Source organism: Amborella trichopoda, chromosome 10 (genome assembly GCF_054954075.1).
Source record: "Amborella trichopoda isolate Santa Cruz 75 chromosome 10, AtrichopodaSantaCruz75HAP2 v2.0, whole genome shotgun sequence".
In the NCBI taxonomy this organism is placed as follows: domain Eukaryota; kingdom Viridiplantae; phylum Streptophyta; class Magnoliopsida; order Amborellales; family Amborellaceae; genus Amborella; species Amborella trichopoda.
Genome location: NC_142345.1, coordinates 9,777,569 through 9,921,747, shown reverse-complemented (window position 1 = coordinate 9,921,747; position 144,179 = coordinate 9,777,569). Strand labels below are relative to the sequence as shown.

The 144,179-nt window shown below is 38.1% G+C and overlaps 3 protein-coding genes and 1 long non-coding RNA gene across 21 annotated transcripts; 2 read left to right on the top strand and 2 right to left on the bottom strand.

Annotated features, from left to right (window-relative positions):
- Positions 1-13,676: 13,676 nt before the first annotated feature.
- GAUT11 (galacturonosyltransferase 11) lies at positions 13,677-24,746 on the bottom strand. Its single transcript, XM_006856264.4, has 2 exons — positions 24,158-24,746; positions 13,677-15,531 (listed from the first exon to the last, which is right to left on the bottom strand). Exons 1-2 carry the CDS (start codon positions 24,302-24,304, stop codon positions 14,071-14,073), a joined length of 1,608 nt encoding a protein of 535 aa, XP_006856326.1. The 5' UTR covers positions 24,305-24,746; the 3' UTR covers positions 13,677-14,070.
- Positions 24,747-68,035: 43,289 nt separating this feature from the next.
- Positions 68,036-81,255, bottom strand: LOC18446141 (cytochrome P450 CYP749A22). Of its 9 annotated transcripts, none has more exons than XM_020674778.2 (6): positions 81,202-81,255; positions 80,885-81,085; positions 80,435-80,790; positions 76,834-77,066; positions 69,533-69,896; positions 68,036-68,572 (listed from the first exon to the last, which is right to left on the bottom strand). In XM_020674778.2, the coding sequence occupies exons 2-6, from the start codon at positions 81,045-81,047 to the stop codon at positions 68,147-68,149; spliced, it is 1,542 nt and encodes a 513-aa protein (XP_020530437.1). In that variant the 5' UTR covers positions 81,048-81,085; positions 81,202-81,255; the 3' UTR covers positions 68,036-68,146. The 9 variants fall into 9 exon arrangements, 6 of the variants coding, with proteins under 6 accessions (XP_020530437.1, XP_088705840.1, XP_020530434.1 ...); XM_088849714.1 differs by having other exon boundaries at positions 80,567-80,790; XR_016042773.1 differs by having other exon boundaries at positions 69,533-69,715; positions 80,885-81,255.
- A 3,771-nt stretch (positions 81,256-85,026) lies between these two features.
- Positions 85,027-88,620, top strand: LOC148780049 (uncharacterized). Its single transcript, XR_016043328.1, has 2 exons — positions 85,027-86,503; positions 87,636-88,620. It is a non-coding gene; the product is annotated as an uncharacterized LOC148780049 (long non-coding RNA).
- Positions 88,621-88,809: 189 nt separating this feature from the next.
- Positions 88,810-120,465, top strand: LOC110008274 (uncharacterized). Of its 10 annotated transcripts, XM_088850376.1 has the most exons (5): positions 88,810-101,816; positions 103,774-103,861; positions 109,106-109,215; positions 111,615-111,702; positions 119,559-120,465. In XM_088850376.1, the coding sequence occupies exon 1, from the start codon at positions 94,188-94,190 to the stop codon at positions 95,229-95,231; it is 1,044 nt and encodes a 347-aa protein (XP_088706502.1). In that variant the 5' UTR covers positions 88,810-94,187; the 3' UTR covers positions 95,232-101,816; positions 103,774-103,861; positions 109,106-109,215; positions 111,615-111,702; positions 119,559-120,465. The 10 variants fall into 10 exon arrangements, with proteins under 10 accessions (XP_088706502.1, XP_088706500.1, XP_020530457.1 ...); XM_088850374.1 differs by lacking the exon at positions 109,106-109,215; XM_020674798.2 differs by lacking the exons at positions 109,106-109,215; positions 119,559-120,465 and having other exon boundaries at positions 88,810-101,394; positions 101,738-101,816; positions 111,615-111,837.
- The last annotated feature ends 23,714 nt before the right edge of the window (positions 120,466-144,179 follow it).

The window sequence follows — 144,179 nt, the reverse complement described above, 5'->3', positions numbered from 1 at the left end:
AAGAACCCAAAAAAAGTAAATTAAGGACACTGTTTCTATGCGGCCAGCCCGTATTGTAAAAACACGGGCTTGGCAATGAATATATTTTTTAAATATAATTTGATCCTAATGTTTAGAAAATATATAATCTTTGACATAGAACACGAAGAAAAAGAAAAAAACAAAAATTTTGAAAAATAGAAATAATAATTATATTAAGAAAACATTTAGGCCGTTAGTTCGATTGTTTTTAGAAGGACCACTTATTTGCATCCATCTTTAAAATGGATGCTATATACGTATGGACTGCATATTGTAGAAATACAGTCCAGCCGACATAAAACAATTTTCCATAAATTGAAAAAAAAAAAGGAATATTTCCACAGTAGAATAATTTATAAGGGTCTTTGCATGAGGAGAGAGATAAGATCTCTAAACTCAAGATTCAAGCACCACGGCCAACATTATGAAGCCCAAGGAGAAGCTATTAGAACTTTGCCTTCTCTCTATATAAATAGGAAATGGACGAAGATTTTACATAAGAACTATTGCATTAATAAAGATTGGCCACAAAAGTGAAAATGTTTTGCAAGTTAAAATTGAATTTTGTTGAAGAAGTTGTGCTTGCTCCTTGCAAAGAGCTTTAATGGAATTCTGAAAACTTGATGGGGTTTATTGGGGCTGAATTTAATAAGACAAGGATTTGGGATTTGAAGTAGTAAAAGCTAGAGAGACTTTGGTGTATTGAAACCTCGAGAGAGAGGTAGAAAGTAGGAAGCTATAGCGTCTCTTTGAATTACTATTCTCCCTAAACTCTTTAGCTTCATGGTTTCCTTACAGCCCATACAGTGTATAAAATAGAGAGAAACATACAAAGAGATCATTTATTTTTGGTACAAGGATGTCATAATCACTCTTGTCCATCAGATTTCAAATCGGGAGGTCGTACGAGTGTCATGGACTAGATTTACAAGCTCAAAAGAAAATTTCCCGAACTTTGTGACGCTCCAAACAATCCAATTTGACATATAATGGCTAGGAGTAATTGTGACCTCCTTGTAACAAAGTTAAATGATCTCATTTTATATGATCCTATGAAATTATGGTCCTGGATTTTCTGCTTATATATATTAATATGCGATTGTCTACAAAGAGACCATTTATCTTTTCTACATAGAGGTTACCATCATTGTTGTCTTTAAATTTCAAAATGGGTGGTTGTAAGACTATCATTGAATAGGCACAAAGTTCTAAAAATAAAATTCTCGTACTTCATGACTCACCCCAAAGCATCCGATTTGATATGCAATGAGTGAGAATGATTGTGACATCCATATACAAAAGATTAATGGTCTCTTTGTAGACAATCCCATATATTAATAGGAATTGATCTTTATCTCCCACAATATCTCGTATCTTCTTTTCTTACATACGGAGGATTTACTTGTTTCTAAAAAAGTCTAACCTTTGTTCTTCCTTAGATATCAAAGTTAGGAGATACTAATAATAATAGTTCGTCATGGGTAGGGACACTATTGCCAATACAATAACTTGTATAAGAAATGCCGACATGGATTAAAAAAGAATGGTTCGAATAGCATCTACCAATATAACTGAAAACATTGTTAAAATAATTCTAAACGAAGGTTTTAATGAAAACATTAGGAAACATGGGGAAAACAACAAATATTTCCTGGTTTTAACCTTGTGACATAGAAAGAATAGGAAAGGGACATATATTAATAGGGATTTTCTACAAAGAGACCATTTATCTTTTGTACATAGAGGTCATAATCATTCATGTCGCTTACATTTCAACATGGGTGGTTGTATGTGTCATTGAATAGATGCAAAGTTAAAAAAAAAAATTCTCGGAGTTCGTGACTCACTTCAAGCTATGAAATTTAACATCTAATGAGTGGGAATGATTGCGACCTCTATATACAAAAGATGAATGATATCTTTGTAGACAATCCATTAATATATTACAACTTTTCTTCTTCTTTTTTTACAAGAATATGGTACATATTTTCTTTTTCATTTCCTTACGTGGTTTTAGCTTTGGCTCAAGGAAAATTGTTTCATGCGGGCTAGACTACATTTCTACAATACACGATCCCAAAGTATAAAGCATCCATCTTAAAGATGGATGCAAATAGGTGGTCCATCTAAAAACAATTGAAACTAATAGTCCAAATATTTTCGTCATAAAATCATTATTTTTATTTTATAAAATTTACTCATTTATTTATTTATATTCATGATCTCCATGTTAGAGATTATATGCCCTTAAAAATTGGGTCCAAAAATCCATCTCAAAAATCGATTTTTAAGAGTTTAGTCATTTTTACATGGACTCATAGAAACCATGTCCTTGGATTAATATAGTACGTGAGAAATCAAATATTTTAGAGGGATAATGATTGAGTTTTGTAGGGTTTTTAAACAATTAGAGAAAAGAGAGATGCCATTAATAAAGTGGAAAGTTTGTTCAGAAAACCTGAATGAAGCATTTCTTCAGTTCCAGTTCTAAAGAATAGTTGATCCAAGAAAGCCCTTACTCTCACTTCACAACGAAGGAAACAAGCAGCCAATAATCGTGAGGAATAGTTTCCAGTAACTTCCTACCAAAAAATTGAAAGGACTTTATGATAAAGCATGATGTATATATATTTAAAAAATTCTTTATCCCTGCATCGGCAAGATCACTTACAATGTTCAATTATAATCAAACCACTCTTGAAATAAATAAAATAAAAATAAAATCAGTTCTCAATTGCTACCTCTTCAAATATAATTCTTTATTCAAGAAATAAAACTAGAATTTATTGATTTATGGGAAGAGAAGTAAATATTTAAAAAGGTAAAATTGCCATAGATTACCTCAACCGGGCTCAGTACACTCCATGCCGAGTCTCCTCATTCCGATGGTGCTTGGGATCTATGATCGGTATGTTGATTTCCCTACTATGGCAAAAATCCACTCAATAGCTTAATCTTCATCAAACTTCTTAACTTGATTTTAGAGAGATGAGAGAATAATATGAAGAGAGAGGGAGAGATCTACTAGCAAGGGGTTCTACCCCTTTGCCACATACAAAGAACAGAGGTGCTGAGTGCCACCAAAATATATGCAACTTAGAGAGAGATAAAATTGAGGCATGCCTCCCCTTTGGAAGAGAGGGGCATTTTAGGTAGGGAAAGAGAATTGTTAAAAAGAGAGAAGAGAATACGTATATCATTTTTATAAGGGGAGACCTTCTTTTATAGATTTTCTATGCCATAGATTTTGCTTCAATTCATAGGGTCAAATCTCAGCCGTCTATCTAAATAGACTTGTGGGGTGAGAGATTTGAGCCATCAATCTGTTTGATCCACCATCAAGATTCAAAGAGATGAGCTAGAGCCTTATCCTCCATTTCCTAAATCTATTCCCATCAAATAAGGAAATCTTATATTTTAATACATCAAATCCTTAATTATTTGATCAATCAATCTTGATTCAAAGAATTAGTAAATATCTCAAATATTCAACTTTATCACATAAGTTGGCTATACCTAAAAAGATAAGCCAACCAAGAAGATAAACATTCTTCCCAAGAATGTTACGTGCGTAGGTGGAGGCGTGCCACCCTTTTGGTGGCCATGTACAGGCCCCACCTAATCCACGTCCTTTTAATTTTGGGCCCCATATTTTATGGAGGTTCCATATATTTTTAGAAAATATTTTATTTCATATTTAAAATTTTTAAATATTATATTTTATTTAAAACATTGAAAAATTAAATTTTTTTAAGCAAAAATAAAATATCAGAAGATTCACAAAAATTCAAATAAACATTCTAAAAATCACATAACATAAAATTAATTAAAATTAACTAATTTTGATGGGAATCAGATTCGTTAGGAAATTATCAATACATGGGAGCACTCCACCTTCAACTGTGAATCACGATCCGCCTAGCTTTCTCAAACTCACCCAGCAGTTTTCATGACCCACAGTCCACTGCAGGGGTTCTTGATTGGACCACCAAAGTCAACTAATAGACTAGGGGACACAATCCCAGTTTATGGATTTCACGTTCTCCCCGAGAGACAAAAATCATGGTCCTCTAAACCATGATGCAACCATAACTCTATGATGTATAGGGGTAATCTCTCGCATATGTACATGCTTCACCATCATTGGTAAATCTCAAAATGGCTATCTATGTACAAGCCGTGTGGTAATATAACGATGAGATTTTAGCCCTGTCTCTAAAGGCTATTCATCACACACAAGGGCCACACAGTCCCTTAGGTCTCATTTGAGCATACTCCGATCTCATCATGGGACAACCCACTAAACCTTTCTCGATAGATCCCTATACCCAGGTATCTTGGGTTTTTCCAAACCTCGGCTGGCCTAGCTCGTCCAGCGTAGTCCGTGCATCAGCAAATAACATTTGCCTGGTATGGTCCATAAAAGGACTACATTCCCACTGAGTATATGTTCCATTATTTAAAATGCTCATACAAGCGCTCATCAGGTCTTTAAAGGCCACATAAACCCAACATCTCCCACTTGACCTTTGAAGGCCTTACATTATCTTTTCTTCACTTTCTCTCATCCCCATCTGTCTCTCCTAATAACAATATCTCTCAATACATTAATCATGACTTTCGTCATTAATTTTTTCACAAAAGGACTCATAGAGGCAATTCTTCTTTCTCTTTGCTGCTCGGATCTCATCCCGAAAGTGGTCGTAGTCCATCTTTCATATTGCATTGTGAATTATGGACCTGCTGTCATAGAAAATCATCACGTATCCTCATCGCATGGATCGTATTTTTATTAGCTTAAATGAGTTCTTCAAACAAGCCGCTTCTTTCTGTAGCCATACAACCCACGCCACACATCTGGGTTTCATGGGTGAACAACACCATAGTTTGTTGTTTCAGCTGATCTATCAAACACTAAGTGCTCCCACTGGAATATTTAGTTTTATACACTTGGAGTTATTATGGAATCGTGGCTTCCTTTTATATGCATATCGCCGCAGTGTTATCACGGAAAATCATCACCGCCTCATAACGCACGGGTTGAAAGTCAAGTCGATTAAGAAATATTTTAATCTCTACGGCCTCCTTGGCTGCCAAATAGCACGCCACGTATTTTGCCTTTAGGATGGACAATGCCACTGCATCCCATTTCTTTGATTTCCAAGAAGCTGTTCTCCCTCCAAGCATGAACACATATCTAGATGTAAACTTCACATCATTTGAATCTTTGAGATAGCTTGCATCTGTATATCTGAATGTCCAAGCAGATAAAAAAAAACGCGGGACTGTAGCAACTCCCACTCAATTATTGCACATACAATATATACAATTTCAACATTCTTATGTCGATATCATGAGGTAGCATATCAAGTCTCATGCAATATGTAATTCAATGCCCATTGATTTCACAATATGCAAAACCTTTATAAACCACAAATGTTCAACCACACTAATCATCTTGGTAGTATATCCATACAAACCAAGTTATCTAATCAATATAACATATGTCAATGAAGCCTAGCAAGATAGCTTTCCTACAACATTCCATATGGTTCAAGGTCTTAGCTAATTGATGATTCTAAATAACTACAAATTCCATATGGTATACACATTCTATATGGAATTAAAACCTAGCAAGATAGCTTTCCTACAACATTTCATATGGTATACACAAGCAATGGTTAGATAATAGTATGACGGTATAAAATAATTTTTCATAAAAAATTAGTGGATCTAACATGACTATAGTGTTTTATCAACACATCCAATTTAATATTATAATATATGTTTAATCTTCAAAAATTATTTTACCGCATTCACCTACCAAGTCAGGTTTACAGCTACAAAAACAAGTCATAAAGTCCATCTCACAATTTTACCTAAAATAAAACATGACTAAAGAATGATTATGAAATCTTGACAAAAATTTCTTTTTAGCAAATAAGGTGACTTTATGAAGAGATCATCATCACATGTAACACATCATATTACTGAACATTATCGAGAGGATGGTCACTAAGACCGAGTTCCATCAGAACACTCCCTACGTGCTTATATATTTGAATGAGTCATACCTATATCTCGTGCTCCATACTTAGGACTCAAAGCCCTTGATCAAATCACATTTCCATTTGTATCAGTACCTTAAGTAGTTCATACTCTTAGCACAGGGAGGCACCATAACACATGGTATTCATAAATAGGCTCTTTCAAATTTGTTAGCATATATCACTTAATGTCCATATAACTCATACATATTCATAAAAAAACACATAAAAAGTAACTGAATCCTCTTTCTCTATATGACCTTACCATGTAATGTGAGATATATTTAATGCCTCAAAACCATATAGTGTGGTACCTGGGCTTTCTTGATTCATTGCTTTTACAATCGTTTGGCGATGTTGGAAGAGCACATAATTGATGAAGAATATATTGGTCTTCAATTTCACATGTCACGATGTGTCAATCTCTTCAGCACTTGGATTCTCCATTTATCAGACTGTGAAGAAAAATCTTCTATAGCCCATCATTTCAAATATCACAAATTTGATTCTCCCGCTGATCTTTAACTTTTCTTTGCTACCTCCAAGCTTCTCTATGTATCCCTTCATTTCGAAGAAACCAAGATGCTGTTATAGGTATTGTGTTTCTTCTTCTTTTTGTTGTTCCCAGATCGAACACTCTTCATATAGTGTGTCGTACCTTGTCAGCTCTGTATTACCTTTCTCTGAAGTTTTATTATAATAAATTATATGCATGGCACACTATAAAACCTCTTTTAAATGAACTATAAAAAGGTGACTATTACTGAGAATCCAAAGATGTGCATTAACATGCCAGATCTTTTAATTTACTGCAGAATATAATATGAGCATCCATGATAAAAATATGATATCTCTCAACTCATAAAGGGTTTCTCTCCAAGTCCTTTTGAGTACTGAAATAGACTCAAAACATATAAAACAATGCTAAGTTCCATCCCTAAATCACATAATTTAGTTAGTCTACCTTTTAGTGACTTTTTACATCATAATGCAATTTTCTTAGCAGAAAATCAGGCTGAGTATCTCTCAATAAAAAATTGTTTCTTTCAAACGTCAAAGAATTTCTTCCTGAAATCTCTTGTGTTGAAAACTAGACTCAAAATCAAATTATAACATCATAGTGTGAATCCTAAATAATATCTTTCTTCAGAGAAATAAATAAGGTGACATACACATCACAAAATAACTCTTACTGTAGAATTCCAAGATGAACATTGTTTAGTAAAATTGTATTATGTCTCTAACCTTGTAGAGTTTTCCTTTCAAACTAATTTTGTTTAAAAGTAAACATATAATGGTGGTACACATATTTCCACAAGCCTCATATCACTCAGTTAAGTAGGCTTGACAATTATAGTTTTTAAGTCTCAATGAAAAGCACACCATAATTGTAGAAAATTCAGGATAACCTCTCTTCAATCCAAAATTTTCATTCCTCTCTTCCCATTAACATTTCTCTCTCAAATAAATTTCATTAGAGACTAGACTCAAAATTGAAGTCCAAAAACTTAGTGTCAGCCATAAAATATTATGGTAAGAATAAAAATAAAATCTTGACTTCCAAGTCATAGAAATAATATTTGTTATAGAAAACAACACTTGCACACCATTCAATAAATCGATCATATCTTTCAAGCTACAAATAATTTCTAGATGAATTTTTTTTTTGTTTGAAAGTATACTCAATTTTATGAGTTACAGTAAAATTTTAGTAAGAAATAAAATCATATCATTGGAGAGAAAAATCATGGAGTTCGATGGACAGTTCTTGGATTTTGCAGGGTCAAAACTGACACCCTTCAATCATGAGTCCATAACTCTCAATTCCCTTAGGATCTCCCACTGAAATTTTGTAGGTAGATTCTACTCTCAAAGACACACAAAATCACTTAGTATACAACTGACAAATACATCATTAGTGTCTTCATATAACTGTTCCAAAATAGCACAGAATACTCATTCTGTAAAGTTTTCTCGGTGTTTCGAATATTTCAATAATTTTTAATTGGGGTGTATTACATGACCACAAAGATTAGTAGTTTTCTTACATCTCGTTCCCAAGTTTGATCTCGACTCAATAAAAGAAAAAAACATCTAATGGTTTCAAATATCAATCTTGCTCTGGTATCAATGAAAGGACTTTATGATAAAGCACGATGTATATATATTTAAAATTTTTTTTACCTCTATACCGGCAAGATCACTTACAATGTCCAATTATAATCAAACCACTCTTGAAATAAATAAAATAAAAATAAAATCGGTTCTCAATTGCTACCTCTTCAAATATAATTTTTTATTTAAGAAACAAAACTAGAATTTATTGCTTTATGGGAAGAGAAGTAAATATTTAAAAAGGTGAAATTGCTGGAGATTACCTCAACCGGGCTTAGTACACCCCATGTCGAATCTCCTCCTTCCGATGGTGCTCGGGACCTATGATCGGCATGTTGATTTCCCTATTATGGTAAAAATCAATTCAATGGCTTAATCTTCATCATACCTCTTAGTTTGATTTTAGAGAGATGAGAGAATAATATGAAAAAAGAGGGAGAGATCTACTAGAAAGGGGTTCTACCCCTTTGCCACCCATAAAAAAAACATAGTGTAACTTAGAGAGAGATAAAATTAGGACATGCCTCCCCTTTGAAAGAGAAGAGAATTTTGAGTAGGGAGAGAGAATTGTTAAAGAGAGAGAAGAGAATATGTATCTCATTTTACGAGGAGAGACCTTCTTTTATAGATTTTATATGCCATAGATTTTACCTCAATTCGTAGGGTCAAATATCAACCGTCGATCTAAAGAGAGTTGTGGGGTGAGAGATTTGAGCCATCAATGTCTTTGATCCATCATCAAGATTCAAAAAAATGAGCTAGAGCCTTATTCTCTCTTTCTTAAATCTTATTCTCATCAAATAAGGAAAGCTTATATTTTAATATATCAAATCCTTAATTATTTGATCAATCAATCTTGATTCAAAGAATTAGTAAATATCTCAAATATTCAACCTTATCACATAAGTTGACTATACCTAAAAAGAAAAGCCAGCCAAGAGGATAAACGTTCTTCCCAAGAATGTTACGTGGTTGGGTGGATTCGTGTCACCCTTTTGGTGGCCATGTGTAGGCCCCACCTAATCCACATCCTTTTATGGAGGTTTCATATATTTTTAAAAAATATTTTATTTCATATTTAGAATTTTTAAGTCATATATTTTATTTAAAACATTGAAAAATTAATTTATCTTAATTTATAAATCCAAATAACAAAAAATAAAATATCAGAAGATTCACAAAAATTCAAATAAACATTCTAAAAATCACATAACATAAAATTAATTAATTTTGATGGGAATCGGATCCGTTAGATCTAGAAAATTATCAATACATGGGAGCACTCCACCTTCAACTGCGAATCACGATATGCTTAGACCCAGTAGTTCCCATGACCCACAGTCTACTGTAGGGGTTTATGATTGGACCACTAAAATCAACCAAAAGACTAGGGGATGCAATCCTAGTTTATGGATTTCAGGTTCTCCCCTAGAGACAAAAATCATGGTCCTCCAGACCATGATGTAACCATGACTCTATAGTGCATAGGGGTAATCTCTTGCACATGTACACACTTCACCCTCATTGGTGAATCTCAAAACGGCTATCTATGTACATGTCGTATGTTGATATAACGATGAGGTTTTAGCCCTGTCTCTAAAGGTTCTTTATCACACGCAAGGGCCACACAGTCCCTTGGGTCTCATCTGGGCATACTCCGACCTCTTCAAGGGATAACCCACTAAATCCTTCTCGGTAGATCCCTATGCCGTGGTATCTTGGGTTTTTCCAAACCTCGTCTGGCCTAGCTTGTCGAGCTTAATCAGAGTATCGGCAAATAACATTTGCTTAATATGGTCTACAAAAGGATTACACTCCCACTGAGTTATGTTCCACTATATTAAATGCTCATATAATCTTTCATAAGGCCTTTAAAGGCCACATAAACCCAATAAAAATGCGTAGCATTAATATTTGCCGTTGAAATTTGTGATATTGAATAAGTATAGCTTTGTAGTCAAGGATCCCGATCTTCTTGCCCAAAAAAAAAAAGAGCCAGATCCTTGGAAAAAGATTACTAGGACATAGTTTTCCAAAAAATTTGTCTATTTCTGCCATTTGGATCTAAAATCTAGAACATAAACTTTTTTTCTAACTACTAGTCCAAAACTCATTATAAAGGGATTTTTTTGTACATCACCAGTAGAGGGCTCTTCCGAGCTTGTTGCAATAAGTACAAATCTCAACCATGGTTTGAAGGAACCTTGGTCTCTGATCTGTCTCTAATTACTAATCTTTCTTCATCTCAATACCAATGAGTTCATATGCACAACCCCTGAGTTCACGGCTTTCTCTAGTTGGAAAAAGGGCTGAGGTTTTGGTGGTAGCATCCCCACACTTTAGTCACCACGTTGTGGTTTCTATTCTCACGGACACCATCTTATTAACACCTTAAACAAACTAACTTCTAAATTATACTTTAAAAAAATTAACTTCTAAATTATTTGAAAAAACAGGCAGCGTTTGTTTTTCTCACTGAATTACCCAAGAAAAAAGATTTTCTCTAGCTATGAAAGTTTGAGCAACAACGTAATCATAGGGCCCTTCCCATTTTTGTTGTGTTATGATGTTGTTCTCAAACACATTGACATTGGATTCAATAAGTTTCATGGGGTTTTGCTTGATGATCTTTTCATCACTAATTTCGATGCAAATTTCGTTAACAGTAATTAGTTTGAGGGGCCAACATTTCTACATTTATGAAATCCAAAGTCTAGATACTACTCAAACAAAAAAAAAAAATTTTTGTTTGCAAGAAATATCTTTCACATAAAGTATATTTTTTTGAAAATATTTTTACTGGGTTCGTGTAGTCGACTGTGTAGTCAAACCCCAAATAGTTGGAAAAATACTATGATAATGATAATTTTTATAGGGATCCAAAATGAGATTTTTTTTTTTTTAGTGTAATTCCCTCACTTTCAAGTTGTGATCCTAGATGGATTTTCTCATTTGGTGGCCATGTTTATGGACACAGTATCTAAGCAGCCAGCCTGCATATTGTTGAAATGCGGGCTTGAAAATAAATATATTTTTTAAATATATTTTGATCCTAATTTTTAGAGAATATATAATATGTGTTGTTGAAATGCGGGCTTGAAAATAAATATATTTTTTAAATATATTTTGATCCTAATTTTTAGAGAATATATAATATGTAACATGGAGATCATGAATATGAAAAAAAAAAAATTGAAAATTAAAAATAATAATTATATTAAAACAACATTTAGACTGTTAGTTACACTTGTTTTTAGATGGACCACGTATTTGCATCCATCTTTAAGATTGATGCTTTACACCTTTGGACCGCATATTGTAGAAATACGATCCAGGCCACATGAAACAATTTTACCATGTTTATGCTCTTTCTGTACTCGTGAGATTTTCACCTTCTCACTCACAGAATTATCATTTGGATTGTATACAATGAGACCGTTTACCTTTTATACAAGATTGTCACAATTCCTTACAACTATTTGATGTGAAATTTGATAGCTTGGATGTGTCACAAAGTTCGAGAAAATTTTTCTTGAAGTTTGAGCTTGGTTAATGGAATAATTGCAGCCACCCAACTTTACATCCAATGGTCATGATTATTGTGACCACCTTGTATAAAAAGTAAATAATCTTATTCTATACCTTCCCGTTATCATTTGGGTTCTCATTCATCGGCGTTTGTAAGGGCAAATTAGTCATTTATCTATCTAAAGAGAATCCACGGGGTGACAAGGATGACAAATGACTTGAAACGGTAGCGGTCCAATATTTTTTTAACAAAAACATTAAACATGTTCTTATTTAAAAAAGTATATAAAGAGACTTACATTTATTTTTAGTATAAAGACATCACAATCACTATCATCTATCATATTGTAAATCAAGTGGTTATAGGTGTCCTCGACTAAATTCAAAGTTCAAAAAATATTATTAAACTTTGTAACACACTTCAAGCCATTCAATTTGAACCTAATGGCTTGGAGTGGTTACATAGTAAATGGTGTCATAGTATAATGCTTTTGTATTTTCCTTAGAAAGCCCTTATACTTTCTTGCCTATTAATCTTTGGTAGCATTCAAAGTAGTGTTTTAAAAGTCGGACGACTTTTAAGAAATTGGCTGACTAACTCGGACTCAGGCATTAGCCAAGCCTGAGTAGGTCCGATTTTATAGGTCACGTATTGTAGCATTACCTTATAGTGCCTTAATTAGTCGATTTATTGTACAGATCGACCAATTTATGCACTAATCGAAGATTTATTGACAAAATCAGTAGATTTTTGTGCCACTAATGGAGCCCAATCTCTCTCTCTATCAACCTCTCTCTCTATTTCTATCTCTATTGGGGTAGGAGCCTGCCCCAACCTCTCCCCCTCTCTCTCTTTGTTGGGCAGGGCCTACCCCAACCTCTCTCCCTCTGATGGAGGCTACATGCCCCAACCTCTATCTCTCTCTGTTAGGACATTATCTCCCTCTCTTGGGTTGGGACTACTTGCCCTAACCTCTCATTCTGTTAGGGCAAGGGCTTGTCCCAACTTCTCTCTTTTTCTATTGGAATAGAGGCATGCCTGAACCTCTCTCTCTCTCTATATTCTCTCTCGATTTCTCTTGCTGCTGCCCTACATACTCTATCGAGCTTCATGGTGATGTTTACTCTTGTCAACCTTGATAACAAAATTCAAAACAATCTTAAACCTCATAGTCGATCTTATTACTTTTGAACAATACTTTTTACTATCGTGTACTCAAAATTATCAGAATAGAAAATAAATATCAATGTTTCTTCGTTTTGCTCATCATATGTAATCTCCTTCAATTAATATTGCTTCAGGGGCCAAAATATTTTGTCCCAAACCCAATTATGTCCATAATAGTTTTTTGTTTTGCTATTTTTTGTGACAATATAAAAAAACAATATATATAAAATTTAAACATTTTTTTTACAATTTTCTTATATAACTTTTATGGGATTCTTTACCCCAACTTTTTTCAGTATAAAATTCAACACTAATCAACCGACTAAGTTAAAGTCGGTCCAATCAATCAGCTCTGGCCATGACCGACTAGTTGGTGCGACTTGTTCTTTCCAATGAACATTGACCAATCTTGTCTTTATAGTGCCCTACGTTGGGGGCAATCACATAGGAACCTTGCAAAACTTTAAAATTTTAGAAGTATCTCATGCAACTCTAGAATACCTCTTGATTCTGTTAATAGAAGACTCAAACCCAAACCCCCCAAACAAAAAATAAATTAACGGTTAGAATTCACAAAGAACCTATGCTGAAATTTAAAACTTCTACATGAATCTCCTCTTACATGATCAACCAACATGAAGCAACAACAGCTAGTTGTTCAAATCAGGGTATTTACCATAGATTCTTATGGCCCAGCTGTTAGAAGAAAGTAGTGCAAAGTGGTGCACTTCATGAACACTGCATCAAACTCATGCACTCTAAAACAACTTGGTAGAAGAGGGAAAATGAACACGAACTAGAGGTGCAAGACAGTTTTCTTTTTCTCAAAAATCTACCAGTTGAACTGGCTTGAGTTACAAATTCTCTCAAATTCACTTCATATATATCCCCACACAAACTTATTACAAAAAATTGCTATTAATAAATGAATCATTCAATATAACGACTGCTAGAAGACCCCAATATCCAGCAGCAAAAATGAATCTCTCCCATGTATAGTTTTTTGATCCTGGAGTTGCAACCTTGGATGGAGAAAAGAGGAGATATAAACAGCATATATGAGTTCATCCTCTCTGATCCATCCAAATAAGAATGTGAGGAATCAAAGAGAAATGTAATCTCAAAACTTGAAAGGGAAGGAACATCCCTTCCTCTCCTTTGAATAAGTTTAAAAGAGACAAGCGATCTCCTTCAGTGTGCAAAGCAATGCTGAAGCAAAGGATGAGAATAATTAACATATCGTTCCCACAAGGGCTTATACCTACTGATACCCAACTTCAACCAAGGTTTCATATTTCCATTATAGTGCACCACGGCTGCACTATCTATCAACCTATCATCTATATTTGAATCATAACCCAACCCCAGAGCATGCCACCTTCTATCAAGGGGCTCTGTGAGCCCATAGAAAGTAAGAAGGCCTGGGGGGAGAGTACCCAACTTCCATAATGTCCTATATCTATTTTTTTCTTGCCAATAATGATACCTAGCAGTCACATTAGCCTTCCTCCAAGATATAAGGTCAAAAGCATTCATACCAAAAGCCCAACCACAAGCATCAGGATCAAACTTCGATCTTATAATTGGGTCTGAGAAATTAAGGTACTTGTGATATCTATGAAACGATTCTAAGCATGTCTCCACTGCCCCATTCACATTCCCATGAAGGTCTAGAGAGAAGAGAGGTGTAAGATCCTTTTGTACCACTACATCATCGTCAAGGAAGACCACCTTCTCTAGAGCTGGGTATATGTTGGGTATGTAGAATCTAAGGTGATTCAGCATTGATAGGTACTTCGGGTTCCTAAATTTGGACTCAACTCTCGAGTCTTGGGAGTTTCCACCTCCTTTGAAATAGTAGGCCTGTGTTTCAGCATCTTCAAGCTGCTTCAAGACTGGGGCATACGAGGAGTTCAGCCAAGAAAAGTCTTCTATGTTTTGAACCTCAACTGTTGCCCCCTTGTAAGAGTTCATAGAGAACCAGGCTTGCATGGCTGGGAAGTTGATAGCATCGGTGACTACATGGAAAACAAGCTGTTTTGGGTGGTCGGCATTTGAGACAGTAGAATTAACCACTACAGAGGTGGCTAGGGTATTGTCTGAGAATATGCAGAAATGGTAAAGATTATTGTCTAAAGCCCTAGGGGAGTTCCTTTGTCCTTCCATGATTTCTTTGAGAGAGGGGTTTTGAAGCCATTTGATGGTTAACCTTATGCTTAGGCAGTACAGGTTCTTGGGCATTGATTCAGCTGCCAATTGTCCAAAGGTTGTGCTTTGTATGGTGGCCGCATTGCCTCTCTCTTCTAGAGCTTGGATATGGGCTTTGAGTTTCATGATCATGGCTGCGCTGTCATAATGGGCATCTTTTGCTTTGAAGATGAGTAATGAGAGTTTCCGGATGATGGGTTCTGCTTCTTCCAATGTGATGGCCCTGCCTCTTGTGGCTGCTCTAGAGAGCAGCAGTTGGCAGGCTCTTATCTGTGAGCTTAATTCCCATGCAAGCTGAAGATTGTTTTGTTCCTTGGCGATAACCACATAAGCTTTAGCGAGGGTCATTTGGTCCCCTAGTTGCCTAGCAAAGGATGTGGCACTCAAGAGCTCTTCGGTGAAATTGAAACCCTCGGAGGAAGCCTGCTGTATCTCTTCATTAATCTGAATAACAAATAGTACCATTAGTTGAATTAAGCCCTAAAGACAAGGTTTTGAATTGTATAAGAGACCAAAGATGCAACAAACCCAACAATTTCTTTGTCTAATTAATTACTTTTCCAATAGCACTTGGGAACCCCAATGATGCACAACGATGACTCTAAGCTGCAGAAGTATTGAATAATGCAATATTTATAGAAGGGCCAAATAAATTATTCACTGGTGCCAACTAACTACAAATCAACCACATTGCTAGATGACACCTCTTAACAACTAGTCATAAGGTCCATTTGATATCACAAACCATACCACAACCGGTAAAACCTCTAGCCTAAAAAAGACAAGAAAATAGAGAACAAAAAAAAAAAAAGGAAAGAAGGAAAAGAGAAACAAACAGAAAGACAAAAGAGGATGAGAAGAAAAATGGATATCAGCTTAATCTCCATGTTATCAATAGAAATGCAATCACACGATGGAGATTTCCAGCTTCTGGAGGCAGCAAGTTTTAGAGTTGTGCAAGGTAAATGAAATACAAGCAATAAACTAGAAAATGACAGAAAAAAGCAGCTTATCGCAACTTTGAAACATCACGAGACAATGAATAATAAAAAAATGAGGGGGCTCAATAAAATCGAGTACAAATAAAAAGCACAAAGCTTCGATGACTTTACTCCCATCATAAAAGTCAAGCTACTCTCTTAGATGGTGTTGAATATATAGAATCTCATCATAATAAGTACTGGACATTTTCTGCAGATCTCTCATCCCTTAATCAGTGATATAAATACATAAATCTGATTGATTCCATAGAGGAGAAGGCTCATGCAGTAAAAGTGCATCTCTCTCTCTCTCTCTCTCTCTCTCTCTCTCTATATATATATATATATATATATATATATAGATATATATATATATACATATGTCTCTGTGCGTGTGTGTGTGTGTACGCGCGGGCGCCTATGCATCTTTACAATATCATTATGCAGAATTCATTTGTAAACAGATCATATCAACCAGATTTCTTTTGGAATAAGTTATCTTAATCTGCCACTTCCACTTCCAAGATTCTCAGGAACACACCCATAAAAGAGATCATCCTTTAGAATCCATGACGACAGGATTTGTAGGAACAAAGTCAATTATGACTCCTAAGTTTAATGACTTTGTACCAGATACATCCCAGAGGCTCCGAAATTTATAGGTAAATGATAAGCAAACAGAAAGACCAGAGTAACCTCGACACTCCTTTCCTAAAAGAGTATGAACTAACAAATTACAGACTTCCCTATGAAATTCTTTGAACACTAACATAGGAATGATTCAACAAATAAATCAGCATGAGTCGATGGGAATGTTGAACTTGTACAAGTGCCTTTAGTTTTATCTCTTCTGGCGAGCACCTGGGAAATGGGGTATCTCACATGGTTGAAGGATCCTTTCGACGCCTTGCAAAGAAAAGTCTTCTAAGGACCCTGTTTAACGAGCAAACAAAATACTTTTCGATCTTTAGTGATGGAAGAGAGGAATAATAGTGTGCTTTCAGAATCAATATCATGTATCCCAAAATTGCTATAAAAAGGTCAGTAATTGTCTTTTAGTCATAACTGAGAGTGATTTACAGCTCACATTAGACTGAAAATCCTAGCTCAGTTTAACTACATTAGCTTACTGGGGAGGAATTGAGGAATTTACATCTTGCTTGGAGATAATTTCCTACATAGCAAGAAAATATTCCAGCTCTTAAATTCATCACACAGACTATTGAAATCTTGGTTCATAATATTTCAAAATTTCAAAATTGTATGGCATTTACATCTTGCTTGGGCTTAGAAAGGAAGCCCAATCCGGAGTTTGAGCCATTAATGCTTATTAGTGTAGATTTCATACTGACTAGGCAGAGACTGGTGAATTTCTATTGGGAGGTCATATATCTTTTTATGCTTAAGCCATTTACAGTATAAACTGATAGCGGGAGGCACATTTGTAATAATTGATAGCAAGAGCAGTTCGAAAAAATAGATTTTTATATTTTTGATTGAAGATCACCTAAAGTGAACAGATGAAATTTGGGGAAGTTACTAGGATCATTTCAAAGTCATCTATAATCTCCTTCAACAAACATGAAGAATAGAGATCATGCGGGTCATCACTATCCCATCTATGGATAGGACGATGATGGAGGAAGTGGAAAGTGGGTACCACCAAACATGTAATTAGTTCATTCATACATTCCATTTTCCCTCCATCATTGCCCAACCCATTTGAATGCACAGTAATCATCCGCAGGAACATGTTGTTATCATGACCATATGGATCATCCCACATTTCTCCTAGTAACAGTTTTGTCATTATAAATAATACATATCATTAAATTAAAGTAAATTTTTGAATGAGGAAAATTCTATGCTAGCTATTTGTGAAGCTTAACTTAGTATGTAAATCTTTAGAATAAATGATTAGGCACTATTGTACTTAAGATATGTCAGCGAACAAAAACCTAGTCCAAAAAACAAAAATACAGTAGGTGAAGATGACACTTCCCCCTTACACCTCATATTTGGAGGCTTTTGCCTGCCACAAAGAGTGGGCAATGTAATGAAGGAATCCAGTTTGCCTATCTATGCATTCATACCCGCCTGCCTCATCTATTAAGAGGATTTGGGTCATAGCCCATCACGGAGCTGGTGCTTTTGTAAGATCTTCATTGAAATGACCAGTTTCTCCTTAAATTTATAGAGAGGTATAAACATTGGTTATGTAAACGGAAATTTAGGAAAAATTTAAAAGTTAGTCCAATAATAATTAATCTAAATTCAAGTTCACATATGAATTATGTGTAGAACAACACACAAACCGACGTTCATTTGTCCCTTCAGTCATTAATGGTTCAATATTTCAAAACCAACCAACAATCAAATGTTAGATTTCTTTGAACAAAATGCAACCAAAGACGAGCAAGCGCTCATTTATTTCAACCTTATATGCACCCAACAAAGGTCTAGAAAACCTCCGCTGACAAGGGAGGCTAGTGAGTTCCCTGGTGAAACCTGAGAAATCCTAGCCGATCACCCCATACTCCATAATCTGCCCACATCCGCCCCCAACATGAACCAGCATCTGCCACATGTTCTGTAACCATGCTATCACTATTTTACACAGCATTGCAACGCAAGGCTGACTTTCTCAGGACCAGGCATTATCTGTTACAGTTGAACCACACTTGACTAGTGATTCTATCAAGCCCACACTTCAAGTCTGACACCAACAAACGACATCTCTGCAAACGTACCGTGTTTTCATGAATTCTTCACAATAGCTCCATGGAATCTAATTATGATGACATGTTCTTCTCTAGATGACACCATGATAAGCTCTTCTAAAGTGTCATTTATATGTAAGATGTTTTACTAATCGTCTTTACAAAATATGCCAATTTGTCATCACAATAAAGTCCTTTGAGTTGCTGACCAAACCACAACGTTCCTTTATATCCCTACTCTCAATTACATCCCCCATCACCTGATTGTTCCTTGTATTAAACATCTGGCTAGACATCAATTCATGACATCACAAATCAAAGCATGAACTCCAAGCCTATGAAGCTGTTGTTTTGCATAACATAGAAGTATAATCTACAACTAGAAATTTTAATTATGGGAGAAAAATTGCAGTCTGATGCAAATCCTCGGTACACCCCAAAACTTCCTGGTAGTCAACTAACAACCTAAAATAAGAAAAAAAAGTTATGGATAAGGATGATGTAGAAACTCAAGTCCTAATCCACTCTCCATCTCCGATTGATATCATCGCTTTTAGAAACAGCAGCACTTGAGATCTTAACTCTCTACCATGTAGACCTTATCATAGTTACCCGAAGCGAATCGAAAGCGCAGAATTGCTGCCAACTGAAAGATTCCAGTTTCGGAATTGACATCTGCACAAGAGGAATCGTGGGGGACCAGATTCCTATTTTTAGGAATCGAGATTTGACCAAAATAGAATCAAGATACCTACATAGATGGAATCGAGTTTCCTAGCTCTTTGGAATCGAGTTTCTGACCTAATTAGAATCAATGAATATGGAATCGAGATTCCGACATCTTTGGAATCGAGAGGGAACTGAGAAGGGTACAATACTTGTCTCAATGTCATTCATTGATCAACATGCCATACATGCACGTTTACATTATTTGTATTACATTATTTCGAACATCTTGGAGTTGCAATCTCTTCATTGGATCAATACAATGCATACTGAAAGAATTAAGTAGAGAACGTGGACCACCACTTTGGTTTCTATTAGTCATTTTATGCCAAAAAAGATGATTACACCTTGTAGCTTGAGATAATGTGTCTAGCTCCAGTATTTGATTCTTTGAAAACTTCTAAATCTCACTTCTCAAAAAAAAAAAAACACAAAAAAAAAAAAAAAAACAAAAAAAAAAAAACAAAAGGGGAAAGTGGTAAAATTCTCGCATATGTGGATACAGTTTCAACAAGTGTAGAATCGAGATTCACCTCTGGGATCAAGAATCAATAAATATTGGAAAAGAAATTCTATAAATGTTGGACTCAAGATTCCTAAAATAAGGAATCACAATTTTAAACTGTACGAAAACGGGTTCCAGGAAAATTCCTAGTTGAAATCGCTGAATCAGGGTTCTAAATCGGAATCGCAACCTTCGGTGAGAGATTCGAGTAACTATGGACCTTATAAATCATTCATGCATGTCTGGGCCACAAAACTCCAACCAAATCAGCTTTATTTTAAAAAGTTTTACTTTATAAGGAATTTGGAAGCAACATCATCTTCATCAACCTAGGGGACTAAAACTGCCAATATATGAACCACCAAATGAACTAAATGACCTGAACAGTTTTACAGGCTCCTATTTTTCCTTCCAGATTGATGGTCAACATCTTGGTGATCGTTCCTCATCCATTATAGAAGAAGAAGGAAAACTGAAGCATTCATCCCTTCGTTGATCCATCTAGAAGAACTCCCATGAAACAACACCTACACATCCCCTGAAATATTTATTAAGAAACTGTAAGGAAACAACACAAGCATAGTGATTTATAGGTTTACAGAACCATTGAGAGAGGTGTAGGTCATCAGTAGAGGCCTTCAACCCAGAGTCTGCTGTATGGAGACTAACAATGACCCCCACCATGGTACACATAACATTAATCTCCTCCAACACTGTGATGAATCATGGCCTGTTACAAGTATGATGAATCAACAGAAAAACACCAGTTCTGGTTACCTATTGAGAGTTTTATCCTCCATTTCATGCACCATCTAATTTCACATTGTCATTATAAATTTCAAAATTCTTTACTCTCACCAGCTTCTCTCCATTGGTTTCAGATAATATATGCTTATAAAGGGTCCATCGAGACCATTGACCTTTCCAAAGCCATCCTCTCCTAATGCTTTCCAGTCCAAATCTTCAAATTCCACTTGTCTAACTTGTCGTCAGGTAATCAATGTTTCTTCTAGAATGTGAAACAGACCTACCTTACCTTTCACTAGATAGAACTCCAGCAACTTGTTATGATCTCAAAAAAGGACATAGATGTGATATATTAAGAAAATGCTTATCCTATCCGATACAGTGACAGAGAGAAAGAGAGAGAGAGACTATTCTCCAAAAAAAGGGAGTACCGATAGACTCTCCAAAACTATGCTTTTTACTTGGGTAGGTCAGCAGTGGCATTTGAATGCCGGACATGTTGCTGGAATTGTTGACACCATAATTAATCAAGCTAGAGGAACCCCAAATTCTCCTACTCTATAGATATTAAGAAGCAGCACATATTATAAACTAACCAGCCTTGTTTGGTTATCCGATTGATTGAAGCTACCACGGCCCAACTGAAGGTCAACAAGCTCATGGCTACCCACAAGCTTACAAATCCAAAAGGGAACCAAGGCTGAGTTCCTCACTGAGTCCATAGTTGTGCGAACCTTGGGGGTAAGCCAATTTATGGTATTATTAAACTGCAGTTTAATATCATAGTAGGCCAATTTATGATATAATTAAAATGTATTATTGTCATAAACTGGAGTACTATAACTGTGGCATCGATAATAAGCTAAGGCATATGATAATGGATCGAGCGGGCATTGGCTTGATCCTAATTTTATCATGTACTGTTAGTTGATTTCGTCTTATATATAGTGGAGCTTAGATCCCTCCAAGTCAAAACCTCGATGCCAGTGACATGGGATCTTTCTCCTAGGTATCCTAGGATCTCGTTCCTTAACTTGTTGAATGTACAGATGCCGATACTAACCCCAGGGAGCTTCCACCCCATATAAAATGGCACGTTGGTTTGGTCTGACCCTTTTGAGATGCCTCTTTACCCTAGGTCTTGAGTTCGATCCTCAAGATGGTGTTTTTTTTTTTCTTGAACTCCACTCCTTAGAACACGCTAAGTCTCTTGGGTTTAAAATCATATATATATATATATATATATATATATATATATATATATATATATATATATATATATATATATATATATATATATATATATATATATATATATATATATATATATATATATATATATATATATATATAACATATTCACCCATATGTGTACAACACACTCGGGTCAAACTCCGAGTCAAAGTGGATCAGTGGACTCACCATCTCCCAGTACACTGATCATACCAATCTGCCTCCCCATTGATTGCCAGGATCATCATCATCATACCCTTTCGCCAACTATTTGGGGTCGGCTACAGAAATCCTGATCCGCTTTTATGCTCTATCAAGGGCCATACTCTCAATGAGGCCATAAGTCCCCTTATCTTTTCTAACTATTTCCAACCATGACCTTTTGAGCCTACCCTTTATCCTGTTTGAGTCTTCCACTTGAACCAAGTTGCACCTCCTAATAGGTGCCATACTGGGTTTGTGCTGCAAATGACCAACCCTCTACTTTACCTCATCTTACCACCTATTGGAGCCACACCTAAGTTCTCCCAGATGTATTCATTTTGATTTCTATCCCTTCTTGTCTTGCCACTTATCCATCTCAATATTCTCATCTTAGCTACACTCATCTTATGGGTATGTTGTTTCTTGAATGCCCAAACATTCTACAGCATAAAGCAAAGTTGGCTTCACAGCTATCTAATAAAACTTCCCCTTCACTCCATTGGTATACGACGATCACATAAAACTTTTGTTGTACATCTCCACTGTGCCCACCTAGGTCTAATTCTATGGGCAACATCTTCCTCAATCTCTCTGTTTTCCTGAATTATTGACCCAATATATCAAAAGTGAGCTCTTTTTGGTATTTCTAGGCTGTCAATCTTAACTACTTCTTGGTCTCTACGCCTATTACTACTTCCTCGTCTCTAGTCCCATTATTACTAGTCATCCGTTGTAGTCTAGATGGTTAGGATATTCGACTCTCACCGAAGAGACTAGAGTTCAAATCCTAGCAATGGAAATTTTTTGGTCTAAGAAGGGCGAGGACCTCAAACTTTCCCTTAACATGTTCCAAGCCTTTCCCTTAACATGTTCCAAGCCTGGGTAAAGGAGGTGTGTTGTGTTAGCCAACGCAAAACTTTGCCAAACGTTTCATAAATCCTGAATCATTGATTGCTAGGATATGAATCACAATTTTCCAATAAATTTGTGGAAATTTGTCACAATCAAGCTGAAATGGAAAGTGTAAGGTAACAAAAGTTCAGCCGCATTATCCCATGCATGAGCCAGATGTCAATGACAAATATTTTTAGAATCTTTTGAAGAAACTGAGGAAATGAAAAACAGTCTTTTAGTTGCAAGTGTAACTCCAGCCAAGTACCTAAGAGAGTAGATCACAAAAAGAAACCAGTTCTAGGCGATTGGGAAAAATTACAAAATCTAAATTTCTCTAGTTTTGTGAGAAGAACAATTCAAACATGAAAATAAAGCCCCAGTTTTATAATAGAAATTTAATGGGGGAAGAAAAATTTCTGGAATTGCTAACTGCTTCCAGAACAAAAATAACAATGAGATTTAATGAATGGACTAAAGCTTTTTACAATCAAACGTAAATATTACATTAATTTATGAACGGCAGAATAAACAGTTTCAGAAATATACTAAAAGTATTAACTAGGTGCTAAAACAGGGATCAAGATGGAGTTAAAAAAATGAGTAAATAAATTAATATCAAGTTCTCATCTTGACATAAATAATTTGCATATTTATGCAATTAACAAGCCCTCAGAAGAAGAATAAAACAATTTCAGAAAATTTGCCTATATTTAGTTCTCAGAAGAACAACCACAAGAAATAAAAATAAAAAACAAATCTAGAAAGTGCCAATTGGGCAATACAACAGGGATCAAGAAGTGATCAGATTAAAGCTAATACCAGTCAGAAATAACAGAAGCACAACAAACCAGTTTCCTAAAGACTTCACTTCTCCAACTCGTGAGAAAAAATGGAAACACTTAAAAAAACTACTTCTAGAATTGCTGAATGGATTTCAAATCAAGGATCAATACAAATTTCAGTGAACACTTTAAAATGAATCACAACCACAGAAGAAACAAAACATCAAGTTAAGCATTAACAATATGCCAAAATATGATCGGGCAATCAAATAAACATACCTGGACTGGAAAAGACTGATCTTGATGGTGATGATGGAACACAAAGAGTACCAAACCAGCCACTAAGAATAACCCAAGAAGCCCTAAGATCCCACCTGAAAGTCTCCTTCTAACCGGGCGTCGAAGCTCTTGACCTCGCCGCCTCATTTTACAGAGCAAAATGAACTGGACCCAAAACCCCAAAAATTAGAAGAGGCCAATTTTGTAGCCTCTTTCATATATGCATAGAAGAGACATGAACCCAAGGATTTTAATGGGGTTTTCTCTCTCTTCCATTAACCATTTTAAGGATGTTGGGCCCTCTTATTTTGGAGAAAAAATCACTAGGGATTTCCAGTTTAAAATGAATCACGCCCTATAACCCTATTCATAGTAAAGAACCCAAGTTTGCATGCTCCCCGCCATTGTAGAGAGAGAGAAGAGAGAGAGAGAGAGAGGTGGCAAATCACACAATTAAATGCGGTCTTCTGTAATTCCGCTGGCTTTCAGGGAAGGGCTTGTAGAGAGAGAAAGAGAGAAAGAGGAGCGAGAGAGGCTTCTCCTAAAATGATCGACCATGAAACTGTGGATTAGTAGAAGACAATTCCACAATTCGAAGATCACAAAACAGCAGAATCTTAGAGAAAGAAAGAGAGAGAGGGGTAAAGCTGGGTAAATTGAGAGGAGGACCTACTGTTCATAGAGAATGACCGACACACCCTAAACGAAACCATAATTGAAATCAAAATCACTCTCATGGATATGACATTGGGCAAATATCAAATGTGCTGTTATAAATATTATTTTTAGGATTTAATTTTTTTTATATCTATATATTTCGATGTTGATTAACGAGATATTTTTTCAATATTAAAATTAATTTTTAATTTCTTTTTTTAAAAACACTCCTTAATTTGATATTTAAAGTGTAAAGCTCGTAGAAACATTTTTTCATTTCAATATGGCATATTTATAAGTGAGAGTGTATAAAATCTAAGTGGTGAAATCTTTTTTCAAAAATTTCTTTGAAAGCATTTGTCTTGTTTTAATTTGTATTTCGTACCAAATTTGTGCTAAAACTCTCTCTCTCTCTCTTTTAATTTGTACAAATTTGCCTTAAAATCCATCTCTTGTCATGACAAGGAGCATTTGATGCTCAATTGCACTAAATTCTTACAAGTGCATGTGCATTAAATTGCTTAATTTGTACAAAACTGTCTTAAAATCTCTCCTCTCTCAGCACGCGCATGTGCATCTCCTCTCTCACAACACGCCGCATGTGCATTTCCTTGAACACAATTCATACGAGTTGGGACACTTTTGCTCATTTAAAGCCTGGCTAGTGGGGTTGCCAATAGGTCGGGTGACCAGCGGTGCCCGATCGGCGCGGCTATCAAAAAGTAGGGCATCGGCCATAAACTGTGGCCCGAGGGCTTGGCCGGGGCTAGAACCCGTCCGGATTGGCTCTGCCCGACCTAATTTTTTCTTGTTTTCCCTTTTATTTTTCCTTCATTTGCTTTTGGCTTGGCCAGGCCTATAAGGACAAGGGCTGGGCCTGGCCCCGGGCAGGTCCCGCCGCCCCATTTGATCATTTTAAAAAGAATTATTTAAGGGGAGTTAGTCTTTTGAAGATAAGTTTTATGGCACATGGGAAGTACTCTTGGTGGAAGCATGTGCGTTTCTTTTTTATCTCTTTTGCTTTTTAACCATATGTTCTTTTGGCCGTAGCCTTCATTGCTTTTTAGTTAAGAGGACAGAAAAGTTGTTCTCAAGTGCATTGAAATCTTAGGTGTAAAAGTAATAATAATCATTCTAATATCCATTTGCCAATGTCCTTTAAGTTATGTACGCATCAAATCCAAAAAATAAATACGGAAATGGTCGGTTTCAAAAGAAGAGACACTCCTATGATTTTCACCAATTTGACCATTTTAACGCGAGGAAAAAGTTTTTATAAGGATTGCACCTCAAAAATCCTTCGAAAAAGGTAGTTTTAATGTTGAAAAACCCTTTGATTGATCATCTCGACATCGATGTTGAGATGTATGACCATGAAAAATAAAAATATTTTAAGTCTCATAAATAGTGCATTTTACAACATATTATCTACACCGTCCATTTTCAAGATTTTCATATGTTTATAGATCTACTTGATTTTAACCATTTTGAAATTTAAATTTTTATAATTAGATATAAAAATAGATTTTAAAATAATCCTAAAAACATTTTCATCAAATTTATAACCATGATAAAATTTGAAGTACCTTACCTCTACAGATATGACGGATTGTATGACAACTGCACGCTTAACACAATCCACACTATCACAGTTGAAATCCTCGCATTGATTTAAAAATTACATTAAGGAATTGGGCTTGGGCTCGAGTGCTTAGCAATTGACTTAAGCAACGTCGCATCTCAAGTTCAATTCCTACTTCTGAACTACCGTTAAAAAAAAAAAACAAAAAAAAAAGAAAAAAGAAAAAGGCCCTAAATGGCCATCTCAAGGATGTTGATTTGTACGGTCCAAGTTTGGAGATATTCAAGAGCATATAGAAATAATAAATAATCTAAAAAGTCAAAGAAAAAATCAAATTGGAATCATCCACCTTTAGATCTCGATCTGACATGGCCAGCTCCTAGTCGAATCGTCGAATTTTTAATCACCAAATGAGAAAAGCTTTGAAAATCACGAGTCCTAAACAATCCTATATCAAGGCCATATTAGGCATTTGAAGAGTTTATGAAGGGCTAGGGATAGCTCATTAAAATAAATGAAAGCCGGTACACAATTCAGTGCTCATGTCTCCTATTTTTTTATTGAGTGCGTCAACTTGGTTTGAACGAGAATTAAACATGAAGCTCGATATGTCCCATCAAGATTGGTGGCTTTATGCTCTTTTGAATAAAGGCTAGGTTTGTATAAATTGTAATTTTAAATAATTAAATTAAGATACACCTTCAAAATTTACCATAAATATAATTTTAATGTAAAAATTTTATTAGGATGACTTGAAAATCTATTGTTATCAATAATTATAAAATTTTAAAATCTAAAAATGATTCAAATCAAATAGATTTATAAACATATGAAAATCTTGAAAATGGACTGTTCAGATAATGTTTTGCAAGATACACCATATTTGGTACTCAAAATCGTTTTTTTTTTTTCATATTCATACATCTCGATATCGAGTTGATCAATTAGAGGGTTTTCCAATATCAAAACAATTTTTTATGATGGATTTTTAGGGTGCATCTTAATTCTACATTTTAAGTTTGCAACCTTATATAAACTTTTTCCATAAAATAAAGCCAAAAGATATTCTAGAATGTCCATTAACTCCCTCAGGTAAGATTCTACTTATAGTTATTTTTAGGATCTCAATTTTCAGGGATTAACCTTCTCAACCTATAGATTAACCTCAATAAAAAAATTTAATTGTACTTGTTGGAAATGTAGCCTATCAAGCCCTTTTTCTCCCAGAAATTCATTTGTTTAATAATAGTACAAAAACCATATTGAAAGATATGTGAAATCCAATGTGGTTAACATGAGGCAATGCCATATACATGGATCTATTTTTGAGTTTTAATAGGATGTATCATTGGAGGAAAAAACTCAATATCACTGGAGGAAAACCCAGTGTTGTGGTTGGATTCCTTGTATATTGTGGGAATGCTTGGATGACATCCTATTATATGAGTCATTAGAGGACTAATGGCAGGTTTAGCTCATTACATAGTATTATCAGTTTGGTGACAACTTGTTAATCTTAATTAGCTGCACTTAAGGGACTTAAGGCAGGAGTTACACTTGGATCTCAACTCCTTATAGAACATGAATATGAGAGTTACAAAATAAATGCGCTCTTTATAAAAAGAGGTCAACCCCTCTGAAAAGATTGAGAAAAAAGGATAGAAAAAATAGAGATGGAAGGTGAAGGAGTTTTACCAAGAGAACTCTCAAGGTAGTCTGTAACCAGATTGCTTGGTCTATAGGTTTTGGTATGGAACCTTAAGTCCCTCGTGTGACCGAGTAAGTTATTTGTCAATTTTATTTATTTATTTATTTACTAATTTTCTTTATTGGGACTGATAATTGTATCAGAGCATGGGGTATGAGATGCGAGGGCTTGGCAAAACCCAATGAAGTTAGGCAAGGGTATTTCCTGTCGGGTATATGCGATGGTATTCCTTATCTAGAAGGAATGTGCGATGATATCTTTCTTTCGGAAGGAATAGCCAGAGGCTTGATTGAGGATCGAGACCGCACACCATAGGGTTGTTGGGGCCATCAGCATGTCGCTGAAGCCATTTGACGTGGCTCTCCACTGTGGCGAAAGAGGTAAGGAAGAAAGTTTAATGCTTCATTTCACAACACATCTTGCCCAATTGTGGTTACACTACAATTGTTTTTTATGAAATATTTGGGACAAAACTTGTCTCATTCAGGTATATATTATGGCAACAGGTTGCATTATATCATTACCCTAGGGCACAATCCTCTATAAACGGCTTGGTTCTTCAATCCGAAACTTTAAAGAAAGAAAATACAAAACAATTGATGGGTTTTTTCTTTCTTTTTTTTTTGAGTTTTGGGTATGAGCATAGTAGCTATCCGTGGTTGCAACTTCCAAAATAAAAAGAACTTCCACGAGTTTCTTGGTAGACTTCCTTCTAATTGCACTAAAGTCTTCATTTTTAAAAAGTTTTGTCCTCTAAGGATCATGGCCAATATTAGGAAATGTTTCAAAATAATTGGTAAGCTCCAAATACAATTTTTTTATTTTGGCAAGTTTGAATATGAAAAGTATTTGGTAGGCTCCAATTATAAAGCATTTGTGATAAGTTCTTTATTACCTTAAATTAGAATTTAGCAGGTTTCAATTATAAAGCATTTGTGGTAAGTTCTTTAATGCCTTAAATTAGAATTTGGCAGGTTCCATTTTTAAAGAATTTGTGGTAAGTTTTTTCTTGTCTTAAATTAGAATTTGGTAGATTTCAATTACAAAGCTTTTGTGGTAAGTTCTTTATTGCCTTAAATTAAAAATTTGTTGGCATTCTATTTTATCTTAATAGCATGAAATGAATGCAAATCAATGTGCAATACTATTTTGAATTTTAAGTTACTCTCTCTCTCTTTACCCAAGGATACACAAGTCTCTATCTCTCACTCTTCATTATTTAAAAATAAATAAATTATAGAAAAAAGTTGGAAGATATTCTTATTTATTTCCAATATGGTCCTTGAGCAATTATACATATTATGATGAGACAAATATTGGTTATCAATTTTATTTAAAAAGATACTTGATTTGAAAACTTTCATTGTGATAACTGATTATGAATATTTCAAGTTCAACAATATATGTAAATTTGTGCTAAGAATTTTTTGCCTTTTTATTTTTACAAGCATTAAGAATATTTTGTTTAGATTGATAATGTTATTTATTATTTTTAACCAAGTTGTGACTTACTTTTTGCTATTTTTTTTTCTTAGTATTCTTTCGTTTATTTAGAAAACTAAATTTATACCCAAGAGGATGTGATGCTGAGCTATTACTTTTCAATGAGATGTAATTATCAATAACATCTTATCATGTTTTGTTTATGTCCAAATGACATTAAAAATATTTAATGATGTATCATGTTAGATTGAATTATTATATGGGAAAGCTTTCGATGTCCCCCCTACAACATAGAAGTTCTATCCTCCCCCTTAGCTAACCGTCCATTTTTTAATGGAGGGCTAAGATTGCCCCAATCACAATGTCATGTCTCTACACTGTTTATTTTTTATTTTTTTCTATTAACTTTTTTGACACCAAATTTTGGACGTTAATTCCTCAATTAAACTTGTACTAATGAAAACTATAAAAAAATATTTTCAATAAATAAAATAACCAAAATACCCCTGAAATCTTCAAGAGGGATTTTGCTATAGGTGCGCCCCAATGAGAAGATGGCACATACCAAATTTTATATCCATAAAAATTTTATTAAAAAAACTAAAAATAAAATACTTTGAGACATTGGACCTAAGATCAAACGGTAAGTGGTCCTCTTGGTCAAAAATGGACGGCTGGATGGTAGGGGGAGGATAAAACTTCTATATTGTAGGGGGAACATATAAAGCTTACCCTTATTATATTGGTGATAGTTGTTCATTAGATAGTGGGTGTAAATGATCATTTACCAAATTAGAATTGAATTGGTTAGCTCTATAATTATCAATGCACATTAAAAAATTGAGAGCAATTACTGATCTAGCATGCAAGACTATGTTGGACTAATTTTTGTTATTATGATGATAACCACTTATTAAGAATAGTGGGAGTCATTATTGAATAGTTTGATAACATCATCGATGTGAAACTTATTGAATATACTGACCAGAAATGAGATTATATTTCTTTCTTTTATTATTGTTAAAATTGAGACGACTTAAAGATTTATTTTATGTATATATAATATACCAACAAATTTGTTAAATTATTATTGTTTTCTATTATTTTGACTTATGATCTGAATCTAAGCTTTGGACTTAAAAACAAGTGGTGGATGACATGTTTAAGAAATAGGCGGAAAAAATAGGCATTTTTTTCTCTTTGCTAAAAGATAGATGTAAATAAAATTCAATGTGTTGGTGAATAATTGGTAATTTATATGATAAATCCCATGCAGTTAGCATGAGGTAATGCCATATACAAAACCATTGAGGCCAAGAAATCCAAGTGTGGTCTTTGACCACATGGGCAAGGCATATGTGAAATCACATGCAAGTAGCATGAGGCAATGCCATATACAAAGATGTTGAGGTCAGAGAATCTAAGTGTGGGGTATGACCATATCGGTAAGGTATATGAGAAATCTCATACAGGCAACATGAGGTACTACCATATACAAAACTATTGATGCCAAGAAATCCAAGTATGGTATTTCACAACATTAGCAGGGTTTATGCGAAATCTCATACAAGTAGCATGAAACAATGCCATATACAAGGTTATTGAGGCCAGGAAATCTAAGTATTGTATATGATCACTTTGACAGGGAATATGTGAAATCCCATGCAGGTAGCATGAGGCAATACCATATACAAAACCATTGAGGCCGAGAAATCTAAGTGTGGTGTTTGACCAGATTGGCAGAGTATATGTAAAAGATCATACAAGTCGCATGAGAAAATAGCATATACAAGGTTATTGAGGCTAGGAAATTTAAGTATGGTATATGACTACATTGGTAAGGTATATGAGAAATCCCATGTAGATAGCATGAGGCAATGCCATATACAAAACCATTGAGACTAAAAAATCCAAGTGTAGTATTTGACCAGATTGGCAGAGTATATGTGAAATCCCCATGCAAGTAGCATGAGCAATGCCACATACAAGGTTAATAGGGCCAAAAAATATAAGTATCGTGTATGACCACTTTGGTAAGGTATATGTGAAATCCCATGCAAGTAGCATGAGACGATGCCATATACAAGGTTGTTGAGGTCATGAAATTTGAGTGTGGTGAATGACCACATTGGCAGGGTATATGTGAATTCCCATGTAGAAAGCATGAGCCAATGCCATGTACAAGGTTGTTGAGGCTAAGAAATTTAAGTGTGGTATATGACTACAATAGTAAGGTATATGTGAAATCCCATATAGAAACCATGAGACAATACCATGTACAAGGTCGTTGAGGCCATGAAAGCCGAGTGTAGTGTATGACCACATTGGTAAAGTATATATGAAATCCTGTGCTAGTAGCATGATGCAATGCTATATATAAAGTTGTTGAGGCAAATAAATTTAAAAGTGGTGTGTGACTATACTGGCTAGGTATATGAAAATCCCATATGGCAAGCATGAGGTAATACCATGTACAAGATGTTAAAGGGCCCTCAGGGCAAGTGGGATTTGTTGGAAATGTGGCCTATCGGGCCCTTTTACTTCCGAAAATTCATTTTTTCAATAATAGTACAAAAGCCATATTGAAGTATATGTGAAATCCCATGTGGTTAACATGAGGCAATGCTATATACATGAATTTTTGAGCTTTAATTAGATGTATCGCTGGAGGGAAAAACCCAGTTTCATTGGGAATGCATAGATGTCATCCTATTATATGAGTCATTAGTGGACTAATAATATATTTAGCTCATTACATAAGATTAACAGTTTGGTAACAACTTGTTAATCCTAATTAGCAGCATTTAAGGGCATTAAGGCAGGAGTTACACTTGGATCTCAACTCCTATAGATCATAAATGTGAGAATTACAAAATAAATGTGTTCTCTATAAAATGAGGTCAAGCCCTCTAAAAAGATAGCGGGAAAATGATAGAAAAAATAGAGATGGAAGGTGAAACCAAGAACACTCTCAAGGTAGTCTGTCACCGGATGGCTTGGTCGATAGGTTTTGGTATGAAACTTTAAGTCATTTATGTGATTTAAGGACATATCTCAGTAAATTGCTTATCGATTTTATTTATTTATTTATTTACTTATTAATTTTCTTTATTGGGACTAATAATACTCTCTATGCATCTAAAAAAATAAGTCTTGAGATTGAATAGAGACCATCTAATTTTTTGATGGTGAGATCTAAGTGGTAGAAAACTCAATCAAATCTTCTTGAGAATAACCATCTAGTAAAGCTTTAAGTGGTTCCCAAAAGTTCAAAATGAAACAATCCTCCAAAGTAGGTCTTATGATTGAGGGAATAGAATTAATTATGCTATCAAGAAGAATAGTATATGTGCTAATAAATAATAGTAAGTATAGCTGGCCCAACCATGTGCTCAAGAACGAACGGTTAGAATAACAAATTTATATGCTCAAAATTTAATTTGTAGCTCCATATTTCCATTCTGTACTTGTAGATCCGTATCCCCTACAAAATGAGTTGATTATGAAAATTGTATTCGATTTGGTAGCAAACGTTTTTGTGCTTCCATTTGGAAACTCGACAAAAGCTATGTGATGAATCAGGGTTGTAGTCTAGCCCAATTGATGCCAGGAGTTAGGAATATGTGAGTTTGTGTGTATGAGAGAGAGAGCACTTTGTTCGGATTTAAAAAACCTCCTAGATGTGGAAACAAGAGCCCTAAAAGTTAAATTCTACGAGGAATGTGAACTTAATTGGCTAAAAACAAATTAGTTGAATGTAGAGAATAATGTCAGATATAAAGCATAAAATACACAAACATAAATAACACAAAGATTTTCGTGGTTCACCCAAAAAGCTACATCCACGGGCATCGCAATTTGAAATCCACAATACAATAAGAGTTACGTTATAGATTTCAAGACATAGAGTTACCTTTCTAGCCCTCAATAAAACCTAGTCAAGTAAACATTTTATACCGGCTTTTCCAATCAATATCACCCATCAATCTCCCATCTATAACCCACAACTAAATTGCTATCCAAGAAAAGAACCTTGAGTGCAACTGAGACTTTCTCTCACTATAAGGCCAAAGTACAAAAAATTTATGTAGGAACTACTTCTTTACAAGAAACCGACATCTCGCCCTATAAGAGATATATGAAGGTCTTTCTTCCATATGGCCTTCCCTCTCAATGCATAGGAGCCCTTGCCTCTTTCTTTAGAGGAAGCTATGAGTCCCATATGGTGACCCAGCTAGAGCACATATATTCTTTGATCTCTCATTTCATATTTATAAGGTTATGAATTCAATACTAAACATGTATCCTATAGATGTCACATATGGGGCCGTTTGGATACCTAGAAATATATTGTCTGTGAAATATATTGCTGGCGTAATACATTACCTGCAAATGGATTGTCACTGTTTGGGTAGTATTTAGATGTAAATTGGAAAATACATTTCTAGTGTTTGGCTATCTCTCAAAACCAACCAAATATGAAACATATGGCTATGTTTCTCTAACATGATTAGACTTTGCTTTCAACATGATAAGTCATTGGAATAATATGATTGGAATAACACGATTTTATTGTGATAAGTCTTATTTTAATTTATTTTTTATAGAAGTCTTTCAAATGTCTCTCTCTATATAATATCAAATAAGCAATAAACTTATGATACCAAAATCAAAATCTTTATGGTATAAGTTAAAAAATGGGATGAAGTTTGATTAGTAAACTAGAAGGTTTGATAATTGCAGTATAAAATTTTGAAGCATTGGAGGAGACTAAAGAGGTATCTTATTTCAATTGAGGTTTTACTAATCTCTTATGAGGATTATGTTATGTATAATATTTTATTATGATTGTGTTGTATAATTTCTCATCGATTATCAATTATTATTTTTATTTTTATATGAGCTGATGGCTTCAAATGAGAGCTACAATCCAAATTGGGGATAGAGGGATGTAGAAATTTTTTTATTACGAATATAGTAGAAAATTGTCCCTTGTCCAATTCTATACCTATTCAAATTAATTAAGATTTCCCCTACTTTCACTTACCCATTATTAAAATTTTTTGTTTTTATATGAGAGTAAGATGAGGGTTACAATCCAAATTGGGGATAGAGGGATGTAGAATTTTTTTTTAGATGAGAGTTAGATAAGGCTACAATCCAAATTGGGGATAGAGGGATGTAGAAATTTTTTTATTATGATTGCAGTAGAAAGTTCTTCCTCATTAAGTTTGTATGCCTATTCAAATCAATTTAGATTATCCTTTTTATATCCCTAATTTCACTTTCTACTCATCTTAATAATTATACAATACAACATAGACTAGGGAAATATTTTTTTCTATTTACCTTAATAATTATACAATACAACATAGACTAGGGAAATATTTTTTTCTATTTACCTTAATAATTATACAATACAACATAGACTAGGGAAATATTTTTTTTAGGCAAGATAGGGCAGAGAGACGCACGCGAAAGATTTCTAAAGGTTACCCGTCAAGCGCGTAATAGATTTTTCACCCCTCACCGCACGTAATGGATTTCATGATTTTTGGAGAAATCTCGGGTAATCTCGCTCCATTTCATTATTATTAAAGTGTACCCAAAGTGGAAATGTCGTATTTCCTTGTAATCTATTGTCACGTAATAGATTTCTAGGTACCCAAACGGCCCCTATATCTCAAAATTAAGATATAAGCAAGAGTTCTAATTTAGTTGGATTTCAATGGATCCCTACTTTAGGAAACTTATCAATATCAATCCCAAATAATATCAATCTCAATTCCATGTAATATGGGATTTCCTTGGGGCTAATTTTGGATATCCTAAATCTAACAATTTCCATCTTGATATTAAAATCATCTTCTCACTATGCCAAAATCCATTGGATAGCCTTATGATTTCTCTTTTTTTTTTTTTACCAAATAATCCATTTGTCATTCTAGTTAAAAATGATTGTGCTTGTTATCATATTTCTCTACCTCAAACAAAATACTCACATATTTTGTCATGTGCTCTTCTTTGACCGAATGCACAGACTCTAGCCTTGTATGAAACCATACTTTCTGATATTAAATGTTAGGATTTAAGAATCTACCTTTTAGGATTTAAAAATCCTCGTAGATGCAGAAACAGAAAGTCCAAAAGTTGGATTCCATTAGGATTGTGTACTTAACATGCTAGAAATAAAATAGGTGAGCACATAGCATAATGTAAGAAATAAAACATAAAATACACACACTTCAGAATACAAAGATTTATGCGGTTAACCAAAAGGGCTATATCCATAGGCATCGAAATCTATTATACCAATGAGAGTTATATTATAGATTTTTAAATACAAAAGTACCTTTCTAACCCTTGATAAATATAGTCAAGTAACCCTTTTATACCACCTCTACTGACCGACAACATCTGTCAATCTCCTATTTATTCCACGGCTAAACTATTGTCAAGAAGAGAACTTGAGAGTAACTATGACTTTCTCTCATGAAAGGGTAAATCACCTAAAATCTCCATGGGAACTATTTCTCTATAAGAGATCAATCTCTTACTCTACATGAAGAATTTTCACAATGTTTCTCTTCATAGGAAGCTTACTTCTCTCTATATAAAGGCTTGCCTCTCAATGCACAAGAGGCCCTACATCTCCCTCTCTCTCTCTCTCTCTCTCTCTCTCTCTCTCTAGAGGAAGCTATCTTTCCTGTATAGTGACCTATTTAAGACATCCATATTCTTTCCTATCATAGTTCATTTGTATAATGTTTTGAACCTGTAAACACCCCCTCGAAATTTTAGTTAAGGGAACTCCTAAAAGCCTTGATTTGAGCATGAAGGACCACAAAAATCCTAGTAGACCATAGGAAACCTAGACTCAATAAAAGTATCCCAAAAATGCCAAAAACCTATCTCAAGTCAAAGAAGACCTCAAGATCTTTCTAACGGTCTAAGAATTATCCAAATCGGACCTACGGTTAAAAAAATACAAAAAATAACACTTTGGTCCCTGCTTAATGGGCTCGGGGTGTCTCGCTCGACATGGGGGGTGTCGAGTAGACCTGCCCAACGTGTCACGTGTTGTGCGGGTCCCCAGGGCCCGCGTCGTGCTGTCCAATGGGCCCAGCTCAAGCCCAATAAGTTTATAGAAGCTATTATAAGTTGTCTTGAGCCCCAAAAAAATCCGATAAAATCCTTAATCCTAATCCCAATTGAGTTGGATTAATTTCAACCTTAACCTTGCCTCAAAAATTTAAATACCCCCCTCATAACAAAAACATGCAATCAGAAAACCCAGAAATCCCTTAAAAATAGGAAAAAGCCCCTATAAAATTTCTAAAAAATTAGAAAAATCCAAAAAAATCCCTAAAATCCCATAAATATCCGAAAATTTAGATTAGTCGTAGGAGGCCAAAAACTTAGAAAACTAAGAAAAACTCATCCTAAACCCTTAAAAAAGCCTAGGTAGATTATACCTAAACTTCCCAAAACCCTAGATCTAGGTCAAAATACGTTAGATCTACTAGTTCCAATAAGCATAGGCATCCAAAAGGAGATGGTGGAATAAATCAGAAGAGCAGCCTAATCCAATATCGAAACTCTGAGTTCTGGCTTCCCATAGGTAAGTACCCTTTCTTCATTCAATTTTAGTTAATTTTCCTATCTAATTATTTTATTTTATGTATTTTCCCATTATTTATTAGCTTGTAAAGTTTTAAAAGAGTTTTCATGCAAAATACAAGGATTTAGAAGCTGACGCTGTCAATGAACCCAAGAAAGGATCAAATCTATAGATCCGTACCATTCTTGGGCCCATAATTTGAGTGACTCCACTTTCTCTACCATTTAAAAATTTAACAAAGTTTTGCTAAGATTTGAGTAGATCTCATCCTAAAGATCAGCGTTAATCGGAGCGTAAACAGTTTGACACACACCATGGGGCATCTTAAGCTTCTAAATTTGTGTATTCTCGCATTAAAAACACTTTTTTTTAGGAATTTTATAGTCTTGTTTACCGAAAAATCTAGAGCTAAAAGTTTAAAAAAGGTCACAAAACACTGAAAAACATCACGAGGCCTCAGAATTTCGATCTGGGGCCCACTGCTCTGCCCGACCCGCCTCATATCTTTCAGCCTGACATGCCCCATGTCGTGCACAATTGCCCGACACTCCTCGTGTCATGCACAATTGCCCGGCACTCCCCATGTCACGCAACGCACCACCTATAAGGACTGCCCAAAAAACTTTTCGACAGCTCGTTGTCAATTTTTCTCACCACTTCCGGTGATTTTAGCATGCTTAGTCTTCCTGTTTTTTGCCTTCTATAAATTCCAAAAAAATTAATGAAAAAAAAGATTTGGAAAAGAGATCTTCTTCTTTAGGCTAGATTTTATCATCTCTATCTTTTTAGATTTGTCTTTATCTTTTTAGATTAATCTCTAAATCTTTTAGACCCATATCAATCTTTTTAGATTTAACACTATTTTTTTAGCCCATTTTTATCGTTTTAGATTAATCTCTATCTTTTTTGACTCATCATGATCTTTTTAGATTTATCTCTATCTTTTTAGATCATCTTTACCATCTCTAGATTCGTCTTTATCATTTTTAGATTCATCTTTATCTTTTAGATTCATCTTTGTATCTCCGTAAAACATATTTATCTCTTTAGACTCGTCTGTATATCTTTTAGAGCATATTTATCTCTTTATATTCATCTGCATATCTTTTAGAGCATATCTATCTCTTTAGATTCATTCTCTTCACTTTAGTGGCTATTTATCTCTTTAGATTAATCTCCATCTTTTTTTAGGGCATATTTATCTCTTTTAGATCATTCTCATCATTTTAGAGTATATTGATCTCTTTAGATTCTTCTGCATATCTCTTCAAAGCATATTTATCTCTTTAGATTCATCTCCATCTATTTTTAAAGGATATTTATCTCTTTAGGTCATTGTTATACGTCATTTTTGACTTACTTGTATTCTCGAATCGCAAAGGAGAGAGTCAGTAAACTTGGCCCTGTCGGTACTCAAGATAATGTTAGACCATGGAAACACTACAAAATAAGCCTAAAACTGGGCAACCTTGGAAAAAGTGCTAGAACGGATTTGGAAGTCATAGAAAGGGTAGTTTGGGATACTCAAAGGACACCCACAAAGTTCGTCACATTCTGATAAGGTTTGACACGATCAGAACAAAATTCGATTCTCAAAGCCAGTTCCTTTCATGCCGAAAAGAGACCTTATAACTACAACCCTATTCTAAGAGTTTCGAAACAATTCTAGACCACCGCCATTGCAGTTAGAACATCGAAAACTGAGATACTAAATTTGGGTTCAATGAACCTCTAAGGAACATTCTGGGTTATACTATTGCGATGCAGCCTCACCAAACCAGTTTCCAATCTTGGGGATTGTGTTTCCACATCTCAGGATGACCTTCAAGGGCTCACAGGTCGCTCATTTGGAAGTGGAACAAGCTCAAATTCGGATACAAGCTAAGTCTCGACGACCCAGTCATTTTAACATATGGCATGCATCATGACGTGACCCAAAACCAAAACTTTTCTAGAGAGAAGATGAGTTTGAAACTAAGAAAATTAGAGTTTTGAAAGAAAGACATCCCAAGCTTCGTGAAGTGATAACTTGAGATCCATGTATCAAATCATCGCAAAATTTGGTCCGATGCGATTGTATCACAAAGGGCTACAAATCGGTACAACATTTACATTCATTGAAGGTCGGATAACACAAATTCTAAGGTTGAAGATGGCAAGATTTTCCTGATCACCAGAATCCCTTTTCCAGTGATCTCTTGAATTCAAAAATACTTCAAGTAAGAACTAAATCGGACAAAACTTGGTGCATTGAGACTGTGACGATCTCCTTTTTAATTTGCAATCAACGAAGACTCGAAGCACTATGAATCACATTGCATTGACGACTAAAGTTCACAACCTAGCTGAATCTTTTTACCCTTAAAAAAAAGTCCGTCTCAAGACGATCAAAAAACATCGAAATGTTGAGAATCAGGCAACCATCAAGTCCTTCTTGGTCAGAAGCTATGTCTTGGGCATCCTGAATAACCTGATCAACTATTTTTTGGAGCTTTTCTTCATTTGCTCCGCTCCCATTGCCACGACCCATCATATCATTGGTAAGATTGTTGATGAAGTGTCTTGGAGGTTAGAGAGAGAGTTGATCACAATCGCTTTAAAGATCGTCGTCACCATATCGGCACTCATCTGTCGTTGTATTCTACCAATTAAAGAATGATCTTTGAGCACTGACTCTATGAGGCCTTCGTTATCTTCGACAATTGCAACCAAATCCTCTATGGGATCACGCTCCCTCAAGGACTTCAGCAGTGATTGAGCCTTAGGAATCTTAGTCCCAGCTTTTCTAGACCCAATATCCTAGAGGTGAGGTGCAGAAGTCATGGCCCCAGTACTCGTCAGCATCATACTTTTGAGCTTCTTGTGGCACTATAGTTAGGCTTGAGTAGTCTGAACATTAATTAGAGCCTCGTTCGTAGTCTGAACGATGTCCAAAACTGAAATCACATGAAAAATACGAAACGAGAGTTGGACATATCATGTCATTTTCAAAGAAAAATAGGGGTTTTGAATACTTGAAATTTGGACCATTCAATCACGACCAGTAGAGGTGGAAGCCTAGACTATGGTGGATCAACATAGGAAAATTCACCTTTGTCTAACTTGCTGAAAACAATAGACAGCCCTGCATCCACATCGGCCTGGGTGAGGAATGACTCAGCTGACAAGCCCACCGCCAACACAGCGACCATGGTGGACGAGTCAACCACTGGAGGATCTCTCTCCATGATATGGGCATTTCCTTTTGCCTTCCTCATCTCATCCTCCGCAGGTTCAGCTTCTGGAGCAGAACTTTCTGTTCAGCTGGGACCAAAAGAAGAGCTTTCGCTTGGCCTTGGGGAAGGATCAAGCCCCTTCAAAGGATCAATAAGCCCCTCTTCTCGATCGAAGGCAACCGAGGTCTCCATTCTCGTGCCAACAAAAGGAGAATTCTCTCTAGAAACCTCTAAGTCTAGAGCCGAAGAGTTTGGAGAAGCAAGAGAGTCTATCTCAATGATCTCTAAGTTACTGAGTTCCTAACCATTGTATTTTGACGAAGCCCTGGCCTAGAAGAATCCCCTTTGGCCACAACGATCCACATAATTCTACTGGGGACGACCAAGGCTAAAGAGGTTGATGGTGGAGGAGTAGCAATTGCTTCATGGTTTCTTCATGAGAGCATGAGCTCTTCGTCTTCTTGGAAGACCTCTTCAAAGGCGATAACAACAGAGCAGAATCGCTTGGCTTCCTCTTCCTTTGAGAGTCTGGATTCACATACTCCAATGCCTCTCCCAGGATGACTTCTGATACAATGGCCTTCTTGGCCTACAGGACAATATCATGGACTACGTCCTATCCATGATCTTTCGTTTTCAGGCTCGTATCACGAGCCTCGTTGAGTTGTTTTGAACCAGTAGGAGAAGGAGAATGTCCCTTCCCTGTTTTTCTCACGACCAAGCCTCCTCTAGCAGAAGGAGAGCTCGATCCTTCTTTCCTTCTCTCTCTCTCTCTTTTGCCTAAATGGGGGCTTGCTTGATGAAGCAGCTTGACTTTTGTGAGGCTGATCACTGTTAGGATCAACCACTAAAACAGGGGCTGGCAAGGCCCACCAAATCCTCTCATCTTTTTATAGTCCCGAGATTAATGAGAATGCCCCGAGGTCTTCAACTTAGGGGCCAATAGATCATCAAGATGATGAAAAAAGGATGGTCGACCCTTCTTAATCACCCCCTTTTGGAACAATCACACCCTTTGGATGGTCGACGCTTATTACATTCCACCCTTTGATAATGTCACCCAGTTCACTGATACTCTATCGAGTCTCAGTTTTAAGCGAGTTTAAGAGGTTTCGTCTTCTCAAAAATCAGGCATACCATCGATAGGTCCTTGAAAGAATCCCCACTAATATTCTTGATACCAGGCACAGTAGCTGCAGGTCATCAAAACTTCCCAACGGTTACTTAGAATGATGAACCTGCAAGATTGACCCAGCAGTGTGCAGGAGTCCTACCCTGATTTCACATGAAGGTTTGATCAGGACCCATGTTTGGTAAATTTGTAGAAGACAGGACAACCTTGGCCCATCCGATGTTGCCTCGTAAAGCGACGAGGGTTGTAGGGCTCAACCAACCTATGGTTGCTCACCCTCAAAGGAAGTAGGGACCTTCGGATGTTCACAAGGAACATGATCTCCTACTCAGTACTTGGGATCCTTTTAATCCCAAGAGCATATTCATTTGTAAAGAGGCCCTCTCGTGTACCCCCAATAGGAAATTGTTGAACGGAAGGAAGTTGTCTTCCCAGAACAATCGATATGCTTGAACATATAAGTGAGAAACGACCATACAGCCCATTAGGCAGAGCAAGAAGGGGAAGGTCTTGACTTTAGAGTTTGAAGAATGCTTATAGGTGCCTGGAAAATTGGCACCAAGCCATCCATAAATGTAGTGGATGGGAAAAGGAGTTTTGGAATCCCCCAGAACCTTCTCATAATTGGCTGCAAATGTTAGCCCGTTGTAGATGCAACACAACATGGGCTGCGCTAAAACATATCTATGGCCTTCAGCCATATTACAAGCAGCATATATGTACTCCGGTTTAACCACATGGCCTCTAGAGTCCGAAAGCACGAAATTTCATAAGAATAAAGCAATATAGGACATCAAGTAAATTGACCGGTCTCAAACATCAGGGCGATAAGGCATCCTCACAGTAAGATGGGGAGGAATTTCAAGGGCTGAATGACGTTAAACTACAGGGTTCCTCTGAAAGGTCTCAAAGCTACAAAGCACTAGACCACTCATATCTCTTTTCAAGAAGGAAATGAGGAGCTTATGAGAGCCTTCACAGAATCTATGCAAGGATGAGTGCTAACTAACAGGATATTTCAAAATTCCTTTGAAAGCTTGAAATGCGAAGATGCGATTGTCAACTTTAGAAATTAAACGGAAAAAAATAAGCATAAGGAAGAAGCATAGTTCCTTTTTCATCATCCCAAAATGACCACAAAGTTCAAGAAAAAAAGAGAGAGAAGGAATCAAAGACAATTCATAAATTTGTAAAGCAACATAAAAGTTTCTCCAGCCTTCGTGTCTTCTCTTCAACTCACTTGTTCGTTGTTAGCATGTTGGCCTTCATCTATGCAAGGCCCTCGTGAGCCGCTAGGGCTGCTGATGTTATCACATCTGTTCAACGTAGCTGGTTCTCGAGCTTAGGAAAAGAGATGTCCAACTTTTTGGCAAGATGAAACGTATGGGCCTTGACCCTCTTTATATCCCTTTTTTGTGCCACTAGCAGGGTTTCAATATTTTTTATGAAGTTCAGGACCACAACCTTACGAGCCTCCGCCTGATCATATTGGTCACAGAGATGCTCCAAACCAGGTCCTAAATGACCTCCAAGCCTCGTCTCTCTTTTACGGCTGTATTTTCAAGCCTGCCAATGGCTTCCTCTCCTTCGCTTATCATGACATGGAATGCATGAATAAGACCTTCTTGGTCAGAAGCTATGTCTTGAGTGTCCTAGATAACCCGATCAACTATTTTTCGGAGCTTTTCTTCATCTTCTCCCATTGCCCCGGCCCATGATATCATTGAGGAGATTGTTGATGATGTGTCTTGGAGGTCAGATAGAGAGGTGTTCCCAATCGCCCTAAAGATCGTCTTGACCATATCGACACTCATCTGCCTTTGTATTCTACTAATCGAAGAATGATCTTTGAGCACTAACTCTACGAGGACTTCGGGGTCTTGAACAATTGCAACCAAATCCTCTATGGGATCACACTCCCTTCAGCAGTGATTGATGCCTTAGGAATCTCAGTCCCAGCTTTTCCAGACCCAATATCCTAGAGGTAAGGTGCTGAAGCCATAGCCCCAGTACTCATCACAGTCGTTGTAGCATCATACTTTTGATCTTCTTGCGGCACTACAGTATCAAGTGAGGCTTTAGTGGCCTGAACATTAATTAGAGCCATGTTCGTAGTCTGGACGAAGTCCGGACCTGCAATCACAAGGAAAATAAGAAACGAGATCTAGACTGATCATGCCATTTTCAAAGAAAAAGAAGGGTTTCGAATACTTCAAAATTTGGACCTGTCAATCACGATCTGTGGAGGTGGAAGCCTGGACTCTGGTGGATCAACATAGGAAAATTCGACTTTGTTTAACTTGTTGAGAGCAATAGTCAGCTCTGCATCCACATTAGCTTGGGTGAGGAATGACTCAACCGACAAGCCCACCACCAACATATCAACACTCATCTCTCTCCATGATATGAGAATTTCCTTTTGCCTTCCTCAACTGATCCTCTGCAGGTTAAGCTTCTAGAGTAGGACTTTATGTTTTGCTAGAACCAGAAGAAATGCTTTCTCTAAGCCCTGAGGAAGGATCAAGCCCCTTCAAAGCATCAATAAGCCCCTTTTCTCGATCGGAGGCAACCAAGGTCTCTATTCTAGTGCTAACATAAGGAGAAATCTCTATAAGAACCTCTAAGTCTAGAGCCAGAGAGTTTGGTTAAGCAAGAGAGTCTATCTCAATCATCTCTAGCTTTGCTGATTTCCTAGCCATCGTATTTTGACGAAGCCCTGGCCTAAAAGAATCGCCTTTGGCCACAGATCTCCACATAATTCTGCTAGGGACGATCAAGGCTAAAGAGGTTGATGGTGGAGGAGTAGCAATGCTTCTGTGGTTTCTTCATGAGCATGAGCTCTTTGCCTTCTTGGAAGACCTCTTCAAAGGCAATCACAACAGAGCAAAATCGCTCAGCTTCCTCTTCCCTTGAGAGTCTAGATTAACATAATCCAATGCCTCTTACATGATTACTTCTGAAACAATGGCCTTCTTTACAATATCATGAACTACGACCGGCCCATGATCGTTTTTTTTTAGGCTAGTATCACGAGCCCCGCTGAGTTCTTTTAAACCAATAAGAGAAGGAGAATGTCCCTTCCCTGTCTTTCTCACCATTAAGCATCCACTAACATAAGGAGAGCTCACCCCTTCTTCCTTTCTCTCTCTCTCTTTTGCCTAGATGGGGGCTCGCTTGATGAAGCAGCTTGACTTTTGCAAGGCTTATCCCTCTTAGGCTCAACCACTGAAACATGGGCCTGACAAGGCCCACTAGATCCTCTTATTTTTTCATAGTCCCGAGATTAATGAGAATGTCCTGAGGTCTTCGACTTAGGGGGCCAATAGATCATCAAGAAGATGAAAAAGGATGCTCGAGCCTTCTTATTACCCTTTTGGAACAATCGCATCCCTTGGATGGTCGACGCTTAGTACATTCCACCCTTCCACGAAGCGCAATCCAGTCGCCCTGTTCACCGAAACTCTATCGAGTCTCGGTTGGAGGGAGTTCGAGACATTTTGTCTTCTCAAAAATCAAGCATACCATCAATAGGTCCTTGAATGAAGCTTCGTTGATATTCCTGATACCAGGCGTAGTAGCTACTGGTCATCAAAACTTCCCGATGGTTACTTGGAATGATGAACCTGCAAGATTGACCCAGCAGTGTTTAGGAGTTCTATGCCGACTTCACATGAAGGTTTGACTAGCTCATGCCTGGTAAAGTTGTAGAAGATGGGACAACCTTGGTCCATCCGATGTTGCCTCGCAACGCGATGAGGGTTGTACGGCTCAACCAACCTATGGTTGCCTACCCTCAAAGGAAGTAGGGACCCTCGGATGTTCACAAGGGACATGATCTCTCAATCAGTAATTGGGTTCCTTTTAATCCCAAGAGCATATTCATCTGTACAGAGGTCCTCTCGGGTACCCCCAATTGGAAAGGCTTTGAATCGAAGGAAGTTGTTCTCCCAGAACAATCGTTGTGCATGAACAAATGAGTGAAAGACTGCCCAGCCCATTAGGTGGAGCAAGAAGGGGAAGGTGTCGACTTTAGAGCTTGAAGAATACTTATAGGTGCTTGGAAAATAGTCATCAAGCCATCCATAAATGTAGTGGATGGGGAAAGGAGTTCTGGAATCCTCTAAAACCTTCTCAGATCCGTTGCAGACGTTGGCCCATTGTAGATGCAACACAACATGGGTTGGGCTAAAGTACATCTATGTCCTTCGTCCATGTTATAAGCAGCATATATGCACTCCGGTCTGACCACATGGCCTCTAGAGTCCAAAAGCGCGAAATGCCATAAGAATAAAACAATATAGGACATCAAGTAAATTGATCGGTCTCAAACATCGGGGCGATAAGCCACTGTTGCAGTAAGAGAGGGAGGAATTTCAGGGCTAGTGAAGAGGGGGTCCTTCGGTTCCCCTTCACCTTTCTCCATAACAAAGAAGTGGTTGATCCATATTTGGAAGGGGATATCTTTGCTAACACTCATAGCAGCCAGTTTCACATATTCTTTGAATACACTTTTTAAACAACCGGGCCTTTGGAACCCAGAGTAAGAATCATCTCCTAAAATAATTTCATTCTCAAGGGTGAATTCCTCATAGCGTTCTCCCAGGAGAGTTATGCCATCGATAAAGTCCAACTCCAGAAGGGACATGCCACTCTCGTGATAACCAAAGAAATTGGTGTATCCCTGGTTAGGTGGCTCGATCTTGCCCTCCGGATCGGGATGACCTGGTGGCATGGTTCCGGGTTCGAGATGGAATCGAGACTTGAGATCCTCAGGAACCTCGTAAGATAGATGCAGACAAGGATACCAACTGATGAGAGAGGAATTTGGGTCGTGAGGCGGGAATTACCTCCCGTGACAAGCTCGGGCTGGCTCGCATGGGCGCCCTCTTAGATCAAGTGGGATGCCCCTTAGCCTATGGCTAGTTCGAAATTGCCTCCCTTGACATGTTTCTTCTTACCTGTAACTACACACACACATTAGAGTACATACAAGTGGCTCTGAGGACCCCACCTTGTCATAAGGTGAGCGAACATGTGCGTGTGTACTCAAAGGAAAATGGAAAATAACATGATTGAGTCCGTGTCAATTCGACAGCCTTACGGCTTCTCCTTGACGAGGGACTCTTAGTACATATTTTATAATAAAGGGAAAGGGAAATGGGATTAGATGGAGAAAAGACATTAGAGAGAGGAAAATTTTAGAGAGAAGAAAAAGAGAGAGAAGGGGATAGAGAGAGAAAAAGAGACGAAGACTGGTTTGGCTTTCACCCAACACTTCAGAGAAAAGTATTTTTAGAAGAAGGAGAAAAGAGAGATGAAGGATGGTTTGGCTTTCACCCAACACTTCAGATAAAAACATTTTTAGAAGGAGGAAAGAGAGACGAAGTCTGGTTTGGCTTTCACCCAACACTTTAGAGAAAAGCATTTTTAAAAGAAGGAGAAAAGAAAGACAAAGGCTGGTTTGGCTTTCACCCAACACTTCAGAGAAAAGTATTTTTAGAAGAAGGAGAACAAGGGAATGAAGGCTGGATTGGTTTTCACCCAGATCCTTCAGAGGTAAAATGTATTTTTGATTAGAGAAAAAAGATGAACAAAGGCTGGTTTGTTTTTCACCCAGATTCTTTAGAGACGAAGAAAGAAAAAGGTGTTTGCTTTAGAGAGAGGACGAAGAAAAGGGATGAGAGATGGTGAAGGTTCGCTTGGCTCTCGATAAACCTTCCGAAAAGGGAAAAGAGACAAAAAAAGAATGAGAGAAGAGAAAAGAAGAAAAGAAGAAAAGAGAGAAGAGAAAAGAAGAAAAGAGAGAAGAGAAAAGAAGAAAAGAGAGAAGAGAAGTGAAAGAGAGAAAAGAAGTTTAACCAGGCGGCTAGACTGGCACCGTGGCAAGATTGCCACGGCTGCAGGTTTGACATGACAGCTAGACGTGCATGGTAACTAGACCAACATGGCGGCTAAATTGCTTGATGACAAGATTGGCATGACAGCTGATCCGGCATAACGGCTGGTCTGATGCGGCAGCTAGACAGGTACGATAACTAGACCGGCATGACGACTAGACTGCTCGGTGATAAGACTCGCACGGTAGCACAAGGCTCAACCTGTCCTCTGGTCAAGCAAGCAAATGAGAGAGAGAGGAGAAAAGAGAAAGATGTCGTGTCGACAGTATGCACTGCTGTGCAAAGCAAAGAGGAAAGAGAGAGAAAGAATTGTCACGCTTGATGGTGTGTGCTACCATACAGGATAGTAAGGAGGAGAGAAGAGAGGTAAGAGAGGGAGAAGGGTCACGCTTAGCGGTGCTCAATGCCCTGCGAGACAAAGAGAAGAAAGAGAAGGTCAATCTCTGCAGTGCGCACTGCCGTACAAAACAAAAGAAAGAGAGAAGAGGGAAGAGAGACAAGGTCGTGCTTGGTAGTGTGCATTGTTGTGCGGAACAAAAAGAGAGAAGAGGGAGAAGGTCAAGCTCGACAGTGTGTACTGCTGTGCGGAACAGAAGAAAGAGAGAACAGAGAGAAGGTTGTGCTCAACAATGTGCACTACTGTGCGAAAAAAACGAAAGAGAGATGAGGGGAGAGAGAGAAGGCCACGCCCGGTAGTGTGCATTACTGTGCGGAAGAGGAAAAAGAGAGAAGGTCGCTCTCGGCAGTGTGCACTGCTATGCTGGACAAAAGAAAGAGAGAGGAGGGAACAGAGAGAACGTCGTGCTCGGCAGAGTACACTGTCATGTGGAATCGAAGAAAGAGAGAAGAGAGAGAAGGCCACGCTCGACAGTGTGTACTGGCTTGTAGAACAGAAGACTCTGTCTCGCAGAATTCGAAGAAAGGGAGAAGAGAGGGAATGTCACGCTCAGTAGTGTGCAAAGTCGTGTCGTGCGAGACAAAAAAAATAGAGAAAGGAAAGAAGAAGAGAGAGGAAGGAAAGAAGAAGAGTGAGAAAGGAAAGAAGGAAGAGAGGAAAGAAGAAGAAGAGAGAGAAAGGAAAGAAGAAGAGAGAGAAAAAAGAGAGACAAAGAGAAGAGAGAAAGTGGAGAGAGAAAGAGGAGAGAGAAATATGAGAGAGAAAGATGACAGGAGAGAAAAAGATGAGAGTAAAGAGAACGTTACCTGTAAAGCCTAAGGGTACCCACCTAGATTTTCTCTCTCCTCTCTTTCTCTTTAAACTGTGACCCAAAAACTGAAGCAAAAGACTAATTTTTAATTGATGAAGAGGGGTCCTTTACATGAGCACATCACGTGCTTATATAGATTTTAGGTCACACATGGGTGGATGCTTAAATTCTGACCTAATTGATGAAAATTAAAAATTAAATGAATTAAAGAAATTCTAAGAAAAGATGATTTTGCCCCTGCACCAACAATCCGTGAAATTCCAAATCAGTCCTTGTCATGACCATCCAATCTTCACGATCTTTCGGGATCTGTTCGGGGTCCTTCTGGTCTTCATCCAGCCAAAAAATTATTCTTTTCTTAATCGGCTCGATAAGACCATCGTTTTGATACCCATTTTGAGCCATTGATCAGACTCTCGAGCCATGATCAAGACGCGACAAAAATGGGAAAACGCGTGACCTTAGATTCAGGATTCAGCCTGTTTCTCATTTTTTTTCATCAATTTCTTCATTGTAGCGTGACGAGCATGTTGCTGCCATCATTTTGCAAAAAGAACGGCTCGATTTGGTGCTCGGACGACTGTTTTCCAAATTGGGAAACTTTGGCCGAAGTTTGGTTTCTGGTAGCCAGAAATTATGGCAACTTCGTACTCGTCGTGCGCCAAATCTGACCGTCCATCACGTTCGAGGTTCGGCTCAGATGAAGCCTTTGACCTCATGCTCGTAATGGGTTTGGTTTCGGGCTGATCTGAGCACGAGTGTGGTGATGTGGCCATTCGATCGAGGGGACGTGTTGCTGAAATTTCTTGCTACTTTTGGAACTTTTTGAAGAAATTCTCTATTTGATTTCTCTTGGCTCTAGTCATGCCATCATGCGTGCCACATATCAAATCGATTGGGTCGACGAAACAAACATGCTCTTAAAATTTGGGCTCGATCCGATTCGGGATGAGGCAGATACGGTCATGGAAAGTCAGCCCCCAAACTTGTGAAGAACAGCTTCCATTAATGGAAACTGGTTCAACGAGGGTGCACCGTAATAGTGTACGACCTACTCATTTTAGGTAATTTTCCCATAAATTACTCCAGACGAGTCCGAATGCATCGAAAATTTGTACCCGAGGGTTTTTGAATGTTATGAATCCAACGACAATGATCTAGAGCCCATTTGACTCTCCGATAATGGTTCTATAGTTCAAAGTTCATTTTCTGCATGAAAGAGACAAAATTTTTCAAAACTGTTTTATCGTCTACACCGCCTAAAATTCATCGGATTACAACAAAACTTGGTAGGTGTTCTTAGGAGACCCTTACCCATATTCATGCATGTTTTCGAGCCATTATGAGACTTTTCGAAATTTCACTTCTGGATCAGGGGTTATTGACTAGCTCCCATAGGCCACAGGTATTCTGGTACTCGCAGACTTAAGTCACGAACTTCTCTCTCCTTATTCACACCGGGGATACAAGTGATGGAAAATACCCTCAAATAGCTTGCCCCACCGAATGTTGTGCTTTGAGTGAAGCGAGAATGACCATATTCAGAATCAAAATTGGTCATTCGACTTTGGTTTTCTTCCTAGACACCGGATCAAATGAACGCTAAAGGGACACTCATGCAAAAACTGCTTCCCGGAGGGGTGACCAAGGTTGACTGACAGCTGAGGGCCTTGTTGTGGACCCAGATGTGGGGACTTTGTTTTGGGGGATGTGTTTAAAGTCCTTAACCTTGTTGGACGTACAAAATGCTTTTAAAGTCTTCACCATTGTCGGACCTATTTGCGGCATTGTTTGCTGCTACACCAGGTTTTCTTTGACAAATAGGGTACATCTGTGGGCCCCATCCTATCGAGTCCAGTCGACGGCTTTTTGGTGGCCTGTCCTGAATGTTTGGTCCGGCCAGGGAGGGATTTTAGCAAGGTAGCCTTGAAAGGCCTCTACCCTGGTTGCTGTGGGTAGGTATTGACTTGATTTGACAGCTTCTTGCCTATGAGGGATCTTGAGGGATGATTTTAATGTCTACACCCCGTTGGACATATGGTAGGATGATTTTAAAGTCTACACCCTATTGGACGTGTGAGCAGCGTTGGTTTGCAGCCTCATCAGGCTTGCTTGATCTGGTTTGACAGTTTCTTACCAGGGAACAATCTTCTTTTTTGGGTCCCGATAATAGGTTATTATGCTGTTGATGATTTTTCTTGAAATGCCGGCTGAAGCAGCTTATGGAGGCGAGCGCGGCATCAACCTGCTTATTGGTTCGAGTGCCCTGACGGGTTTTCACTTGGACAAGGGAAGTGGTGCTGTAGAGATGGTTTTCACCAACCTCCTTTTTATTAGGCTCTTTTGCCCATCACATGACTGCCATGTCTTCCCTTTTTACATTTTTTCTCATGGTGCCCTTTGCGGGTTTTCATCGTGCCCGGTTTTTATTTTATGGAACAATCTTACTCATGGATTCGTGACCATGCCCGTCTGTCATTTTTACTCATGGCGTTCCTCTTTCGGGTTTACACCATGCCCTTTTTGGTTTTTTTGTGAGGGCATGTTTAAGGTCATGCCTCCGGGACCTGGGCTATGATTTAAGGTCATATAGCCCTGATCATTGCACGAAGCAATTTAACATCATGCAGCTAGGACGTGCGTTATAGTTTAAGGTCATGCAACTGGACCATGATGGTGATGGATGACGGTCTGTGGAGGCCATGGAGTGATTGGTGGTTTGACCCACTTGGGGGAGATGGCACGAGACCGTCTATGGATGATAGATGTTGTATGGGAGATGGATAATGGGTGGCCCACTAGCTGACGATGAGTATGGATGGTGGAATGGCTCACTGAGGTTTTGTGAGCATAAGCCGACTCATTAGGGAATGTTGTGAGTTCTTGAAGGGTTATGGAGATGGACTTGCTGGAGAGGAAATGAAGGTGGTATGCGTGTGCAGATGGGCTGGCTAGGGGACGCATGCGTGGAACGACATGCAATGGGCGTGCATGTAGCGAAGGGGCACACGTGTGTGGAAGCATGTTTAAGGTCATGCCACCGAGGCCTAAGCAAAGTAGTTTAATGTCATGCGGCCAGAATGCGTGCTATAGTTTAAGGTCATGCAACTGAATCATTGTGCAAAGCAGTTTAACGTCATGCGGCTAAGACGTGTGCTACAGTTTAGGGTCATCCAACTGGACCATTGTGCGAAGCAGTTTAATGTCATGCGGCCAGGATGTGCGCTACAGTTTAGGGTCGTGCAATTGGACCGTTGTGCAAAGCAATTTAATGTCATGTGGCCAAGATGGGCACTACAGTTTAAGGTCATGGAACTGGACCATGGTGCGAAGCAGTTTAATGTCATGCGGTCAGGACATGTGCTACAGTTTAGGGTCATGCAAATAGACAGTGTATGAGTCGCCATGTACGTGGGTAGCTCAATGAGGGGTGAACTCACTGGGCGATGTGAAGTGGATGAGGCTCCATGGGGAATGGGCCTATGGATGGTGATCTTACTCACTGAGGATGAAAATGGCTGAGACCATTTATGGGCAGTGGGTTCAGATAATGAAGGTGGCCCAGTGAGGGATGGTAGGCGGAAGCGGACTCATTGGGGATTATGGAGTGAGTGTGGTTCCCTGGTGATTACAATGAGTGGAATCATGTGATGGGAAGCATGAATATGACTCCATTGGGGATGGAAAGGTGATGAGGGTCGAACCTTGCCAATGCACACATGAACGGGCTGGTTAGGGAAGGCATGCGTGAAGGCGGATGTAAAAGGCATGGGTGCAAAGGCAGAAGGGTTGAGCTCGACGGTGAAAACACGCTCGGTGGTGAAAACACGTTTGGCGACTGCATGACGTGCAGAATGTACACGGTGTCTTGAGTGAATGTGCTTGAGTGCGCACGGTGGTGAATGCGCACGACGGTGAACAAGCGCGACGGTGAACACATGCGGAGGTGAACTCACACGACGATGAACTCACATGGTGGTGAACTCGCACAACGGTGAATGCGCACATCGGTGAATGCGCATGGCAATGAACTCCCATGATAGTGAACACGTACGACGGTGGATGTGCGCATTAGGCTGAGTTGAAGGGAAGCATCCGGGTTTGGGCTCGAGCGGAAGCTCGTTTGGCCCGGTCCATTATCTTTTTGTCTTCTGGACTTCGTCATCATTCCCATTTTGTGAGGGGCAGAAGGGGGACACACGTGGTATATGAAGGGGGTAAAACGCCTTTTACCGGTTTACCTTAGCATTCTTTAACATGAGTTTTTTAATTAGTGGTGGAAGTTTCTCTGGCATTTGCTCAGGGAGAGTTATGGTACGAAGAGTTCCGCCTGAGGGAGAAAAAATCGAGTGTAGAGAAAAAGAGGGCTTTCCAGAAGAGAAGAGGATTCACGGGGTGAGAGGGGAAGTTCGGGACTTTTACAGTGAACACAAGGGTTACAGAGTTTTTCAAGTGAGAGCAAGTGCCTACCGGGGAGTTTTCCGATCAAGTGAGTATTGGCTCGTGGAGGTTTTTTGGTGACTTGTAGGAAAAGTTCGAGGAAGGTCGAGGTTTTGCGCAGGTTTTTCGGCAGAACGTGTGTGTCCGACAGTGAAAGCCTTGTGCGGAAGTGTGCCGTCGGGCGCTTGGGGATTTTTCGTCGAGGGTTTACAAGCAAGAGAAGTCGAAGGGTCTTGGTGAGGTGAAGGGTCGTAGGCAGCTGAGGGGTCACACGTGCTGAGGGCACCGTGTGTCAGTGCACAGCAGTCGAGAAACGGTGCTGGCAGACTACACGTGTGGGATCTTTGACATGTGTGAGTGATCTGGGGGCCAATCGTGCTCGATGGTAGGTAGTGAAAAGTGAGCGGCAGTGAGGAGTGCATGATATCAAGCGCGTACGACATCGAAACGTGCATGACATCAAAACTCTTGTGGCAGTGAGAAGCGCAAAGCATCGAAACGCGCACATCAGTGGGAAGCACGCGCCATTGAATACGCGCACGACAGTGGGAAGCGCTCATCACCAAAATGTGCATGGCAGTTAAGCCAAGCATTTGGAGGGACAAGTGTACACGTCCAATGGCTAAACCTTCAGGCGATCGAGGTTCTAGGAATATTCCAAAAATTAAAAATCTTCCAAGAGAAGGGGAGTTGCGGACCAAGAATTTTACGGGTGATAGCTTGGTCAAGGAGACCCTATTTGGCTCGCAGAGCCTTCATGCAAGCCAAAGTGGCCCCTAGGTATCACCTTCATCAGCGGACCAATCCGTTTTGAAGTCCGGGAGAATAATGATGGAATTGTTTAAGCCAAAGAGGGGGTTGCTCTCCTTCATTGTCTGCATAGGGAGATAGCTTCCAGTGAATACATTCCTACTCTTTGGAAGAGAAGGGCTAAGACAAAGGGGTTGGTATGGTCCCCATCTGGGTTCCGAGTGCAAGGGGAGCACCACTTTCTGAGGGGGTACACTTCTTGGACCCTTATGTGCTGCAACTGCATGCAGGCACACTCGAGGGAGCCTCCCTGTCGGCAGCAATTCAGTGCTCAGCGGGGTATTTCAACCGGTGCTCTAAAACTATCAAAGCACTGTTGGAGACATGGAGTCACGTCAGCAACACGTGGTTGTTCAGTCATGGTGAGGCAGGGATTTCTCTGCTAGATCTTCATTTTATTTGCAGCCTACCATTGACGGGGGCGATGTAAGACGAGTTCGTGCCTCAGAACCCAATCATTTTCGGTGGAGCGTCGTTAGGAGGCGAGGTACCTCCTGCTGGTCTTAGGGAGCTATTCAAGATTTACCAACTCCTTAGCTCTCAGTCCACTGGCTCTCAGTCCGCTGGTGGCCATGTGACGTTTACCCAATGGGTGAGGTTCTTTTATGGAGAATACCCTGATGCGACCGAGTTGGATTGCTCTTTGAGGGGAAAGGGGATGGTTGTTATAGAAGAGATACCTCCCACTTATAAATGAAAGTCTATGAGTGATGGCATTTTTCTGGCCACGTAGCTGGCCTTATTCCTCTGTAAATTTGTCCTTCCCGAGGGGGAGACGTAATTCATCCAAGCTCACTTTACAAAGCCTGTGACATGGCAAGTCCCCTTGCACAACTAGTCCTGTGCAACATTTACTATGGGCTGAAGGCTGTGTCCATACGAAAGCTTTACAAAGGCAAAGGAGGTGGTCTTGAACTGGTGAAAGGCGATGATTTTCCTAGGAACTTCAGGACGCCTTTCCCAATTCATTACGTGCTCAAGTGGCTTGCAGCATACTTCCCTGGCACATATAACAGGAACCCGATTTTTGGAATAGAGAATGTGTCCCCATTTGACAAAAATTGTGGGGCAGAGGGCTGTTTTCCATACCCCCGGGCATGCATGAAGTCTGTTTGCCAATGAGTGCTCTCATATGCGTCCAGTTCCTTTTCTGGTGGGGGGTTTCACAGACTGTGCTTTCGTGGATGGTGCTTCTATAGGCATCCGGGAGCTCCTGTATCTTCTAAGTGTCAGAGGAGGGGTCTTAGCCTATCGAACCCCATATGGTGCAAAGCTCAAAGGATATTACCCCCACAACTTCGCTCCTCAAAATGGGCTCAATCAGGGGTGCCCCTTCCCAATCTTATTTGACAAGCATTATGGGAAGGTAAGTGCTAGGGAGAGCGAGGAACTGGGGACCGTCTGCGAGTCATGGAAGGCAGTCCATGTTCGTACTGCTTGGTCGACATGCTTAGATGTCACTAAAGTGAACAAGTTTGTCGTACCTTACATTGGCAGAAGGGGCCGAGCGACCGAGGCATATGAGCGTTGGTGGAGAATCACCAACCATGGATATTGGGATGTCGCCCACACTTGGAAGGAGGTAAAGAACAATTGGTGCTAATAGACCAAACAGGTGAGGACTTTCAAAGCCCCTCCTTTTGGTCGGGTCCTCGATCTGGATTATCCCCAAAACTGAGAACAACTTGGGGTGCCCCAAGAGATAGCGGTGGACGAGGCTTCTCCACAATTGCTTGTGCTGAGGGAGAAAACAGGGAGTATTTTTGACAACCACTGCTCTATCTTTGAGTGGAGAGAGGGCCAAAAGGTCCCTGACATGGAGGGGCCACCGGTTCAGAACATGAATGCCCTAATTGGAAGTGGGCCTCATAGCGCTCCAGGGTTTAGGCATGGCGAGTCTTCAGAAAGCCTGCATCTGCGGGGGAAGGAAAGAAGAAAAGGAAAAGACCCGTGCGCTCAGTGACCTCAGAGTCCGAACCCCTCTTAAGGCGAAGGAGCATTAGGTTGGTGCAATCACCATCAAGGGCTCAATCAATGGTTGGTGCTTCTGCTTCATCTGAAGTCGGAGGTGCATTTGCTACTGCTACAGATGCTCCTATTTCTGCTGTTATTCCCTTGGTTAAGGAGTTTAGCTCTTTGAGCGAGGAGACTGTTGCTGTGTCTCTCTCTTAAGAGGCTGGTGCTTCGACCCAGAGGTCGATGGAGGAGCCAGCTTTAGCTCCATCTGTCGCATGGATGAGTGAAAGCAGTATTTTACAAATGGTTTAGGTGAGCTAGATTGCTAGTGAAGCTGCTGATGAAGGCCCCATTACTATTCCAGGGGAAGAGCCCGACATCGAGGGGGATTCGAGCATCATGAGGTGACTGCCTCGGGTGATGAAAGTCCAAACCCTGGTCTTAGTGAGCAACTTAGGGCAGCTGCTCAGGGTGACAAAGGTCCAGGCCCTGGTCTTGGTGAGAAACCTAGGGTAGCTGCTATGGGTGACGAAGGTCCAAGCCCTGTTGGAGAAGAAGAACCTGTTTTAAGGAAGCAACCTGCAGTAGTTGCTAAGGGTGTAGGCGATGAGGCCATAGGAGAGGAACCTGGTCTTGATGAGCAACCTGGGGCAGCTGCTCTGGGTGAAATGACCGAGGATGCGAGAGACAAAGGCCCAGACACTACTCAAGGGGAGGCCCCTGAAGAATTTGGTGGTATGGGCCTTGAGGTTATACCCTCAGAGGAGGTCATAGACATGGCCGTCGTCTCTTCTGAGGTGCTTCCTTCTACTGAAGTGATTCCAGTCACAGATTCTTCAGTCGTGGTTCCCTCTACTGAGGTCGTCTCAATTCCTGACTCATCCTTAGTCGTGGCTCGAGGCAGCGACGAGCCAGGCATGGCTGAGGATGTGCGTCGCATGTGTCTTCAGTGATTAAAGGGGTGATCTCTCAGAGAACTTGGCCCGACACTCGTCAAGCTCTAGAAGTACGCCCTTGCCTTGCGCACAGTGGAGGACGACTCGGAGATTTTTGACAACTTCGACCAACTTTTGAATGAGATGGAGGATTTGAGAGCAAAGGGGCTGCGGCAAGAGGTAGAAACAAGCCACCTGGCTTCCTTAGAAGCGTCGATTGCACGTCATCATGAAGCGGTGGATTCTTGTATCTAGAAGAAGGTCGTCATATTTAGTAAGCAATCTGACCTCAAGATCGAGGGAAGGGCTTGCATCAACAGGATGAGGATTATAAAAGAGGAGATGTGGAAGCTGTGGGAGGAGTTCGATGAAATCAAGGAGGAGATGGATCAAGGGAGGGGCCTGGATATGGCCTTAGCTAAAGAGCTATTAGAACTCACCCATGTCCTTGAATCAGAGACTGCTTTGATGGCTTAAAAATCTCAAATGGTGGCCGAGCTGAAGGAGCATGCTCAAGGTGTTAAGGTTGCATCTGAGGAGTCCAGGATGAAGATCAATGAAGTCATTGATCGATTTTGAGAGTGACTCCACCTTTTTCTTTTGTTGTTTTTTATTGTATACAAACAATTGTACCCAAATTCTGCTAATATGAATGAAGTTCCTCTTCTTTCCTTTGCTTGTTCATGTTTTGCATTTCTTCGTCCTTTATAACTGTCATTTAAGAGATTGTCAGACAATAAGAGGCCTTCCTTGTAGACAACTTCTCTCTCACAAGTGCCTTTTTGACTTAGATGCCCTTTCGGGTTTTTATTTAAGTCCTCGAGGCGTGTGCCATTTTTTGTTTTCACAAGACCCCAGAAAGATTTTTTCCTTTTGGCAATTTTGCTCATGGATTTTACACCACGTCTGCCACCTTATTTTTTTTTTTTGTTTTTACTCACAATGCCCTCTCGGGTTTTCATTGTGCCCATCCTTTTTTATTTTGACTCCTCTTGCCCACAATAGCTGATGGTGCTACTGTGCCCCGTCATTTTTTTGTTTCTTTTTCTTTTGAGGCTTTTACCGATGGTTCCCTTTTGGATTTTCACCATGTCCATCCTTTGACATTTTTGCCCACAACGCTCTTTCAGGTTTTGTTTTGTCCATCCTTTCAGAGAGAGAGATGAGAGGAGGTAGAGTATCCGAGCCCATGTCTTGTAGTGTGGCAAGGGATAGGATTCAGAAATAGGAGTGTAGGCGTTGGGGGTAGGCGTGTGTGCCACTTGCAGAGGGGTTCCAGGTGACTTGGGGGTCAACCCGGGCTCGAGCAGTATGTCTTGCCTTAGGAGGCCGAATGTCATGAGCATGTGTTTGTGAGGGAATGGCCTTGTGACCATCCCTCATGGAGTGAGCAGGAATGTGTTGGGAGGGACGGCGAGGGGGTCGTATCTCATGTACTTAGCTAAGCACAATTAGAGGGCTGCCACGAGTAGTGTGATATGTAAGCAAAAAGAATATAGGACCAGGTCCAAGAAGACCCAAACCCAGATAGTGGTTCAAGGCAGTCTGAGGGTTGCCTCGAAGTGTGGCTCGAGTAGATAGACCACGACCCTTTGTGCATGTGTGGGGGTGGCGGCCTTAGGGCCTCCTCCTTGACGTGTCGAGCCTCTTGCTACAGGGGCTCGATGTGATAGAAAGTGGGGGGGGTGGCCTTACGGTGACCGACAGGAGCACTGATAGCTTGACGCCATGCGTTGGAAGGGAAGGGACAACCTTTTGGCTGCCCCGAGCAATGGGACCAACAAGTGACTTGCCGATAGCAGGGTGCATGCAGTGTGCGGTGGCTAGTGTGCCACCCATGCAAGGTGCATTGGTGGAGGGTCCACCAAGGCTACGAGATGGTGAGTGACGGACTTTTAGGTCCCTCCTCGATCCAATCTAGGTCAGGACCTGGGAGCGTGACATGGGGTCAACACACAAAAGAAAGGTTGGAAATGAGGTTCGCAGAACCTGTTCTTGAAGCGAAGAGAAAATCCCCAACTCGAATGAAGGAGTTGACACATTCCGAAGACATGTGTGTGCAAGTGAACATGAAATAGAAGAAAGGCAAGCCAAACAAGGACGATCCAACTATGGGGTAGCGTGTTCCCCTTGGAGTTGTCAAGTTGGTTAGGTGCCTCGATCTCCTCCTCCAAGTCGAGATGACCTGGTGACATGGTTTCGGGTTCGACATGGACCCGGGAACTGAGATCGCTCTCTCGGGAACCGTGTAAGGAGGACGCCGGCAGGGATACTAACTGATTAGAGAGGAATTTGGATCGTGAGGCAGGACTTACCTCACGTGGGTCCGTGACACACGTGATGAAGAGGGGTCATTTAAAAATTAAAAAGGCTAATTTTTAATTGATGAAGAGGGGTCATTTACATGAGCACATCACGTGCTTATATAGATTTTAGGTCAAACATGGGTGGATGCTCAAATTCTGATCTAATTGATGAAAATTAACAATTGAATCAATTAAAGAAATTTTAAGAAAAGGCGCCAAAAGGACAATCCGGCTCCTACACCAACAATCCATGAAATTCCAAATTAGTCCTTACCATGGCCATGCAATCTTCACAATCTTCCATGATCCGTTCGGGGTCCTTCTGGTCTTCATCTGGCCAAAAGATTATTCTTTTCTTGATTGTCTCGGGAAGACGATCATTTTGATACCCATTTTCGAGCCATGGATCGGACTCTCAGGCTATAATCATGACACGACAAAAACATAGGAAAACGTACGACCTTAGATTTGGGATTCAACCCGTTTCTCAATGTTTTTCGTCAGTTTCTTCATGGTAGCATGATGAGCATGTTTACACGATCATTTTGCAAAATGAATGGTTCGATTTGGTGCCCGGACAACCGTTTTCCAAATAGGGAAACTTTAGTCGGAGTTTGGTTTCTGGTGGCCAGAAATTTCAGCAACTTTAGTACTCATCGTGCATCGAATCTGACCATCCATCATGTGAGAGGTTCGGCTCAGATGAAGCTTCTGACCTAGTGCTTGGAATGAGTCTGGTTTGGGGCCGATCCCATGCGCGAGCGTCGTGTTGTGATCATTCGATCGAGGGGATGTGTTGCTAGAAATTCCCTGCTACTTTTGGAACTTTACGGTGAACTTCTCTATTCGATTTTTCTCGGCTCGGGCCGTGTCATCATGCATGATCTGACCTAGCATGAGGAAGATACGGCCATGGAAAGTTTGCCCCCAAAATTGTGAAGTTTCCATTAATGAAAACTGGTTCACAGAGGGTGCACCATAATAGTGTATGACCTACTTATTTTAGGTAATTTGGCCATAACTTGCTCCAAAAGCATCCGAATGCACCGAAAATTGGTACCCGGGGGTTTTTAAATGTTCTGAATCCAACACAATAGTTTGGAGCCTATTTGATGCTACGATAATGGTGTTGTAGTTCAGAGTTCATTTTCAGTATGAAAAAGACAAAATTTCTCGAAATTGTTATGTCGTCTGCACTGCCTAAAACTCGTTGGATTACGACGATACTTGGTAGGTGTTCCCTTATCCAATTCTTGCATGTTTTAGGGCCATTTTGAGACTTTTGGAAATTTCAATTCTAGATCAAGGCTTATTGACCTGCGGCTCCCCTAATCCACAGGTATTCTGGTACCTGCGGACCTATGTCGCCAACTGCCCCCTCCTTATTCATACCAGAGATACAAGTGATGGAAAAAACCCTCAAACAGTCTCGGTACATTAAGTTTCCAGGAAGTCTTGGACAACATTTGAGCAGCAGTCATATGGGAAGGCTAAGCATGCACAGGCACAAAGAAGCCATGCATTTTCAAGTGCGACAGAAATGGTCACAAATGTCTCGGGTTCAAGAATAGTAACCCAAAATGAATCCGCTCTCGCCTTCACATCTGAAGCCCGCGTTTGTTCAGGTAGCATTATAATCCCGGATTTCATGCCCCAAGATTGGAAAAGTCCTAGGTGCAACAATATTTGGATGAGTGAAATGAAGTAGGAGATTCCGTCAGGGGATGCCATGGAAGGAGTTGGGTGTGAATTCCCCGCACTCAACCTAGTCCACTAGAAAATTGATATCGGCAGGCCATGATAGATGTGATGGAAATTTGCCGTCAGATCGACACACAGGAGAGTTCTGTGTCATTGAGATGCCAATACATTTCTCCCTCCAGCTTTCTTCTTGCTTCGGAAAAGGAATGGAGCGCATGATGCCTGAAGAAAAGAAGAGAGCAAAAGGTCAGATAACTGCAAGATTAAAAAACACGACTCAAGGTTTTGAAGCCTACAATCGATGCCTTTATGGCTCAGAGCGAGGTTGACCCTTGGTCCTACTCATCTTACACAGGATTCAAGATTTTCAAACCTACATCTGATGCGTTCGTGGCTCAGGACGAGGTCTGAACTCTTGAACTCAAAAGACAATTGAAGCTCCTATCAGACCAATAGGCAGAGGTAACCAAGAGCATCACAAGCACAGATCCAAGGCTTGATGACCAAATGCATTAAGCATTTGATCTTAGGGCCAGAATTCACCACCATGATCAAAGGGAGTCGATGGAAGTTTTTAACTCCCAACCATCACCTTAGGGAAAGTTTAGCTAGACTCTAAAAGAACATTGAATGGAGTTGAACAGAGTCCGGTGAAGTCTCTCTAGGAAGTATTAAGAACCAGATAGATGGTCCCTTGAGACCAGAAGATTGAAGGTCGAAACTAGAATTATGCTCTTAGAAGCATCAAACTCCAATAAAAAAGGGGATTAATCCTAGAGTTACTTAATCTTCTTTTCGAAATAAGCATATGCTTAAGGAAAAGGACTGCAGGCAAGATGAAAGAAAGAAATAAACAAAACAAGGACGAAAATGTGAAGCAAAATTCCTAGGAGAAAGGAAGACTTACCTTAGATTGTTTGAACCGGAAGCTGAAAACTTCTTAGGAAATAAAAAAGTAAGGTCTAAAACTTCTCTAAAGTTTGAAGAAGATGCAGAAGGCTCTCCATGAAGAAATTACTGAAGGCTCTTTGGAGAAGATGCATAAGGTTTCTCTGATGAAGAAGATCTGCCAGAAGGAAAATAGAAGGATACCATAAATGGTTGTGGTAAGGAAGAAGGTTTCCAAAGGAAGAGGTTGAGGATGGAATGATACAAATGGATGCGTACTTTAAACAAAGATATGATGCTTGGCTTCCTCATCTCAAAAATTGAAAAGTCTTGATGGCGGGATAATGATGAATGGTAACCATTTTATGAAAATGCCCCACAAGGAATGTGAAAAGTCTTTTTGTCTTATTCTCATATTACCCGATTGCCCTTGGCATTATTTGAAATGAAAGGGTAAAAATTTCGATTTTTTAAATCGAGCTTGTCTTGCAACAAATAAGAAAGACATAGGGATGCAAACTGTCGGTGTACGAAATGAGACGCATATTTGGAAGAAATTTTGCAAAATTATACAGCGCAAGGCACAAATTCAAACCAAAAAGCTTCATTGATAGCAAAAGGAGGGACCTAGCCCTTACATAAAAATAAAAAAAGAAGAAGAAGAAAGAAAAAAGAAAGAAGAAAGAGAAGCTCCCCCTGCACATGCCTTGGGGCATCACTCCCCAAATCGATCATCTTGCTAATCTTAGACAGCTTCCAGAAGCTCCTTCATTTGTTCGACCTTTCCCCGATAGAAGTCAGACATATTTTGATGCTGCTCCACCTCTCGACAAAGATGGATCACCATTTGTCTTAGGCTTGCGATCTCCTTGGACTTTGGGTCCAGCATAAGCCCGGCTTCGAGGATCTCCTCTGTAGACATGGAGATAATCTCAACAACAATAGCCTTCTCTGATGAAGAGACCAAGCCCTCAACAACAAAGGCTGCTATGTACTTCTGGGATTGAGAGAGATGGAGAGACATCTGGGAAGAACATTGGAAGACATGTGTAAAAGAAGGTGAAAAGTTGAAAACTGTTGGGAAGATGGACTGACAAACCAAGGTAGTCGACAGATTTATAGAATCATGTGAAGAAGCTGAGGGGTCTTTTCCCCAGAAATGATAACGGCTTCATAGGGAAATAATGGATAAGATGATTATCCGTTTAATTAATACGGCTGGGAAAAGGTGCACATGTGCCGCCTTAATAAAGGGGTGTAAAATGTACAATGTTAACGAGTCCTCCTGAGATTGGTCGAGTGCTACACACCTTTCGAGGTTCTCTCATGAGTGAAGAGTTTGGGGCGGTTTTGTTGGGTGTACTTTTATTGTAAACGAGATCAAATACATTCCAATCAATACTTAACAAAGATCGAGTTCTTAATGGCCGATACTTTGCCCTTGAGAAGTGTAATTAATTAGTCCCGATGCATGACTAAGAACGACCACTTGAGTATGGTTCGATCATAGAGGATCAAGAATGAGTATGGTTCTTAAAAACATTGTTCAAGTGTGCTCTATTTGACTCTACCTTGAGCATATCTTAGTCCATGGATTTTGGGATCCAACGAAGATTCTCGAAGATGCAGTCTCAAGCTACCCAAAGATGACTTAACCCATCTCAATCTCAACTGCAGTTTCAAACTATCCAGAGATGGTTTAACCCATCTCAGTCTCAATGATAGTCTCAAGTTGCTCAGAGATGGCTTAACCCATCTTAGTTTCAACTACTGTCTCAAGTTGCCCAGAGATGACTTAACTCATCTTAGTCTCAACAACAGTCTCAAGCTGCCCAGAAATGGCTTAATCCATCTTAGCCTCAATGGTAATTTCAAGCATCCTAGAGGTGGCTTAACCCATCTCAGCTCAACAACAGTCTCAAGTTTCCCAGAGATGGCTTAACCAATCTCAGTCTCAATGGCAGTCTCAAGCTGCCTAGAGATGGCTTAACCCATCTCATTCAACAAAAGTCTCGAACCAACCAACGATGGTTTAACCTATAGTCAGCATCATCGTCCGTTCAAAGCTTTACAAATCGTACAACAAATTAGTTATCACAAAAGGGGAATTGTTTATTCGAAACAAGGAATTCTCTCATAAAATCAGGGTCATTGAACTCTTGGCTCCTTGCTTTATCACCCTTAAAAGGTGTAGCATGGATTGAGTTGAATAACATAAGTGGTTGCAGTCCACTAACGATATTGACGAATCCTTGATTCTTCTCCCTCGAGATCGTGAGCTTTGAAAGTTTGAAATTCAAAAGACAAGCGCCAATGATTGTTTCTACGAGAACAACCCAGCAGTGAGATCAATAGTGTGAAAAGATAAACACAAGAGGTAAACAACATTATGAAGATAAAGATTACACCCTGCAAGTTATGTGATTCAAATGAGTAGATAAACTCATGATGAAGTAGGATGGCGAAGATTCAAAGATGGGAAATGTGTGGTTATTCCTTGAAAAACCATAATTTATTAGTATAAAAAAGGGACTTCTCGATTAAAAAGGGATCACACTTTTCTGATAACACAGTCTAGTAGAGATAAAGTTTTCTTCATAGGTTTTTCCTCGGTAAGAACTAACAGTAGAAAAGAGAGTGATACTCAAGACACGAATAGAGAGATAATCGTTTACTACGATTCATTTGAGACCCATTCTCTTAAGAAGACCATAATCGAAGGATAACACATCCCTGCATATATTTACAGGCATATGGGCCGATATGCCCTCGATGTTATCTTTTCCTTTTAACATGTCCGTATTTTCTTTGAATGTATAGGTTTCAAAGCCTGAATAAAAGGCTTTCGGCTTATTTTCTTTTCTTAAGTAGATGTAAATTGTAACAGAGGATTAAACCTCTGGAGTTGCTTAGTGCCTAGTATAAATATAAACTTGTGTTTCTGATATAAAGTGCATGGGTGAATGTGGCCATGAATGTGATGTCCTCTGGTTGTTTATTTGGAGTCTAATGTTTGTCTAAACATTCTATTTCTCAACACATTTACATTTCGGAGCGACCATGTGTGTAGAGCCTAGGAACATCAAAGAGACCTCTCTGTTTTCCTGTATCTCGATGACGGATTGCCCTTCTTATGCACATAAAAAAGAGTATCGAAGGGGCACAAATATCATCTTGAGATAGCGCTCTTGCATGCCCGAAAACACTAAGGAATCAATCTTTGATTTTCAAAAAGTATACTACTTTTTCTTCCTATTTCACCCACCAATTTTTCAACACTCTCTCCTAATCAAATCTATTCATGTTAACTTACTCTTTTGATTATATCTTTCTTTCTTTCTGTTGTTTTTTCTTTTTCTATTTTCTATTGATTAATGATAACTCTCTAGTTTGTATGTATTTTTCTTGATGATACTCTATTTTGTTAAAACATGATAACCATATTGCTCAATGTTATTTCTTATATTTGAAAGATTATATAACCCCATCCATAACTTCACCATCTCAAATGGATGAGTTTGATGGGAAAGCATTCCCTCAGCTAAATGGATGAGTTTGATGGGATAGCATCCCCTCAGCTAAATGGATGATTTCTATGATATGGAATCTCCAATTGAGAAAAAAGGTGATTATGGGTATTTATGCCAAAATGAGGAGGTCCAAAATACGACATCAAATTGTTTGCTACAAGATGAATCAAATGATGCTAGTTTGGGTGTTGATGGCAATAACATAGGAAATCCTATCATCTCAATCACAAAAGGACGTCTAACGGTGAAAGGTTCAAAAGGGCTGCTGAAATAGCAAGAAACCAAGGAATTGTAAGATGCAAAGGTGCGGTGAAACTGGTCATGATGCAAGAAATTGCCCACTCAATTTTGTGAATAAGAGCTTTTATTTTTATGAATTGGTACAATGATGATGTTGGGGTTCTAAATAGTTTTCTAGGTTGTTCGTTGTATATGGAAACCCAATCTACCCATAATTTTTGTGGGCATGCTTCAAAAAACACACCACTTTTATTTAGGGGGTGAGTAATATTTTTTTTCTTATTAGTAAAGTGTAAACTTTTATCTTGATTTTCATTTGCCTCTTATTAGGAATTCACTATAACTTGGCATGACTGGTTTCAGGTACCATTAATGAGGATTGATGAATTTTTGATGATATAATTTGCTTTTGCCTCTTATTAGGAATTCACTATAACTTGGCATGACTGGTTTCAGGTACCATTAATGAGGATTGATGAATTTTTGATGATATCATTTTGCTTGTGAAAGTTAGAAAATAGAATATTCTGAAAGATGCGAGTTCCAAAGCATCTTATCAATTGTTGTTCATTGATTGTTGTATAGCATTTTTTGTTAGCTTTTGTTGCCCTCCATCATCTTGGTGGTTTGTATTAGCCTATTTTTGCAACTGGTGCACCTCTTTATACTTGCACTTAATACAAACGTTTATCTTTCTAAAAAGAAAGTTTTACTTATGAGATGCATTTGTTAGTTTTGAAGAGTTAAAGAAATTTCTGATCTAGATGTTGGATATAGTTCCTCTCTCTCTCTCTCTCTCTCTCATGTGGTGTGATGTATAGATATTCTAAATACACTTTTTTTTCTTTGTTTTTGAATTGAAAGATGTTCTCCTAATTGAAAAATTTGCCCACAGCATTTATATCAGTTGTGCTGTCAATTATGATGATATGGAAAGCTACTTTCTCTCTCACACACACATATGCTGTGCGAGTAATGTGAAACATAAATGAAGCAAGCACTAATGCTTTTGTTTTCTTACACTACTCTAAGTAGCATAATAGACTTTTTTTTTGCTCTCCATATGCATCATTGTTACACACCACTAGTGTGAAAAGAGCTCCCTTGTGCTTATAATGCACAGAAGATCAAAGGTTTCATAGCATGACACAATCACTCAAGAAATTCCAAAATATTTTAATTGTGAGGTGTTGGTGTTTGACATACGGTAAAAGATCTCAATCTTTGTCAGAATGATCAGTAACTCTTTATTCAAACGAAACATGACAAGATGCATCCTACAAAGGAAAATAAGAAAAACCAACTAAAATGAGGAATTTGAGAAGAAAAGGTTTATAATGCACCCAAATGCAAGGGAAATGGAGGGCAAAGATTGAAACATATAACAAACAGCCCATGTTTAGATTACACAAAATTCACAGCGACAACCATCATTTGAGTCCTAAAGCTATAGAGGAAAGAGCTCATGGAAGCAAATGTAATTGTGCTTGGTAGTACTATCCATTGTAGCTGCCTCCTTTTAGAGGGCCAAGCATGTCCACTCAAAGTGATAAGATATGTAAATAAACTGAACTTATTTTCAAGAGTGGCAGAATTGAATTAGTATAATTGTGAGATTTGGAACAATGCCTCCTTGTTGAGGCTGAGTCGATGGACCATCATTAACTTGCACAATTTTATAGAGTTCCATCACCTAAAACAATAGAAAACAGAGATTGTGACTCTCTAATCTTTCATCCCCATCGGTCTTTGCTGGTATGGGCTGCATTTGTAAGAACGTAGTACCACCATCACGCTTTGAAACTAGTTCCCGAAAATCGTAAGCATCCTCAACATCAAGAACTTGAAACCGATTTGAGTAACCAAGTAAATGGACATTCTTGAATATGGATGGACAAATTTCTATCTTGTCAAATCCAGCCCGTTACGCCCGTTCAAGTATATAAAAGTAAGAAAGTGGTAAAAAGAAACTATTGACGGGCGGCACACTAGGTGCCAAACTGTTTACACATCAAATCTGGACAAAACAGACTACTCGAAGTCAATTCCATCCGGATTTGTGCGCAAACTCGTTAATTTAGATGTTCTGTAGAGATGGGTGTCATCAAATTCCAATATGTGAGAAAGTGATCTTAGGAGAGACTTCTTTCTCGCGGGCCATTGGCCAGTGGCAACTTGAATTTGTGTAAAACAAAAAGGAAATTTTAGGAAATAGAGGGAAAACATGAGAGAGAAACTAAACAACAAGAAATAAATAAGAATAAATATAAACAAATAAAGTATTTGTAAGCCTAGCCCTCAGGCCTGGCACCCAGAGTTGGCGATAGGATCAGATGGGAAGGGTAAGTCTTTACAGCATTGTGTTCTTCGAGATTGCTAAACAGGAAGTTGATGTCGAACTCTACGAAGAGATTTGCCTAGGAATGTTCTTCTTGCGCTTAGGTTTGAGGGGATGTTCTTCTCCGGGGTTTAATTGATTTTGGTTTATGGGTTGCAGAGAATGTTGGGTTTCGATGGACCTAGGATTTGGCCTGAGTTTATTGGACAGAACTAGGAGAAGTTTTCAATTTACCCCCTCTTCTCTACTTGATGAATACTAACCATCCAAAGAAAACAAAAGCAAACATCAACTGTTCAAATTGAACCCTCAGAAATAAGGAAGTTTACAACAACATAAATAAGTAAGAATTGAAATCAAATCTTCCCATACAAATAAACTTTTACTGGGAATGGATGATGATTGGAGCTCCATGTTGAGGACCCATTGTGATCCTAAGCGCAGGAGCATGCTGATAAGATGGAGAGAGTGTGAAAGTATAGCATCTGAGAATCATAGAGAGAGCCACTTTGGCCTCTAGTGTGGCAAAGTTCAAGCCTACACATATGCGAGGGCCATAGCCAAATGGTATAAAGGACACTTGGGTTGATGCAGCAGTGGTCACCCCTTGCGCAAACCGCTCCGGTTTGAAAAGGTTCACATCGTCCCCCCATTGTGATGGATCATGGTATGCTGCTAATGGTGGCACCACTAGCTCCATTCCTGAGGGGATGGTAAATTTCCCCACTCTTACCTTCCTTATAGATGCCTTGGTTAGGAATAGAACTGGTGGGTACAGTCTCAGAGACTCATTGATTAGCATATTCATCTATATGCATTAAAAAAAAAAAAAATTATTAAAAATGGTGCCTGCAGTATAAAGTTTAAGTTTCCATGTAAAATAATAAGACATTTATTTGAAAGTTTTTTGGGATTTTAAATTATATTGCCGATTGAAAGAAAAAGTTTATTTGCTTGATGATTAGGTTAAGAAGGAAAAAAAGATTCAAAATTTGATGGGAAATTAACATAAAAATCTATTTTTATTTTTAAAATTTCTAAACAGATTGTATATTATGGAGCCATTTACTATTGGTATAAAGAGGTCACAATTACTTATAACTATCTCATGCGAAATCTGATAGCTTAGGTGTGTCATAAAATTCAAAAAAAATTTCTTAAACTTTGAGCTTGGTCAATGCAATAAATATAGCCATCTAATTTCACACACAATTGTCAAGTTGTGACCACTTGTACCAAATATAAATAGTCTCATTGTATACTTTTCTATTTTTAAAATACTCACTTATATTTCATATTTTATTTTTAAGTCCCATTTTTATAGTGAATAGTATATTATAATTTTTATTTCCTTTTTTATACATGGGATTAAGTTCAAATTTGGATAGTAGATACTTCTCACTGTCTCACTTTTGAAAATTTACCAAAATATATTTTAAAATTAAATAATATAAAATATAAAATATATGAGAATATTCTTAAATTTTGAAAATCAAAACAGATTTTTCCATTAATTTTCAAGGGAAAATATTTTTTAAAATGGGGAATTGGTCATTTTGAAGCCGTAGCTTTATATGATTTTGAAAAATAAATAAAAATTCAAATAAAGTCACATAGAAACATATCTTATAGGAATGGGCTCAAGGGTGGGGTGCCACAATGTTACGTTTTGAGTACCACTCCTACTACAGGTGGATGACCCCTTCTCCACTAAATTAAAAAAAAAAAAAAAAAAGAAAGAAAAAAAGAAAGAAAGAATCCATCTTACTATTTTAAGTTGGGCGAGGCCATCAATGGAAGGTGTGTTTGAGCCAAGAACTTGTATAACTTCTTTCCTTGCCCTCTCTTGCCACTCCGGGTGCATGGCCAAGAGAACAACGGTCCACGTGAGTAGTGCACTGGTGGTCTCGTGACCAGCAAGATAGAAGGTCTTGCATTCATCCACTATGTCCTGCAATGATATATTGGAATTCACTTGTGATTGTAGCAACATTCCAAAATAGTCATCACCGTAACCATTTGCATCTCCATTCCTCACTTTTTTCTCTCTTGCTTCAATCATTTTCATAATTGACTTCGTGATTTGTTGGTCTAGTATTTTGGCTTCTGCTTCATCCTTGGATTGAAAAAGTCTCCATTTAAAATGAAAAATTCCAACGTTTTGTTAGTATACTCAAAACTACTCTGTGACATGCCACACATTTAAACACATTGTGAGAAAAATTCTTTTTGGACCAGTTTAATGTAGAAGCTTAGTTGAGTAGATTCTTCTCAATCTTTATGCCTTTAATATGAATAAGAAAGGAAACTAAAGTGGGAGCCAAGAGATGACAATTGAGAAGCCATACAAAATAAATGTTAATCAGGTAAAATTATTTATTTAGAAGCCATACAAATCTTTCCTTTATATTAATGTAAAGAATTTATTTATTTAAAAATGAGAGTACATTATAGGATTATTTGTTTTAAGTAGAAAAAGATCAAAATCACCTTTAATTACATCAGGTTGCTGGGGATGAGCCAATCACCATGGTTAAAATTTAACAAAGTTTTCTCGAATTTTATGGCATATCCTTAGCCGTCAGATTTCACATATGAAGGATAGGGATAATTGTAAATTTGTTGTACCATGGTTAAATACTATTACATTATACAGTCCTTTTAAGAATAGAGATGCAAAGGAACAAGACAAATCAAAGTGAATTAACTAAGAAAAAAATATGGTGGCACCAAATTTATGAAGTACATGTGCCAAATTGCAGAGACTTTTATGGCTATCAGTATTCTTAGAAACATTGCAGAAAAACACATACTCAATTATAATGTGATTTTTTCTATCTGTGTCATTGAAAATGGACCAGACCCATGTAACTAGAAAAAGTGTGCATTCTATTCTATTAGTAGTATGTTCATTTATTTAACTATAGGCATTACCTAGATTGAAAAAAACCGTCAAAGATCTCTAACAAAGTTTCAAAAATATTTGTTCGACATTTAGTTTGTTTGTGTAAAGGTTTGTTAATTGTATGAATTAAGGTTTAAAAAAACGCCGAGTCAAGCCGGACTCGCCTGGTTCGACTCGGGAATCGCCACAGAACGAGCTGGTTCCACATACAAAACGGGAACTACCCGTGTCTAGAGAGAACCGGGCGGTTTTAAACGATTTTAAACAGTAAACCTTTTAAACAGTAAACCGCCCGATGACATCATCAACCGGCGGTTCTGACGTTACCACTCTGATTATATCATCAACCGGCGGTTTTGATGTCACCACTCCGATTCTACACAGACACGTGCAGACGTCACCACTCTGATTATATCATCAACCGGCGGTTCTGACATCACCACTCCGATTCTACACAGACACGTGCAGACGTCACCACTCCGACACGGACAGATTCTACACAGACACGTGCAGACGTTACCACTTCGTCACGGACACGCAGACACGTGCGACAAAATCACGTGCCACATATCACGGGTGAGGTTGGGCCAATGTTTCCGTGCGTATGCCTTATTTCATATTACATAGGTATTTATCTAGCAAAGTTGAATACCCATCCTTCGATGTGGGATAATTCCCAAATATCATTAAATGAAAACGAAATATAAATATATTCTATTAATCAGCAACTTATAATCACATGCGGCGAGGTGGCGTGATGGTTATGACCTCTGCTATTTCTTTTGACCTCCCAATGTCGAATCCCCTTGGGCATTTCATTTTTTGTTGCATAATTGTTTTTGTTGTATATAGTGGTATAAATATTTTTATACATAATATAAAAGGCATAAAAAAATGAAAAATAAAAAATTTAAATTTGGTGTAGCAGTTAATTTTTGTTGTATATCGTGCTATAATTATTTTTGTAAATAATATGAAAGGCATAAAAAAATAAAAAATAAAGTCATGTAATATACGCATTTTATTAATTTTTACATTGATAACCAAATCTTTTATTTTATTTATTAATTTTTACATTATAAATCATGTAATGTACTATTTTTCTTACAGCTGCCAATAATATATTTTAAATTAGATAATATTATAAAATATTTTTAATTTATTATTATTTATCTAATAAAATAATTATAAAATATAAATTAATAATTATAATTTCAGTATATAATATTATAATTAGTTAGGTTGTAATAATTTTGGATTATAGTTAATTAGGCTATAATAATTTACGTTTTTTTTAGCGGATTAGGGTTTTTCGCCAAAACGAAATTTTAATGGCCATTATTTCATTGATTTAATCTACTCTTTATAATAGTCTATATATAATTATATGTATAATTATATATTTTAACTATGATAATTCTATGATTTTTCTTTTATACGATGAAAATTTAATGGTTAACATAAGTTTATATCGGGAAAGAGCATCTCAATATTCACAAATTGATGAAAAAAATGTACGTTAATAATGTAATACCCTCATTTCTTATTGGATTCTTAAAAGATAATATTTATAAAGAATTTTAATACTTTTTTTAGAATTTTTTTGAAGCTTAATCTGACCGATTCAGTCGATTCCCGATACAGATTGCCGATTCGTCGATCCGGATGGGTTTTTGAGATGTCCGATCCGGATCACCGACCCTTTTTTTAAACCACTGGTTTGAATAGGTTTAGATGTTGTGGGCAGTCTAACCATTGACAGGAGTAAGCCCGGCCCGATCTGGGGTTCTAATATGACTAGTGCCTATTGCAAACTTTATCTGAGTCACTTTGATTTGGTTGAAGTCTTTGATTCAGCTCCAAAACAAAGTGAAACCAATTCAACAATTTTAGGGAAATTTACGTATGAATTGGGTTTTTTTTTTTTTTTGCTGTTATAATGGTATCGCCCTGTCGTTATTATCTGGAAGGACCACGGTTTTTTTTTACTTTTTGACAAATTTTCCCCCAATCCGCTTTATTTACCCCTCGAAAACATGGACTCTTCTTTCTGTCTCTTTAGTGCGTCCAGGGATCCTGCTGGCGATGAGGGACCATCGGTTTCCAAGGAGGTGATGAAGTCGAAGGATGAGGTCTTTCTTGTCGGGGCCAATACGGCCGGCAGCTCTTTCTGCATCGCAGGAGGCCAACGAGCTTCGAAAGAGTTCGCCATCAGCACTCCCCCTCACGCGCAATGTATGCAGCCAGCATTTCATCCTGCTCTGGGGTCCATGGCCCTTGCTTCAAACCCACCTTACTGCAGCACGATGTTGGTACCCCACTCCCTCTGTTGCTACTGCTTCTACCACTCGTCGCTCTACTGCTGCTGCTACAGGAACAGATGACTTACGACTCCTCATTGTTGGTTCCCTGCTTTAATTTCTGGTTCTGATCCTCATTGTTGGTTGTATGCGTCTTTTTTTTCTTTTACAATTTTAGGTATCTAATATTTGATAGGGGCCCTTGACGTGTGTTTGCTTTTCAACTCGGGAGAGAGAGAGAGAGAGGAGAGGGAGAGGTACTTCTGTAATGGGGGGAGATACAAAAGCTAGAGAGATAAGAGTTAATTTGCTTCAAAAAAGAGAGAAAGAGTTAACTCATTTTTTAGGGTGGCAAAAAAATAAAAAAATGTCTTGGATGCATCATTCCAGTAATAACAGTCAATTTTTGGGCAAACCGTTATAATGGTAAAAAAAACCCGAGTTCGTACGTAAATTTCCCACAATTTTAATACGTTTCTAAAGTTTTCGAACCATGATTAATTAAACATATGATGTATATACTTGATATGTTCAAAACTTGTAAAATATACTTCATGTATTAAAAGAAAAGATAGGAACACCTACCTATTTAGACTTTTTTTATGTTTAAAAATATTTAAAACCTCTCAAAGACCTTAATCAATCCAAGAGCTAAAACACTTTCTTGTCGTGGCCAAGACAAATAGCTCTCCGAAGTCCAAAGGGAATTTGATAGCATTTGTTGTTATGTAACTCATCATTTATTTGAATTTGCTCTCTCTCTCTCACACACTAGTAAGCAGCCCTGCGTTGCACAAAATCTTAGAAATTTCATCTAATAGAATTATTAATAATAAAAAAATTTAATAAACCAAATAGAAACTAAGAAAATCAAATTTTGTTGAAATAGAATGACAGATATTTAAGAAAGAGCGCTAAGTATTGTTAAAAATTAATGCTACACTAGATATAGCAATTCTGCACATGTATGTACATTAATATATATAAATTTAAAGATGTACTTTACATACCAATTTACCATATGTTATTAGAATTATTTGTAATTATATTTGATGATATTATTAATATTTTTGAAGTAATTTGACAATATGTCTTTTGTATGACATTTTATAATAGCACATAAGAATTTGATAGCAAAATGACTAATGCATCGTATTATTATAAGGAAAATGTTTATACAAGGATGCAACGTTAAAATGTAAGATTAATGATCCACATCAAAAATCTATTGAAAGAGGTTGTTTTAATATTGAAAAGCTCTCTAATTGATTATCTTGACATCAAGATGTACGAATATGGTAAAAAAAAAGATTGAGTCCTAGAAAGAATGCATCTTGCAATATGTTATCTAGGCAGTTCATTTTCAAGATTTTCATATGTTTATAGATCTACTTGATTTTAACCATTTTTAAGTTTTACAAATTTATAATTAGATATAAAAATATATTTTCAAATAATACTAACGATTTTTTATACCAAAATATACAATTTGAAGGTGTGCTTTAGTTGGATTGTCTAATATTGCAACAACCTTATAGAAACCACACTATAATTATAACTATAATTAATTCAACTAGAAAATTATTAATTTTCTTGAAACTAAACAGTTAATTATATTTGAGATTGAGGTCCTAAAAATAATGTGTAGGAAAGAATAGAGACAGACGTGGTACTCTTAAATTTAATCGAGAGGTCTATGGAATGACGAGAGAGAGAGAGCGTAACAGGAAGGGACCACGACAGAGAAGAAAGGTGGGGGTTATGGAGAGAGATGGGGAGTTAGAAAGTAGAAGATGCGAGAGACAATTGTGTGTGGAAAGTTCTAACATCTAGACGAAAATGAATAATGATTTCGTCCTCGCAGCGGCTCTAAAAAAACCATTAGAGCGGTTGAAATTGACCACCATTGCCATAGGTCCCCATTGTTTGACATTTGATTGGTATGATGTTAAAAAGCTGTGGGATACAAAAGTGACTACATTGTAAAAGTGTCCTAAACTTTAAAAGGAAAACATCTCTATTCTTTTTATTTTGAATTTCATTTCTCAATAGATCCAAGTTTTGAAAATAATATTCAGGCCTCTTAAAATCCACCTTCATAGCCCTCTGAATTCAAATACCTGCAAAAGTTTTACAAAAAATAAAAAAAAAAGGATAAAAAACTTCGGGAGAGAGAGCACTATGAAGAGAGATAAACAGGGCGCTAACCATGCCATTTGACAATACATTCTCCCCCATCTCCAGCAAAATCACCGTGGTTGTATATGACATGGTTGGGTGTGGAAATGTGGAGCAAAAACTCTATGATGAAGAGAGATACTCCACTCTTGAAGCTTTTTCTTATGATCTTCTATGTCTCTCTTCAAAGAGCTTGGCGTTTAAAGATGTATCTTTTAGGGCTATTCCATGTCTGGTATGGTATGTTGCTTTGTTGCTATTAAAAGACCAGAGTTTTTTTAGAGTCTGATACTCGTTAGTGCTTCTCCAAGGTCTGCCCCGGGCCCAAAAACCCATCTGTTAGAATTCAGAGTCCTCACTTGTTTTCTCTCTCTAAAGCTTCTTTTTCTTTCTAATGCATGAGTTCTCTCTCTCTTTGCTAGTGAAATGTCGCCATTCTCGAATCGTATCCTCTATCAAAACCCGCTTCTTAGATTCCATTGTTTTTCTCACTCTGGCTTTGTTTCTCTCTCTAAGTCAGGTTCTCACTATTTGACACCTCTGTTTCCTTTGCAATCATAATCCCAAAATTGCGTTGTTTTGTCTCTCTACCTCTCTCACTCCCCCTCTCTGAAACCCATTTCTCCCTGATTTATCTCTCACTATCCCCCAAGTTTAAGGTCTCTTTTTTTTTCTTTTAAAAGAAAACAAAGAAAAAATTTATGAAACTTTTGCAGATACTTGAATTTGGAGGGCTATGAAGGTGATTTGAGAGGCCTGAATTGGGGTCTTGATTTGGAGAGAGAGAGAGTGTTGGGGGAAGTTAAAAGATATATTATTTAGGATATGTATGACACAATATATATTTTGAAATCTTGATTTTATTGTAAAATAAAACCTAAAAACAATGGGTACGAAAATATTTACTCAAATTTAAATTATAAATTTTTGTGATCTACTTTTGAGATGGATTTCGAACCTAATTTTTGGAAAATATACTCTCTCTAATATATAAATCATTAACATATCAAAAATTAAATTTTAAAACTAAAATTAATATAAAAAAATTTAAACCTTTTATTTTTAATTTTTTTTGGATCGGACGAATACTTTACGTCCATCATTAAGATTAACATGACGGATGTTTGATGCGTCGGAAAGCAAATGCAGACCGCGTCCCCAACGCATAAAAGACTTTTCCTATTAAAGGCAATAGATTTGGGGAGACCACACTGTACAAAAGTTGTGGCACCCCATAAAGATAATTATATGGACTCTTTTAGTTTGAAATTTTTTGTAGAATACTTATTCACTCCTAAGATCACTTAAAAAGAAGTTGACGATTTGTTGCTCAAAATCTTCCAAATCAACTATCTTTTAAAGATTGATTTTTGAAACATTATCATTGAAGGATAGTCATAAACATGGTTTTAAGGGCCAAAAATCAATTTTTGTTAGGTAAAGTTATCAAAAAATGACAAGGTGAATCAGGAACGATTTAAAAATTTGTGAGATATGAGAAATTAGTGTAACCACATGTTTTTGCTGCGAGACCACGGTGCTGTGCTAGGTTGGTCTCACGAGAACTTGTTCCCCGGCAACCCAAAATACATGTCTATGTGATTTGGATGCAAGACCATGTTCTAGGATGGTCGCGTGAGACCACTCGAACTGCAACCCTACATTAAAATGGAGAGAGGGTCTTACCCACTACCGGGAAAGTCAATTTTCTGGACATTCGAAGCAACTATCTTTCCCAACTTTGCTAACAAATCGAACATATTTTTTCCTTGTAAATAACTGCTTCCGAAGGCTGTCCTTGAAATAACGTCCAACGTCAAAACCCGAAATTCACCTGAAATTTCAGTATCTCGCCCTTCGTAATCTCTCCATCTGCTTATCATTTCTTCAACACTTATTACCATTTTTGAAAGCACACCCTGCGAGATACATAAATTCTCTATTTCAAAACTCAATTCTAATTATTTGAGATTCGCTACATGAATCATATTTTTGTATTATTCTCTGTCAAAAGCAATACCTTTAAAAAGACAAAAGCATAATATTAGTTTAGTATTCATAATAAGATGTAAACTTTTAAGCTTGCTGTCTCTCTAACAACCTACCTCTTTTACCCAAGTGTAGGATAGGTTAAAGAAAAGTTTAAGATCCTATCCTTTCTCTCAACCCCAGCTTCAATAAATGCAATGCACTAAAATATTGATTAGACTTTTGTTTGTTTCTAGTGAATGGTGAAGTGCAAGAAACTTTGCATGGGTATATAACGAAGGGCTTATATTAAACAAAATTGGTTTTGTATAACTATATTATCCCGTGAAAAATCATGTTTGGTATTTTTGTAGTAAAATAACTGTATCTTGTGTGCCCACAAACTCACGCAAAAATACGAGTCGGCAAAGTCACGAAAAAAAGGTGTTTGTTTATGCACCCGTCTCTTTCGCTCATGGCCATGATAAATTGGACAAACAATTGGGAAGAGTTTGTCTAATTATAGCAAATGCCTTTATGTGAGAGACACGTGTACTCTAGTTGAAAAACAACTCATAGTTTTATTTAGAGAGAGAAACAACTCATTTTGACTTTTGACTAGGGTCTCATGACTTTGCTAGAGAAAAAAATTTGCACAAACAATTAGGGAAGAGCCTTTAGTTTTTTTTTGAGAACTGGGTAGAGATATGGTAAATTTATTTTTGAGATAAATATTAGAGAATTTTTAGTGAGAGTAGCTATATCAAAATTTCAAGTTTTAGCGAGAGAAAATATCTTAAAATTTTAAAGAGAGATGAACTATTTAAATATAAAGTTTTAGTGAGAGAGAATGTAACTTAAAATTTTAAAGATAAAAAATATCTAAATTTTTAGAGAGAGAAACCATCTCAAATTTTTTAAAAGAAATTAACTCAAATTTAAACTTTAGAGAGATAGAGTACCTTAAAATTTTAAAGAGAGAAATAATATCAAATTTTAGATAGAGAAACTGCCTAATTTTTTTTAAAGAAAAATTGTCTTAAAATTTTTTCAGAGAAAACTACATCAAATTTTAAGTTTTAGAGAGATGAACTACATCAAAATTTAGAGAGAGAACAACCTGAAACTTTTTATAGAGTGAACTAAATCGAATTTTATTGAGAGCAATTACCTAAAAATTTTTTATATCAAATTTAAAATTTTAGATAGTTTTTCTATCTAAAAATGTTGAGATAGTTTCTCTATTTAAATTTTAAGAAGTTTCTCTTTTTAAAATTTGGTATAGTTTATCTCTCTAAAATTTTGGTAAAATTTTTTACAATGGAAAAATATTTTATATGTACTTGTTGCATATCAAATATGTGTAATATAATTTTCACATGAATTATATTATAAACCCAGGTGTCCTAAATAGTATAAACCCAGGTTATGCATCGTCTACAAGCTATCAAGTCATTTCTCAATAACCCCGTTTTGACATAACCAGAATGCAAAACATGTTTCGTTTACCCTAGGATCTAAACAAGCCCATATTGTTTTTTAAGTTTAATAGGTGCATCCCACCCTTGTGAGAGGTGTCCACGTCCCAACTTTTCCCAGCAAAACAACTAATAAATTTAAAATAAGAACTAAAATATTGTGAGCCATCCGATAAAGATGAGACCAGTGGGGGAAAAAGTGGTCAAATTTAACCGTTAGGTGAGAATACTGTTTTTAATTTTGGCTGATTTTGGTGAATCGATCGGGTATTTTAAAATAAATGTAAAAAAATATATGTAAAATAATAAAAAATAAGGGATGCTGTTTGTGATGCATTCTTTTTAATATTTTTTATATTTTAGCGAAGATTAAAAATGTTTTTGGCCATTAATACTTATTTTTACATTTTTTCCATCTATTTTAGAAAAGTTCAAAAATATTCCTAAGCACAAATAGTCTCTTTAAAATCTTTTTTTTCCTCATTAATTATGAACTTCATTTGGACTAGTTTTGTTTAACCATGTTTTAAATATACTTTTCATATTTATTAGATTTTGTTTTGTTTTATTTTTTTAAATTTTTTTTTTTATCGCTCGGGATTTGCCTTGTTAGGCTGGTTGCACTGGCCAATTTATAGCTTAGTACCAAATAACTGCTTCCGGCTCCATGTTTGGTTCACAGTTCCAGTTGGATTTTCTTACACTGGATGAGCCACTTCGAAGTTAATTTGCAAAATCGCGCCTGATGTTATACCAACCATCAAAAAAAAAAAAAAGAACGAATGATGACCAACCAGGATCCTCTTTTTAAAACATAAATTTGTATTTTAATGCATAATTCTGTAAAAATCCTCCAAATTTCCTTTATGCAGCTTCTTCCACAAAGAGAAAGTTCTACCGAGCATCAAGATGCAAAAAAATAAAGCATGAAAAACAAATAAAAACTTGCCTTTTGCTGATCTTATACTGAATATCAAGATTCAAAAAAGAAAGCACTAAAATTAAACAAAAACTAGCTATTTTTGTTAATCTTCCACCAAGCATCATGATGCAAAAAAAAAAATACACAAAAATCAAATACAAACTTACCATTTTTGCTGATCTTATCCTGAGCATCAATGCACAAAAATCAAATACAAACTTACAATGCATCAGGCCCTATTCTTTTGCGGCCGGGCCCATTGCCAACCTTACTAAACATCAAAATAAACATTAGAAGGTTCACATTATAGTTCTTATATAATTTGGACTTATCTTGAACACATTGAGGTAATCTCACCATTTCACCAGGGCTAAAGGTTAACTTAGAAGTCCAAATTACAATTAAACTCCCTAAGTTTCATTTCTTTGGACGCCTACGAAAAATACAATAGCTTTCCCTAAGTTTTGCTTACTCGACGTCTTGTTGCAGAGGTGACTAAGAGTCGAGCACCCCAAAGTAGAGAAAGAGGCAAAGAAAGAGAGAGAGGGAGAACAAACAAATAGAAAGATAAATATAAAGGGCTCTTAGGAATAGGTAAAATCTCGAGAGAGAGAGAATGACAGAGATCACACCAAAATATAAAGATGGATGAATTTTTATTGAAAGGGCATCCTTGTGAAGGGAGAATTAAGGTTGTGGATTTAAATCTTTGCAATTTTTCAACTATTTGAGGACGGCTACAAGAATCCTAGTCCTTCATTCTCATCTATCAAAGGCCATACTTTAAGAGGGATCATAAGCCCTTATATCTTTCTGATTCAGCGTGTCGTTTATGGAGAATCCCTTAGCATAAGTAATAATGCAGATTTTCATAAAAAGTTTTCAAGAACTTTTAAATTGTCTATCAAATACAACTCACCTCCTCTACCCGGGCTTGGGATGCAAAGAAAGTCTCAAGGTTCTCACCCTTGTCAACCTGTTGCTCTAAATCTGTGTATATAAAGATTCTTAACCCCATATAGAGAAAGAGAGAGAGAGAGAGAGGGGTTACTCTGAGGGATTCTCCATTGAAGGCCTTGTTGGCGAGCTTACGGTGGCGAACCCATTTCTCTCCATTGGCTGATACAAGGCCATCTCCTAATAACCTTTTCACAATTGAATTCTTCTTTGGTTTTTGGAAATCACCCCTTTTATTGTTGAGAATCTCTCGTATGAGCTCTGGATCGGTGACGATAAGCTGTGGTTTTGGGCCTAACCAGCAAAGTAATACACTCCCTGCGATTATGGAAAGAAACCCAAAATCATCATAAAAAAATTACTAATATCGTGAACTTCCACTTGGGTTCATCCCTCTCTCTCTCTCACGTACCATGGATTTTGATCCAAGAGTAGAAATGGGGCTGAACTCGAGGAAAAATATCATGAGAGAAATCCATGGGTTTTGCAGACGATTCCATTACCATCAGCCCAACTTCTTTATTGTTTCCATGGAGGAATTTGTATGGGGGACCTCTAATCCCCTGTTTCTCCATAAACTTTGTTAATGTAAGAGGAATCCACCATATTTTCACTGCAAATTCCACCAATTTGAACACCAAAAACATAAACAATAATGGGCATAATGCTCTTAAGATTGTAGAGAAGATATTAGATACCATGAAACCTGCACTCATCTTCTTCTCTCACCTTCTCAAGTCTTAGATTAGAGAATTTCTCTTTGTTTAGACCAGCCTAGGGTTCAGAAGAGTATTCACATTTGCCAATGTTTCTTTCTTTTTTCTTTGATGGGACAAGTTCTTTTGACTATTCATGGAAGTGGAAATATGACATGGATTTGGATCAATTATTGTTTCCACATATTTTATAACCCCCATCACTCCCTTGGGTAAAATCTTTGAAGGTCTTTTATGGCAATGGAATATTGAGGGATGCAAGTTCTGAATGTCTTTTAGGGCAATGGAATATTGGGGGATGCGAGTTCTGAATGTCTTTTAGGGCAATGGAATACTGGGGGATGCAAGTTCCAGTCAATTCTACATCGGACTACTTATTCCGACTTATTGACATGCCAAACAGTAGTTTGCCTGTGTGTTCCAAAGAAAAATTAAGTTTGATTGAAATTTGTCAAATTTAATTTTTAACCGTTTTGGTGAGTGACACTAGTTCAATAAAGTTGGGCATTAAAGTATCCTGTGAGTCGGCCAATTCACCTCTTCATGCGGTGTCTCCCTCCAAAAATATATCTCAAGATGTATTTTCTATCCAAAACTTTAGAGTTACATAGTCTCAACCATGACAATGATCTAAATTTTGATTTATTTTAAAATATAAATATTATTTTTTGAATTCTTTATTCTCTCGTCAATTTTAACTTTTAGTGTTTATAAAAAATTTTCACATCCATCTTATGGTGTTTAATAGAAAACGGACAGCATGGTAAAAAGTGAGTCGCCTAACTCACCAAAACCGAGTCCTCTTTGTTATATATTTTATGTTTTCAAATTATTATTCTTATTTTCCTTTTTTTAATTTATGAAAATCGAATTAAATTAGTGCAATTGGCAGTGTTGTATGTTATTTTTGATGTACTTACATCCTTGACGCAAAGAAGAAGAGAGCCAATGAGAACTTAGTCTTGCCGGTACCCAAGACACTGCCAGACCAAATAAACACTGCAAAATAAGCCTAAAACTGGGCACCTCTAAAAAAGTACTAGAATGGCTTCAAAAGGCATGAAAATGGTAGTTTGAGATGTCCGAAGGATGCTCACAAAGTTTTGTCACATTCCGATAAGTTTTGTTATGATCAGGACGAAACTTGGTTTTCAAATCCAGCTCCTATCATATCGAAAATGGACCTTATAACTACATCCTAATTTTTTAAGTTTCAAAACAGTACCAAACCACTACCATTAGATCCAAAACGTCGAAATCCTCTAGGGATCAAATCTGGGCGTAATCGAACCTTCTAGGACCATTTTGAGCCCAATTTCCATAAACGGGTAGGTTTCACACTATTACGGTGCGGCCTCGGTGAACAAGTTACTATTTTTGGAAACTACATTTTCACCCCCCAGGATGATTTTCAAGTGCTCATAGCTCGCTCGTTTGGAATCGGAACAAGCTCAAATTCGGACACATGCTAGGTCACAACAAAACCTGGTCATTTTGACATATGGCACGCATCATGGTATGTCTCGAGACGAGAGTTTCGTAAGTCGGATCTGCACGAAATAAGGCCCGTTACGACCACCTCGCAAAGGGCTACAAGTTTGGTATAGTTTTTACGTTCAGTTAAAAGCCGAATAGTACAAATTTCAAGGTTAAAAATGACAAGAGTTTGGTCACTGGAATCCCGTTTTCGACGACTTCCCAATTTGGGGATATGCTCAAATGGAAACCAAATTGGACAAAATTTAGTACAAACCGATTATGAAAATGTTCCATTTAATTTATGACCCAAATAAGGACTTGGAACTTCATCGATCATGCCGGATCGGTGGTCAAAATTTATGGACTTGGCCGGATTGTTGCCCTTTCATGAAAAATCTGTTGTCAAGACAATCAAATGACATTAAAATGTTCAGAACGGATCAAACATCAAATTTACGATGATGGATCGTCTGAATCACCGCCGTAAGTATCTGAAAAAACTCTCGAAGTCTAGCAATGACAAGAGAACCCTCATAGAGAAATGGTTTTGTTACTTGCTCAAAAGAACTAATGGATATTTTTATAATTTTTTCCAAAAACAGGATTCCACTTTATTTCCATTAAATTGTAATTTTCCACAATTTGACTTAGTTTTGAGCATTTCACTCTTATTTTGTGGTTGCTCTATATAAGTGATCTCAAGTCAATTGTAAGCCTAAGTTGGGAAGCATAATAAAAATTGGGTTCTCGCCCCTTCAAGTCTTTGATTGTTCATAGCTTCTAACTTCAAGAGAGAGGAGAGAGAAAACTTTACCACCTTGGGTAATTACTTTTGGACCTCCAACTCCCTATAAATTCTAACTTTATACACCCTAGAACTCCTAACTTCCAATAGTATTCTATGCACACTACATCATACATCCTAGCCTACACCATAGTCCATACACCCTAGCTTTGACCTAAACCTAGCCCACTTTCTCTCTCCTCTCTCCCTTCTCTCCCTTATTTTTCTCTTTTTTTCTTATCCCCTATCTGCTGACACACACCTCGGGATGTACACATCATCACCCATCTCTCCACTTTATCAAAATCTCAAGCTCGCGTCTAGGAGTGTACACATCATCACTCCTCTCTCCTCTCCGTCGTTATCACAGGTGCAGACCTTCCGTTTTACACCTCTCTCTCTCTCTCTTTGCTTGTCCATTTTTTCTCTCATCTCCCACTTTTCTCTCCACCCGCGCTCATCTCCCTCTTTTTTCTCCACCCGTGCACATCTCCCTCTTTGCTTGTCCATTTTTTCTCTCATCTCCTACTTTTCTCTCCACCCCCGCTCATCTCCCTCTTTTATCTCTACCTGTGCTCATCTCCACCCGCGCTCACCAACTTCTTTTATTGAGGCTATTTTTACCCGTGACTTCGAGCTCACATCCACCTTTTTATTTTCATTTTTACTTATGGCGCCCTTTTAGGTTTTCACCATGCTCGGGTTTCTAATTTAGAATACTTTTACTCATGACTTCGTGGCCACATTTGTCTTTCATTTTTACTCATGGTGCCCTTTCGTGTTTTCACCATGCCCAATTTTCTTTTTGGCACAATTACCCATAACTTTGTTGCTATGTCCATATGAAACTCTCACTTTTACTCATGATGATCCTTATCGGATTCTCATCATGCCCGACTTTCTTTCTTTTTTGATGATTTTACCCACAACATTTATGGTTGTGTCCGTCTTTATAAAAGAGAATGCATCCTCCTTGATGATGAATAGAATGGAGGGGTTATTGCTGTATAAGGCTCACTCAAGGCAACTGATACCATGAGTTAGGCTTTTATTAAGACGGTAAGCACCACTGGAGAAGTTTTGAATTTTGCAAGGTGATGAATGACTCATACTGGCTGGGACACAAGGGTTTAAGTGAACCATGAGATACCTAGTGTATGAAAACCCACAGGGGATAATATATATCTTTAGGGTGAAGAAAATAGGTACCTCCCTAAGGACTGAAAGGCTTCTTTGATGATGAAGGTATACCATGTTTCATACACCGGTCGTAGCATATTTGCACCACAAGGGATGATGGTCCACTAGGGATTATAGATCATTGGGGATTATAAACAACTAGGGGTGATGGACCACTGGGTGACATACCATTGAGGATGATGGACCACTGGGTGACATACCATTGAGGATGATGGACCACTAGGGACTAGGGTCCATATGAATCTTCAGGCATGGTTTGACTTATGGGATCTTATGAAGGCTGAGATGAGTAGGATATTTTTGGTACGGTTTTATTAGGATAATGGAGTGCTGGCGAATTCCAAGTAAAGAGGTTTTTAGGGGGGGGGGTTTATGAAATTTCAATGGAAGAGGTAATTTATTTGATAAAAAGATAGTGTTTACCTGACTCACGGGGATGATAAGTGAAGTAGATCAGGTGATTGGGACTCATGGCGTTTTGTGAGTCAGAATTTATGGTGGAAGCCATGTACCAGCCAATTGGTAAGCCTAACTGTATCTTCAGAGCTTATACAAGGGTGTGCCCCCCAATGGTGTTTGAGCATACTAGGGACAAGGATATCCTTAATAAAATGTTAAGTGTGTCTCCGCTGGGGATCAGGTGTATTATGGATAGAAGATCCTTAGTAATGATGATGACCTAGGTGAGGTGCACCATTTTTAAGAATATCTGAACCCGATGAGTTTGAGGGTGGTTTTGAAGGTGGATCTTAGATGGGTAACATGGACCCATCAAAACTTAGCAAGCTGAACCCAGGGTTTCATTGGGTTAATAGGTTCATGCTTCGAACCTAAAGGGTTTGAAAAGGGGGGCTAATGAGCTCATAATTTTGGGCTTCACATAGCTTGAACGGGTTACCTACTGAGGGGTTAGTATGTTTAAGTGAATCAACAGGTATAACCCCCCTTGACCACCTTGTGTTGATGTGCACAAGTGTGTGCTAAGCTCATGGCTAGGCCATGAGCTCTGTGTGAATAATTGAGAGATCAGAGAGAAATCTCAAATGAGAGAAGACAAAGTTAAGGGTGAGTGGTGGTGAGGAGAGATGACAGACCCGCCTTAGGCGCAGGTCTGTGTTTCTGAGTGCATGAGAGAGACACAAGAAAGGATGAGAGAGAGAGAGTGATGGACCTGCCTTAAGCACGGGTCCATATATCGAGTGTGTGAGGAGGAGATGGCAGGGAGTAGGGGTGAGAGTGATGGACCCTCCCTAGGCACGGGTTTGTGTGCTTTGATGGGAGAGAGAGAGTGAAGGAAGACAGAGTGAGAGAAGGAGAGATGGGCCCACGCTTAGGCGCAGGCCCGAGATTTTTGACAGAGAGAAGGGTGGGGAGGTCCGCCAGGGCCTTCATGGGCCCGGCAGGCCGGACTATGGGCCCGATTTCATCTTGTGGTGAGCGCCTCTGGACTGGGCTAGGCTTGAGCTTCGCATTGAGCCTGGCTTCATCCAGTTCTGATACTGTTTGGTGAATATTTCCGTTTTTACCGCTGGGAGATTTTTTAAATCAAAGGCTCAAGCAAGGGCAGGGGTGGTCATTTCACCTTTTTCTTTGACCTCTAAGCTCTCCCATCTTCTCTAAAATCCCATTGTCCTTCTATATGGACTTGCATGGAATAAAGCCTTTGTAGGGGTATGTGGGGAAAGAGATTGTACAAGGGCTATATAAGGGCAAAGGGGGTTCCATTTTCTTCATTCCTCTTCATTTTTGGATTTTTAGAGAGAGAAAGTAAGAGAGACCGTTCCCTTAGAGTGAGAAAGTGATTTTTTAAAATGGGACTTTGAGAACATGGCTAGTTCTTCTAACCCCCAAGGTAACCATCTTTTTACCTTCTTTTTATTTTTTCTATCTCTTTCTTTCTTCTTCCTTGCATACTTCATGTTTGAATTTATGCATGAATACCCTTCTTTGAGCATAGTCTTGAAAACTTTAGCATCCTTAAGTATGTTTAAGCATTTCTTGAGCATGCTTAGCATATCTTGAGCACCTTGAACATATCTTAAGCACCTTAAACATATCTTGAGCACCTTAAATATTTTTATGAGCATCATGAACAGCCTAATAAGCAACACGAATATTTTTGGGAATCATGAGTATCACTTTAAACATCACGAACATGCTCTTGAGCATCACGAATATTTTCTTAGAGCATCACGTACATTTTCGGATACCATAAGCATTGCTTTGAGCACCCTGAGCATTTTGGAGCCTCATGAACATTACTTTGAACACCATAAGCATTTTTGAGCCTCATCAGCACTGCTTTGAACACCATGAGCATTTTGAGTCTCACGAGTACTACATTGAGCATCATCATCATTTTGAAGCACTTTTTATGTGAACCCTTCTCATTCTCGTGCAACCCTTCGTCTCCCATATTCTCTCATGTATGCTGTAACATCCAAAGCACCTTTTTTAGCATTTTCATATACCCCTTGCATTCCAAATGCATTTTTGCATTTTATCTTAACATTTTCAGCATCTTTATTGCATTGTTTTGCATCCTTAGGCATATTAAAGTACTTTTGAGTACTGTGATGCATAATCATGCCTTTTCTGATGTGGTTGAACATAGTTATGCACAATTATGCATCTTCTGAGCACTTTTGTACATAGTTATGCATTTTTTAGCATAGTCATGCATTTTAATGCATAGTCATGCATCTTGATGCATTCTTGATCACTTTGATGCTAGAAAAGGGAGCTCTTCAGGGCCACTTTTCGCAATGGGTTTTGACCCACGGACTTGTGATTTCTTAGAATCTCCCGGGTGCTTTGGATTAGCCAAACACCTTTTCTGTCAACCTCTTGCATATAGGGGAGATGCTATGGAAATTTTGCAAAATTCTTGATGCTTTCTTTTCTTCTTTCACGTGAAAACCCATAGCATACTGAACTGTTATTTTGGTCATTGCTCACTCTTTTCTTCTATTCTTCTCATGCAGTAAAAATTCTTGAGGTGAATCATTTACCTTGCCTTAGGGAGTTGGGCACTGACTCTAATACTGACACTTCCTTCACAAGATCTTCATCTCTTGGTGTTCTTGACATCACCCAAAAGCTAGAATGGCCTTTGAGCGTCACCCATGTAGGTGAAGACGCTCGATTCTATCTTTATGAGGATGCAAATGGTGAATCTGTGATACAAGGTGATGGTGTACCCATATATCATTCTCTTCATAAGAATTATGATTCCAGTGAAAACCTTCCTACCTAGGGAAAAGAATGATAGAAAAGGAGGGTCTTCATTGGGTATCTGGTGGACTCCGATTCGAGGGAGAGCACCACTATATGAGGGGATATAGCACATGGACCTTTGATGTCCTTTAATCTCATGCTAAGGACTTGGAAACATGTGTCCTAGCTGCAACTTGTCAGTGTTCGGCTAGGTACTATGACAGATGTTCGAATACAATAAAAGCCTTACTGAAAACCTGATGTTTCAAGGGCAACAACTGGCTCCATGATCTTGGTGAAGGAGGAATCACTCTCCCTGACATGTATTTTAATGGTGGTTTGCATATGTCGAGAGCCATGTATGAAGAGTTCATCCCTAATAATGGGGTGAGTTTTGGAACCCGACGCATCAATGGCGAACTACCACCTCCAGGTCTTTGTGAGCTGTTTTAAATCTATCAACTCTTGCGTTTAGAGACCAATGCCAAGATAATACATTTCAATGCATGGCAAGATTTCTTTAGACTTAGTATTTTGAAGGAATGATTTCTCGATCCTCTCTTCTTCAAGGCAAACAAGCATAGCTTTACCCATATTGTAGACATAACTTTCCTTCTTTTCTAGTTTATGTAAGGCATGATGTTACGGCCATACATTACTGCTTGTTTATTTCCTCTTGCTTTTGTACTTAGAGGCGACAAGACTGCAACTTATGACCTCTTATTTTGCTATGGAATGTGCTATTTTCTTTCATCTTCAACTTGTCTGCTTCTTTTGCTTTATAGTTTGCACTTTCTCTCATCTCTTGTGACCAACCCTTGTCTCCTTTAGAAGGGGGTAAGAGATGATATTGGAGGTCACTTCGCATGGGAACATATTTGAGCTCCACCATTCGTGACTTGAATGACCCTTCGGGTTTTCATCCAAGTCCTTGAGGTATGCATCATTTCTGGTTTTTACAAAAATCTCGCCAATATTTTTTTTGTGATGTTTTTGCCCATGGTTTTTCACCATGCTTGCCATTTTGCATTTGTACTCATGATGCCCTTGGGGATTTTCATCGTGCCCATTTTATTTTCTTTATTTTGACATATTTTTCTCATAATAGCTGATGATACAATTACGTCGGTCATTTTTTCTTTTCTTTCCTTTGACTTTTTTTACCTATGTTGCCCTTATGGATTTTTTGTCATGTCCATCGTTTTTAGGAGGCAATTTTAAGGTCATGCCTAAGTGACTGTCGATTTGGTGTATTTTAAAGTCATCCACCAAGACCCATGTTTGAAGACATTTTTCAGGGCCTTGGATCCCCGATCGGAACAAAAGAGAAGCCGGTCAATAAAGCCTTGACTTATAGTGGAATTTTCAATAGTTTCAGAATTGTCTTGCCCTAGGAAGGGTGAGAATGTTCCTAAGGACTTCAAAAGGCCACCTGTCAACTTTCGTCGCAGTCCGACATGTTTAAACAGTGCAAACAAAGAAACAGTTTCGAAAAAATCAGCCCCTAACACCTTGAAACAGACCCTGTAACTGGAATCCTATTTTCAGAGCATCGGATGGCTGTAGGACCACCCCCATTGGATCCGTCACGGTCGAAAACCTTTAGGGGTCAAGTTTTGGCCTAAACATACGTTTCAGGACAAAGTTATGGATAAAAGACTAAGAAAGGCAAGGCTGCACGCTATTCCCGTGCACCCTCACTGCACCAATTTCCATTAAAGGATAATGGTTTTCACAGTCACAAACAACAACTTTGAAGACCTGTGTCTCCCATGTTTCGAGTTGGATCCTGCTCAAATTTTGTGAGCGTGTTCGTCTCGTCAAGACGAGCATTTTGATATGTGGCACATCCCATGATGATGTCCGAGCAGGGAGAAAAACTAGAGAGAAGATGACGATACGTGATCAAGGTTGCAGGAAAATCAGTCGTAGCATGACCCACTGCCATAACATTGCGCTCGCGTACCTGATCGATGCGAAATTAGTTGCACTATGCGTAACGTACAGGGCTATGTCTGGTCCAAACCCCACGCATGATGAACAGATAGATATGGCGTGCGAAGATGTTAAAGTTCTGCAGAATTCTGGCTGTTGGAATCCAAGTTCCGGCAAAAAACCCAAAATTATGAAATCTTCGTTCGGGCACGAAATCGAGTTGTGTTTGTTGCAATACAATCGTGACGGCATGCTCAGTGCAGTTCAGCGAAAAAACCTAGAAAATACGTCAAGAAACGAGCACACTATCGATCCAAAGTTTATAAGATTCATGCAAATTTCAGGTCGCGTGATCGTGACCTAAAAACATGATCAATGACTCGAAATTAGGATCAAATTGATCGTCATGCTAAGCCCAATAAGAAAGTGATCATCTTTTGGTAAAACAGACACCAGAACAACCTCGAATCGGCCTAGAAAAATCGAACACATTCCATGGTTGTAATAAGGACTATTATGGAATTTTGTGTATGGATGGGTAGGGGCAAAATCGTCATTTTGCCCCTATTTTTGGATTTTTCTTTAATTCAAATAAATTATAATTATCATCAATTAGGTTTAACCCATGTTTAAGCAAAAGTCTATATAAACCATGCTATACTTCATTGTAAGGGGGCTTCAATTTTGATCAATAAAATTCAGAGTTAAGTTTTGAGATTGAGGGCCACGTTCAGGAGAGAGAGAGAGAGGAGAGAGAAGAAAAGTCTAGTATCCCTCAGTGAAGGTAACTCTCTCTCTCCTCCTCTCTTCTCTCTCCTCTTATGTCTTTCTCTCTCTTATGTCTTTCTCTCTCTTATTCTTTCTTTCTCTCTCGTCTTCTTCTTTCTTTCTCTATCATCTTATCCTTTTCTTTCTCTCTCCTTTTGGTCTTCTCTTTGTCTCTCTCTTCTTTCTCAAACATGCACGACAATAGGCATTGACGTGCATGTCTCTCTTTCCCTTCTTTCCTCTTTTCTCTCAGCTCTCGTTCCTCTGTCATGCCCCCTCTTTTTTAATCTTTTATCTTTTTCCTAATCTTCTTTTTCTTTTTCTCTATCTACTTTCCCTTTTTCTTTCTCTGCTTTCTTTCCTTATCTCTTTCTCCACTTTCCTCACTTATTTCTCTTTCTCTCTCTTGTTTGTCTCTACTTTCTCTCTCTTATCTCTCTCCCATTCGTCATGGACGGCAGAACCTATCGCTGTCCATGCTTCTTTCTCTTTCCTCTCTCCTCTGTCATGGACGATGGAATCCTATCGCCGTCCATTCTTCTTTATCTTTCCTCTCTCTTCTGTCATGGACGGCAGAACGATATCGTCATCCATGTTTCTTTCTCTTTCCTCTCTCCTCTGTCATGGACGTTGGAACCATATCATCTTTCATGCTTTTTTCTCCTTCCTCTCTTCTCTGTCATGAACCATAGAACCCATCGCCGTCTATGCTTCTCTCTTTTCTCTCTCCTCTGTCATGGGCGACGAAACCCTATCGCTATCCATGTTTCTCTTTTCTCTCTCCTCGGTCATGGACGGCAGAACCACATTACTGTCTATGTTTCTTTTCCCTCTCTTTCTCTTTTGTCATGGACGGCGGAACCCTATCGCAGTCCATGCTTCTTTCTCTTCTCTTGCTCCTTTGTCATGGACAACGGAGCTCCATGGCCGTCCATGTTCCTTTCCTCTCTCTCTCTTCTCTGTCGTGGATGGCGGAACCCTATTGTTGTCCATGTTTCTCTCCTCTATCATGGACGGTGGAACCGCATCGTCGTCCATGTTTCTTTCCCCTCTCTCTCTCTTCTATCATGGACGGCGGAATCCCATCGTCGTCCATGCTTCTTTCTCTTCTCTTGCTCTGCTGTCATGGATGACGAAACCTTATCGCCGTCCATGTTCCTTTTCAGGCTCCCTCTTCTCTGTCATGGATGGCGGTACCTTATCATCGTTCATGCTTCTTTTTTTTTCCTTTCTTCTCTATCATAGACGGCGGAACCCCATCGCTATCCATCTTTCTTTCTCCTTTCTTCTTTCTTTTCTCTTCCCTCTCTTCTTTCTTCTCTCTTCCCTCTCTTGTTTCTTCTCTCTTCTCTCTCTTCTTTCTTCTCTCTTCTTTCTTCTCTATTCTCTCTTCTCTTCTCTTTCTTCTTTCTTCTCTCTTCCCTTCCAATATTCTTCTACTACTCCTTCTGCTCTTCTCATTTCTCCCTCTTTCTTCTCTCTTTTTTTCTTCTTCGTCTCTTGTTTGACCAAGAGATGGGTTAAGTCTAGCACTGTCATGGTAGTCTTGTCATCGAGCAGTATTGCAGCTGTGCCGGTCTGAGCAACTGTGCCCATCTTGCTGCCACGACAAACTGGTCATCGTGCCAGGTTGGTTGGTGATGGTTCTATCGTCGAGTAGTATTGCCATCGTGCCGTTCAGAGTTACCATGCCCGTCTTGCTACTACACAAAATCAGTCATCGTACTAATCTAGCCCCATGTGTCGGGCTAACCCCTTGGTCAAATTCCTCTTTTCTCTATTCTATTCCTTTCTTCTTCACCCAATTCTCTATCCTCTTATTCTTCCCTTTCTTCGTTTGAATGCATAACTCGTGTGCATTCGCCCAAAGATAAGGTGAGGTCTCTTAGCCCACTTCTCTTGTAAATTAATCATGTGTGTGTGATTGTAGAAACAAAAGAGTACAGGTCAAGGGAGGTGATTTTAGACCAGTTGTAAGATTGGGGGGCTTTCCGTCGTGATCTAAGAGGGTGCCCACACGAGTCAGCCCGAGTGAGTCACAGACCCAAGTGGGGTGTGTCCCGCCTCACATCAAATTCCTCTCTCATCGGTTGATGTACCTACTCTTGTTTTTTAACAACGTTCCTAAGAGAGCGATCTTAAGTCTCGGGTTCCCTTTGAAACCTGCGACATGTGCCACCCGGTCATCCCTACTTGGTGGCGAGATTGAGGCATCTAACCAGCTTGGTGACTCCACCGGGGACACATTACCCTTTCGTCAGATAGTTCTTGTTTGGCTAGTTTCTCGTTTGTTTTTTTGCATTGCACTCACATGGCTTCAGGGTTCTCGAACCCGTTTATTCGGATCGGGGATCTCGAACCAAGCAAGATGGATCGAACACCTCCTAAGGGAACCAAGAGAAGATGGGTGCCAAGGGCTGCTCGTCGAAAGAACAAGGTTCCTCAGCTACTGATCGAGCAAGAATTTCTCAAGCCTCTTCCTCCATTGCCAACCTTGCAGGACTTCATCCCCGATGCAATCTTCTTTACTCCCTCATCTCCTTAGGAGAACATCCCTGGGCCATCTTTTACTCATTGCACGTCCAATAAGGGTGACGACACTAAAAGCATCCCCCAATGGTCTAAGCAGGGGGAAGATTCAAAAGATCCCCTGCACACGTCCAATTTTAGTGATGATGTAAAAAGCTACCCAAATCGGTCCAAGGAGGGAGATGACCTTAAAAGTTCCTCAACTACTAACCCCCCTTCTTCTTTGTTTCCTTCATCTCCTTCGTCCTCTGTATCTATTGCAGAGACAATCCGAGAATGTCCAGACTTCGAGGCCCTTGACAGAGAACTTGAAGGACCTAATATAAGCAGGTCGCATAGGAAGCGGCTGAGAAAGACACTAGCCCAGACGATTGGATTCTTGACAGTCGTTGGCGCCCTGGCGGCTCGAGGCAAATAAGAGCCATCCTCTTTTATTGGGAGGTGTAGGAAGTCAAAGACAAAGAAACCCCAGTGGCCTCCTAAGCCTGACTTTGAGCAAAGGTTGAGAGAATCAAGAGAAAAGAGCTTCTATTCTCAAGAAGCCTTTCATATGGTGCAGATCCCGAAAGCATCACCCAGCACGGGGCAAATGAGCTTGAGATCGCAGAAGACGCTGTAACCTCTACCTCAGAAGCCAATGGTCCTGAATTTTCCGTGTCCACCACTCCTTCCTCGCCCAAATACCATAGACAATCCACCCATCCTCAAGTTCCCTGGGACACCTATGGTCCCATACACACAACCACTCCTTCCTCACCCAAATATCGCAGCCAATCCACCAATCCTCAAATTCCTAGGGACATTTCTGATCCCATACACCCAATTACCTCCTAATCCTCAACCTCAAACCTCCACTCCACTAAAACAAATCCCTGTCACCCAATCCACCCAAACCTCCCAAGCCATGCCGACTGCACAACAAAGTCAGCCAGTAGTCCAAAATAAATCTCCTCAACCTAAACCTGCTCCTCAACCTATTATACCACCCAAGCCTGTACGAGACCAGAAGCACAAAAGGCTCATGAGGGAAAAGGTGAAATACGACGTGCTAGGGCACCTGAGGGAGCTTCCAGCTCTTCTCAACATATATGATGCTCTCAAAGGATTATCGTATGGATCTGGTTCAGGCTCTTTCTAATCTAGAAGTGTACGAGACCGAGGCGGTAGCCATTAAGGTGGACCCATTAATCCTGAGTGGATGTATGACGATAACTTTCTCAGAGGATGATCTTCAACTGGGAGAAAAATTTCACAATCGCCCTCTCTTCATCACTGGTGTGCTACATACATGCCCCATCAGCCAAATTATGCTGGATGGAGGGTCGGCAGTCAACCTTATCCTAAGGAGAATTCTCACTCATTTGGGATTGGGGTCTGAAGATCTTACTCCAACTCATATCACAGTCCAGGGGTTCAACCAGTCAGGAGAGAAGCCGGCTGGCACGATTCGCCTTTGTCTCAAGATCGGTGAATTAAACGATTACGCCCAATTTCATGTAATCGACATCGACACCTCCTACAATGTCCTTCTTGGTTTCCCTTGGCTCTATGACCAGGGAGTGGTTCCGTTCACATTGCATCAATGCTTCAAGTATAGTCAAGATGGGAGACAGTATACAGTCTGTGCCGATAAAAGACCATTTCTTGTAGCTGAAACTCACTATGATGTTGCCAAGTATTGCTTCACAGATTTGGTGTTACCCCAAAAGCCAAATGATGGTGATCGGAAGTCAGTGAGGAAGACAGAACCCTCGCCTCATGAAGAAGTTGAGGACATTGGGCGAACACTCGTGAACATGTTTAAAGAGGAGGAAAGACAAGGAAAAATCAGCCCTCTGACTCCCATTCATCCCAGTATGCCATCCACTATCTCTGAGGAAACTCCTTCTTTGCCTAAAGATGAGGCTTCCTCTTCAACTGCCATTCCTGAGTCACCTTTACACGAAAATGAACATGAAGTCACTCTTCAAACTAAGGAAGTCATGGGGATAGATCTCCCAACCCCAAAAGTCACCTACACGCCAGACCATCAAAAGGTCCTGCATGTCCCCATTGCCCTCTTGGAGGCAGAACTGGCACATCAGCCACCGCGGAAGGTCTTGCGCTTCTCTTATTCTACGGGAAGAGAGTAGTTAGAAAAAGGACAACCCTCTCGCCCTCGAGAGCAGGATCCCCTGGCAGAGTTAAGAAGCAAGGTTCGCAATCTCCAGAACCTACTGGAGGTTATGCGTATCACCTGAAAACATCTAAAGGAGTTTGTGCCTGAGATTAAGAGGTATGACGAGCTTGAAGTGAATGTGCCTCAAATAGAAGCCAATGCCCCTCTTGATTGGATTATTTATAGTGACAAGGTTCATCAAATGATGAGAAAAATGAATTATGAGCCCCTGTCCAACCAAACATTAAGAGGGGAGGTGGCAACCGCTCTCCCATTCGAGGCCATTGAAACCACAACAGATGGCAACAACACAAAGCAATGCATAGGGGTCTCCTTTACAAAAGGGAAGAAATAGTAATGCCCTGAAACACAGCCTACACAAGCGCAAGAGATGAAATGCAAAAAAGTAGAAAGAAAGAATAAAGTCATACATCAGAATGAGGCAGAGGAAAAAAAGAAGTATCTCATTCATTCAAAAATCGTTACAAGTGTCATTATACAAAGAAAAAAAAAGGAGAAAAAGACAAAATGACACTTTAAAAGGCAATCAATGGTCTCATTGATCTTCTCTCCGGAAGCTGCAGAAGATGCCTTGACACGTTGGATGCGCCTCATCAAGTCAATTACCAATTGAGCCTCGTGCTCCAAGAAGGCAGTTTCCTCCTCCAAGGCGTAGTCAAGGGCTGAAATTTCCTTGGTTAGGACCTCATCTTCAACTTCTCAGGATTTCGCCTCCTTCTCGAGCCCATCAAACTCCTCCCTCAGCCTTTGTATCTCTGCCTTCAAGGTCGTCATTCTGTTAAAACGAGCGACCGCCCCTTCATTAAGATCATATCTCCGAGAAGCCACAACATCCCTCTTCTGTGTATTGGCTTATACTGATTCCCGACAATGCAATAGAGAGGCTTCCAGGGAGGCCAATATAGAATCCTCTAATTGTTGTGCAGTTGTTTCCTATTGAAGTGCCCTTTTTCGCCATCCCTCTAGCTCATTCATGGTGCGATCAAAATATGGGAGGACCTCTTGTGTGTCCCCTAGGAGGGAAAGTTTCCTTAGCTTCTGAATTGCATCGCCGAGATCGGCGAAGGGAAATTCCTTTAACTTTCAAACGCGCACATGAAGCATATACATAATCATGCCAGATACCCTGCTGAAACTAGGCCTGGATAGTGCTGTTGGGGCCGCCACTACGGTGGGAGCATCGATTCAACGGCGGGGCTCAAAGGGATGATAGCTCACTGGCTCTTCTAGAGCAATGGCGAAGCCCAAAGCCTCGACCCAGTCTCAGGCTGCTCAGTCTCCTCAGCATTAGCGTTCTCTCCTGAGCCCTCAATCATAGTCTTACAGGACCAATTTCTCCTTGGCTCTCAACCTTTGAAGCCACCACATCAATCTCAGTAGGCTCAGCCCCTTCAGGGTCAACGTCTTCTCTTTGCCCCTCACTTTCTGGAGCAGTCTCAGTAAGGTCAGCAACAATCTCCTCACCTTGACCTTTGCCTGCTGAGGCTACCACTTCAGTCTTAGCATGCTCCAAAAAGACCTCTCCTCCTTGTCTCTCACCCTCTGGCATGACCTCGATGAGTTCTAGACTAGTTTATTCTCCTTGCCCTTCATCTTCATAAACTGCCATCTCAGCCTCGACAAGTTCAGGGCCCACCTCCTCTCTTTGACTTTCATCCCCTGGAGCTACCACTCCAGTCCCAGCTGCGGTCTCTCCTACCTGACCCGCAACTCCCACAACTAGAACTTCTACTGCTTCCTCTTCAGGATTTCCACTCTCTGGGGCTATTGCCTCTGAACCCCCAAGATCTTCCCCCCAAGAATGGCCTGGGTGTGTATCACCCATAACTTCATCACCTGTGGCAGCAGCCTTCTGATGCTCAGGTGCCTCGTCAACTGTAGGTTCCTCCTCCTGAGGGATGTTGGGGCCTGCACTACTCATGACTGCGACCCCTGTCTCAGTCGGGGTAACAACCTCCTCAGGTTCAGAGGCCCTGACAACTTCAACAACAACTGTAGGACTTTCATCTCCAGCCCCATTAATCTCCACTGGGACTAGATCTGACTCAGGGGCCACTCTTCGAACCTAGGGTACCACCTCAAGCTCAGGTGTCCCCTCTCTATCAAAAGCAATGACGATGGGCTCAGAAGGGCCGGAGTCGTCTACCTCAATCTCTGAAGAGGTAGAAAACAACTCAGGAGTGGTACAAGATGAAAAAGACAAGATAGATGATGACTCAGAAGGAGTAGTGAGCGAACTTGAGGAGACAGAAGATGAAGAGCCATCTGCCGGTTCTAAAATGACCGAAAGATTCACTCTTTTGTGCTATGGAAGGGGCCTGACAGCACAAGACAATGCACGACTACCAGTGGGGCAACGCATTTCCTTTTCTTTCCTTCTGCTTGGGAAGGCCCAGTCATCTTAGAACTCCCCCATGAGAGGAACTTCCAGCAAGAGCGCTGTGCGGGCCTCTCCCAATCAACGCATTCAAACCTTGAGTTGGGTGCCCTTCATGATTAGGGACCTTTCGACCCTCCTTCCACTGAAAGATAGAGGTGAGATTGTCGAAAAGGCTCCTTGTCTTCTTTTCCATAGCAAGAAGCTGCGGTGAGGAGTTGTCCGCTGCTATCTCTAGGGGTATCCCAAGATCCTGCCAGTTTCAGGGGTAACCCAAGGTAAAGACCTCGCCAAGAGGGGGAGTCTTAATAATCTTCCTTTGCCTAGTATCTTGGCGCCAGTTGCAGTTATCCCCTTTCTAGGGGTGATCAGCTTCTCAATAACTTTAGCTGGTGATTCTCAACCAGCGTCCATAACCTTCGGTGGCTCGGACCCTTCTGCCAAAGTGTGGTATCACATATTTGCTGACCTCTGTCATCTCTAAACATGTGGACCATGTAGTGCGAATGTGCCTTGGCAATTCTTGAAGAGTCCTTAGCTCTTCTTTCCTTCCTGTGTTCACTCTGCCATGACGCTTCTCAAAGAATATAGAGAAGGGGCAGCCTTGATTCAGCCCATGTTGACGAGCAAAATGATGGGGGAAGTACCCTTCAAGCCTGGCACTATTGGAGGTTCGGTAGGGCAAAAATCCCCCTCTAATACTCAAGATGAACATGAGCTCCTCAATGGTAGTAGGAGCACCATCCAGCTCTTTCCCCATCTCATCAATAAAAGCCCGATCAGTATGGCCCCCGACCGGAAAGGGGACACAACGCATGTTGGAAGTTTCATTCTCAAACAAATTACGAGCATTCTCTGAGGTGTGAAAGATAGCCTTCTTCCTAGCAATCCTCAATAGGAAGGGGCACATCTTCTCCCCCACGCCTAGATTTCTAAAATAAGTGGCAAGGAAATAGGCTCCTAGCCACCCGTACACATAATGAATGGGGAATGGTGTCTTGAAGTCCCCATGGAAAGCTTCACCTCTAACAAGGCCATGGCCCCCCTCCTTGCCGTTATAGGCCTTCCCTCTCGAGATAGCTCCCAGTCCATGGTAGATGTTGCACATGACTAGTTGTATAAGGGCATAGTGGCGCCCCCTCGCCATGTCGCAAGCCACATAGAACGTGCATGGACGGATTGTATCGGCTCCCCCAGGGAGAACAAACTTGCACAGGAACAATATTAGGTATGCGGCCAAGAAGACACAGTCATCACTGGTCTCGGGTTGGTAAATTGGAGGCGTCCCCTTCATAGTTGCCTTCCCCTTTCCCCCTGAAATACCTGGACCCACCTCAGGGTAATCTCTGCAAAAGAATTTCAGCCACTCGGCAAAGATCACTCGACCATTGGTGGCCTTGAATTAAAGTAACAGGTAAATCTCGAAGATCTCTTGAAGACTAGCAAGCGATTCTTCTTCACTAAGGCGTGCACCACCAAAAATCACCGAGTTCTGAGGCACAAACTCATCATTCATCGCGCCTATGAGTGGGAGCCTGCCAATGAAATCAAGATCTAGATAGGAGATCCCTACTTCACCATGACCGAGGAGCCATGTATTACTTACATGACTCCATGTCTCCAATAATACCTTGACGGTATTTGAGCATCGGTCGTAGTAGCTGCCTGAACATTGTACAATAGCTAATAAAGAGGCACACTCGAGAACACTGCTGTACAACCCTAGCACTTTAATGCTCTATGAGGAGTACCCCTTCAAATACTGATGCTCCCTTTGCACTCGGAGACCAATAGAAGACCATCTCAGCCCCTTCGTCTTCTCCATTCTCTTCCCCAAAGTTGGCAACTTCTCGCCAGAGGCCACGTTCCTATGCATGCAATGAAGGATGACTACCCCTTCTTCAATACTCACATTTCCATTGTTGTCTTCTCGGACCTCAAAATGAACCAGGTCAGTAATAAAAGTGACACTAAGGGGCCACTCCGGTTTGCATATTGGTTCTGCCAACCAAATAGATTCACCCCTTACTAGACTCTCATCAGTAAATTCATTGGTGCCAAGCTCTCCTCTCCTTGGAAGGTTTTTCATGTCAGGGATTCTGTATGGAGACCTGGCCATCAGACTAAACTTAAGGGCTCGCTGTCGTCTGTGAATCGTTAAGGCACAAGGCTATCACCGAACGTGAAAGGCGCAAGGCTATCACTGTGCGTGAAAGGCACTGACTAGCACCGCTTGAGTTCGTCAAAACCCAATGCTAGATGTGCCTTTCAAAGCCCAGAGCCAGCTGTGTTTCTCAAGGGCTAACGCTGGCTGTATTTCAAAGGCTAACGCCGGTTGTGTTCTCAAGGGCTAACTCCAACTGTGTTTGACAAAGGTCCAGCGCTGGCTGTGTTTCTCAAGGGGTAACACCGGCTGTGACTATTGCCAGTTGTGATCTTTGAGCAGTGCCGTTTGTGTTGAAATCTCTCATACATGCCACGGATTGCGTATGTGTCACCTCGAACCCCGGGTGTGCCACTTGACAACTGCCAACCGCGACGTGGTCTGACACACGCCTCGCATGCGTTGATGGCGAGCATCATTGCCCAGTGACCATTCGCTGCCTACGACTGTTCACTACCCTCCGACCACTCGGTTTCTCGTTGAGAAACTTCTCCACGCATCGGAAACCCATTGATGGACTTTTCTTCTTCCTCCACACCGCCGAAAAACCACCAAAATCCTATCGGTAGGACCCTGCTAAGCTCTCAGCCCCTTTCCCTCACTTTTCTGGTACCCCAAGACCACTGTCGGAATCCCAACAGACCCCGGCAATCCCCCTATCTTCTTCACCTTGGCAATGGTGAAACTCACCTAGTCAGTGCAACCCCTTTGCGACTGCTCTGTTGGAGTTTCTCACCGCTCCCATGACTTCCAGCAACTGCCTATGAGCCCTGCGTTTTCGCCGAAGTTCTCACCAAGAAGTCTCTCTCTCTCACTGTACAAACTCTCTAAACGTTTTACCTCAGGTAAAACAGTGAAATGGGGTTTTACCCCTTATATAGCTGCTGCTTCCCCGAAGTACCTCTCACAAGGCATAAATGATAGAGAAGTCCTCGAAGGCCAAACAACAGTAGGTCGGACCGGGTCGGGCTCACGCCTGAAGCCCGAATTGAAGTTTACTGCCGCCCATGTAATGCCGACCAACAAGTGCCGGATTGTGACGTCTTAGAACTTCCGGTGTGCTGTTGTGCATGAGAAAAGGAGGCGCACGGCAGGATAAGGCGAAGTGCGTGGCAAGGCGAAGTGCGCGGCAAGGCGAAATGAATGTGTCGCCGCGAGTGTTAGTGATGCAATGGATTTAGACTGCAGGGACTGGTTGTTTAAGATGGTCCTTGAGGGACTACCCCCTTTTTCCCCTTTTTCTTCCATTTTTCTTTTCCCTCTTCTTTTTCTCTTCCTCCTTGTGCCACTTTTTCCTTCCTTGTGCCACTTGCTGCTCTCCTTATGTCACTTGGAGGTGGCTTGCTGTCACCTCACCTCCCCCTTTTCCTTATTTCTTTTAAACCCACCCAGCTCTCTCTCCCTCTCTATCTCTCCCACCCTCACGCCATCCAATCCTTATTATCCCTCTCTCACTCTTTAAGAGAAATTTGGGGAAGCTTGGAAGAAGCTCCCTCTACCTCATTGTTGGAGCACTTGTGGAGGAGCTTGAAGTGGCTGTGGAAGGAAGGATTGGAAGGCGTTTTTGTTGTTAAAGTAAGTAGATCATTACCTTGCCATTTCATAGTATGAATTGAACATGAATCAAGCATGATTTTGATCCTAGAATAAGCATGAATAATGCATGTGGTGAGCATGAAAAGGGTGTGAACATTGATACTATATGCACACTGTTCTGTTATGATTTTTCAGCAACAATGGCTTGCCTTTACATGATGAATGAGTGATGAAACTCCTCAAATTATTGGGGTAACTTGTGAATTAAGGGGGAATATGTATCTATTATGTGTTAAAAAGGATTGCATGCTGATTTCTAATGAAAGTTGGAAGCTATGAACAAATCTTTAGAGCATGCTATGACTGTGACATGAAAATCCAGGGACTGTGCATGGTTTTATAAGACGTGATTGGCCTACCAAATGGTGTCTGAACTGCCTCAAATTGCCACCATTAGAAAGGTATCTGAGTCTATTTTAATCTTTATGTTTACGTCCAATTGAAATTCGTAATAATTTGAAAGTTATGCTTCATTTTATGCACCTATGTCACTGTTGACAGACTGTATAAATTTTCAGAAATATCACTCTAGTTGCACTGAGGTTTTGTTCGACCTAATGAAGTCAAAATGACTCTTAACCGCATCCATTTGAGAGATACACGAGTTTCATATTAGTTTATTGTTTTAACCTTATCCAAATTCTATATAATTTAAAAGTTGTGTTTCAAAATATGTGGATATGTCACTGTTGACAGATTGCAGAAAACTCAGAAATTTTGTTTCTGATTTCATAAGTTTTAAATGATCGAATGGAGTTCAATTTCATTAAAACCACTATCATTTGAAAGGTATATGTGTCTTTTTGAATTCACATGTTGATATAATTTTGAATTTTTTTTTAAATAGAGAGTAATACAGCAAAATAAGAATACGTCATTGATGACCAAACTTAACAATTTCCAGAACTATTGCTTCTGTTCCCTTAAGCTTTTTGACAGACCAAATGGGGTCAAATTTCTCTCAAATTACTATCACATGAAAGCTAATAATGTTAAATGGAAATTTTGTTTTGGAATTATATTGAAATTCCATATAAATCTGATGTTTATACCCTTGTTTATGAAACATACCCCAATATGACATTTATGAATCTCAAGATTCTTTTGTAACCCTGAATTGGTCATGCTCAATTAAGATTCACACTTTCTGTGATTGAGGGAGGCTCATACCCACTCTGAAAGAGCAATTAAAATGAAGTAAATTTCCCTCATAAGTTTGATGTTATGTCTGACATTGCACATGCATATTTCTGATAAGAATTACAATGAATTCTTAGTCGTTGTGTAGATCATACATTGCTATGCCCCGATATGTTGAACATGGCTTGATTCTTTTGCAAGATGATTGAAGTTATCTGCTATAAGATACTGAAATGAAATACTTATGATACCATGAATGTTCCTGACCTCTTGAAAAGAGTGAAATGCGAATGAGTGAATGTTTAAGCATGCTTGTACTAGGTGTGATACCTATATGATTATGATTATGATTCTGGCAACTATGCATTGGGTTCTCCATTGGTAGTGGGTACTGCATCTCTATTATCTGATTCTGCTTATGATTCTGATTCTGATTCTGGCCACAACGCAATGTGTTCGCCAGTGGTCGTGGATACTATTTTTCTGTTACCTAATTCGGATTTTGATCCTGACTTGGGTCCTCCATTGATAGTGGGTACTGTAATTCTGATAACTGCTTGCTACGCAATGGGTTTTCCATTGGTAGTAAGGTATATTGTGCCTTGACTCCTATTATAGGAGTGGAGTTGAGATATAATTGTAAATAACTGGGAGGGTCACGCTCCCCATTTTGTTATGGACACTACGCATTGGGTCCTCCAATGATAGTATAATGCCCTCACTTGAAGGCACAAGGAGAGGTGTCTTGCAAGGCCTTAGCCTATCGTAAGCCCCAAAGCGCGCTGGTGACTGTGTGCGTAAGTGAGGACATTACGAAGTGGGGCCCCCACTTTTCATAGTCCTCCCTTCTGAATGAGGGTAGAAGTCCCAAGTTACAAGACTGGCTTAGCTTGATTGATGTGACTTCTACTTCGGGAGTATGCCCTATTAATTTATGTCTATCTGAACGGTATGCTCTAGCCAAGCTTCTGACTGTGTGATAGTGATATATATCTGTATGACTATTTTGTTCATGAAACATGGAAAGCTCTGAGATCATAACTCTTTTTGCTCACTTTATATGTATATACCGCCGTATGATTGTATTATGTGATTCTGCATGAATTGTGATAGTTGTGGATTTGTTATCCTTTATGAGTGCATCTAGGTTGGAATGCAAGGGTATTGATTCGGTTACTGAACCTTTAACTCATATTCCTCTTTTTCCCCTCTGTATAGAGTGGGATCTAATATTCGACTGTGGACAACTGGACGGTGGTGGCAGGCATTTTGATGCTTAAAGTTGCAGTTGGTGACTCTTTTGACGGTAGGTGCCTGATGGATATGTGAAAATGTATTTTGCAGAATTCTTGAAGTTTTTTTGATCGAGCCTGTTGTGCCTTGAACTCGTTGTAACAAAAATTTTTGGAGTCGGAATATGTATATAAATGGTTTTATTTTACTCAGTTTTGGATATTAATTCTATGATTTTTTGCTTTATTTCGTGGTTTGCTTGATTCCAAAGTTAATTATGCGTTGAGCCACTCCCACCTGAGTAACATCCGCGACCTCTGTGTTCGCGATCTCGCACTCGGTCGCCCTTCGGTATGGGACGACGGCTGCCAAGGAGCGGAGTCGTGACACTTATGGTATCAGAGTAGCTAGGTTAGGATTCTTGGCTTAAAGAGTGGTAGAAGTGTCTCTAGAGTAGTTTATGTGTAGGTTGGTGACTGGGTGCTTCTGTTTAAGGTTGGAGATGCCGAGAACAAGAGCCAATGATGCAAGCTCCAGTGACGAAAATACTGATGCCCTCGGGGAGTTTGTCAGGACTTTAGGGGTTATGACGCAGATGATGAAGGAAGCTATGCAACCCCATCTACCCCTGCCCCTGACTCAAATGATAGCAGTTTAGAAATTTAGGAGGTTGGCTCCTCCAACCTTCTTAGGGCTTGGAGGAGTAGAAAAGGATGAAAGATGGAAAAAATCTTTGAAGTAATGCAATGTACAGAAGAACAGAAGGTCAGGATAGGGACCTTTATGTTAGAAGGGGACGCTGAGCACTGGTGGGGCTCAGTGACGTAGTCTTGGGCAGAAGCAGGAACGGAAGCAAACTGGGGAAACTTTCTTGGAGCCTCCCATGAGAAGTACTTTCCCGATTCAGTAAAGGAAAGAAAAGAATTAGAGTTCATCGAGCTGCAACAGAGAAATTTAACTGTGGAACAATATGAAGCTAAGTTTGTGGAGTTATCAAAGTACGCGCCCCAAATCATCAATACCGAGGCGCGGAAGACGAATAAGTTTGAGAGGGGCCTTAGGTCAGAGATAAGGGGGAGGGTAATATCCAAAAATTTGAAGGTTTCTCCCCTTTGGTAGAATTAGTTATGAAGATTGAAAGGGACTGTGAAGGATCTCGGGATGGGGGACACTGGAAGATGAGACCAGCTTAGTTTGGAGATTCGGGGAGAAAATCTCCCCCACAACTGAAGAGGAACCTTAGGGGAGGAGAAAATCAGAGGGGCAAGAAGATTCAAAAATCATGGCCAGACGATATAAGAGGGAGTCGACACCTGACGTGCCCACACTGTGGGAAGGATAATCATTTGGCGGTCGATTGCCAAAGGAAGACTGGGGCATGTTTTAGATGTGGAAAACAGGGCCACCAAATTAGAGATTGCCTAGTGAGGGGACCTGAGAACCGACCAAAGACTCAAGGTTGGGTATTCGCTCTTACTAAGTAGGAGGCTAAGGCATCAACTTCAGTTATCAGAGGCACGCTCTTCATCTATGGCTGGGAAGCTAAAATTCTGATTGACCTTGGATCCACGCATTCTTTTGTTGCACCTCACTTTGCATGCCACATTAATGTTAGACCTGCATGGCTTAACTGGACATTGGTAGTTGGTACACTTAGGGGGGAGTCTATAGAAACTGATACTGTTTATAAATACTATGAAGTTCTGCTTGAAGGATGTATTTTGCATATAGACCTAATATTGCTAAAAATTCAGGATTTTGATGTAATTTTGGGCATGGATTGGTTGTCCATATATTATGCCACAATAAATTGTTCTGATAAAACTGTGACCTTCAGACGCCCAAATTTTCCTGAGTTGAATTTTGTTGGTATTAAGGATGTTTCCCCTATACACTTTATCTCGGCTCTTCAGGGTTCCGCCTATTAGCTAAAATATGTGTTGGGTATCTGGCATATGTAGTAGAGAATTGGGATGTCTAGTCCAAGGTGGAAGAGATACCAGTGGTGAGGGAGTATCTGAAATTGTTTCCTGAAGAGTTGACTTCTCTGCCTCCAGCCAGAGAGATAGAGTTTGAAATAGATGTGGTTCTTGGTTCTTCTCCCATCTCTAAGGCCCCTTATAGGATGGCCCTAGTTGAATTGAAAGAATTAAAGGAGCAATTGCAAGAATTATTAAAAAAAGGGTTCATTCAACCTAGTGTGTCACCTTGGAGTGTATCGGTCTTGTTTGTGAAAAAGAAAGATGGATTTTTAAGACTTTGCATAGATTACAAACAGCTGAACCAGATCATTATAAAGAACAAGTACCCCTTGTATAGAATTGATGACTTTTTTGATCAACTACAAGGGGCTCAAGTATTTTCTAAAATTGACCTCCAATCCGGTTATCATCAACTACGGGTCAAGGAAGGGGATATCCCTATGACTGCATTCAGAACCCGGTATAGCCACTATGAGTTCTTGGTAATACCATTCGGATGAACCAACGCCTCGGTAGTCTTTATGGATTTGATGAATAGGGTATTTAGACCCTTTCTAGATGATTTTGTGGTGGTCTTTATATATTATATTTTGGTAGATTCAGGGAATCTGGAAGAGCATGGGCAGCACTTAAGAACAGTCCTCCAGATTCTGAAAACAGAAAAGTTGTATGCCAAGTCGGGGAAGAGCAAGTTTTGGCTTCCTAGCATGTCCTTCCTTGGGTACATTATTTCTGAAGTGGGGAAGACCGATAAATGTGACTGAGGTCCACAATTTTCTGGGACTGGTTGGATATTATAGGCGCTTTGTTGAAGGCTTTTCAAAGATAGTGCTCCCTTTGACCTGCCTAACTCGAAAAGAGGCGAATTTTGTATGGTCAGCTGATAGAAGAGTTTTTAGGAACTGAAGAGGAGACTGACCACGGCCTTGATGCTGACCTTTCCCAAAGAAAACGAAGATTTTGCGGTATATTTTGATGCCTCCCTAAAAGGGCTTGGATGTGTGTTGATGCAGCGAGGAAAGGTCATAGCTTATGCCTCCGAGCAGTTAAAGCGGTACGAGAAAAACTACCCTACTGATAACTTGGAACTCGCGGATGTAGTATTTGCTTTGAAAATCTGGAGACATTACCTCTACGGGGCCTAGTTAAAAATATTTACAGACCATAAAAGCCTCAAGTATCTATTTTCCGAGAAAGAGTTGAACATGAGGCAAGGACGATAGATGGACCTACTGAATGATTATGATTGTACCATCAATTTCCAATCGGGAAAGACTAATGTAGTAGTCGAAAGCCGGTGATATCAATAACACATTTGATGGTTCGAGAAATGAAACTGATAGAAGATGCAGTGGAGTGGCACTCAGATCTATCCCTTGAAAATGGGGTAGGAATGACTGCCGGTAAAAGGGTGGAGGCCCAACTCTTTCAACAGATTCGTAAGGCACAGAAAGAGGATCCCCAAGTCATGAAAATCCTCGAAGAAATAAAGCTGAGGAGAAAAGATAATTTCTCTATTAGTAGTGATGATTTGTTAAGGTCCAAGGATCGGGTATGTGTTCCAAATGATGATGGTATAAAATGGGCTATTTTAGACGAAGCACACCACTCCCATTATACTGTGCACCCAGGATGTACCAAGATTTATCAGTACTTGAAGAAAACTGTATGGTGGAATAATATGAAGAGAGAAGTGGCACAATTTTTCTCTAAGTGTTTGACATGTCAGCAAGTGAAAGATGAACATCAAAAATCTGTGGGACTGCTGCAACCCTTGCCGGTACCCTAATGGAAGTGGGAGCACATCACCATGGATTTTGTCTCTGGCTTACCTTGGACAGGTGCCGGGCATATAGTATTTGGGTCATTGTGGACCTTCTGACTAAAGCAGCCAATTTCTTACTGGTCCGCACGACTTATACCTTAGATAGACTTACCCATTTGTACATTAAAGAGATTATGAGGTTACATGGAACACTTATCAATATCGTATTCGATAGGGACACCATATTTGCTTCAAGACTTTAGAACAATTTGCAGTCAGCCTTAGGGACGAGACTTACTTTTAGCACTGCTTTTCACCCTCAGACTGATGGACAATCAGAAAGAACTATTCAAACTCTGAAATACATGTTGAGAGCTTGTATTACTAACTTCAAAGGAAAATGGAAGGACCATCTTCCTCTGATCAAATTTTCTTATAATAACAGCTTCCAATCCAATATTCAGATGGCACCTTTGAAGCTTTGTATGGGAAGAAATGTAGATCTCCTATCTGTTGGGACGAGGTAGGTGAGAGAAGGCTGTTAGGGCCAGAAATTCTCCAAGTTACCTCAGAAAAGATTGCCTTGATTCGGGAAAGACTTAAGACCACTCAGAGTCGGCAAAAGATTTATGCTGACAATCGAAGAAGATACCTTGAGTTTGAAGTAAATGATCGAGTTTTCTTGAAGGTATCACCGACTAAGGGTGTTTTGAGATTTGGCAAGAAGAGAAAGTTGAGCCCACGGTTTATTGGGCCTTTTGAAATTTTGAAGAGGGTTGGAAGTATGGCTTATTGGCTTGCCTTGCCACCCGAGTTGGCACATATGCATGATGTGTTTCATGTATCTCTCTTAAGAAGGTAGCAGTCGGACCCATCCCATGTCCTCAAATATTAGCCAATTCCGATAAGGGAAGACTTAACGTATGTTGAGCTGCCAATTGAGATTCTGGATAGGAGAGTGCAGATACTACACAATAAATAAATACCCTGGTGCGTGTTCTATGGCAGTATCACTCACAGGAAGAATCAACATGGGAACGAGAAGATGAAATCAGGAATAAGTACCCCCAGTTATTTGACTAATTGAGACCCGATTTTGAGGACAAAATCTTGCTTAAGGGGGGATGATGTGACATCCCAGAACTTCCGGTGTGGTGCTGTACATGTTCCGGTGTGGTGCTGTACATGTTAGAAGGAGGCGCACGGCGGGATAAGGCGCACGGCGGGATAAGGCGAAGTGCGTGGCAAGGCGAAATAAATGTGCCATCGCGAGTGTTAGTGATGCAATAGATTTAGACCGTCGAGACTAGTTGTTTAGGATGGTCTTTGAGGGACCATCCCCTTTTCCCTCTTTTTTTTTCCCTGTTCTTTTCCCTCTTCGTTTTCTCTTCCGCCTTGTGATACTTGTGCCCTCCTTGTGCCACTTGCTGCTCTCCCTATGACACTTGGAGGTGGCTTGCTGCCACCTCACCTCCCCTTCTCCTTATTTCTTTTAAACCCACCCAGTTCTCTCTCCCTCTCTTTCCCTCTCACCCTCATGCCCTCCACTCCTCATCTCTCTCTCTCTCAGAAATTTTGGGAAGCTTGGAAGAAGCTCCCTTTACCTCATTGTTGGAGCCCTTGTGGAGGAGCTTGAAGTGGCTGTGGAAGGAAGGATTGGAGGGCACTTTTGTTGTTAAAGTAAGTGGATCATTACCTTGCCATTTCATAGTATGAATTGAACATGAATCAAGCATGATATTTATCCTTAAATAAGCATGACTAATGCATTTGGTGAGCATGAATAGGGTGTGAACAATGACACTATAGGCACACTGTTCTGTTATGATTTTTCAGCAACAAGGGCTTGCCTTTGCATGATGAATGAGTGATAAAACTTCTCAAATTATTGGGGGAAACTTGTGAATTAAGGGGGAATATGTATCTATTATGTGTTAAAGAGGATTGCATGCTGATTTCAAAATGAAAGTTGGAATCTATGAACAAATCTTTAGGGTATGCTATGACTGTGACATGAAAATCCAGGGACTGTGCATGATTTTGTAACACGTGATTGGCCTATCAAATGGTGTCTGAATTTCCTAAAATTACCAGCATTAGAAAGGTCTCTGAGTCTATTGTAATCTTCATGCTTGAGTCCAATTGAAATTCTGAATAATTTGAATGTTGTACTTAATTTTATGCACCTATATCAATGTTGACAGATTGTGTACATTTTCAGAAAAATCACTCTAGATGCACTGAGGTTTTTTTTGACCAAATGAACTCCAAATAACTCATAAAGTCATCCATTTGAAATATACACGAGTTTAATATGCGTTTCATGTTTTAACCTTATCCAAATTCTGTATAATTTGAACGTTGTGTTTCAAAGTATGTGGATATGTCACTATTGACAGATTGCAGAAAACTCAATATGTTTGTTCTTGTTTTCATAAGTTTTAAATAATCGAATGGAGTTCAATTTTCTTCAAACCACTGTTATTTGAAAGTCTTATGTGTCCTTTTGAATTCACATGCTAAAATAATTTTGAAATTATTTCTAAATCAAGAGTTATACATCAAATTATGCGAATATGTCACTGATGACCAAACCCATCAATTTCTAGAACTATTGCTTCAGTTACCTTAAGCTTTTGACGGACCAAATGAGGTCCAAATGCTCTCAAATTACTATCACATGAAAGACAAGAATATTCACTTAAAAATTTTGGTTTGGAATTATATTGAAATTCCGTATAAAATTGATGTTGTGTCCATGTTTATGAAACATACCCCAATATGGCATTTCAGAATCTCAAGATTCTATATTAACCATGAATTGGTCATGCTCAATTAAGCTTCATACTTTCTGTGATTGAGGGAGGCTCATACCCACTCTAAAAGAGCAATTGAAATAAAGTAAATTTCCCTCATAAGTTGGAGGTTATGTCTCACCTTGCACATGCATATTTCAGATAAGAATTACAATGAATTCTTATTCGTTGCGTAGATCATACATCTGTTATGCACCGATATGTTGAACATGGCTTGATTCTTTTGCAAGATGATTGAAGTTATCTTTTATAAGATACTGAAATGGAATACTTATGATACCATGAATGTTCCTGACCTCTTGAAAAGAGTGAAATGTGAATGAGTGAATGTTTAAGCATGCTTGTACTAGGTGTGATACCTATATGATTATGACTCTGATTCTGGCCACTACGCAATGGGTCCTCCATTGGTAGAGGATATTGTATCTCTGTTATCTAATTCTGCTTATGATTCTGAGATTCTGGCCACTATGCAATGGGTTCTCCATTGGTAGTGGACACTGTAATTCTGTTATCTGATTCCGATTCTGATCCTGACCACTATGCAATGGGTCCTCCATTGGTAGTGGGTACTGTAATTCTGATAAATTGCTGCTACGCAGTGGGTCCTCATTTGTAGTGGACTGTGCCTTGACTCCTATGATAGGAGTGGAGTCGAGATGTAACTGTAAATAACTGGGAGGGTCGCGGCCCCCAATCTGTTATGAGAACTACACATTGGGTCCTCCAATGGTAGTGTAATACCCTCTCTTCTGAAGGCATAAGGAGAAGGTTGTGGCTTGCAAGGCCTCAGCCTATTGTAAACCCCAAAGCGCACTAGGGAATGTGTGTGTGAGTGAGGACATTAAGAAGTGGGGCCCCTATTTGTCATTGTCCTCCCTCCTTAATGAGGGTAGAAGTCCCAAGCTACAAGACTGGCTTAGCCTGATCGATGTGATTTCTACTTCGGGAGTCTACTTCGGGAGTAGGCCTTATTAATTTTTGTCAGTCCGAACTGTATGCTAGCCAAGCTTCTGACAGTGTGATGGTGATATATGTCTGTATGACTGTTTAGTTCATGAAACATGGAAAGCCCTAAGATCGGAACTCTTTCTGCTCACTGTGTCTGTATATACTGACGTATGATTGTATTATGTGATCCTACATGAATTGTGATAGTTGTGGGTTTGTTATCCTTTATGAGTGCATCTAGGTTGTAATGCAACGATACTGATTCGCTTACTGAGCCTTTAGCTCATACTCCTCTTTTTCCCTTCCATGTAGAGTGAGATCTGATACCCGAGTGTGGACAGCTGGACAGTGGTTGCAGGCAATTTGAAGCTTAAACTTTCAGTTGGTGACCCTTTTGACGGTAGGTGCCTAGTGGATATGTGAAAATGTATTTTGAAGAATTCTGGAAATTTTGTGATCAGGCCTATTTTGCCTTGAACTCGTCATAACATAAATTTTTGGAGTCTGAATATGTATATAAATGGATTTATTTTACTTAGTTTTGGATATTAATTGTATGATTTTTGACTTTATTTTGTGGTTTACTTTGATTCCAAAGTTAATTATGCGTTGAGCCACTCCCACCTGAGTCACATCCGCGACCTCTGTGTTCGCGATCCCGCATTCTGTCGCCCTCTGGTATGGGACGACGGGGGCCAGGGAGCGGGGTCGTGACAAGAATGGAACAGGATGAGGTCGGGCCCAAACCCGAGACCCGAACTCAGACTAATGCAGGCTGTGACTTTCACCGTCTGTGACCAACGCCGCCTGTGACCAGTGCCATGCGTGAAAGTGAATGACCAACGCCACCTGTGACTAACACCGCGTGTATAAGTCATTGACTACTGCTGCGCATGACAAGCACCATTCATAACTGTTACTCAGGCTGATGCAGCTCGTGTTACTGTCGCCTATGTTAACGTCGTGCGTGTTTGAGCACAGTCATCACCGGAAGTGTTTTGCCTTCACCCCAAGGAGTCACACTCAGCTCTTAATCCCCAGTGAAGTCGGGTTCCATTTTCCATCCCTCGTTAGGCCACCATCTTCATCTGAGCCCTCTACTTATGTATGGACTTAAACTATTTTATCCCCAAGGAGTCGGATTGCCATCCACAAACTTATTCCCCATGGAGCTCCACCCACATGGCAACCCACAAAATGATCTAGATGCACGACGCTAAATTACATGGTCCAAACTATACGAACTTAAACTGTAGCGGAGGTCTAGTTGCACGACCTTAAACTATTTCGTCCATACTGCATGACCCTAAACTGCACCACCATGGTCAAGATGCACGACCCTAAAACGGCATGGTCCAAATTATACGACCTTAAACTATAGCGGAGGTCTAGTTGCACGACCTTAAACTGCATAATCCTAGCTGCATGACTTTAAACTGCATAGCCATGGTCCAAGCTATATGACGCTGAACTATAGTACAGGTCTTGACCGCATGACGTTAAACTGTTTTGCACAGGTCTAGGAGGCATGGCCTTAAACTCGCCCCCACATATACGTGCACACCCATTTTGTGCACACCATTTTTATAACTCCCCAATCCATCCATTTCCCTTACCACCATTCATCATTCCCCCAGTGAGTCTTACCCGTGCTCACAAACGGCAAGCCATCCCGCCATCCATACTTGTAGTCAGCTAGTGCGTCACCACTATCCACCTTACATACCAATACCATCCATCTTTCATAGGCAGCCTCGTGCCATCTCCCGAAAGTGAGTCGAACCACCACCATGCTCACTCCATGGCCTCCACAGACTGTCATCCATCTTCACCACGGTCCAGCTGTATGACCTTAAACTATAGTACACGTCCTGGCCGCATGATGTTAAAAGGTTTCGCATAGGTTCCAGAGGCATGACCTTAAACACGCCCTCACAAAAAAAACAGGCATGGTATAAACCTGAAAAGGGAATGCCATGAGTAAAAATGATGGACGGGCATGGTCACGAAACCATGAGTAAGAGAGTTATGTGAAAATAAAGACCCAAGCACGATGAAAACCTGAAAAAGGCACCGTGAGTGAAAATAGAAGGGTGGACATGGCTGTAAGGTCATGGGTAAAAAGAGCCCTGAATGAAAGGAGGTTGGTGAAAACCATCTTTATGGCAACACTTTCCAAGTCCAAGTGAAAACCCGCAACGGGTGCTTGGACTAAGAAAGCAAGTTGATGCAGTGCTCGCCTCCAGAAGACCCATCATCAACAAAAATATCATCCAGCAGGGTGAGCAAACTTAAAAAGCATCCCTCAACATTCGTCATCGGTGTTGGGTGAACATGTAGCCCAATCGCCATTCCTTCTTTGTTGTTGGGTGAACACGTAGCTCAGTCAGCATCCGGTGCTGAGTGAACACATAGCCCAGTCATCATCACAAACAACCCATGCAAGGGTGAGGACTTCGATAAGATCCCCCAAACAAACAAAAAAATCCACGCGGGGGTGAGGACTTTGATAGGATCCCCTAAACAAATAAAATAGTCCACGTGGGGGTGTGGACTTTGATAGGATCCCCCAAACAAACAAAACAGTCCATGAGAGGGTGAGGACTTTGATAGGATCCCTCAAAAAATTTCTCTCTCTTTTCTTCTCTTCTCTTCTCTATTTCTCTTGCTCTATTTCTCTCTCTCTTCTTCTCTATTTCTCTATCTCTTTCTCTATTGCTCTCTATTCTTCTATCTCTCTTCTTCTCTATTTCTCTATCTCTTTCTCTATTTCTCTCTCTATTCTTCTATCTCTCTTCTCTACTTCTCTATCTCTCTCTATTTCTCACTATTTTTCTATCTCTCTTCTTCTCTATTTCTCTCTCTTTCTTTATTTCTCTCTCTAATTTTCTATCTCTCTTATTCTTTATTTTTCGATCTATTTTTCTATTTCTCTTCCTCTTCCTCTATCTCTCTATTTCTTTTTCTCCATTACCCGTCTCTCTTTTTCTCTTCTTCTCTCTCCTGACATGCACGATAGTGACAACACCGTGCATGCGTCTCTTTCTCTCTCTTCATCTATCTCTATCTTTTCTTCTCCTCTGGATGAACACAAAGCCCAGTCGACATCCCTTCTTCGGTGCTGGGTGAACACGTAACCCAGTCATTATCACATGGCCGTCACTGGTAGCGTTTGACAGGGTGAGGACTTAAAATACTAATCCCTCCATATCACAAACAGTCTACTTGAGGGTGAGGACTTTGATAGGATCCCTCCAAATTATCTTCTCCCCCAAAGTCTCCATGGATGGACCTACGACAAATGCATTCAAACGTTTGAGCATCTTAGTTACAACATTGTGTGGGTATCTCCTCGGCGGTAACTTGGTCACGTGGCTAGGAAGAAAAAAGTAATAAAGCCGAAGGAAATTTTCTTAATATTGTCCTTATCACTTCTCTTGAAGCACAACATTCGGCGGGGCAAGCTGTTTGAAGATATTTTTTCTCACCTTGGGTCCCCAATCAGAATAAAAGAGAAGCTGGTCAATAAAGCCCTTACTTATAGTGGAATTTTTGACAGACTCAGAATTTCCCCAGAATGGGTGAGAATGTTCTTAAGGACTTCAAAAGGCCACCTGCCAAGTTTCATCGAATGACTGTAGGACCATCACCATTAGATTCAACACTGTCGAAAACCCCTAGGGATCAAGTTTTGGTCTAAACAGATATTCTAAGATAAAGTTATGAATAAAAGATTGGAAAAGGAGAGGCTGCACGCTATTCTCGTGCACCCTCCCTGTACCAATCTCCATTAAAGGAGATTGTTTTTCACAGTCACAAATAACAACTTTGAATACCCGTATCTCCCACGTTTTGAGTTTGATCGTGCTCAAATTTTGTGAGTGTGTTTGTCTCGTTGAGACAAGCGTTTGGATATGTGGCACTTCTCGCGATGATGTCCGAGCAAGGAGGAATACTAGAGAGAAGATGACAATTCGTGATCAAGGTTACAGGAAAATCAGTAGTAGCATGACCCACTCGAGCAGCATCACTGCTCTCGTGTACCCAATCGATGCGACACTAGTTGCATTGCGTGTGTAAGGTCCAGCTCTATGTTTGGTCCAAACCCCGCGCATGATGAACGGTTAGATATGGCGTATAAATATGTTAAAGTTGCTGCAGAATTCTGGCTGTCGGCATCCAAGTTTTGGTCAAAAACCCAAAATTGTGAAATCTTTGTTTGGGCATGAAATCAAGCTGCGTCTGTTGCAACGCGATCGTGACGGCATGCTTAGTGCAGTCTAGCAAAGAAACCAAGAAAATACGTCAATAGACGAGCACACTATTGATACGAAGTTTCCAAGATTCATACAAATTTCAAGTCACGTGATCGTGGCCAAAAAACACGATCCGTGACTCAAAATTAATAACAGATTGATCGTCATACCAAGACCAACAAGAAAGCGATCATATTTTGGTAAAATAGGTGCCGAAAAAACCTCGAATCAACCTAGGAAAATCGAACACGTTCCATGGTTGCAACTGAGACTATTTTGGAATTTTGTGTTTTGATGGGCAAGGGCAAAATCATCATTTTGCCCCCATTTTTAGATCTTTCTTTAATTCAATTAAATTGTAATTATCCTCAATTAGATTTAATTTTGATCAATCCACCCATGTTTGGGCAAAAGTCTATATAAACCATGCGATACTTCATTGTATGAGGGCTTCAATTTTGATCAATAACGTTTAGAGTTAACTTTTGAGATTGAAAGCCATGTCCAGGAGAGAGAGAGAGAGAGGAGAGAGAAGAAAAGTCTGCTACTCCTCGATGAAGATAACTTTCTCTCTTCTTTCCTAATATATCTTCTTCTTTATTTCTCTCTCCTCTTCTCCCATTCTTTCTCTCTCCTCTTCTCTCTTTTTCTCTCTCCTCTTTTCCTTCTCTCTGTCTCTCTCTCATTTCTGTGTTGGTGTCATATCAGGATGAGCAGTGCCCATGTGGAGTGGAGATGGGGCGACCTCGTGGTTACCCACTGAAGTGGTGGTCTTAGAAGAATCGACCATAAGAGGAGAGGGAGTGGTCTTAGATCCACTCTTGAGCTTAATATTGGTGGAGAGTCCACCAGTAACAGTGTGGGCATGCCATTGATGCAGTTGACAACGATGGACTTGCCATTGATGCTAGTAGGGAGGGAGCACGGGGTTTGAGGTCCCTTTCCCAAGTTTTCCTAGGCTTGAGCTTATGTTCTAAGGTCAGAGAGAAGTCGCAAAAGATAAATGGGAGTAGTAGGTTGAACAACCTTTCTTCCCATAGGTGAGTTCACGAATATGGGGATGAAAAAATCCCCAACTCGGATGAAGGAGGAGTAAGTGGACTCCATAGCAATTTTTAGGTGGGAGTGATGTGAAATGCTGGTTAGAGATCGAGTCGAACCAACTATAGGGAACCCATCCCCAATAGAGTTGCCAATTGGTTGGGCCAAGATTTACCTCACTCAAGCTCCCTCAGGAAACCAGGCATGATAAACCCCTCTTGGACAACTGCTTGACCTGCGTGTGCATGTGCGTCGATGGTGAGAGAGTAGAGAGGCAGAGATATACATGCCTAGGGTGCAAGTCTGTGCGTCTGGGCAAGAGGGGGAGATGGGGAGCGAGAGAGTAAGAGAGAAATAGAGAGAGAGAGGGGACTCACCTATGGAATGGGTCCATGACCTAGATGAGAGAGAGAAGAGAAAGTAAGGGAAAGAGAGAGAGAGGGAGACAGGCTCGCCCTAGGTGCAAGTCCTTGACTTTAAGGCGAGAGAAAGAGAGTGAGCAAAGAAGGAGAAGGAAAGAGAGTGAGAGAGAGAAAGATGGTGGAGCTTAAACCCCTTGGGTCTGAGTGAAGAGAGAGATAGAGGGCTCGGACCCACTCTGGGTTTGAGTGGAAGAGAGAGAGCAAAAGAGAGAGTAAGAGAGATAAGAGAGAAAGAGAGAGGAGAGAGGAGAGAGGAGAGAGACTAGACCTAGAATGGGCTCGAACCTACGTGCACCTTCAAGAGTCCCTTTTTCATGCACCTTAGGGAGAGGTCTTGGTCCCTGTAGGTTGAGGCTAGGGTCTAAGCTCTAGGTGTATGGTTTAGGTGAGTTGCAATAAGGTAAGGTGTATGGAAATTAGGGTGTATAGATTAGGTTAGTGTGTATGGAAGCTAAGGTGTGTGGCGTACGATATGGTGTAGGAAAACTAAGGTGTATAAATGTTAAGGTTTATGGAGTAGGATAGGGTGTAGTAAAGCTAAAGTGTATGGAGTAGACTGTGGTGTATGAAGTAAGATTGGAAGTTAGGAATCTTAGGGTGTGTGGGAGCTAGAGTGTATGTGATAGGATTGGGAGTTGGAAATCCTAAGGAAATGGAACTTTGAGGTTTCAGGGAGTGAGTCGTACTAAGGGAATTTTCTCTCTCTGGCAAATATTTCTCTCTCTTGTCTCCTTGAGTTTTGAGTTTGGGATCAAAGCAGAAGAAGAAGCCTAAGCTCTTTCGATTGATTTACAAAACTCATTTACAAATAACGTTACTTTGCTTATATAGAGTAATCCCAAAACATGAGTGGATATTCAAAAACCTCTAGAATTGTTGGAAATTACAAATTTAATGAATAAAAATAATAATGTCGTTTTTGGAAATAATGACAAAAATACCCTAAGCATTTTTCAGGAAATGACAATATCATCCCTTCATAAGCGGCCTTTTGCCATTATTAGGCCTCGAGAGCTTTTTTTGGCGTTTTTCTTGGCAATTCAAGAGATCAAACATCGTAGAATCGATGCTTGGATTATTACGCACGTTTTGATACCCATTAATAGCCTTGAAATAGATTTTTAAGGAAGAACCCAAAATTCGATGAAATGTATAAACTTTTGATTCTTTGACCACCGATTCGCCACGATCCTTGATGCTTTGAGACTTCATTTTAATCACAATTGGAAGAGGATACTCTCAAAATCATTTTGTGAGAAATTTCATCTATTTTGGTCTGCGATTGAGTGTATTCTAAATTTGGAAGGTCACCGGAAAATGCTATTCTGACGATCGAAAAATATGCCTTCTTCGACCTAAAAATTTGGTGTGATCCGGCCTCCGATCAGGCACAAAAATTATATCAAACTGAAGCTCTTTGAAGTACGGCCACAATGGACCCATACTTGCTGCGAACATCCGACATCGGAATTATTGTGCTATCGCCTCTCAAAGAATAAGATGTTTCCCTTTCTAAAATCTTAATTTTCTAGTTTTGAGCCTACCTTCTCTCTATGAATTATCTCGTTACGGGCCACACAATGATGGGTATCATATGTCAAAACAAGTGTATCGACGAGATCTAACTTGTGTCCGAATTTGAGCGTAATTGGACTCAAAACGAGCACGTTACGTGCATTTGAAATTCATCCCAAAATGAGAAAACACAGTTTCCAATAGAAACTGGTTCACACAAGCTGCACTACAATAGTATAAAACCTACCCTTTTTTTGGTAAGTTAGGCCCAGAATGGTTCTAGAGGGTCTGATAGAGACGAAATTTGGTATTTAGAGGTATTTTGACATTCCAGATCCATTGACGATGCTCTGATAGTCTTTTGAGACCCAAAAAATAGGGTTGTAATAATATGGTCTACTTTCAACATAAAATGAACTAGATTTGAAATCGAGTTTCATCCTGATTGGCTCAAAACTTATCAGAACAAGAGGAAACTTTATGTGTGTCCATAGGGTATCAAAAAATACACTCTCATACAATTTTGGGACATTCTGACACTTCATTAGATGTCGCCCAATTTTAGGGTTATTGCTATAGCGTTCCCATGGTCTGGCGGCGTCTTTGGTACCAACAGGACCAGGTTACCTCCGGTTCTCTCCTTTCCTTGGGGATACAAGTACATAAAAAATGGCATATAATAGTAGCATCCTTAAACAACAAAAGTAAGAAATATTCATACTTTGGGTGTTGAAATCCTTATGATAACCTAAAATTCTATTTCTATCCCGAGTCATTAAATGTTAAAATTTAAAAACAATTCAGATCAAGCAAAACTTGAAAATCTTGAAAATGAATGGTCCAAGTAATGTGTTACATGATGTGTTATTTTTTAAACTTAAAATCCTTTTTTGTTCTTTTCATAATATAGAACTTTGTTATGTATGTGTGAATCCAAATTCTACATGTGGTTCTTTTTAACTTTTCCATTTTTTATTTTAAGCCCTTGGATTGAAACTAATCTAGGGGTTGTGATATCGTAGGGACTTTGCTATTTAAAGGAGCTTGATTAATTTTGTTTTAGAGAGAGAAAAAGAAAGAAGAGAAAGGCTCAAGTTTGGGGATTTTGCATGCAATTGTTTTTGTCACACTTTCTTGTGAGAGAAAGTGAGAGAAGATGGGTCCTTGTTGGGTTTTGTAGGAGCCCTTTTATAGACCCTATTTTAGTGAGATAAAGTGTCATGGAGAACTGATTTTTAAGGTGTTCTTGGCGCCTTGTTTAGAGTGAGAAAGGGCTATTGTAATTTGACGTTTTGAATCTTGTATTCACCTTGTTATATTCCTAAATTAGTAAGTAAAGCCTCGCACCATTCTCCTGAAGATGTAGGTCTCGATTTGTAGTCAAACCACGTTAAATCCTTGTGTTATTTAATGTGTTCTACTATTGTTGCTATATTTTTCATTTTATGTTATTGTGTTGATGCCATATTGTTTTCATTGCTACTGTATGTGATTTTGGATGCACAATAATTATTAATGTAATAGCGCATTGTATTTTTAACCACAATCGATCACAACAAATGGCATATGAGTTTAGGGTTTGTGCCTTATTATGTTTGTGAATAAAGGGGTTTTGTTATTGTTCTTATTTGCTGTATATTTTTCTAAAATGGAAAGGGAAAACCTAAATCAAAATAATTGGCCAATATGGAAGATGATGATGGAAGATTATTTTATTGGGAAAGAACTAGCTCGGTCACTTCGAGAAAAAGAGGTCATACCGGTTGGAATGGAAGATTGGGAATGTGATCTTCTTGATTTAAAATGTTTGGCCACCATTAGACCATGTATTTCACCCTCAATTTTATTTGATGTTTGTCAATATAAAATATCTACAAACCTTTGGCAATCTTTAGAACAATCGTTTGTGCTCGTCTAATGCAAATAAAATGCATGCAATGAAGAAATTATTTCTTTTGAAAATGAAAGGTGTAACTATTAGAATACAAGTAAGTGAATTTAATTTTATTGCTACACAATTGAGGTATCTGAAAGTTAATTTAGCTAAATAAGTTTTATGTTTTCTTTTGATGAGTTATTTACGTTCCAGTTAGGATACCTTGATTACTACTGTGATAAATACAATGGGTAACAAGTTTACTTTGAAATATATTATTGCTTCATTGTTGAATGAAGAAACTAAAAAAGCAAGTACAGAAATTATTGTTGAATCAAATCAAGCATTGGTAGCTGGAGATAGAGGAAGAATACAACATATAGGTCAATCCTTTAGATTTAATAGGGATAAATCTCATGGCAGAGGCAAGTCCAAGTCACAGGGCAAGAAAGTTACTTGCTAGTATTGCAAGAAACCTGGTAATACAAGAAAAGATGGTCATACTTTAAAGAATAAGCAAAAGGCCAATAACAAGGATGACTTTGTCATAACAAGTATTGCATCTGATGGTGAAGATGGGGTCACTTTTTGTGTTGCATGCACAACACAGTCTATTGAAAATGCTTGGGTTTTTTGACTTTGGTGCTTCATTCTAGGTTTGCTAAAACAAAACATACTTTTCATCATACACAGATGTAGATGGTGGCTTTGTTTATCTTGGTGATGATCGAGCTTAAAAAATTTTAGGCATTGGAAATGTTGTTATCAAGCAATCAGATGGAAAGATGCACATATTAAAAAATGTGAAGTATATTCTTGATTGAAAAAAAATCTCATTTCAGCTGGGCAATTAGATGACTCTAGTTTCATAGTGACTGTTAGGAACGAGACATGGAAGATTTCAAAAGGTTGTGTGACAACGTTAAATGGGCAAAAGGCTGGAAGTCTCTACATTCTTCGTGGCACTGCTCAGAGGAATGATATTACAGAGAAGATCATTGCTACAGCTAGTAAGCATGAGGAATGCAGGTTTGACATAAGCACTTAGGTCATCTTAGTGAGTATGGTATGAAGGTATTGCAAAGTTAAAATCCTATTCCTAGTTTTAAGCATTCCTTTATTGTTTTTTTTGATAATTATGTCATGCCAAACCAAATAGAATGAGTTTAAGAGAAATAATTCTCATAAAAAAAGTAAAGTACTTAAAGAAATATATTCCAATGATTAATGTTAAATCTCTTGATGAAACTTCTAATATATTCACATTTTTAGATGATTATTCTATAAAGTGTGGGTTGTATCTTTTGACATCTAAGGATCAAGTTTTTGTAGTTTTCAAAGCCAAGGTTGAAAAAGAAACTGAGAGATTTGTTGAAGCCTTATAAACCTTTCATTACATAAATATCCTCAGAGTAGGTGATGGGGATTCAGAGGCAAGTGAAAAAGACAATTGAGGTGTAGTAATAAATAAATCCAAAACAATTTTGTTTACCCATCACTTTCTACTGTGAGAATGAGGGCAAAAGAGTAAGACAACATAGGTGGCCGGACCTAATTTTTCTTTGTGTGGACGGTGGGAAAAATCATCTCTCAAACAACTGCGGAGGGTCCCTGTGTGTTGCACGTGTTCTCTCCTACACGCAGATAGGAACCAACAAAGAGAGATTTTACGACAAGGGTGTGTTTAGGTGCTTATCTCGTCGTTGGGGGTTTGTGACACACCCGGGTTGTTTGCTCTCTTGGAACAATTATGAGGCCCTTCGGCTGTCTGCTAGTACGGTTTGGGTCCCCGCGTGTTGCATGCGTGCTCTCCTACGTGGGAATAGTAACCAACAAAGAGAGAGATTTTATTATAGGGGTGTGTTTAGGTGCTTACCTTATCGTTTTGGGGTTCGGGACACACCCGGGCTGTTTGCCCTCTCGAAACAATTACGAAGCCCTCCGGCTGGCTGCCAGCGCGGTTTGGGCACAGACTCTCCTTAGGCTTTTCAACTAGTTGCTTCGTTCTCTCGCGCTGGAAACTTCAATATGGACTCAGTTGTACTCCTCTTTAGTGGCTCGCTCTAACAAGGGCTAACTGACGAAAAGAAGGGATGAGGGAGAATAGTGATAAGAATTCCCCTCTCAACACGAATGTTATACGCTCAAGTGATCAAAGTAATCGAAGGATAAAAATTCTCTTGAGTTATCGACTCAGGAAGACTCCACCTGAGTAACTGAGGGAGAGCGCATGCGTCTCTCACAACTCAACTCAACTGTACGGAGAGGAAGTTAAAGCGATGATCTGAGGGTTGGAATCCTTAGGTTGATTCTGAAAGAGATATAGTCAAGCGTATGTCAAATAGTAGAGCGCTTTACGGTACCGTAATTTTGTTGTGTCTACGTTAGAGATGAGAGGGGAGAGAGACATGGCCATGCATTCTCCGCTAGCACGGGTTACTGCGCGAGTTAAGCAACAAGCTAGAAGAGAGAGAAGAAAAAAAGAAGAGGAAGAGAGGGAATAGAACTATGCGGTTAGAGAGGGCTAAGGGTAGTTTCTATCACTGAAAATTTTCTCTCTTTGGTGCTAGATCCTAGGATTAGGAGCAAAAAGACAAGTAGAAACAAGCTTAATGCCTCTATTTCATTAATGAATGATCCGGCCTTTTTACAATTGCCCTAGGCTTATATTTATAGAGGATCCACAAAACTGGGGTGGATGCTTAAAACTAAGCCTAATTACAATTAAAAGAAATTACAATAAAATACCAAATTTAGGACTAAAGACCAAAATTCCACTTAAACCTTTTGTGCTAATGATGAAACCATCTCTCTCTGAGAGGCCTTTCGCTATTGCTAGATCTTGGAAGCTTTTTCCGATGTTTGTGACGGTGTTTGAGACGATCGATCATCATAATCTTGATGCTTGTTTGATTCTGAAGAGTTTGACGTCTTTTGATCATCTTAAGGTGAACTTTTTCTTGAGCGGTTGAAACCCGGCTAGATCGTGAACTTTCGGCCATGGCTGCAACACAATTTATGGTGTTTCGAGTTTTTATTTTGATTGCAAATTAAATAATAGACTTCCACAGTCGTTTTGCACCAATTTTTATCCGTTTTGGTCCTTGCTATAAGTATTTTTTGTTTTTGGGATATCGTCAAAAATAGGGGATTCCCGTGACTGGGCGATCTTATTTTCTTCTTCCTTGGAATTTACAATTTATACAACCTTAGATTGAATGTAACAATTATACCAGTTTGTAGCCCTTCGTGATACGGTCTCAACGGACCTATCTTTTCGATGATCGAATGTTCAAATCTCGAGTTTATTGCTTCATGAAGAGATGCCCTTTCTTCAAAAAGCTCTGATTTTTATGGTTTCGGACTCATCTTCTCTCTAGAAAAACTTTGATTCTGGGTCATGTCACGGTGCTTGCCATATGTCAAAATGATCGGGTCGTCGAGACCTATCTTGTATCCGAATTTGAGCTTGCTCCGACTTCGATCGAGCGACATCTGGATGTTTTCAGGTCATCCCAAGAGGTGAAGATCACGACTTTCAAGGGGACTGGTATTGGTGAGGCCCCACCACAATAGTGTATGACTTGCCCTTTCTAGGTAATTTGGGCCCAGAATGTTCCTGGGAGGTTCGATTGAGCCCAAATTTGATCCCTAGGGGTTTTCTGGATACAATGGCGGTGGTCTGGTATTGTTTTGAAGATCTTAACATATGGCTGTAGTTGTAATGTCTCTTTGTGATGGTACGTTTTTCAAGGTTGCCTAGTGCTAGGCTTATTCTGCAGTGTTCTATTACTCTGACAGCGTCTTGGACACTAACAAGACTCGGTTGTCACTTGCTCTCTTCTTATTTCTAATATGAAAGACAAAAGCACAAGGCCTTAAAGCATCCACGCACATACATCTAAAGCCCGACCAAACAATTTATCTTGCGAGAATCAGCGGTTAAAGTCTTCCATGCAACTGTGTTTTTCTATGGGGTTTATTTAGGATGCCAAACCCATATAACTATCCAGCCATTATAACACCTAAACACATTTTGGGTGTGGGATCTATACAATTCTCCCACCATATTGAATACTTAGATGCTTCAAGTGTGAAACCCATGCATCTATACAGTTATTAAACTCTCTGCGATTTAGTATCAATGTTCATGTATGCCATCATTAAGCACTCTGAGATTTTGTCAAAGACGTGTTGAATCAGAAAATTCTCTGCATTTATAGTACATGCCTACCACTGAGCTTCTACGATAGATATCTGATTTCTAGTTTCTTATGCCTCTACCCTTTACAAAAACTTCGTCTTGAATGTATACTTTCCTCTACGAAATTACTCTTTTGCTAATTGGTATAGAATTTACACATAATATATCATAAAATTGACCTGATATTTAATAATATATAATAACAAAAGTGAACGGGAATGGAATACCTCTTTAGAGAGAAAAAACATGAGCGCCTTAAAAAAACATGTAAATGCGAGTATTGCGGGTGAAGCAAATGATTTAAATAAAAAACATGCGACTGGGAGTGAAAGATTGCAATTATTCTTTGCTTGTGAACCAAAGCATAGAGGTTTAGAGAGGGAGAGAGAGAGGTGCATCTCTTTACACCAGTGCCCCACCTTTTAAATATTACATGGGCCTATCCTCTCTCTTGCAACCTCCCTTTTGTTCTCTTTATACGTCTTTTTATATCTAGATTTTTTTTTTCTCTCATCTAATAAACATATAACCAAAATGAGCAAGCATGGCCGTTATGGCTATGGAGCATGACTATCACCATACACCCAATCCTCATTGGCTATGGAGCATGACTATCACCATACACCCAATCCTCATTGTATCCGAGGGCAATTCTTTTATATACATAGAGAGAATAATCTACATGTAGGAGAGTAATTAGAGTTTGAGGAGAGAATAAATGTGAGGAAACAGAGAGTGAAAGAGAGATGGGTATATTTAATAAAAAAAACCGTTGAGTGAAAAATTTTAAAAAAAAAACCAGATTTATTTGGTTAGCGCTTGACGATTTACAACACTATATTTAACTAAATTTCTATCAAAGATAGAGGCTTTTTCCCCAGTCAAAAAACATCGTTGAGTGAGATAAGGATGCAGCTATAAATGTGAGGAGAGAGAGATAATGGAAAATTATGTTGAGGAGAGAGAATATGAAAACTTTATTAAGAGAAGAGAGAGAGCTCGTTGAGGGAGAGGAGTGAGAAAAAATAGTTCTTAAGTAGATATATTTTTTTAAAATGAATGATTGAGAAAAAGACACCTAGCATATATTTCCCGCAGGCATCCATACATGCATGGTCATACATATGATATAAGGGGGGTTGCAAAAAAAAAAACAGGAGGAGAAAGTTAATGTGGTTATAAATGGCAGCGGAGATAGAAAATGGCCTACGGAGGAGAGAGATATATATTCACTACTTTATGTAATAACTATAATTATATTTAATATTATATATTAAATTAAATTATAATGTAAAATTTAATTAATATTCGTAATGATTATAGGAAAAAGCTAACAATAGCTGGTATTATAGATGGAATGGGAACCGTCAAATCTTCATAATGTTTTTATATTTTTATATGGTGCGCAATAGTGTTAGGTATATACACCCAAAAGTTTATATTAATCGAATTTATATAAAAAAACTTAAAATGATAATAGTAATGTGCATTCTGAGCCACTTGATAAAGATCCGACGGTTCCTATCCCACCTATATACTATTCATTATAGATGGCCAACTGTTGTAAAGTTTACCCATGATTATAATACCATTATAGGTAGTATAATTACAAAAAACCTTAAAAATTATTTATGATTATTAAAATAAATAATATTCATGATGATATATGACATTATAAATTTGTAATGATTATAATATCATTATATGTAGTATAACTATGAAAATTTTAAAACATTCATCTACAAATAGGTGCGGTTTGTATAGAGCCGGAGCTCTAAACAATCAAAGTAAAACTCACCTTCAAATAGTGTCGAGAAATATGGTTTGAATACTAAAAATATTTATAATAGCTTTAAAATATATTTTCTATCTTTAAAAAATAAAATCCCTTAAAACGTTAGATTTCAAATTTACCGCATCATTATGGTAGTTTATAGCAAGTTAGATGGAGATAGTATGTGGATGTTAGATTAACTAATAATAGTAAGGGGTAGACCATAGCTAGCAAATCCTCGTTTAAAACGTGTTTTTTAAAAAAAAAACAGTGTTTTTGTGGAAAACATTCAAAACGACCCTTTTTTTTTAAAGTTCGGTAAAAAAACGTGTTTTTTTCAGAAAAAATGTTTAAAACATGATTTTAAGAAAAACGAATTAAACCGGACCAAAAAAATCGTATCCTTCTTTTTACCTGTTAATTTTTTTTGAAAGAAAAACCTAATTTTTATACCGTTATTTTCATGCTTTCTAAAAAAAATATTATTATTTAAGAAAAAATCGAAAATATATGCAGATTTCTGTGATTATTATGGAAATACAATTTATGGCATAAAATCAGCCAGATTATCATAAATTAAGGCTCAACCATCCAGGTTATTATAAATTAGGGCTCAAACCATCCAGATTATCACAAATTATAATCAAATTAGAATAAGCAAGCATGAAAACAATTGAATAAAAAATTCCCAAAATTTGTCTTGAAAAAATTCCACCAAAAATTCAATCCAAATTAGGATTCAAAGAGCCTCCAAAAGTCCATATTACAAAATAATCTTAAAAAAAAAAAAAAAAAAAAAAACCAGATTAGGGGTTTTTTCATATCCCCTTATAAAAAAATAAAAAAAAAACCAGATTAGGGGTTTTTTCATTTTCCTAAACCTATAAATGCTGCTGCTTCCTATGTGCATTCCGCTTCTCTCTCTCACTCAATCCCCAAATAGGTTTTTTCATTTTCCCAAAGCCATAGTTCTTCTGTGTGCTGCTCCCTCTGTGCATGCTGCTTCTCTCTCTGTATGTGTTGTTCTCCCCGTCTGTGTGCTGCTCCAATTGGGGTTTTATTCTTCTTCCTCTCTATCCAGAACTCCAGATGCTTCTTGCTGCTGTTTGAACTTTGAAGTAATGGGTCACCAACTCACCATACCGTAGTTATCATATCTCCGGATGCTTCCAACTCACCATACCATAGTTATAATATGGCCTATCCACATGGTGTATTTATCGTGGTATATCCATACGGTGTATTTATCGTGTATTCATATGGCGTATGTTTTTGGTACCTACTAAATAGGTGTATTTCAAAATTTCTAATATTTTGAATCTTAACCGATTTTTTTACTCCAATTTGTGGCGCCAAGTCCGATATATTTCCGATATCTTTACATGAAGTATTTTTGCCGAACTGTATTTTTGACCCAGATTTTTCATCCGACTTTACATGAAGTGCCTACCAAACTCGGTGGAATATTGGAACAATCACCCCCAAAAACTATGAAACTCGGTTTTTAAAATATGGAGACTTTGCTTAACTCAAAATTCAAAATTTGGGAGTGATTTTGATGGGTATTTATAACATTTCTATATTTTTAACAATAATATTATATTTATGATACGATTTGGGTTCATAAAAACCCAAATCAAATTAGAATTTATCACTAAAAATTCGGGGTTTTAGTGTTCTTCATTTATCAATATAAAATCTGCCCAATCTTTCCGGTTCTCTCTTATTTCTCCATGAAATTGACTTATTCCTGATTATTTTTCAATCTAATGATGTTATCTACAAAAGCCTTCCGTTGATTTTCATATTTATCAATTTTAATCACCGTAATTTTTCGGTTTTGGGGTTATATTTGTAAAAAAAATTATTTCCACCAAAACTTGTTGTTCTTGCTGATTTCTTCACCAAATCAGATGATGCTTGGCTTGTTGTGAAGCTTTTGAAATTAGCTTCAAAAGCCCTCTATATATCTATGGTTTTTTTCGCCATTGTCGGTTGATTTTGTGCATTGAAGAGGCTATCTCGATAATCGATGAAAAAGTCGCCAACTTTATTATTTCTCTCTGATTACTCATATATATATATATATATATATATATATATATATATATATATATATATATATATATATGAATGGATGCTGTCAGCCAATAGCCCAGATTGATTCTGGGCCAATCAGACGGAAATCAATTGAAAATTTAAGCATACATTCTACTTATCATGGCACACCTAATAAAAATATAAAAAAATAATTCGTAAAATAAAAATTGACAAAAATACTCCAAAAACATTTTAGGGGTATTTTGGTCAATTTATATTTTTCGAATTATTTTTTTAATATTTTTATTAGATTATACTATTTTCTAAGAATAGAAGCGTAAAATTTTAAATGATTATTAGGTGTGTCTTGATGATAAGAACATACACCTAAAATTTCAAGTGATTTTGATTTATAGAAAAAATATTAAAATTTAAACACAACAGATCGACCTAGATTCAATCTAGGCCATTGGCGTTTTCGGTAGCGGTCAGCTAGTGGGTGTACAGAATTCACTTCTATTATATATGTATAGAGCAATGATTTCATGCAACAGATGTATCATAATATAATGCAACCACATTAAAAAACCATATTAGAGATACTTGTTTGACACCATTTTTTAGATGTATACTCCTTTCATTCTAAAGAATAATTACAAAAAATAAAATTTAGAAAAAAATTTCCTAAAAAATGTTTTTGTAACCCAATTAATATAAGCCGTCCATTTTAGCGAGAAGGTTAGATATAGGCCTCAAAAGGATTTTTTTATTCCCAAAACTTTTATAAAGTGTTATCATCATTGGGTTAACACTGCTAAAAAAGAAAAAAGTGATTTTGAAGTTGTCAAGGCCTAGATCTTGAAATTCACCGAATGGACGGTCGAGATTCATTGTTGGAGTGTTTTAATGTTAACAATATCTAGGGTGTAAATTGATTTTTTTTTTCCCATAAGATTGATTATGAGGATGAAGAGAATGGGTATGCAAAATTTGGAGTCATACAAATGCCAAAAACATGATTTTCTAGAAGTGTGGTTGCATCATACTTTATACAACCGTTGCATTAGATCATTGCTCATATATATATATATATATATATATATATATATATATATATATATATATATATATATATATATATATATATATATATATATATATATATATATATATATAAACAATGATCTATTGCAACAGTTGCATCATAGTATAATGAAACGACACTTTTAGAAAACCATGTTTGTGGTATTTGCATGACCATAAATTTTGCGCACACACTTTTTTCATCTCAATAATCAATTCCCCCCCAAAAAAAGTTCAATTTGAATCCTAGATATAGCCAAAATGAGTCCCATCCAAAAACGAATCTTGACCATTCATTTTGTGAATTTCAAAATCGTAATTTTTATGAACTCAAAATCATTTTTTTCTTTTTTAACATTGTTCATCTAATGATAATTTAAAAAAAATGGAAATGAAAAAATCTTTTATCAGGCCTAAATCTAAGTATCTCACCAAAATGAACGACCTATATTAATTGGGCTAAAATAATATTTTCTAGGTTATGTTTTCAATTTTTTCTTTTTTTGTGATTGTTCATTAGGATGAAAAGAGTGTATATTTCAAATTTTGGTTCAAACAAATTTTCATAAGACTATTTTTTAAGGTTGTTGCATCATACTACTATACAATGGCTGCATGAAATCATTGCTATATATATATATATATATATATATATATATATATATATATATATGGAGAACACTACATAATGCTTATAGGTGAAAATGAACAGTGATTTCGCCTACCCCCATCACCGTCCAAAGTTTATCGTATAGTCATGATTGTTCGGTAGTGTTTCATTTTTCATTTTTTTTCTACCAATCGGAATGATCTGAACTTTGGAGTGTGTATTCATAAAAAATAGAGGAATCTTTTCAAAATATAAAAACAATATTTTACATAAAAAAAATGACCAAAATACCGTCAAAAGACTTCAGGGGTATTTTGATCAATTGTTTTTTCACAGATAATTTGTTTTATATTTTTATTAGATGCACCTCAGTAATATGTACATACTTTCTAAATTTCAAGTCAAAATGAAATATAAGACACTACCAAATAATGGTGACCATACGATGAAATTTGGACAGTGATGAGGGTAGTCGAAATTATTGTTCATTTTTGCCTATAGGCATTGGAAAGAAATTTCATCGTGCGGTCACGATTGTCCTGTAGTGTTTTATTTTTCATGGTTTTTCTATAACTTAGAATGATATGAAATTTGGAGCTTGTTTATATTTAGTGAGGCGTACCTAATAAAAATATAAAAAAAATAATTCCCAAAAACAATGACGAAAATACCCAGAAATATTTCAGGGGTATTTTGATCAACTTTTTTATGTAAGGTATTTTTTTGATTTTTTTTATAGATTATCCAATTTTTGATGAACGGACGCTCGAAATTTTCGATCATTCTGATTACTATTCATTTTCACATATAGGCGATTTGTAGTATCTTTCATATATAGGAAAAAGTTCATGTACGCCCATGTATGTAATGCTATAGTAGACGCCCAACGGCACAGACTGAATCTCGACCGATCTGACAATCAATTCCTCATTTCGTGTTTGAATTTTAATTTTTTTTCTACAAATCAAATTTACTTGTGCATGTGTTCTTAAAAAATAGGCAAATCTCATAAAAATATCAAAAAAATATTTTACTTGAAATAAATTGATCAAAATAACCTCGAAACGTTTTGGGGGTATTTTGGTTAATTTATTTTTTATGAATTATTTTTCTGATATTTTTATTCGGTACGCCTTGGTGAGAAGAACACACGCTTAAATTTTCAAGTTATTTAGATTTATAGAAAAAAAATTAAAATTCAAACAAGAAATAAGGCCGTAGCCATCTTGTGACCAGATCGGCCCAAATTCAATCTGGGCCATTGGGTGTATTCTTACAAGTACACCCGTCGGCGTACTGTAGCATCTTCCATATATATATATGTGTGTGTGTGTGTGTGTGTGTGGAAAAAGCTAACAATAGCTGGCCAGCTATAATGAATTGTGCTATAGGAGGAAGGGGAACCGTTAGATCTTCATCATATGATTCATAATGTATATCACTGTTTTAATTTTAATTATTTTTCTATATATCTGAACATAATGAAATTTTGGATATGTATACTAACAATAGGTTTCACAAATAAAAAATATATAAAAAATATTTCTCAGAATATAAAATGATCAAAATACCCCCAAAAAATGACGGGAATATTTTTATCATTTTAAATTATTGAAAATATTTTTCTTATATTTTATATGGTGTAAAATAGTGTTAGGTATATACAACCAAAATTTCATATTAATCAGATTTATATAAAAAAACTTAAAATTAAAATAGTGATGTGCATTCTGAACCGCATGATGAAGATCTGATGGCACCCATTCCACCTATATACTATTCATTACAGCTGGCCGTTGTTGTAAGGTTTACCATATATATATATATATATATATATATATGGAAAAGTCTTCTCAACGCCTATAGGTGAAAATGAATAGTGATTTCGCCTACCTTCATCACTTTCCAAATTTCATCGCGAGGTCAGGATTGTCTGGTAGTGTTTTATTTTTCATTTTTTTTCTACAAATTTGAATGACCTAAAATTTGGAGGGTTTTACTGAGGCGCATCTAATAAAAATATAAAAAAAATTATCCGTGAAATTATTTTTGACCAAAATACCCCCAAAATATTTCGAGGGTATTTTTGTCAATTATTTTCATGTAAAATATTTTTTTATATTTTTTAAATATTCCCCTATTTTTTATGAATACACGCTCCAAATTTCAAGTCATTCTGATTTCTAGAAAGAAAATGAAAAATAGAAAATGAAACACTTCTGGACAATCGTGACTGCACAATGAACTTTGGACGGTGATAAGGGTTGGCGAAATCATTGTTTATTTTTACCTACAGGCATTGCGTAATGTTTTTATATATATATGTATATATATATATATATATGTATATATATATGTATATATATATATATATGTGTGTGTGTGTGTGTGTGTCTGTATGTGTGTGTGAGTGTGTCTGTGTGTGTGTGTGTTAGGGTGCTCTAACTATAGAGTAATTTGTCATTGTATTGAACAAATTTTGGACACTTATATACCATTGTTTTGTACATGGAGCATTATTTTAATAAGGCTATTTTTTGTCGTCACAAGGGGGTGTGACATCATCTGCATAGGGTGTGATATCACCTACATAGAGCACACCAATAGCATTTATACTAACATAATGGGCATGTTTATCAATATTCAACCCATAAAAGTTGGGAGAAATATTAAAAAGTGAAAATAATAAAAGGAGAATTAATGGAAAAAACAAAGGGATCCACTAGGACCTATTTATACACTAAATTATTTTAATTTTATTAAATGCATCATTTTTTCTAAAAATAAAAAGGCAACAAATTGATTGTGAAATGAATGCAATGAACACAAAAAATCCCAACATTAGATAGGTTTTCAGTAGTGGTTTAAAATCGACAATCCAATCCGGAATCAAACGATCTGGATCGGATATAAGCTACGCCATTTCGATTCAAACAAAAAAAGGGGATCAGACCCATCCGTACACTATCTTCCCCAAACGAACATTAGGAATCATGATTGTTAGTTTGTCGTCAGCAACACATGTCCATCCATGTGGCCCTAGCATCAACCTGCTTGGTGTCTAATGTGCTTTGCAATTGCTTATATATGTTCACTTTGTCCCACATCACTTCGATGTGGGACTATTTCTATAGCCCAACGTTGCCGCAAAAGCATGCACTTTATTTAAACAATGGTTACAATTTGTTCCAAATTATATATAGTGTTTGTATTAGGTAGGGATATGTGGGTTCTATAAATAAATCTCTCTCTCATATAAGGACAAATAAAATGTTCTATAGTTATTTTTAAGATTAATTATATTTATTTATTTTAATATTTTATCTTTTTAAGATTAATTATTTTTATTTTGATTTTTATAATATACAAACATAAAGTACATATAATTAATCTTTAATTGTATATAATTACAAAAATAAAATTTCATACAATAATTTACAAAAATTAACATAATTATATGAAATTATTTTGTTAGATCATAGGATATTAAAAGAAACAAAAAATAATACTAACACTGGTTTATAGATCATTAAAAAAAATACTAGTTTATAATATATTTTAAGAGCAAAAAATAACATTAGCTCATACCGCTTTAGAATTTATTTCAAGTTGCTTTATCAATAATCTCACATTGCAAATATGAATTTCGTTATTTATTTTCCTAATTTTATTAAAATATGATTGCAAATTTATGTTACTAAATTCTATTTTTATCAACGCTAATTATTATATTATATTTATTTATTTGTAAGGGTCATACCCTTGTTTTTTAATCATATTTATTATAATATTGTAACTAAAAATTATACTAATTACAATGATAATCAAATCTTGTATTTTACATTTTAATTTATTTACATTAGAAATTATGCAATATATTATATTTTGTTGTAGTTGTAAATTAGATTTTTAAATTAGATGATACTATAAGATGAATTTCAAATTTATTATTATTTGTATAGTAAAATGATGATAAAATAATAAAATGCAAGCCAATAATTCTAATTTCAATGTATAATATTGTATTTAGTTAGGTTTTAATAAATATTTGGTAAGAGTCTTCATACAAGAAAATAGCGACTCAATATTCGCATATTGATGCAAAAAAATAAAAAGTTATTAATGTAGTATCCTCATTTCTTATTGGATTACTGAAAAACAACATTTATAATGATTTTTAATAATCTTTTTAAAATTTTTAAGGGCTGAATCTGACCGATTCAATATTTTGGTCGCTATTTTTTCATCATTTAATCCATTCTTATTGTAGTCCCTGTATGATTATATACGTCATTCATGATAATTCTATAATTTTTCTTTTGTGTGATGTATATTTAATGGTTAACATAAGTTCATATAGGGAAATAACATTTCAATATTCACATAATGATGAAAAAAATGAAAGTTAATAATGTAGTACCCTCATTTCTTATTAGATTCTTAAAAAATAATATTTATAATGAATTTTAATAATTGTTTTTTATTTTTTTAAGGCTTGATCCTACTGATTCGGCCGATTTCCTATCCGGATCACCTATTCAGCAATTCAGATGGGTTTTTGAGGTACCCGATCCTTGCCACCGATCCGTGTTTTAACCACTGTTTTCAATATTTACACATTTTCACTAAAATAATCACACCACAATTTTTTTGGAAACATAAAGACCTAAATTTTAAAGAAATTTTTGTTGTTATTTTTTCGTTTTAGTCCGAAACTGGCTGATATGTCTGATTCTCCAATCTTGATCATCAAACTATCGATTTGACCCCATTTTTGGTATGACCGATCCGGGTCGACGACCCGTTTTTTAAAACCTGTGTTAGAGACTAGGTTCCTGTCCAATTCCCCACTGAAGCAGGTCTTTGAACGGCCTATTTATAGACATGGACATGGCGACTAAATTTGATTTGTCCATCCTCCAGCGACGCCCCCACAATGGTGGCAGTTTCCCATGTCCCCAGGTAATTGTAACTGTTTGGGGCGGTTTGTGCTCAAATTTAGGCGTTTTAGATGAACTTATGAACCACTTGATAATCTTTATTTCTATTTTTATATTTTTATGGGTCGACTAGGTTTTAAGCTCAATCAAATTAAGGTGTACCTCCAAATTTTTTCATAAATATAATATTAATGTGAAAATTTTTTAGGATGGCTTGAGAATCTTTGTAATTATAAAAATTGAAAATCTTGAAAATGGATGATCCAAATTATGTTTTGTAAGATACATCATTTTAAGGTCTCGAAATATTTTTTTTTTTCATATTCATATATCTCGATGTCGAGATGATCAATTAGAGGGTTTTCCATCAAAACAACCTCTCATGATAAATTTTTGAGGTGCAACATAATTCTACATTCTAATGTTGCAACCTTATGTATACTCTCAATGGGTAATATGGGTGATTAGGGTTTAATGGGGATGGAATGACTCGTAATTGAGGTTTAGGAAAATTTAGGATGTGTTTAATGGGTAGGGTAACCTAATTAGGCAGTATCTATGTGAGATTAACCTAATTAAGAAGGTTTAGCAAACAAGGCTGATTAGGAAAGTTTAGGGTCTCCTAAATATGTTTTAGGGTTAACTGATGTGGGTCTTAGCTAATCCACTAGGGCTCAAGGGGCTTAATGTGGTGTATGGAGCGGGGGACTATGGTGTAACAAAGTGTACTATGCTAGTATGGTTCCTAGTTCAATGTATGCTAGGAAAGGGGGCCTTTGGATGGGGCATAAACTAGGACTTTGTCTCGAATGGGACTGGGAAGGCTCTAATTGTGGGTTTTATGGTTTCGGGGTTTTGGATGTCAGAGAACTCTCTTAGCCAGAGGAGAGTGTCGACACAAGGACTGCGAGGTTAAGAAAGGAAAATTGTCAGGCCAACTTCTCATAATCTATAATTTTCTTGGGTAATTTAGTGGGGACGACACCCCCCTACTCATTTTTTCTAATCTAGATTAGAAGTTAGGTTTTTGAAAGTACTACTGTGGTGGTGTTAGTGGTGAGAATCAAAACCACAACGTGATGAATAGAGTGTGGGGTTCTACCCCAACCCATTTCCGTTAATCTCTAATTTGACAGAACCCACTTTCTCTTCCAATATTTTAATTTGATTTTATTTAATGCAAATCGAGATCGAATAGATTCTAAGTCATCTCACTTCTAGATTTTCACATATCAACATTTTAAATGTATTTGTGCTCTTTATTTACAAATCGCATGCCAATTATCATCTAAATAAGTTGCTCGTTTACGGTACACATGGTTTTTTTGTGATTCTTCAATGTTGCGAACAATGTGCGATCTTCATTTTGGTGGTCACATTTTAGGCCTTGTGGCATTTACATGCATTTTACATGATTTGGCTCCCATGAATTCTACATTACTACGTATGAAAATATTTCAATCAGTCTTAAATTAGGTATCGGAGGAGACTAACACAACAGGGTAAGCCTTGAATTATAAAAAATTCATTAATTATTGGACATATAAATTAGATTGTGCTTATTTTGTGAATTTTTATATTAGAAAGAGATTTGACAATTTTATAAAGTAGAGCCTCATTTTTTATTGATTAACAATATTGCTTAGCATAAATAGTAACAACCTTGCTTTGATCGATTATTACTTTACTCTAATGATTTAAATTATTATCCATCGTAGAATTGGTAAAAGTACTTAAACAATATCCATCTTACGGAGATTTGCTAAAATCCAATTTTGATGTCGGTACAAAAAATAGCCTCCTATTCTTTTATATTTTACAGTTAAATCCTACTTTTTAAGGGAACATGTAAAACAATATTACTTTTCCTATATATTGGGTCGAACTCAAATTTTGAGACTCTATGCTTCTCATCATCTCACTTATGTAAATATACAAAAACCTAAAAACAAACTAAAAAGTTAAAATGACCAGCATTCCCTTATATGTTTTAGGGGTTTCAAGGGCATTTTAGTTGTTATATTTCTTTGACATTTTATTTTTGTATTTTTAAGGTGCTTATGGATAACAAAAATTGAACTTACCCCAATAAGTACAAGAAATATATTGAAAATACAATATACGAATGTGGGACTTTTTATTATAAATTTTTCTGGAAATAGGATTCTTTTTTTTTGTAAATTTTTTGATTTATAAATACTTTGACAAATTTTATGGATCAAACTACATGTTACATCCTAGACTTCAAACAACTAACTTGGGAATTTGATGCTAATATTGCTTTCTCTTTTTCTAATTCTCAGTGTTTAGAAGAAACTAGTGATATGTACATGTGTTGAACGTGTATTAATTATTAATCACTAAATTTTTAATATTAAATGGACGTATTCAATTATAGAGAGTAACAAAAAGATAGAGAACTTGTTAGATCCATCTTTCACATATAGGCACCTATTAGATAATAATTTTTATATTTTAATTATATTTCTTTAACCTTCTCTAAATTTATAATTAATCATATTAATAAAGTTATTATTCACTTATAAGTAAATATTATTCTAGAGAATTAGATAAAAAAAATGCAAAATATATCATATAAACTTCAATACAATTCTATTTATGACTTACACTTTGAGGTAATTATTTTTCTAAGAATATAATTTCAATTACATTATTGTCATATCTAATTTATACTTACTGTTTATTACTCTCTTGTTTTTCCTATTTGTGCATAATCCAATATATCATTCACTAATATAAGTAATTTATTTTACTAATATAAGTAAATATATTATTTACTTATAATTAAATATTATTTAAAAATTTGAGAAACTAATGCAAACAAGAAAAATAAAGAGAGAATTATCTTTTTATTTTTAACATTTTTTATTAATTATTTTTGTTTTATCTTTTCTTTTTTCTTATTTTTAATTATATTATTTTTGAAATAGTTAAAATTATTTTTAAATAATATTCGTAAATAAAGTATTTATGGTAAGAAAACATTGTTTTGAAAATTAGACAAAACAAAAAATCTCTATATGTATTGAAATACATGTAAGTAATAAATACATTGCACACATACACTAATATAGTCACCTAGATGATTAGATGTATGGACAGCAACAGTATCCGTACTCCCCTGGGAAACTTATTTGCATTTGAATCACCACAAATTTGGGACACTTATTTCCTCGGATTGAGCAAAGAAGATTGCGATAAAAACTCTCCACAAAAAACTAGAAAATGTTTTTTATGAGGAGAGAAAAAAATGCAATGAAAGTGGTTGCAAAAAACCAGAAAATGTTTTTTACGACGAGAGAAAAAAATGCAATGAAAGTGGACGTCGATTTTGGGAGAAAAAAATTGTGTTAGATCAATGCTCTACAGAAATCGTGTTTAAACCCAATATCTGTAGAATGCCTCAACATTCGACAAGAACAACTTAAAAAAAAAAAAAAAAAAAAATGAAATTGAAAAACAACAAATGGAGTTCTCATTTTGACTAGTTTAAATAATACCATTCTCCAAAGTCTCACAGACTGAATTTATGGACTTCCTCAATGGGTCCAACAAAATGTATGTGACAATTTTGATGTCAAATAAACATCCTAATACATGATTATCTACGACAGTTGACATGATATATGTGTACTTGCATCTTAATATTAATAAAACAATCAATATAAGAAATAGAATATAAATTAACAGCAATAAAGAACCGAAGGCAAGAAAGTAAAAAAAAACTGACGAAGAACACTCAAATGAAAAGATAATACGGCAAAATGACAAAAGCAAAGCACACGATAAACAGTAGAAAGCAATCAATTAATTGTGGGGACAAGTATAAAGAGCATTCATCAAGGCCGTTTTACTCTTACCTGACAAGGATGTGTCCGAAAATCTCGATGGTTCTCATTGACCAGATCATGGAATTTCTTCAAGTCCTCTTCTAACTCTCGTTGAATATTTAAACATACAGAAAAATGTTCATGTAGATGAATAATCATGTGTACAAACATTATGGGCATAGAGACAAACATACAAGAATACATCAATGCAAACTTTCACTGATAGAGTTGGGCATACGTAAAAAAACGTCCACACACAACGACAGGTGTGCATAAGAAAGCACAAAATAGATGGAGAGAAAAGCATCCCATAAATATATGAATGCATATTTTCACAGATAGATTTGTGCATACCTAAAAAGCATCCCATAAATATATGAATGCATATTTTCACAGATAGATTTGTGCATTACCTAAAAAATGCACACAAACACACACACAAGAAAGCAAAATAGATAGAGAGAAAAGCATTTAAAGAGTATTTGAGCATTCAACTGCTACCTCAGAGAGAGAAGGCAGGGGGAGGAGAGAGAGAGGCATCTAAGGCAATAATGCCTCAGGTCACTCAAATGCTACCTTCACAACGTGCATTTGCGCAATCAAAATATTTACGTTCCGCTCCTCAGTAAGCCTGCTCTCACGCTGAGCCAGGACCAAAGCCTTACCCAACATTTCGGAAACAGCAGTACCCTCCCCTTGTCTGTGCGTCACCCCTAAAAGAGAGAACGCTAAGTTCAATCCTTTTAAAAGCTTTAATCAGTTTTCATTTTACAAGCACACGAACTTTTAGCATGTGTAGGACCTGATTTTGTCTAGTTTTTTAGAGATGCTTAGTGACACCAAAATAACTTCACATGGTGTCCTGGAAATCAACTGGCAAAGAAAATCATCTCTACTTCACACATCTGATTCAGATTGGACAGAAAACATGTTTAAGAAAGAGCTTCCTCTCATATGAATTCGTGCAATGATTTTGTGTATCCGTTGTCTCATATTATAATGCAACGACACTTCTAGAAAATCATGTTTGTGGTATTTGTATGATCCAAAATTTTGCACACACATTTTCTTCATCTCAATAATCAATTCCAAAAAAAATAAAAAAATAAATCAATTTGGACCCTAGATATGGTCAAAATGAGTGTCCTCCAAAAATGAATCTAAACCATTCATTTGGTGAATTTCAAGATCTTAGTCTTTATATACTCAAAATCAATTTTTTCTTTTTAACCTTGTTCATCTAATGATAATAAAGCCATTCAAAAAAATTGGAAATAAAAAATCCTTCTAAGGCCTAGATCTAAGGATCTCGCCAAAATGAACGGCTCATGTTAGTTGGGCTAACAAATACTTTCTAGCTTGTGTGTTTCAATTTTTTCTTTTATTGTGATAGTTCATTAAAATGAAAAGAGTGTATATTTCAAATTTTGGATCAATCAACAGGCCATAACATAGTTTTCTAGAGTTGTTGCATCATATTACTATACAACTGTTGCATGAAATCATTGTTCTATGTATCCATTCACTAGGTTCCTCTCAGACTGGCCCTGAGCCTAACCTTTCTGGATCAACTTGACAGAGACTTAAAAATAGATAGAGAGAGAAAAATGAAATGGTGAGACTCTAACAAGATACTCAAAAAATACAAGAAAGTTGTGAGACGAGCTGAGACATTATGGGGATCTGAGCACCGTATGCTAGTATTTGGGCTATTTCAAATGCATAGATAGATGTCAATTCCAAAAGGTGCTCTTTTAGGCACAATACATCAGCATAAGATTTAAATGAGGGGAGTGGGAGTTTGAGGGACATAAAGTACTTTCGAGTGATATTTCCCAACAACAACAACAGTAAAAGTGTCGAAAACATACATGGCCAACCTAACATGTCAACATGCACCAAAGCCATGGACACGTGTGTCCAAATCACAAAACAAATGCTTGGAAGCTCAATTTTGTGTGAGGATGGTGATATGGTAAGAAATTTTGCAGCACAATTTGACAAGGACAGTACAAGGGCCGAATCCTCAAAGCAGTGATCAGTAAAATATCAAGAATGCAAGGGAGACACTAAGGACTGTAGCAAGAAAACATAGCAGATAATAGCATACTTCGCATTCATTCTTTTTATTTTCTTTTTTTTTGAAACTGTTAGCTGTTCTATTAGTAAAGGTAAGGGCGATATAGATGACAGTCACACATTATATTAACAAATAACCTATAATAATTAGATATCTATTGCAATTAAAACTGATAGTAATATTGATATACATGTTAAATAAAATCAAAGAGATATATATGCCTTTCTCTTTATATTATGTAATCGAATATTAAACAATATATAAAGATTGATATCTAAGTAACTTAGAGATGATAATATTATGATCATAATTCAATTCCAATTATATTTAAAGATTATAAATTAGATGAATTAAAATAAAATAACAAATTTTATAGATAAGATTAGAATTTCTTTACCATAATAAATAATTATATAATTTACTTATATGATTATAAGATATTTACAATATTTAATTAAGATTCTATTTTTTTTTTGTATTTATTTCAATTATATCTTGGGAATAGTTGCATCCATATCAAGTTTTAAAAAAAATGGATCGGTGACCGGGATCGGTCACTTCATAGACTATGTCAGATTGGTGGATCAACGATTTGGATAAGAGAATCAGCCAGATTGGCTGTTCAGCCTCAAAATATTCTAAAAATATGACTAACATTTCTTAAAAATCTAGTTTTTAATGTTTAAATACGGAGAACCTGTTTCATGCCTGAGTATTTGTTTACTACTAAATCCATTTCATTGTCAAAATGTAGTTAAAAATGCAACTCATTACAATAAAAATAGATTTCTCTAACTCAAATTTTTCATCTTTATATTTTTGTAATCTCTTCAATTGTGATTGTAAACACAGAGGATCTTGCCTCCTCATTTCTTATTTTTTCCTTTTCTAAAAATTAATTTAGTAGATTACTTATTTATTTCCATTTGTATTTTTATTGCAATGAACTTGCATATATCTAAGGATCAAAATACTTTTTTTCTTATTTTTTTGATTTGTTTTTGTGGGACTTCCTCCTTTGCTATACTGTTGTGTTAATTATTTCATTTTGCGTCATTTTAAGTAGATATTTTCTTGTTCTAGAGTAGCTTCTTAAGTTTTATTTTTTGTATTTTTCTAAATCTGTAATTTTCATTTTCCATCTTCACTCTAAGCTTCATATATGCTTTGATTCAAATGGCTTGAGTGAATGTGGTCGATCAATTTTCTTATCAGGCTTAATTTCATTATTTGAAGTAATAGCTTGATTGGCTCGATATTCTTATTAAGCTCAATATCATATTGGTGGATTTAACATGGTGGCGCCTAGGTAGGAAAATAGAAGTGCACCATTTAATTGTAGCTCCCCACATAAAGCCTCAAATAGGGGTTGCCTTAACTAAAATAACAAGCGGTCTTACGCAAAATATCTCATATTAGAAGGGGGTGGGTCACATGCCGCCTCTTTAAACTGGCGAGTTCTACACCGATTTTGGACGGTTCTATTATATTATTTTGATAGAACTGGCCAGTTCAGTCATCGAACTGTTATTGACCGATTTTGGATAGTTCTATACGGTTCTTTTGATAGAACAGGCGAGTTCAGTCAGGGAACTGGTATGTACAGACTCGAACCCCGGTTCATCTGGATCCCGATATATTGAGAGATCTGAAACATCGTTGATGATTCCCAATCCGGATCGCTAAATTTTTAAACTTTGATCTATATATGTTATGATTTTGAATATTGTAACAATTACTATTACTATTAATTATTATAAGGGTGTGGTTTCTATAAAGTTGCAACCTTAAGCAATCCAATTAAGGCTCACCTCAAAATTTTATCATAACATGTAATTTTGATGTAAAAAATTCTTAGGATTATCTGAAAATCTATTTTCATTTCTAATTACAAAAGTTTAAACTCCAAAAATAGTTAAAATCAAGTATATCTATACACATATGAAAATCTTGAAAATGTACGGTCAAGATAATGTGTTGCAAGATGCACTTTTTCCACGACTCAAAATTTTTATTTCTTGATAGTTATACATCTCGATGTCGAGATGAAATGTACGGCCTAGATAATGTGTTGCAAGATGCACTTTTTTTGGGACTCAAAATCTTTTCTTTTTCTTTGATATTTATACATCTCGATGTCAAGATGATTAATTAGATAGTTTTTCAACATTAAAACTACATTTTTCAATGGATTTTTAAGGTGCATCTTCAAGTCTACATTTTAAGGTTGCAACCTTATATAAACTTTTCTTTATTTATTACAATAAAGTAGTTAATTTAAACAATTATTGAAAAATTACATTGTAAAAAATAGTATAGTTGTATGCAAATTTATATAACTATCACTATAACATTAGACTGGAACAGTAATTTTAAGTTAAAATTTAAATAGTACTTCACAATGACAATTTTTATTACTAATGAAACTATAACTAAGATCTTTATAATATATAAGAGTGCATGGAAATAAGATTAAAATCTAAAATATATTGAGTCATTTTAGAGAGAGAGAGACATATAAGATCAATAAATATTGGGTTGTTTTAGAAAAAGAAAGGATATGAGGCAAAAATATTTAAAGAGAGAGAGAGGGGGAAGAAAAGATTAATAAATGATTGGGTAGTTTTGAGAGAAAAAAAGGACAAACGTGGTGGGGGGAGAAGAGAGAAGAGAGAGATGTGGCGGCTTGGAATTATGTAAATATAACGTGGGGAAAGAGAGAGGCTCATTTAAACTCTTCTATTAATTAACTTTCAATGAAAGAAATTGCGTTTATCATTAGAGGGAAAAGGATGAGTTATTTTTCAGTTGTTGTTGTTGTTGTTAGAAAACAAGCCACCATGAAATACTATCGCAGTTGCATTGGAAATGTGGCTTAACAAGCCATTTTTTTTTCCAGAAATTTATTTTTTCAATAATGGTACAAAAGCCATATTGAAGTATATGTAAAATCCCATGTGATTAACATGAAACAATGCCATATCCATGGATCCATTTTTTAGCATTAATAGGATGTATCACTGGAGGGAAAACCCATTATCACTGGAGGAAAAACCCAGTGGTGTGTTTAGATTCCTTGTAAATTAGGGGAATCCTTGGATGACATCCTATTATATGAGTCATTAGTGGACTAATGGCATGTTTAGCTCATTACATAGAATTAACAGTTTGGTGACAACTTGTTA

Coding starts and splice junctions, on each gene's coding strand:
- LOC18446141 (XM_020674775.2), bottom strand. CDS start 81,188: ATGAGTGCAGGTTTCATGGTATCTAATATCTTCTCTACAATCTTAAGA. Junction 69,897..76,833: donor ATTGACTTTCCCGGTAGTGG/GTAAGACCCTCT, acceptor TTTTAAATGGAG/ACTTTTTCAATCCAAGGATG. Junction 68,573..69,532: donor GCCTCGCCCAACTTAAAATA/GTAAGATGGATT, acceptor TAATGCATATAG/ATGAATATGCTAATCAATGA.
- GAUT11 (XM_006856264.4), bottom strand. CDS start 24,304: ATGAGGCGGCGAGGTCAAGAGCTTCGACGCCCGGTTAGAAGGAGACTT. Junction 15,532..24,157: donor ATCAGTCTTTTCCAGTCCAG/GTATGTTTATTT, acceptor TTTGTTATTCAG/ATTAATGAAGAGATACAGCA.
- LOC110008274 (XM_088850374.1), top strand. CDS start 94,188: ATGATGCTCTCAAAGGATTATCGTATGGATCTGGTTCAGGCTCTTTCT.